Source organism: Haemaphysalis longicornis, unplaced genomic scaffold, assembly GCF_048455015.1.
Source record: "Haemaphysalis longicornis isolate Haplotype H1 unplaced genomic scaffold, Haemaphysalis longicornis Haplotype H1 scaffold_1, whole genome shotgun sequence".
Taxonomy (NCBI): Eukaryota; Metazoa; Arthropoda; class Arachnida; order Ixodida; family Ixodidae; genus Haemaphysalis; species Haemaphysalis longicornis.
Genome location: NW_027526203.1, coordinates 227,113,526 through 227,240,162, shown reverse-complemented (window position 1 = coordinate 227,240,162; position 126,637 = coordinate 227,113,526). Strand labels below are relative to the sequence as shown.

Genomic DNA, 126,637 nt, shown 5'->3' with positions numbered 1-126,637 from the left:
TTCAAACGACCGTACCAAAATGGCGGACCTAGTTACCGGAGTCGACGTGAGATGGCGGGGCGCATTTTGCATAGGGTCTATTCAATCAAAATCTAAATCCAAACCAATCCAAGCGAAGCCAAGCTAAGCCAAGCCAAGCCAAGCCAAGCCAAGCCAAGCCAAGTCAAGCCAAGCCAATCCAAGCCAATTCAATCGAATCCAATCCAATGCCCCTCGCGAGAGAGTGTTATAGCGCTAAAATCGCGCCACCACACGAACGCGTGATGTTGACGTCACGATAACGCCACAGATGTTAGCGACCGGAGCACGCGCGAACGACACATGCGGTTTAAGCGCGAACCGACCGCGACGAGAGAGCGCGATGCGAGCGCCCCCACCTGTTCTTGCGCGCGAACCGACTGTTGATCAGCGCGAACCCAACGCGGCGAGAGAGGGTGTTGCGCACGTCCCCACCTGTTGTGCGCCCGAACCGAACGCGGCGAGAGAGGGCGTTGCGAGCGGAGAGAAGGCGAGGAGGACGCGGGGGAGAGGGCGCCCCTGTGGCCGACGGTTGAATGAGTCGAGGATATAAGGAGTGTTCGTAACCTTCTATTCTGTGTCGGCTTTGTGGTGCAGTGGGTAGAGTACCATGTACCTTGCGTTCCGCCCGCAGAGTTGTTGGTTCGAAACCTGGCGCCGGTAAGTATTTTTTTTATATAGTGTAGGGGGAGCGATGTGGACTACGGACGCCAACGCGGGTGACATCGTGAGGAACTGAAATGCTCTGCATTTAAAACATCCATGGTTCGCGGCATTACCCCCCTCTAAGAGTGCATCGACCCGATGCTAAAACATCCCCCTCGCGAGGGGCACGATCAAATGCAGAGCATTTCCGCGGGGGGCGCGCCTGCAAGTCGTATGGATTACGTATTGGTTGTTGTTGTAATTGTTGTCTTCCAGCGTAGACATTGTCGATGAAGTCGCTGGTGAAACGTGCCGTGTACCCCCTGCCGCGGCTAAGACGCAACGTGGCGCGGCTATGACGCAACACAATCCAACACAATCCACTTTAATCCAATCCAATCCAAACCAATCCAAGCCAAGCCAATCCAATCCAATCGAGTCCAATCCAATGCCCCTCGCGAGAGAGTGTTATAGCGCCAAAATCGCGCCACCACACGAACGTGTGATGTTGACGTCACGATCACGCCACAGATGTTAGCGACCGGAGCACGCGCGAACGGCGAACCGACCGCGGCGAGAGAGCGCGATGCGAGCGCCCCCACCTGTTCTTGCGCGCGAACCGACTGTTGATCAGCGCGAACCCAACGCGGCGAGAGAGGGTGTTGCGCACGTCCCCACCTGTTGTGCGCCCGAACCGAACGCGGCGAGAGAGGGCGTTCCGAGCGGAGAGAAGGCGAGGAGGACGCGGGGGAGAGGGCGCACCTGTGGCCGATGGTTGAATGAGTCAAGGATATAAGGCGTGTTCGTAACCTTCCATTTTGTGTCGGCTTTGTGGTGCAGTGGGTACAGCACCATGTACCTTGCGTTCCGCCCGCAGAGTCGTTGGTTCGAAACCTGGCGCCGGTAAGTATTATTTTTTAAATGCAGAGCATTTCAGTAACTCACGACGTCACCCGCGTTGGCGTCCGTAGTCTGCACCGTCGTTGTCCCTACTACATAAAAAAAATTACAATCCGTCGCCAGGTTTCGATTCCTCGACCCTGCGGGCGGGACGCAACGTATGCAACGCTCTACCCACTGCGCCACAAAGCCGACACAGAAGCGAATGCTACGGACACGCCTTATATCCTTGACTCATTCAAATTACTGCTGACGAGCGCTCTCTCGTCAGCAGTTGCCACAAGTGCAACAACATTAACGTAACGCAAACTACTTAACGTCGTGCGCCCCGGAAATGCTCTGCATTTGATCGTGCCCCTCGCGAGGGGGATGTTGACGCTACCTCTTGCAAAGTCCGAGTACAACCGCCGAGAACAAGGTCCCACGAGCGGCGCGCGCGCCATGGACTGGTGGCGCCATCTGTCAGATGCGACGCGAACTACTATCAAGGCAGTGCGATAAACCAACGCGCAAAATACAAACTTTTTATCTTAATTTGGTTTTCTCTAAAGCATTGCTGTCACTCAGTTCAGGCCAGTTTTGAAGAAGGGAAATGATAAAATGCCGATACGGTGGAAATTTGCTCTGCGGGAAAGCATGCTGCCTATATTTATATAGTGTAGGGGGAGCGATGCGGACTACGGACGCCAACGCGGGTGACATCGTGAGTTACTGAAATGCTCTGCATTTAAAAAGGGCCCATCTCCCCGCGAGGGGGACTCGAGTAAATGCGTCACATAGGGGGTGGGTGTATTGCGTTAACGTTTAGTGTTTGGGGAGTTGGTGGTAGTGAATGCGTTGTATCAGCAGCTTCTTGACGTAGTTTGAATGAGTCAAGGATATAAGGCGCGTTCGTAGCCTTTCATTCTGTGTCGGTTTTGTGGCGCAGTGGGAAGAGCACCATGTACCTCGCGTTCCGCCCACAGGTAGTGAATGCGTTGTATCAGCAGCTTCTTGACGTAGTTTGAATGAGTCAAGGATATAAGGCGCCTTCGTAGCCTTCCATTCTGTGTCGGCTTTGTGGCGCAGTGGGTAGAGCACCATGTACCTTGCGTTCCGCCCGCAGGGTCGTGAGATCGAAACCAGGCGCCGGTAAGTATTATTTTTTTATATAGTGTAGGGGGAGGGGTGCGGACCTGTTGTTGAGAGCGAGGAGGGTAGCGTGATGCGGGAGAGAAGGAGTGGTGGAGAGGGCGCACCTGGAACGGCTGTTGCGGACGCCGAGGCACGCCGACAACGCCGAGTGATATCGTGAGTTAAAGGGAAGGTGAAGTGGTTTTAGAATTAAAATAAAAGTTGACTAGCAGCAAGTACACATTGAATAGTTCATGTGTACGAAATATTTTCGAAATACATGCAATAGAAGCGGCGCAATGCGCTAACAAATGTGGCCCGATGCCCCACCCCCATCTCGCCGCGCGATGCCGGAAGACCGAAGAGCGCGGGCTAAAACCGGCTGAAAAACGTCATACCTGGACTTCCGGCCGGATCGGCCGCCTCGGCCATGCTCTTTTCGCCGTGTTTCCTTGTGAATGATACTTGTGGTTGTTGTGGTTGATAGTACTCATTTGTACAATTTTCGTGTTCAAAACGTATGCACGAACGCCAAACGAGGCATAAGTTATCATGCCGTATTCCTAAGCAGAATAATGCCACGCCGGGATGCTTGATAACATACGGAAGCGACAGCCGAGGTGGCTGTGCTTGATGACAGAGATTATACTACACTACGTTAAATACTTTGTAAACCGCTCCAATGCGGTTTTTTTATGCGACGGACGTGAATGTTCACATTGGATTCTAGATTTAGGAAGGGTGGGGAATACTGGTGTACTTTGGCCGGGGATGTTTCGTTCCATTCCAGAAACCAAGTCACATTTGTTCAGGAAATACTTGTTTCGTTAAACGCGTCGGATTTCTTTCCCTATGGGCTCAGGACAGTGTTCAAAAAAACAATTTTTTGGCGAAACTAAAACAAGGGGCCAATCCTGATAGAAGTTCTCTTCCGGCTAAGAGGTAAACAGTATTCCTACAAAGTAAAAGAACCAAGACAACCAGATTACTTATTTTGGAAGTATACATGTCACGATAAGGTGATGTTTGTCTGGAATTAAAAAAAAAACACCACTCCGACCCACCACCGTGCCATAATTTGTGTTGACTGCGGGGGCCTAATTGTTTGCCCAAGATTCCGTGTGGCTGCATATTATAACCTGGCAAGCACTTGTTGTCACTGAACCTCAAGTGTGCTCCAGTGATAGTCGGTGATATATGTAATGATGATAGTAAAAAATTAGGAGCGAAGAGTAAATATACGGCCCATGTCCGACTAGCGCGGTAAATGCTTAAATCTAGAAATGCTGAAACAGGCCAACGATTCATTATCACAAACGTTTGGTGATTGTTACCTAAAGTAACGTAACTACAACGTAACTGCCTTGTCTGACTGGTCTGTTAATTATAATGAGGTGGCCGTAATATTGTAGCAGAATGCGCAACGCACAAGCGAAAATCAAGCCCTACTACAGCCAATAATGCAGAGCAGGCACTAGTATGCTGGAGTCTTTGCAGAATAAATGCATGTGAAGCAGTAAGACGCCACTCATCGAAGTGCAGCTAGCAATCGCGGAGGCGCCGTAGCGCCGCTGCCGAAATGGCGCGCGCGTGTGGGTCTGTGTACGGGGATGAGTAACGGGGCTGGGGTGGGCGAAAACGAACAAAGGAAATGCGGAAGCAGAGTCTGCTTGTTGGTTTATGCGTGTACCGGCAAGATGTGTCTCGCATATACGTTTACAGCGCATCAACGCTATTTTTTCGCGCAGTGCACGTACGTGCTTTTCGCTGGTAGATTGTTTATAAAACGCCAATTAATCTTCGGCATAAATGGTTTTGTGTATAATAAGAAACAGTTAAGGCAGTACCTAATATTAACATAAGGTATAAAACCCCCCTATGCTGGTTGCCTAATTCAACAATATTTTGATGGAACCCACTAGTCGACGTCACAGTCACTGCTTTGGGGTTCTCTGTCGTGTAAAGCAAATTTAAGCTCCAAGATAATTGGACCAACAGCACGGGAAATTATAAAACAAACTTCCAGTCATGTGCGAAAATTAAACTGCAAGCTAAATTGCCGCAAACGAAACCGTGCGATCGATCGCAATGCTTCCGACAACCCGCGCGGCCGAAGGGTGTCCTCCTTTGACGTCATGACGGGCGCAACCAATCAGGGGCGTCAAAAAACGAAAAGCGCGCGTCTTTCAAACGGGGCCGCGCTTTTTGCAAGATAAATACCACTTGGACTCATGTACGATAAATTTCAATGTGATATTCGGAATCAGCGCGCAAGAAACCATATAACTGTTAATCTAACTCAAATTTTTTGGAAAGCGCTTCAGCTTCCCTTTAAAGAAATGCTCTGCATTTAAAACCTCTCCCCCGCCGGCGGCCGCGTTTGCAAGCCGCTGTCGCCGCCGCTGCTGGCTTGGCGCATGCGCTTTCCGCTGCAGGTTCACGCCTGACCAGTGATTCGCCGCGGTGGCTCAGTGGCTAAGGCGTTGCGCTGCTGGGCACGAGGTCGCATGTTCGATTTCCGGATTCGGCGGCCGCTTTTCTGATGGAGGCGAAAAGCAAAAACGCCCGTGCGTAGGAGATTTCGGCGCATGTTAAAGATCCCCAGGTGGTCAAAATTAATCCGGAGCCCTCCACTACGGCATGCCTCATCGCCTGCGTTCCGTCGGCGCGTTAACCCCTTCAATCATTCAATCACGCCTGACCAGTAACTCGCCGCGTGCATGTCAGCTTGGCCATGGATGAGTGCGAGGCCGCGCATCTTCTCTTAGCGTTGCGCGGGAGCTGGAGGCTTTGGGCCGTCGTCGGCAAGCGGCGGCTGACCACTCCACGGATATCGCCGGTCCAGCCGTTCGGCTCCGAAAACGCCGAACCGCGCCCCCAACCGTAGCCAAAGGCGCTCTTTGGGCGAACAGTATAATAATTACACTTAAAATAAAGGTTAACCAAGTGAAACCAAGACTTACCCACGCTAAGCTTATAGCTTTCGTTTTGCATATCCAGGGATAGCTGAGCTAAGCCGCAGCCATTTTTTTACATACGACGGCTTATATTGCCCGTGAGAAAAGGTCTTCCATGCAGTGGATTTGTGTTTACAGGGAAAGTCGGCATTCGGAGCATCGGTGTAAGCTTGGTTGCTGTAAGCTGGCTTTTTCACACTGTCTTCTGCACAGTGAAACATGGCCATGTACGGAGCTCGTATTATTTCAAAAAACAGCTTTACCTCTTGTGTTATCGAACGTATTCCGATAAGTATTATAAGAAAATTAGCAGGTAACACGACTCTACCAATATGCCGAGTTTCAGTCAGTTCCCAGAATTCGTTGGTTCACAGTGAAGTTCTAAACGTTACAGAGTCAGTGTCTGCTGTCAATACTTAGGCATCTACGGAGGAAGTTTGGTTACAAAAAGCGGTTGTAACTGTTGTTTTACCGGAACTATCCTTAAAGGGGCACTGACACAAAAATTTTGCATCTTGTTTTTTTTGTTGCGATAAGTAGCTAGTGACCTACTTATAACATGTAGAAACCTCATTTGCTTCAGCGTGCGACGGTTGTTTAATTAGAGGCATTTTAAATGCGGCCAGTCGCAGTTTCGGTTTCAGCGAGTGCCGAGAAACGATGGATTTTGTGGAGTTTGTGTGAACAAAGCTGACCACGTGACCGTCGGAGGGATATCACAGAGCAGAGCCGCCGTAGCACTGTCAAATCCGCATCGACGGCAGTTTCTGCGAATGCCCCCCCCCCCGTACTGATCTCGTGAGGCGCTTAATTAAAAAGCGACCGTGGATGTGACGCAGGCCCTGCAAGTGCAAATGCTACCGCGGCTAAAGAACGACGCGCGACGCTCGAGACGGTGGGTGGCAAGATGCGCGCTGGGAGCAGCCGGCCGGTCTGCCTACAGGTCCGCCTACAGATGTGTTCGGCTTAGCACTGCGGCGGATATACGAGTGCCGCTCTCGTAAGTGGTGCAGATGACAATTTTTAATGCAACCCGCTATCGCATCATTAACTCCTTTCTCATGTAAGCCCCCATGGTCGGGACTTGGGGACAATTTCGTGCAGCGGTAACAAGCTATCACTCGAGCTACCTGCGCTGGCCTGGGCCACTTCGCGGCCGTGGCCGCCGCCTGCACAGCGACCATGCGGCTAGCTCAGTGGGCTTCTCGTGCCTCCGGCGCGTTTTCGCATCCAATGGTAATAAACAGTAATAGAAACAGAGTGCCTGGAATTGTTTTAGAACTTTGGTGGCGGCCAGCTGCCCGATGAGCTGACGAAATCACGGCGCCTCCGCCGCCAACGATCGGGTCGTTCGTTCTCGAGAGCAGAAGCTCCGCCCTCCGGCCCTCCGATTGGAGCGGCGAGCCGGGCGGGCCGGCGAAAAACGCCGGCAGAGCGGAAGCGGCAAACACAAACTCGTGACGTGTTTGGATGTTGTTTATTTACACGATATCCTCGGGATGTCGATTGCGCGTGGTCCTCTGCTGGCTGCTCAGTTGCGTTTCGCACACTTTAAAATTGATTTTAAATATGTTCTAGGCTGTATTCACCGCTGATATTTTGCAGATGATGTATATGTGTTCCCACCAATCTATCTCCGAAGTTATCTCGCCTTAAAAATTTTGTGTCAGTGCCCCTTTAAACAAATTATATAGACGACTGTAGTATTCAGCACCACAGCTTCGCTGGTCATCCTTCTGTATAGACAGGAAAAACACTGAAATTTTGTTATTGGTTGTGTATTTGAACACTAACCTATCCAGTTTTCTAATCGCATTAGTTGGGATTTGTGGTTATGCAAAGTTGCTGGGACAAATATCAATCAGCATGTAATCAGTTCATTGTCGCACTACTGGAAATATTGGACAGAGCGGCACCTCTTCTTAGGTATATGTACAAGTGCGGCATTGGTAAATACAACAATAAGACCTGTTACGAATGCAACAATGGACAAAAAGTCGCACTCAGTTACAAATACCAGCCGGACCCGATACATATATTATTTTATGGCGTGCGTTCTGCTGATGCTCTAATTTTTTAATGCACGGATTTTATTTTTGCTACAGACGTTCAATCTTGCATGCCATAAAAAGAATTTCGGGGGAATAATAGCGTCCTTTAAAATTATTTAGCTAGCATGCTGCGCAGGAGGCCTAATAGTTCCATCGCATGATTATGGGTGGAACCGCTATTTGCCCGTGCCAATTGCAGCCTAACCACTGCAGAGAAAATTCTTCACCATATACGCCAATGGTATCACTGTCTGGACGGAAGCGGCCGACTTTGATTCTTTAGAGGACAAGGTTGTTGAGCTACAGGCCACGGCTAATAGCCCTGAGCTCACTGTGGCTCAGCCATGTCTGCAACTCGCACCTGAAAAAACCGAATTCCTCGCACTATACGGTTGTAAGCCACCTGACCCGCCCCACGAAATTGCAGCCAACATAGTCAACTGCGATGTATCTGCTTCAACTGAGCCCATTACACCCTTAGGCCTTCCAACTAGAACAAAAAACAGTCCTGGCATTTGGCTCAAAAGATTAAAACAGAAATGGAAAGCCATAATGCACTCTATCTGTCGATTGTCTAATAAATATGGTGGAGCATCGCAGAAAGCCATCCTGATCACGGCCAGGGCTGTCACTGTGAGCACCCTCACGTGCGGTGCAATGGCTTACGACCTCAACAAGACCCACATCAAAACCATTCAGGTGCTACATCGGGCGACCCTCAGTACAGTCTCTGGCTTACCAAAGCGTGGACCCATTGGTAAACTGGAGCAATCTGTACCTCTTCCTCCTATTGAAGCCATCATTCAGAAGGCCAAAGCCCAGGCGGACTTGAAAAGTCCCCTTACATACCAGGGACACGCCTTAGCAGCGTGGGACTCCAGAACACCACCAGTACTTTCCGATTACCCAGTCCCCATAGCACCCTGGCAGCGACCAGCAATTGATACTTCTACGCATAGCAAAACTATAGAGCGTACTAATACTCTATTGCGACAGCGGCGAATCCGACGCCTCCAAAGGGATCGCCTTCAGAACGAACTGGGCATTTTCACGAACGCAATCGTAAACCATGACGGCGCGGACTTTGCTTGGACATGCCCTGAGGCCCCGGTTCTCTCAGAGTACCCCACCATACTTGGCAGAGAAGCTTCGATGCGGAGCTGTACGCTAATAACCACGCAGTGTCGGCTATGGCATTTGATTGTGACCCACCTCTACCGCCTTCCATACGCACTCTTACAGATTCCTACGAGGACCTCACAGCTTTGCGATCGTATAATTTCACCCACCCAGTCGTCCACGAAATTCTGTTTGAAATTCAACTCCTCCAACGGCACAACCCCAACATCCGCGTCGACTGGGTACTTGGCCATGAACCATTTTCTTCAGGCAACCAGGCGGCCCATGAGGCCGCTCAGGAGAGTTCTTCCTCCCACCCTCCACTGGTGCCTGGGGTAAGGCCGTCGCGGTCCCTCTCGGCTTCCCCAGCAGTGCGCATCCACCAATACAAGAAGGATCGACGCGCCCGCCAGAAAGCGCCAACTCCCGCTGGCTACCTCAGACGCCTACATCCCATTCTCCGCTCAGGCGAAATCTTTATTAACAAATATATTGCAAATTCAGCCTAGTCACCCGAAACTCTTCGCAAGTGGTATACCCCTCATCTGCCCCCTCGATGTCCTTACTGCCGTACCACCACTCCATCAGATCTCACACACCTAATTTGGTGGTGCCCAGCTTTCGCCACGCACCATACATTCAAATCGCCGCAACTACATACCGATCGATAACAAACTGATGCACAACTATTATCTGAAATAGAAGATCATTCAAATAAAATTGGTCTACTACGTGTTGTCTAAGTGGGTCCTCCCCCGAACGAGCATGCAAACCTGCACAAACTCTGGACTCTATTGCGATCCCTATTGCGATCATCACGAACTGAACGACCAGCATTTGTTTATCTTTTTACCCTCCTTCCGCATTCCTTTCGTCCATCGTGACCAGTGGTCATCCTTTTCTAATAAAAGTTCTCTCTCTCTCTCTCTCTCTCTCTCTCTTCAAGGGCATGGTTATTTGTAAGGATGATGTGTTTTAGTGCTCTAATGCCACAGTGCCAATGGCGTCTAATCTTCCTATTCTATCAATGATGCATGCATCAATTTAATCCTTCTTAGAAACGCTCACAGCTTGTCACCTAATTAGCCTTTGTCTTGTAGAATAATTGGATCCAATGTGCTTTTTGTTTCAGATTTCCAGCATTTCCATTCGCAATTTAATGTACCTGTACTGTAAACATAGTTAACTGCCGCAGAAAATGTCACGATGTGCTAGTTTTTTTTTTTTTTGGCACGTGAACCATTGCTGATGCGCCGTTATTTAATCGGCTGTACGCAGTTTAGAACAGCAAAGCAAAATCAACCCTCTGTACCAGCGACAAGGCAAAATGACAAACACTACGACAAAGCCGTGCGACAAGACAGGGTGACAGATGCAACAGAGGAGCTATTAGACACGGCATGAGAACAAATAAATAAGACATACATTATAACAACTGTTTGGCAATATAGTATAAAAGGAAGATGACCGATATCACATAAGAGCTGTGCGACAAGAGAGGACGACAACAGTACGAAAAATACGACACGACGACTTACGAGAATTTTCTGTTTTTTCGTTTTTATCGACTGGGGTCCCAATTCCCCTTTACCGTTTGGCAAGGTCTCAACAAATTTGAAAAAACAAATTATGACACTACATCCGTATAACCGCTGCCTTCATTACTAAAGTTACAAAGGAAATAGCCGTATGCTTGAAAGAAAGAACCACTTTATTCACGACGTCCACCACCCGTTGACATGCACAAAACAACGCAGCAAAAGGCTCAAAAGGGTGAGCACTATAATATCATATAATCACCATTATTACAGAACATAATTTTATTCCCATCAACCACGACGTGCACTCACAGAGCACTTGAAACGAAAAAACTTCGAACCCTTTCTGGTAATGTTTTAATTGGTTTGGACGAGGTAAACACGACAAAGTTTCTTCTCACCGAAGCTACGCTCAACGACCCACATTTTCCAGAACCATCAATCTAGAGTTTTAGTTTCATGTTTGTGATGGCACATCCGACACCCCTTGAGACAAGCGGAGCGCCTTTTGCGGATCTGCCTGTAGCTAACAGCAGTCGTCGGTTTCTTCTCTCGACGACGCATATGCGCCGCTAATCGCGCCTTATGTGTGTGTGCAGCAATACTCCCTTCACAAGAAAAAATAATTGATATTCTTGTCAATCAAAAATGCAACAACTTGTTTGTTGTCAAATTTTTACGTTTTTATATAAATTATTCACTGAAGGCGTGGCCGCTTCACCCCACGCAGACACCGCAGCCCATCTTGTTTTCTGAGCACGCCTGGCTTCCGCGCTCCATATGCCTTCCCGTCAACCCAGCGATAGCTGCGCTCAGCTCTCGAATTCTCGGCTGAGCTTAGTGAGCATGCGCAGCAGCCTAACCAGCACAATGCACTACCTCTCCAACATTTTGGCACACGCTCAAGCACAGTAAAAGTTTCAGCGTTGCTTTAGAAGTAGCGGTCGCTTAATTAAGAGCTCCAGACATGTTTCCCAGACGCCGATTTTAAAGGTACACAGAAGCACTGCGATACCCGTTGTCACTTTTCAAAAAACCATTCCGTTGTTTCACGCACCGAACCTACACGTGAACTATGAGGGGTGCCTTAGTGAAGGGCTCAGGCTTGATTTTTGGCCATTAGGGTATCTGGGCATCTTATCCCGCAAGCTAAAGCAGAAAACACAGAAGAAAAATTCCTCGGGCACTTGATTCTGTTTGCGTAATTTGAAGGCGAAAGCCAGCGATTATCACGTAATTATGAGCGATTTGAGCGATTTTAAGAACACGATGCCGCGAATGCTGCATCGCGTTCTCATTTTTCTTCTCTTTCGCTTCGTCGTATTTTGACGCGATTAACGCCACAAGCAGACTGGCCACACTTAACGCGGCAGATTCTCCACATGAATAGCCCTCCCCCACGTGCACCTGTTCGACGCGGGCGCGTCCATCTGTCCCGGGGCGCGCATCGGGCTAAATCTTGTTCCCTAATGGCCCAGCGAAGTATTACCGCAGGGCTTAGAACACTTGGCTGCTGCTCTGGAGAACCATGTCAAAATCCCACATGAACACAAATGTGTTTTTAGTTATTTTATCTTTAGAGAGGCGGCCATTTCGTTACCATTCGTGTTGATGCCGACGATGACTACTGTCATTTTTCGTGTTTAATGAGACACCTAAAGCTCTCGCCTTGGAATCGTTTGAGGCACTTTCCATGTTATCTTAAGGGCGCAGAGAAGTAACATTGGCTGGGCTACTCTGTGACCTCCTTGCCCAAGTACTGGATGAGTGTGCTGACTAGGTTCTCAAAGCAACAAAAATTAAAACAAAAGGGGTGCAGGGTCCGTTTAACCCAAGTTTTCGCCAAAAAATAATCTCACCCACCGACCGTTGTTGCAAGTAACGAGATCCATTCGACAGGTAGGGAGGTGGAGTAGCTAGACAGAAGGAAGAGGATGGCGGGTTTTTCGGTGCTCACTGCTCCACCATTTTGCTGGGTTTTTTTTTTCAATTCCATTAGTATCCTGTCAACTCTTTCCTGTTCGGTGTATGTCTGCCCCTTTCTAACCTCTTAAGCCCAGCCAAGAAATTTAACAGCCAGCTAAAAAGAAATCTTAGAAGCATTACTTGTTGCAGCTGAACCCAAATCTTAGGCGTTGAAATGATAGCACTAAACAATGCCCCCCCGCCCTCCCTCGCCCTCCCGTCCCGGGCATACAGTGCAGGCTTTCAGGGTCCGACAGGGTCTCGTGGTAAACGTCAGTACGCCGAGAAGGATGGCATGATGCAATACGGTGCTGTGTTTAGAACTACGTACAATTAAATACACACAGGCAATGGTGTGGTGATCGGGTAGTGTTTGTAAGTAGGTGCATATTATTATTTGTGTCATTGGGATTGTTGGCCTGTTTTGCCCATTTGGCGCTATTGATCCCAGTCTGGCCACTTACGCAAAAATATCTGTGTGTGAATCCTCGGCGAAAGTGGGCGGGAGGTCATATTTGCGAGAGTGCAGGAGGCGAAATCGGAAGAGAGGTGGGGGAGGGCAGAGTGACGAAGGGGGTAGTGATAAGGTACAGCGAAAGAGGAAGAAGTGAAGAAAATTTATTTAGACCGTCAAAACAATCTCGCACACAACGGTAACGCGGAAAAAAGAGAGGAAAAACTAATAAATATAGAAGCTAGGAAACGGTGCAAAACAGTTCGCCTTACAGGAGGACGAAAACTGCACGGTGCCTGCCGTAGCAAGCATTGTGCTGGGAATTGCGGACTCACGGGCAGGCATGTATAACAATTACAGCGAACTAGATAGATGGCGATAACGAGACAACCCGTAAAGGGAGGAACCTAATTGGCCGCAGCCGCAGCCCCGTGGTTGTGGGAGCATAGTTGAAAAGCGTGCGTAGCGTGAGCTAATTACGTCACAAATGCGACTCGAAAATGGCTACTCAGCCCATCTGAAGGTGGTCCATTTCAATAATGCTCCTATAGGTCAAAGCTTATCGATAGGCGTCGTTACTCTGCTCACGTGACTATACTAGTCGGTTTCTACTATTATTACCCTAGTTGACTGAGCGTCTTCGATTTACCTTTCGGAGATTCGCGCTAGCGCTGTACTGGGCAAAGTGACCGTTCCTCAAAAGCCAGTGCCATAATAATCCTTCTAAATGCCCGCTATCGTTTTCATGGCACTCCATCATATCCATTTTCTAAAAGAATCTTAATGCATCCTCGGCTTCAAGGGGCAAATAAATTGTCCGCAAGTACGCACTCGCGTAGCCAACAAATTCCTCTAAGGTCAAAATTTCTCCATTGTTATTAGTTCCTTGGGGGCCAAGAGGAAGTAGAGCGATAAGCACAGCGAACTACTGGCGAGTTCCGCGGCTACACATCTTCCTTATGAATGATGGTTACACCACTTGTACGCGTGTTCCTGAGGACGGGGATTTAATCTCAGTCATCGCCTTCCTCGTCCACGGAAAAACTGCTCGAGATGCGACTACACAACGTCCTTGGCGAGCTTGTGGAAGCTCAGAGAAACTCCCAACTTCAACGCCTCAGCTTCACGCCAACTGGAAATTCCATTCTCCGCACGCTCGGCAACACTACGCCGCCAAATGAAGACCGACCACAACGACTCCCAACTACCATCAAGCACCGCATCCACGTTTCCCCCATACCGCGCCATATACATCCTACCTTCAACTAAGGCCGTCGGGAAGCGCGGGTCTGCTGTCTCATGAAAAAGCTAGCGGGTGAACCCTAGGTCAGTTACACTGCATCGCATATGACTCTTGCACTAGGCACACAACTTTAGTCACCCTCAATCCCGCCGGCCGCACCTCCACGGCCGCCAACACGTACGCCAGCAAAATACAGACGGCAGAATCACTGGCAATCGCCTTCGCAGCCACCACCCACACCAAGCATCCCAACGCCACTGTAGTCTCCGATTCGCAGCATTCATGCCGTATCTACCAGGCAGGTCTAGCCCCACCCCAGGCCATTCCTTTCCTTCAACGTCTACCCGACGAGACCACCGTCAAGGTCGTCTGGACTCCCACACACTCCAGTCTTCCGAAGAATGAAGTGGCCCACGACGCAGCCCTAGCTCTGCACTCCCGGGCATTCTCCACCGATGGTCAAGTGACACCACCACCCGCACGAATGATCATGACCTCTAAATTCCTCTCGATAATACTAACCTACACTGCCCTTCTGTATCACTACACCCTTACCCGACGGGTCTACGTTACTGCGCACCCCAGCCTAACCAAGCAACAAGCCATAATCTGTCGTCGCATTCAGACCGGTACCTTCTACAATCAGGTCATCCTCCACCAGATCGCACCCACTATCTACCCCCCACAATGCCAACACTGCGACACTCCCCTCCCCACATTCCACCTCGTGTACTCATGTCCCCACTCCCCTAATTCACCCCCTTCCCCACCCGGAGCAGAGGAGACTACGCTGACCAGCCTGGACCCGGCCCGCCAGAGGGCCTTGGTTTCTCGGGCCATCGATTCAGCCCGGCCAAGAGGCATCCTGGACTCTGGACGCTTCATCACCCCCCTCTTTCCTTCTCCTTTTGCTCCAATAAACGTTTTCTACTCTACTACTACTATCGCCCTATATGTTGCGGTCAATCGCTTACCCCCAAAATTTAAAGCCGTTCCACTCAATGTCAAAGCTGTCGGAAGTGCAGAGCAGTGATTCGCCATAATGGGTTGTAGCGCCGTTATCCGCTCACTGCTACCACCCAATGCAATTCAAATTTAGCGCCTTCGCAGTTATCGCGCGCCCCCGGCCTGAAGCTGCGCCAGCAGAAGTCCCGCTCTTTTTGTGCTTGCTTTTCCTCCCGCACGTGCCGGCGTTTCCCTGCCACATTTTTTCGCTTACTATCGTAAAAACCAACCGAACGAGCGTTCCTAACTTAATGAATGCGGCCGCTGGTGCTTAATTACGTATATTTTATCTCCAATGTACCAGCAGTTTTCTTTGCGCTAAACAACGGGGAGATGTATGACAAGCGCCAGCGGTTCACGAGTTTCGAATGCTTATGACTATGCATACCGCATGGCTTTCGAACCCTCCGGGTTACGCCGCGACGACAGCCGCTACGACAAACACCGTGTGGCTCTACTTGGGTCCAGCGAGCGAGCTACGACAAGGCGAGCCCCTAAAATGCTCTGCTCTTAAAAAATTGCCTTCAAATTTTAAATGCGGAGCATTTCTTAGGCTCACGATGTCACTCGTCGATGTTGTCGGCGCCGTCCACACGCTCACTGCGCATGCGCGTCGCGTCGAGGCGCAGGTGCGCGTCTCTCCCCCGTACCCTCCTCGCTCTCAACAACAGGTGCGGCGGTGCGGGAGGAGCGCGTGTACCCCGTGCGCTCCGTCGCTCTCAACAACAGCTGCGGCGGTGCGGGGGGGAGCGCGTCTGTGCGCGCATGCGTCGTAGCTACCCGTGCGCTGCGTCGCGCTCAACAGTAACGGCGGCAGGGCGTGTACACGTGATAACGGCGTGGTGGGTGCGTGGAGAGTTCGCGCGCTTGTGTACGGAAGTGTGCGCATGCGCGTCTCTCCCCCGTACTCCTCTCCCTCGAACGCGGGCGGTGTGTATATAAGCGGCGGAGCGCGCGTTCGGAATTCAGTCAAGGGCGTCTTTGCTTGGCTTTCGCTTGACTTGACGCTTTGCTTGACGGCACCAAGCAATAAAGACAGACTTTAACTTTACACTCCTTGCCTTCGCTTCTCCTTCATTCAATAAATAAGAATAATAAAGACGAAATAACAATTAAGCATTCCCAAACCATACCCAATTACGCAACATTCACGCGATACCCCCACCACTCTGCGACGCATTTACTCGAGTTCCCCCCGTGGGAAGATGCGGGCGCGTTTTTCAGATGCAAGGCATCTCTTACACTCGGCCTGTCCTTCCATCTGGCGTGCATGCGTCCGCAACCCTCCTCCTTTCCCCTCGCCTGCCAGCTGCGTTAGCGCGTTCTCCTCGCCATTCCAGCTGTGCGTCAGCGCGCGGTTAGCGCGCGTATGCTGCACTCTCTCTCGTTCTTCTCGCCATGTCAGATGTGCGTTAGCGCGCATGCGCGTCTCTCTCTCATCACTCTCTCTCGCGGAGCGGCTGTATAACCGCGGTATCTGCGGCGCGCTCCTCAGTCGCTCCGTCAGTCGCTCTCGCTGCTACTGCTCCGACTGCTGCTCCGATGAGCTGAAATGGACACTAACATGACGTTCTTTACGGAACTGGAAATATACGAGTGATTGAGCATCATTTAAGGTTCGCTACACTTCAAGCACATTTGGGTAACCGACATAATGGAAACGCGAATTAAACCCCGTGAGACGCCTTGCATCACGCCAGGGTTCCCCTCGCGGGAAGGTGGAGAGAATTTTTTTCAAAGAGCGCACGCGTTTAGGGAAGCCACCGGCTATTCCCACTCTCCAATGTTAAAATGTTTCATCGCAAAGACAGTTTTGCAGTTTCCGATAGATCTTTGTTCAACTGAAATTCCAGTAGTTTTACAGTATTTGTATTGCACTGCATTAATAGCGCATGAAAGAAAAGTGGTGTTTTAATTACTAGATTTTTGAGTTTTCCAACTGTCGCTAAGCGAATTCGATGCGCATTCCAGGGTCCACGGCCCACAGGTGCAAGGACGCAAGGTCAGTCCTGGTCGCCTGCGTCCCTGTCTATGGTGGACGGCAGTAACGAAAACGCCCGGACGTCGAGTGTTCTGTGTACGTCAAAAGGTGGCATAATGAATGCGCAGCCCTCCCGTATGGCGTGCCTTGCAGTACATGTATTAAACGCCCATTAAAACTTAAATTTAAATCTGGACTTATTCTCTCCAGGCGCCTGTTTTAGGGAGCCGTTGGAGGTAAATAATGTCGTAGATATTTAGGCTGGTCATACTGTCGATAACCATGCTAACGACTCGTTGGGTTATTTATGTCAATGATTATTTCGGAATACTTGAGCACGAGAAAAGTTCTCTTGTGATGATGAATGCTTAAAAAAACTAGATAGGTCACCTACACCACGAAAACATCAGATACGGAAAATTGACGAATGGCACGGGACGTTTCTGTTAAAGGGCACACAATTTTACCCGCTAAGCCGAAAAAAGCTGAAAATCAAGAACACTCGCGTATAGGAAACTGCGGTGCACTTTAAAATTGGCCTATGGTGTTGTAAATTAACCCTAGGCCATTCTAAAACACGCTCCTCATTGGGACTGCATGTCTCCGGTGTTTAAAGCCCCATATGTGGAAACCACTTTGTTTTCCATCCTTACATTTTAACTAGTAACTCTGTACGCCTTCCGACATTTTTTTCTGCAAGACACTGCCTCGCTACATTTTTTTTCCTTTCTCGCTATATTTGTATTGCTCATGTATCTGTAGAGGCATGCTCGCGCCTGCATATCTCCCCTGGTGGTCGTGGCCCGATCTCCCCTGCTTCATCGGCACCGACGCCTGCCTTCCCCGCTGCAACCTCGTCAACGTGGCGATACATCGTCACACAGGAGACAAAAAAAAACTCCGGGTCAAAGGAATGACCACATCCAGCTTTAGACCTTCCTTGCGGGGCGCTAAAATCTAAGTGCGAAAGTATATGCCTAATTCAACACTCAAAGACAAACCTTTGGTTCAGCTACACGACAATGTACTCGGTTGACCAATATATGCAGCTGTCAATAAAAATTCGGCGAATAATGATGTTGAGCATACGACTGACTCGAAGTTCGGTCTGCGCTGTGGCATCACGCCAAACAGGCGCGACATTCTGCGTTGGGCTGCACCACAGCGCAGGTCACATTTTTGAGTCAACTGATATGAACGTTGCGTCATTTGCCGAATTGGATTTCTTGGACGCATGAATTATTTACCTGAGTGCAAGGTGGTAAACCTAAATCATGGGGTTGCTAAATCATGGAAGTATCATTTCCCGCCAGGAATCATGCACAAATGGCCCCATTTTGCAACCACACAATGCTGCCTGCAGTGCCTCCTCCCCTCCAGAACTAAGGTATGTGATTTATAGCATTTATAGCATTTTCTCACCCCCCCCCCCCCCTCTCCAGCAATCCTACAGCACCAGTCAACCTCACTCCGTAAACGCTCCCAGGGTTCACCTCCTTTCCAACTGAGTACCTTCAAGGTGCCTATCACAAGCAGTCTACATAGATGGGCCTGCTGCCCACGCAATACCCATTTCACCCTTTCTTCTCCCAGAAGATCTAGACCGTATAAAAACATCTTTTTAGAGCGCAGCTCTTAAGCGACCGCTCCTATGATTTCGCGACATCCCTCCCCGTCGGCATCGTTGTAATCGAAAGAACGAGGGGGACACGGAAGAAAATGCGAGGGGAAAACGGAGGAGGCAATATGGCAAAAGTGCGAGGAGGAATCTGGTATGCTGAGGGTGCCGCGCGGGACATGCTCCGCAGCAGCGACCAGCTACGAGACAACAGTTTTAGCATACCGGGTACCGTCCGCTAACGCTACGGCGCCGGGTAGCGGGGCCCGACTGGGAAGGTGAAAATTCGTTCCGATGGGGGGATTAGTTCCGCCGGCCGGCCTTCGCCATGTCCGCGCCTTCTCTCCACTGAGAGGCAATCTCCTCGCTCTCCCCGAGTGCTCATGCGCGGTCGGGTCCCGGTAACCCGCCACGTAGCTTGAGCCTCCGCTATCGGCTATGCTAAAACTCTCTAACGCCAGAGAATAGCGTGCCGTCGTGCGTTAGCCGATGGCCCGATCACTTTCTGAGACGAAGGAAGTGCTTAGTCTGCTGCTGAAGCTAAACGAGCTGCCTGAGTAGAGGATCAGCGCCGCCGACACAAGGATCTAGAGAGAGAGAGAGAGAGAGAGAGAGAGAGAGAGAAAATTTTATTTGCCCTTTAGGCTAAGGCCTCCTCCTTCCAGGGGGCTACTGGAATTCCTCGTTAGTTGGTCTTCCAGGGGTCTAGCCGGGAAGGCGGGGTTCCTATGGTCTTTTGGACAAAGCTTGCCAACGATAGCTGCTGCTCTAGCGTGGCCGGTTGAGTCAGCCACTCCCTACGGATACTGCTTCTATCTACCTTCGGGCATAGCCATAACATGTGCTCTTGATTGATCGGTACGTGGCATTCATCACACTCAGGCGGGGAAGTGTTCATACAGCCTTTGTACATGTATACTTTGTCGGGTGTGAGTAGCGTTTGCGTTTGCGTCAGCCTTATAGTGGTTTGCTGTTGCCTGGACAATTTCTTGTGCGGAGTGAATTTGCGTTTGCTGTCTGCGTATTCTTTAAGCTGCAGTTTTGGCGGTGTCACGGGCTTTTGGGTTTGACCATAGTTGGCAGGTACCCGGAGAAGCGCTTCGCGGGCGAGCAGGTTTGCTCTTTCGTTTCCTGCCAAACCTGTGTGTCCCGGTACCCAGTGTACCCTAATCGTGCCTTTAAGGTGCTTAAGCTCTTCCAAAGCCGGTTTGGGAATGAAGCCTTGTGTTAAGCAGCTATGCGCCGTCGCTATGCGCCTCGCCGAGACGTCTCAGCAGTTCTTTCTGCGCTCAAATTTCACGTTAGGGAGTATCGTAATCGTCAGCCAATTTCTTTAACTATAGTGACGTGATCATGGCGAATATAAACATAGTAGTGCCTGGATTCTCATAAAATTCCTGGCACCACTTTATGTAAAAGCGTAGGAGGACTCGGGAAAACAGGACGGTTTTAGCTATAAATGCGCTATGTTGTGGTTTTTCGACTTGAAACTTAAGCTTGACCGAAAAACCACAGGACGTAGGAAGGAAACACGGACCCAATTGTGTCCGTGTTTCCTTCCTACGTCCTGTGAAACACGGACACAGTTGTGTCCGTGTTTCCTGCCTACGTCCTGTGGTTTTTCGTTCAAGCTGAAGTTTCAAGTCGATATGAACAAACTCGCCCAAACCCAAGCAATTCTATGTTGTGTTTCACTGGAATTCCCTACAATATTTGCCGACTGATCCTATACGGCCTATACGGCTTAAAGTTTAGAGTGCGTTATCGTGTTTTTCATTCGGTGTACTTCAAAGCAAATCAACAAATAAAACACGCTGTTAAAATGGTGACGACATTGTAGTAAAAGCGTTGCAATGCCAACGATATATTTACCCATTTCTTGCGCATAAACAGATCCGAATATCACAATGTCATGCCTTCCTCTGTACTATTCTTACCCGGATACTTTAGCAAATTTTGAATTTCTCCTTAAGTACTTTATAACTGCCATAATTTCATAAGCCATATATTAACATCGCAGTCATGATGGTTGTCATATAAAGCATTTCTTTTGTAGAATCACTATTTTGCAAGTCGTTCGTAGGGTCCTTTGTCTGCAAATGAAAATAGTTTTATTAAATTAAACTTGGTAAATTTGGTAAATCGCTTATTAAACTTGGTAAACTTAACCTGTTTGTTAGATTCATCTTGTTGTGATGAACCAGGAGACATACTTTTTGATTCAATGAAGCCATTTCTGTCCCTCATCCATTAACGCCATTTTTGCTGCGGCATACCATGAGCATTCCGCAAAACTTAAACTAATGAATATGCTGCTACCCAAAATCAGAAATATATGGAGTTATAATCTTCCCATAATTACGAAACAAACTAAGTAATATTATATAGTCAATTTTGGAGTTTTCACCCGCCGCGGTGGCTCAGTGGCTACGGCGTTGCGCTGCTGAGCACGAGGTCGCGGGTTCGATTCCCGGCCGCGGCGGCCGCTTTTCTGATGGAGGCGAAAAGCAAAAACGCCCGTGTGTACGAGATTTCGGCGCACGATAAAGATCCCCAGGTGGTCCAAATTAATCCGGAGCCCTCCACTACGGCGCGCCTCATCGCCTGCGTTGCGTCGGCGCGTTAAACCCCACAATCAATCAATCAATTTTGGAGTTTTCGGCGTTGACAGACAACCTGGGGTGCATATGGGAAGTGATGTAATGGAGGGGTGAACAAATCGATTTACATCACTTGGAGAGACCTAACCTAGCCTGAATCTTGTGTGCACTGCTAGTTTCGTTTCCCGTCATCACGAAAAAAAAGCCGACAGGTGGAAGGAATCCACACTGCGAAATGTTTGTAAAACAGCAACGCCAAAGCCACTGAGAAACCACAGCGAGTAAGTCATCGTAGTAAGTCAAAAACTGGGCGCTAGCATAATATTCGATGTAAATAGCTCCCCCCAACCAGAATCAACGATTCGTTTTTGTGAGCGTTAGTCTTCTCACCCTATAACAAAACCTATGCGGAAGTGACCCTTGGATTTTATCATTAATATTCAGCCCGTAGGTGAATTTATTTCGACTTATGCTGTACAACTGCAGCCAAATTTTTTTACCCTGTCTGACCGCTTTGATGAGATCCTAAAATCGCTGAAAGTCTTCTGAATAAACGAAGTGAAGACTCCCAAAGAGTCCACACAACCCCGTTGGCTATTTTACAGTTGAACCTAGACTGGAAGATGAAATACGGAGGTGTGCAAAAAGTCTATATTGTAAAAGTGGGGCCCTAGCACGAAGTAGTTCGCAAAACAGGTTCGGCTAGATTTATGGGCAGAGCTGTCCTACTTTACAACTAAGGATGCATCACAGCTTTAACTGGGAACGTGACACCTTTGAATACCTTTCTGCAATACCTTTATGAATACGAATATCTTTGCATACCTTTGTGAATATGAATACCTTTCTGCAATACCAGGCATGCAAAATTTAAAACTATCAACAGGGCCCTAACTGTCTATAGAAGGCTACCTAAATAATGTCGTGTGAATAAAATCGACTGGGGAGGAAACCAGCGACCTGTTCGCAGCAGTGCCGACTGCGAACATTGAAAGTCCAACGCGCACGGGTGAACGCAGGGAAAAGAGGAAATACAATAAGGAAAAATATAGCTGCAACAAGGAATTCCAAACGTGGTGCTTGCTGCTGACCCCGTCGACATTCCTTGAGGGGACCGTATTTTCGTTCACCATTCCAGTGTGCGTTCGCGTATCTCCTGCCACGTCGGACTGCTTTGGCTGTAGAACTGCGAGTACCACTTCCGGAAGTCGGCGATGGTTTTGTCTCCTTTTTGAAGCGGCGGCTTCAGAAGCATCTTCTTGTGATTCCACACGAGCAGGTCTCTTTCGAACTGCAAAAATAGGAAATAACAGAACAGAAAACGCGATCAGAGCAATGCATAAAAAAATGTAGTTCGGACCCAATCAAGTTTGGGTCCAAACAAGGGAATTTCGGAAAGAAAATCCCGGTGAATAAAACGGTTGCATAGGTGACATTTTGGCGTTTGTTCAAAGTTTTCATATCGCCTAGTTCTGTCATAGTCTTTAGCTAAGCCGCTTTAAAGGGGCCATGCAGACAAAATACAAGTTCGTTCATTCGAAATATTGCCTCGTTAGAATCATACTGACACCACTATTAATGGAAACTTCGCTCAAATAAGGTATATTATTTGGGAAAAAACGGAATGGCTATGCTACCCACTAGCTCATTTCCCACTGCAGAACCAATGATGCCATATGCCCAGCGTTGCGATTGGCTGAGGCCGGCAAAACCAAACGCAAGTTACGCAGGGCTTATAAGCTCGCCGGGCGAGCTATTGGCACTTAAATTTAGGGTACATTTTTTTATATCAGTAAGAATTTTTGGGTGAAAAATTAACACCGTAAACACCTAACACCGAACGCGTAAACACCGAAGCAGTTAGTGCGGCACTTCGCCGGCTGACACTGTCTAACACAGCCTTCGGACGGATTGGACTTGTATGACACAACACCGACCAACTGGCATAAGCCGTACGGTCACTTTCTTGACCATATTTGGCGAGTCATAGTTTATGTTTTTAGAAACTATTAGTATAATCCCTAATATAAATACGGCAGGTATAGAAGTCCGGCCAGAAATTACGAAGGCAGTTGAGGTGTGAATCGTAGGAACTTCGAGGGGCAGCCGTCGACCCGGAATCTTTCCGCAAACTTTGCATAAACTGAGAGACTACGAAGCTGACCGTGACAACAAATATAACCAACATTCTATCCACGCTATTACTTGCGTCAGGAATCATGACATGAATCACAGTGTAGACGTACACTCATATCAGATCAGATCAGATCAGATCAGAAAAACTTCGGCGTGCAGTCTAAACAAACAAAAACGTTATCGCATGGAGCCATCGTCCGAAGAGCCAAGTTCGCAATGGGTAGCCGTGGCGAGGAAGAGTACTATGATATCGAGAATTTCGGGTTGGTTTACTATTCAGCACCAAGGCTGATTCGTTCAACACGTTTTGTTTGTCAAGAAGTCTCCCGTTTTTGTGGTGAAGGGGATAGTGAGACAAACATTCATGACCCCCCACTGTGGCTCAGGGGCTAAGGCGTTGTGCTGCTGAGCCGAAGGACGGGGGTTTGATCCTGGCTGCGGTGGCTGCTTTTCTGATTAAGGTGAAAAGCGAAAGCGCCCGTGTGGCGACATTTCGGCGCACGTCAAAGATCCTCAGGGAGTAAATTTTAATCCGGATCCCTCCGCTACGGCGGGTCTGATAGCCCAGGTGTAGCTTCGGCGCTTTGAACGTCAGAATCAATCAACGAACATGCATGTCTGCTGCGGCGTGATGAGTGATCGATGAACTAGCAATGGGACAATAAAAACAAATGGGCAGCCCATTTCAGACATACTCGCTAGCACTAAAGCTAGATACCCAGTTCTCTTACAGCACCCAGCAAAAGCAAGGACACAATGGAAAGTCGCAGGACGAATTCAGTGGAGCGCGTGAAGCGTTTAGGCTAAGCAGTCTATGGTTCTATGTTTTATTTAATTGTTTATCTTTTATTTTCAGTAGCGAGAAATCGCCCCAATATCGGCAGTATCGACCAGTATCGACCAGACCACCCCATCTCTCCCGTTCGGCGAGGCGGCGACGATCTCGTCGCCTCTACACGCTTCCATTCATGTGGAATGTGTTGTTTGCCTAACCAGTACCCCAACGACTCGACGCCACCGTAGCCGACCTCTCCCGTGACCTGTCACTGATGTCCCACCCCGCCACTTATTGAGTAAACTCAGGAATCAGCGTGGGAAACAGGAGGTGGCGCCGTCGCCAGTTACCATGGCTATGTATTCTACTGTGCTCCCTAAATTTTGTTTTTCTCAAAGCCACGTCTGTATTGAGTCAGTCCCTGGCATCTTCAATCCCTGCTGCACCTGAGCTTCGGGTCGGGGAGATTCTTGAAAGCGACTTTTGCATGTCAAAACATTGCGCCATCCTCCACTACGCCGACTCGAGGAAACACGTGAAATTGAGGGCACGCTCAGAATACGGCCAAAGTTTCACCAGACGAACTGCTTTGACGGTGACCGTATGCGGACAGCAGTTTTCCAATAAAGAGACCCTGCAACACTTTTTTTACCATTTTTCCAATTCTGAAATGCTTTCAGAGCGTACTCAACAAGCGTGTGTCCAGTACTTAGAATGGAGGGACGCAAAGTACATCAACAAAATATAACTGCATTTGCACGATTCTAATGCGCACTTTTTTCGCTGAAACTAGCCCTCAAAGCTGTGTGCGCGTAGAATCGGGCTCAAAAGTGAGATCGAATGCAAAGTGGCCAGCAGGATCGCCATGGACACTAACTCTTTCCGAAATCCTGTTCAGTAAAGTCCAAATTATTCCGTCATCACGTCAGCGCTACTCAACCATGTGCTGCACAGGGTGCGGCGACTGGTTATTTTGGCTCCTCGTTTCATTCGCTTTGGCGCTGAAAAGGTGCTAATGGGAAGCGCAATTCAAGGTCGAAGTTATTTTATTGGCTAAGATCGAAGGGAGCCGAACGGCGTAACGTACTGTGGGAGTCCTGGACACGCGTATGCAATTGGCGTAAACAAGGGTTCGACGAAAGTGTTCACTGTCCCCAAGCACGTATATTTTCGAGGACTTGAAGACTCCCAGATGAAATTCGTAAAGGGGCGATGAAGGAACCAACTGCCTGTAACGCCCGAAATTATGAAGGTCAGGATGCTTTAAATAGCAGACGCTGTCAACTTCCCCCCCACACCAGTTTTAAAGCGAAGCTTTAGTGTTGTCACTGATGGCGTCTGTAACACGAAAACGCCGAAGTGAAGAAAAAAACGCTACCTGTGGCCAAATTGGAACCTGGCTCCCTGGCGTTATGAAGCGGCGTCTATCCGATTTCTCCATTTCAACATGGTTGAAGTGGTTTAGAAAACTTACACGACAACTAAACAATCCGTCGTGAGGAAGCTTCGCGCCCAACCGTCGTCGCTTTTTGACGGAGGGGTGCATACTTTTTTTAGGCCAACAGGAGCTTGATCAGCGAGTTTGTGAAGCCCAAGGTATTTTCGCTACCACTAGTGCATTCACCAAATAAAATGTCCTCTGCCAGGTACGCGGTGTGGTGTTTTTTACACATGCGCGGTAGAATCGGCTTCAACTTATTTTTGTGAATTTCCTGGAGCAAAATTACCTTGCACGTTACAATTGAGGGCGCGTTAGAATCGTGGAAATAGGGTACTGCTCTGCGCCTATCTGGCAATATAAAAACTTGCTCAAAATATTTTAAAACAAAGGTTTTCCACTTGAGTCCCGCGATTTCGTGGAGGATGCGGAAGGTGACCTTTTGACCGGAGACACACCCCGGTGACACACCACTCGAGGAGCGTCGCGTGATTCGCCGGGCCCGCTGTCGGCGCTGCGCACAAGGCCCCGTTTTAAGTCGCTTTGTGACTTAGCGGCGGCGGCCGCTCAGCTAATCGGCAGGCGACCAGAGTCGCCGCCTTCTACGCATGCGCCGTTGGGTTGTCTCGGGATATGTGACTCATCTTGCGCCGCGTTCGCGGTGAAACAGGAACGCGGCGTTCGCCGAGAATGAAAGCGAAGCCAGGCTTCCTCCTGTGAGCGTTGCTCGGGAACGAACGACCTTGAGCCGTGGTCGGCAATGCAGCTGCATCAAAGGTTAACCAAGCGAAACCAAGACTCAACCAGACCAAGCCAAGCGTATCCAAGGTTAGCTGAGTTAAGCCGCAACCATTTTTTCTGTCTTTCCCGTATACCTCGCGCTGTTCGCGTACTCCAATTACGTGATTAGAGCGCAGTCCCGTCTACTAGCCGGTTTCCTTCAGTTGCAGCGATGAACGCATTTGGTGTATTGAACAAAGAACGCATTTCGCAATGAACAAAAAAAAATCGCAACAAAAGAAAAGCAGAAACTGGAAGGCGTACCGCTGCGACGTGCAAGTCTCGCCGTGGCACTGTGCGCGGGCGATAATTACACCTTCGGCAGGACTACAGCTTCCGCAACATATATTTCTCGGCAGTCTTGCAAGGTCCCTTTAACACTGGAGAGTTTTAGCTGACCGTTTTGACGGTCCGCTCTGCTCCGATAGTCAACGGTGGCACCCTTGCGCATGCAGGACGCGCTTAGAATTCTTGTAAATGCTCCCCTAGGGGAGCTAATGCAGGAATACTATTCCTTTTTGTTCACCGGGCTCGCTGAGCGGACCGTTGCGGAAGCTTGCGTTCCCGCATTGAATTTCAAGATGGCTGCCCTCAGCAAGGTGAGCGCTACTGCGAACTCCGTTTCTTCAGCTGACATATCAGCGACGAAACCACGAATGCGCTTCCAAATAGGCCAGGATATTTCTTCTTTCCACCGCTCTTTTCCAGCTTTTTTTATTTAGTCTTCGTTTTGCAGGAGATGCATAAGAAGCATATTTTTTTTATTTCGTTAGTTCATTTTTGTAAAATTCAATATTTTCTACTTCGAGTATTTATGAGGTTTTCAAAATTCCGTTCGACCAGCTGCCTCCATTTGCGCTATTATAACCATTAAATGTGTTACTTCCGCCAATTCTCCATTTTTGCCCAAATGCACGGCGTTACACGCGTGTTCCAGCTGTGGGGGTACCTGATTGATTACGAGGTTTTACGCGCCGACGCAACGCAGGCGATGAGGCGCGCCGTAGTGGAAGGCTCCAAATTAATTTTGACCGCCTGGGGTTCTGTGACGTGCGCCGAAATCTCTAACACACGGGCGTTCTCGCTCTTCGCGGCTGTGGGGGTACTCGGCAAAGAATGCTGCGCATTGAAACGTCGCCAGAAGTGCTAGCCTACTTTTCTGCGGCCCGCAAGAAGCCAGCCTTGTCTTGGGTGTTTGAAAGTTGAACAGCTTATTTTGAAATGAAGTGCAAGGTAATGAGAAGGGTGGAGGAGGGTGTAACAAGCAAAATTATTTCTCTAACACAATTAAGTCCCAAAAGTTCTATTGGGGCTTGAATGCAGCAAAAAAACACAGCTACCGAGGTGATGTCCACTCAGAATGCGTTCGAGGTGCGCAAACCTTACACCCCGAAACAGCCCAATGCCGTCGTGCTGGCAAAACGCGTCAGGCACGCCCTGCTATACAAAAATGAGTGCCTAACAACATACGCGAACGGAGAGCAGCCAAAACGCCGCATAAACCGGACTGTGCACAGGCCCCGAAGCTGCAGCAGCTTGGCATCAACTCCACGCAATGTAATGGCTTTATCTCTGCATGAACGTGGGCTAGCGACCAAGACTCAAGTCAAACGCTGAACTCATCACACATGTGGGAGCTACAGTGTCCTGTAAAGCCTTCTCAGGTATTTCATTATTATTTGCGCCCATCAGCAGATTCGCTCCAGGAGGGAAACGTGGACTATGCCCGACACAGATCCAAGCTTCTCTCTGACCATGACAAAAATACATCCGTCTTCCACAATCGACCAATTTCTTCGGCAATGACGCCGAATTCTACCTAAGCCAAATATTCCTCTGCTAAAAGTAGTAGGCACACGCAACTGCACCCGAGGTGCCCATCGCGTCGACAGTCGTCCATGTTTTCTGCGATTAATTCTTAGCTCATTGTTTTCCTTGCACGCCAATTGATGCAAATCTACCCGTGGCAACCTTTTCACTTAACAGCGCAATGGTGGCAGGCATCGCACTCAGTCGTTCCCACCGGACGTTCATGATACTGTCGTATTTTCTCTCAGAAACCGAGGGTGCGGGCGACGAGCATGGGATAGAATGCGCTTTGACGCTTTGTAAATGGATGGTGCCGTTTAGCACATCTGCTAATTTAACGGGTACGGGTATAGAGGAACTTAAAACGCTTTCCTTCAATGTTTCATACATGTACAGCCATGAACAAAAGTTTACGAATCATCCAAATGGCAATTTTAGGTTATTTTTCTTACGGTGCTAGTAGCCCAAAATCTCTAGTATGCATGTTAGACGTCGTATAATTACTAAAGTATTGCAAAAATCCCGCACAGAATACCCCGGGCTACCGTACGGCGGAAAAATAACCCAGAATGGCTGTTTTTGTGGTCCGCAAACTTTTTCTCTAATGCTAGGCGTTCACGTTTCTGATAGAACTTGCGCACTCGGGAGTAGCGTTTTTTTTTTTTTTTTTCACGATTTTCTCCACCCCATTGTTGCCAACATGTTTTTTCACATACATGACAAAACGATACCACACAGTTTCCGCTGTTTCATAGTTTCCGAACACCGTATGGTGGCCAACTATAGAAAGGACATTCAGGGACAGAATGATATGCCAGGTGGGAAATGGGAGCTTTGCCTGCGCCTATAGAAAAAGGGGTATTTATGATTTGTCCGCGACGCCAGTGAGGTCACAGGCGGCTACGTAATCTAGAATTGCATTCGTGGCCGCCAGAGAGAAACCTAGATTTCCTTGTCCGATCTGCGGGTAACACGTATGGTGGTTTCACGTGCATAAAGAGACCGCTAGATGTCAGAGATCTCACCGGTGAGGGGTGGTAGCAGAGCGACTTGCCCCATTCACCACCTACGTCAGTAGTGCTCCCAAACTATGCACATGATCCGATCCATCGCATCACCAACCGCTGCATTTGCCCTCCGGAATATGGCGTCCTGGGAGTTTTCCAAGGTCTCATTATCAGCTGCCTCAGCTATACCTTTCACACCTCAACCCGAGCCTAACACAACGCATAGAGTTCGGCATCCTACTAAGGACGCCTGTGAATGTGGCCATGGCATTTAATTATGATGCATTCCCAACTTCGGTTTAGCGTTCACAAAACCCTCACGGAGCTGCTCGGCGTCCAGCGCATCGAAATGTGTACTACCACAGTGAAATTTGTACTTGCATTTTTAAAGCAAACGTTCTCTACTTTGGTACAGCGGTTTCGCGGAGGATGCGCAAGTTAACCTTCTGAACGGAGATACAACCCCCGGCGACGCACCCCTCGAAGCCCATCACGTGATTCGCCGGGCCCGCTTTCGGCGCTCCGCACAAGGCCTCGTTTTCAGTCGTTCTGCTCATATGAGCGGCTGCCGCTGCCGCGGTAGCGGTCGATCAGCTGATCGGCAGCCGACCAGCCTCGCAGCCTCCCATGCATGCGCCGCTCGGTCGTCTCGGGCTACGTGACTCGTCTAGCGCCCGGCAAAGAGGAACGACGCGTTCTCCGTGAATGAACGCCGCATTCGCCCCGGTGAACGCTGCGTTCTCCGGGCCTCCTTCTGTGAGCGTTGCACGGGACTGAATGGCTTTGAGCCGTGGTCGGGAATAGAGACCAAGACTCAGCCAGACTAAGCCAAGCTTTTGCTTTGCTTATCCAGCGTTAGCTGAGCTAAGCCGCAGCCATTTTTTAATTCGATAATTGCTCATACCCACGGATTGTCAAGCACCCCTCTTTTAAGACTGGAGTGCCCCGCTCAGGTTTGGTTCGTGCAATGCGTTATGCGCAGTTTTTAATGAATGAAGTTTCACAGGTGATATTCATATTTATGCACTGCAGAACTTCGGACACCGAACGTTTTCCGCCGTATCGATGACAAAAATATGTTATTGAATACACTTGAGCAGACTGTGGAGAGAATCCGCGAGATCACGCCCTCCCTCCTGCTCGCTTGTACTCACCGACTTGCAGTAGATAATTCCGGCTAAGAAGCGGAACAGCAGGTTGGCTCCGGGCTCGTAGTAGATGGTGTGGACCACGCGTATTCTGAATGGTCCCAGTGGTGTGACGGCGCACACTGTGAGCTGATTGCCGAATGCTGTTTCGGAACGCACTACGAGAAGCGCGGGTCCCTGCAGCCTAAGGTAGGTGACGTTGTAGAGGAACAAAGGGTAACGGCCGAGCACGCGGATCTTAGCGTTGATGTCCACGCAGCAGCGATGTTCATCCGTGGACCACTTGGCCGTCCACACGTGTGTGAAGAATGTGCCCCAGGCTGACGTGCCCGCGTTGTTCGCGAACTCCTCTGGGGAGATTAGCACGTTTGGTCCGTGGAAGTAGCTGAAGTGCGTCAGGTCAGACTCGTTCTCAGCCAGGTCGCGGATGTGGCAGCTGAGCGTTTCTTCATAGCGTTTCCACGGTTTTAGGCTACCACTCGTTACTTGGGGAACATCCTCAATCGTCCAGCTAGGCTCCTCGTTATCGGCGTGGTACCACAGAAACACGTTGCCCATCAGCTCCACGGACGTCCACTTTTTGGCTCGAACAAAATCCGGCACTGCAAGTAAGGGCGACAACTGCACTATTCGCCTCTGGACAAATTTTCCACAGAAAGAACAAATTACTGAAACTTATCGATTGGCTGAAAATTATCGGACACGAGAAGAAATCATGGCAGTTTAAACCACCCGCGCGTACATTTTCTTTTACCAGACTCCGCCATCGGCGATATCGCTTAGTACAACTGATAGATTTTGGTAGACCCGCGTCCGCAAATTCCTCAGGTTTTTGTCCACGTTCCTACATTTATCCCCTCCCGTTGTTTAGAATTGAGGCCCTTAACGGAGGACCAGTAAAATTCAGGTTTTTTTTGCCTATGCACCTTTCTTTGCTGTCAACGTAGCGCACTAGTGATGCTGCGTAATTACACCGTCAACGCTGATGATTGGATAAGTTGGTAATTCATAAACTTGGAATTTAGAGTGGGAAAGACAAATTATAGTAATAGGACGTGACACACAGGCGCTGCCTCTCAACTGAAGTTTATTGCAGTAACGTGTGGCATGTAAATACAGCAGATAGAAATGGAACGAAATAAGGAAAAGGAAACATAAAAAGCGATAACAAAAAAAAACGAATTGTGTAATGAAAACACTGCCATTCGATGGCTCCTGAACCGTCAAGACAGGTACGTTTGCGGAAAGCGCGACGAAAGGGAAACTTGCACGAATTAATTTTTATTTGTCATCTTAAGCGCTTCGATAATTTCGCTCTTGCGTTCCTGGTCGTTCTTATTTCATAATACGGTGAAATTAAAGACTCGTTCGCGACGACAACCTCTCCAATGTGTGCCAAAATGCTGTTGAAACATTTTTTACGATTTAGCTATGCTCTTTTGACCCGCCATTGATCCCTCTGTCTGTTTGTCCGATGAATTCGCGGCCACGTGATAAACGGATATTATACACAACGCTTACGACACGTGTAAAGAACCGTCATTGATATTTTTTGTGCAAGTTAACGAACACATTAATTGTCCGTAATCTTACAAGAATTGTAAACGCTGCGGTGCTTAGGTTGTTTTTTAGGCTTATGATCAGCTTCTCAGCTATTAAAGCTTTAAATACATGTTAATAATGAAACCTCCCAGCTCCTGTCTTTTACAAAGAAGCATAAACGATGGCTCCTTCACTACGCCGTAAATGTCATACCTGCATGATGTGGCCGAAAACAAGTCGAGCAAACGGCAGAGTCATAAAATTATAGGTTAAGGGAACATAGCTGACCTTTAAAGGGACCCTGCAACACTTTCTATCAGCGCTTTCCGTTTTTCCTTCGCGTCTGGAACCACTGCGAAAGCTACAGTTATCGCCAGCACGGAGCTGCACTGCGTGATTTGCTCGTCGCACCTGATACGCCTTCCATTTCTGCTTTGTTCTTGTGGCTTTTTTTAAGTTGCCATCGAAAACTGTTTGAGCGAGTTTGCAAGTTATCTGATGGGCATAGAGAAGTAATATTTGGCTTAGGCATACTTTACGACCCCCTAATCTAAGTACGGGGTGTGTTGGTTGACTACGTTCTGCAAGCATTTAAGATTTTAAAAAAGTTGAAGAAAGTGTTGCAGGGTCCCTTTAACGATATCTTGTGATTCAGCTGCACCGTGATACACGAGAGTGGCCAATCCAGCCGCAAACAAAGCAAATTCGGCGAATGACAACAACGTACCTACCACTTGACTCAAAAATGGGGTTTGCGCTGGTGTGTTGCGCAATGCGGAACGTATTGAGTCATTCCACTGCACAGACCGACCTCGACGTGAAATCGCATGCTCGACGTCGTCATTCGCCGGAATTTTATTGTTGCCCGCATGAATTGGTAAGCTGAGTGCGTTGTGGTGAAGCCAAAACACGGGATTACTTTCCAGTGTACAACGTAAAAAAAGTGCCTAAGCAGCCATCTCGGCATACTGCAGAGACTGTATGAGAAAACTAGCTTCGATTGCCCCTCAATACTAGATTAAAATTAGGCAAAACACACGATTATCAAAGCTATGTATAAAAGAGCGAACAAAAAAGAAAAAAATACCTAAGCTTCTCTCCTGTCGCGCTTTGATCAACAAAAATTTGTATCTTGAAGGTTTGGAAGCAATGATCACCGATCCCGAAAAGATTGGTTATTTTGCCATACTTCGTTCTGTTTCCTTTCCTAGCTTGATTGCATTAATACCTGCTGCACATATGCGCCAGACGTCAAATGAGAGCGAGCGCCTATGTGCCTCGTCTTTCAATTGATTGATTAATTGTAAGGTTTAACGCGCCGACGCAACGCAGGCGATGAGGCGCGCCGTAGTGGAGGGCTACGGATTAATTTTGACCGCCTGGGGATTTTTAACGTGCGCAGTAATCTCGTGCACACGGCCGTTTTTGCTTTTCGCCTCCATCAGAAAAGCGGCCGCCGCGGCCGGGAATCGAACCCGCGACCTCGTGCTCAGCAGCGCTACGGCCTCGTCCTTCAAGTCGTCTTCGTTGTCCGCGCTGTGAATGTTAGGAATGTAAATGTCTCCAATACATCGGTGTGCTGCGATGACGTTCTCAAATTCATCCCCAGGGTTGAGGGACACCCGAAGCCGAAACCTGATTGCGCCCTCTCCCGGCGCTTCCCTGGTCCGGGCGTTACTGAATGCCGCAGAAAACAACCCCCGACGTTTGATAACGAAAACAGCTAGGATAATCGCCTCCAGGATATCCGCAACATTGCTCCAGCGGCACGCTGTGGCAAAATGTCAGGCTTGTACAATTAACGTACGAACTACAGAGGGCGTCTAAACTTTCTGCTATTGCCTATGAGAAAAAGCTGGATTTTAGGCTCTGCCGCATTGGTTAACACGAAATTGTGGCGCTAAGAAATCAGATAGGAAAAACGCCTCCCGGGTTTGGGTACTTCAGGTTATGGGATACAGAACTCTCATCGTAGATTTCTTGCAACATTGTTTGTGTAGCTGCCCTGCAACACTTTTTATGGCTGAGGTGAGGCGTATTACCACAAGCTTAGAAAACCTGACGCTACGTGGCGCACCTTGCCCTCTCTCTCCACTGCTGTTACTGATCTACATGGCGAGGTTAGAAAGGAAGCTAGAGGTCAGTACGCTGGTTGTTGTCTTATCATACATGAAAAACGGGCAGGGGTGGAACAACGGGTTCCAGGACTAATGTATGCAGACGACCTGATGTTGATGGCGGACAACCGGATAAGTATGCAGGGCTTGATGGATATATGTTGGGAAGAAGCGACGCACCTAAGGCTATCCTTTAGCAGAGAATAATCATGGATCATGGTCTTTAACGACCGCGTGGAGCACAAAACAGTATCAGTGCAACAAGAAGAAATACCGCGAGTGAAAGAGTATAAATATTTAAAAGTATGGCTGAATGACAGCGAAGATTACACGCAGGCGCATGAGGCTCACGTTAAGATGAAAGCAAGACGGAACGCGGCTATAATGAAGCATAGAGCCCTCTGTGGATACAACAAATACCAGGTGGTAAGGGGAGTCTGGAAAGGGGTCATGGTACCAGGATTAACTTCCGGAAATTCGGTTCTGTGCATGAAACCAGAGACCCAAGCGGGCCTGGAGGTAAATCAGAGGGTGGTAGGCAGATTGGCCCTAGGGGCCCACAGAAGAACTACAAACGAAGCGGTACAGAAGGATATGGGCTAGTCGTCTTTCGAGTCGAAGGAGGCGCAGAGCAAGATAAAGTTTGAGGAGCGACTTCGTGATATGGAGGACGAAAACTGGGCCGCGAGTGTGTTTAAGTGCCTGTATATGAGGAGCATGGATACGCGGTGGAGGCGGAGGACAAAACAGCTGACCAGGCGGTACGGCAAGTCGGTAGGGGAAAGTGGGGTTTACAGAACAGGTAAAAAGCAGGTAAAGGCAGCAGAGACGACAAAGTGGGCACAAAGAATGGAAGCGAAAAAAACCCTGGAGACTTATAGGACAGAGAAACTAGAAATTAGGAAGGAAGGTTTCTAGGGAAATACAAAAGGCAGTGCATTGCTCTTCTAAGCACGGGAGGGGTGGCCGATAACCCGGGCTTACACGGGTATCTACAGGCAGCAGGATGAAACATGTGCATGCTGCGGCAGTGATCGGGAAACTGTATACCATATTGTTAGGGGCTGCACCGAGATACGACCACCGCGGGGGAGGGAGAAACGACGTTTCAGTTTCAGTTTCAGTTTATTATTCATTCCAAAAAAGTAGTACAGTAATATTATTATACAGACGAGGGTCCCAAAGTTACAAACTGTAACGGGACCCTCGATGCATTACAACAATCAATAAATTAGATAAAGTAAACAAGCAACGAGTGAATTACACAATATAATGGGGTGAGTAATCATTATAAGCTAAGTGATACATCAGGCCACGAAAAGCAACGCACATAAGGAAAGAAAAAAAGAAGAAGAAGAAGAAAAAACAAAAAAAATTGGCGGAGGCTTTGGGATTAAGGGCGAGGGGGAACCTCAACTTCAAGGCCATTGAGGTGACGAAGAGGTGACTGGAACGGTGGTGGAGGAAAAGTAGGGAAGAGAAGGGTACGCAGGTGGAGTAATCATACGGATGAGAATTTAGAACAGCGGGGGGTGAATAAAGGGGGTGGGAGCGATGAGAGTTTAAAACAGGGGTGAGGGGGAGATGGGGGAAGGAAGCAAATCTATTAGGTTTGCTAGGAGTAGGGCAAGTAAGTGGAATAAAACAGGCAAGTCGGTTGCTGAGAACCGACGCCTTGATCCAAAGGGAAAGTCACTAATCATCATCATCATCATCATCGGAAGGAGTGGAGAGGAGAACCCGCCGCCCCCTTTTCGCTTCGCTGAAGTTCGTCTAATTATAACGCAAAAAAAGGAGGGTGAGGATTGATGAGGAAAAGTTCTTTTTATAGTATCGAAAGAACTTTTCCCTGAAACTGTAACTTGACGACTTCCTGTTTTTTAACACTTTTGTTCTGCTCTTTACTCTTCTCTTTCGGAATGGTTACCAAAGAGGCTTTCTCTCCCCCCCCCCCCCCAGTAGCGTGGTGACGTGAACACGCGGGCCAACATCTCGGTTTCCTTTTCTAATATAGAGCTCTTTTTCTTCTTTCTCTTCAGAATTTTCATTCATTCATTTGCAACATGCCCTGCCTAATAAACGTTTGCTTGCTTATTGCTGCCACTTGGTTACTTTTGCCGCCAAACCAAATGTAATGAATTTAAAGCATAAAACGTAGAGCACTGAAGTTTACAAGACAAGCACAAAATAAAGAGACAAATGGAACGGTTGATGCGCGGACCTAACTTTGGCGTCAAATAGTATGCTCGGCGTCGTCATTAGCCGCAATTTTATTGTTGGTCACATGGATTGGTAAATTGAGCCAAAACAGCACATAAACCGTTCCGTTTGTCCCTTTATTCTGTGTTTGTCTTGTAAACTTCAACGCTGTACGTTTTACGACGTTGCGATACCAACTAGACCACCACCAGGATTTACTGACATTAGAATAGGAGTTGCCGATGACTTCAGCAAGCAAACGCTGCCTACCAAAAATCACGTATGTGCACGCTAAGCTCGTCACTTCAGAAGTGCAAATATATAACCGGCGCCAAAAAAAAAAGAAAGAAGAACACCAAACCACTTGCAGCCCAGAGTAACGTTTTACTTATCTTACGATGCTTGTGACAGGATTAGGCTGCAGTGAGCACGATAAAAGGCAACGAACTGTTTCAAGAGATTACGTGCAACGAAGCTCACTGCTCCGATTGTCTAGCCTTCAAAGTACCTCCACCCTCTGTTGCAGCCTACCTTTTGCAGCATAAGGGACGTGAGTACAGACACCGTCCTTGGCGTCAAACCTCCATCCGTGAAACGGGCACTCGATACAGCCATCTACCACACGGCCCATAGCGCCCAGGTGGGCGCCCAGGTGCGGGCAGTAAGCGTCGAACAGGTGGGCGACGCCGTCTTCGGTTCGAAAGGCGACGAGTTCTAACCCTGCAAGCCAAAAAAGAAACAACCCAAAAGCAACGTCAAATATATTATACTGGTAAACATAGAATGATGCCTGCAAACCCTTTGTTATTTTTTTTCATATTCATTCCGCAAGCGAGATGCACCGATCACTTGTGGCTTAAGAACACAGGAATAAACTCCTTGCCTGCGATTTCGTACTTGGTTTCGGGAAACACAGTCGCATGACTCAGGAAATCAGGACGCAAAGTGAACGCAGTAACGCTGTGCAGCTTGGAGGTTGTCTATGCAGTCAAGCTGTAAAGTGTTAAGCAAGGTGAGAAAGCTGGGTAACCCCCCACCGCCCCTCACGTGAAATAAAATATGGAGACAATATTTCTAGAGTTTCTTCAGGGATGCGAATCCTATACTTAGTCGATTGCGTAAAGAATTTACGGGGCGGCTGATCATTATTTGTGTCGTTTCCAATAAGGTGAATGTCCTGGTCGGCTTAGCAGTAGGTTGTGTCCACGACCCGTCTGTGATCCAGTGCTCTTTATGGAAATGCCCGAAGAATGTCGCATTCATTAAGCGACAAAATCGTGTCTTGAAATTGCGCCTAACTGTATTTGTAACGTGGCAGCCTTGGTGAAATTTATCATCGTTACAGAATATATGGGACGGAAAGCACGGTGTGGTCTGTTTTGAAGTGGCGACATCAAAGCCTACACGCTAAGCAATGTCCACCAGTTCGCTTTTCCGCAATACACAGAGAATGCGCTCGAAGCGGTAAAATGGGCCAATGACCACACTGAGGATAAGATTTGACTCGATAAATGTGGTCTGCGCTGTGGCATCGTGCAATGCAAATATGACGATTTCCATTGCGCGATGCCACAGCGCAGACCACATTCTCTAGTCAAATCATACCTCTGACCATTTTATTCGCCAAATTTGTTTCCGCGGACACCACGACTGGTCATTTGGGCTCTTCGTAGGGAAGCGGATCCGGATAGATTTTTTAGGGCTCACAGCCCTTTAACCGAAGAACACCCACCACTAGTTCCATTTTTACACGTGGAAGGTCGTAAGCGAACACAGCACCAATCCTATGTATGCAGCAATACGATGCTACACGAATCCTTGTGCGTACAATTTCTTAGGCGTACGTGTCTAGCGCCTTTCTACAAGCACCTTTTAGCCTCTTTCTTGCTGCGTCTTTGTTCTATGCTTCTCTCGTTACAAATTAATCAACGTAAGTGCATGGCCGTTTTTTTTCCTTCAGAAATAAATCCGACAAACGGGTATTTCTATTTACAAATGCTTGCTCACCAGTCTTTTCCCGTTATATATCTAGCCATTTTGACATACTGCATTCGCGAAAGTTTTCTTTAAGGTATCTCTGTGTCATATGGGAAAAACGAAAATTCCTGCATGTCGAGATTTTGGTCTAGTTAAAAATTCTCAGGTGGCCAAAATATTCCGGAGCCATCACTACACCGCGCCTCATAGCCCAGTTTGTTTCTGAGTGTCTCCATTTTTTTTTTTTGAGCAACCGGCAGTGAAGATGGTACCTTGCTTTGGATTCAGTCTCATTGTTTGGAGATTCCTGTACTGGTTTAAAACAAATGAGAACCTGCCGACACTAAATATTTGATCTGTAGCCTTTGACGATTAATCACATGTAAGTAGTGAATATTTCTGTAGAACGTTACCTCATTAGTTTGTAATTAAGAGAAAAAATTACTGGTTACAACTACCGTCTTTGTTTAATCCTTCCATAGAAAAACAAAAAGAACTTGTAATGTCCGAAATGGTGAGTGTGGAAAAGCCCCTACGCTTATTTTGAAATTAAAGGAGTACCTGTATGACCTACCTCATCAACGCTTAAGCGTAGGATAGTTGGTTAGGGTAATTAGAGAACTGGAACTTGTAGTAGACGCTGCGAGCATTGCGTGGCTTTATTGCTGTAACGTTAATTTGGCTGTAAAGGCGGTGCCAAGAACATGCAGGGGTCCTTCAAGGTTTGTCACAGATATAATATGAGATGTCTACTGAGCCAGACTTTATTCGCCTTCAAGTGCACTAATTGTTGGGTAGAGGGGGTGCCTTCAGGCCTTTTGCGGCTGTGGTTCTCTTATTACAGATGCCAGTTAATTACAGTCATCAGCTTAGAATTGTCTGAAAACAAAAGAACGGTTGTTCTCAGCAGGACTGTACATTGATTCCTCGTTCCTGTTTGCAGACACAGGGCATACAGAGGAGAACCAGAGGGGAACTGTTTGCAACGCGCTGTCCACTGGGAGAATGTTCTCTTTCCCTTTGTGGGTCGCCAACTACGTGACAAACACGTGAACAGAGGCAATGGTGCGTTTCGCCATGAGAATCCCCGACGTTCTTTTTCCCTTCGTGGCCTGGCGCCCTCGCACTCGATTTTTTTTATTAAATGCGCACTGCATGCTTCCGAGGGTTTCCTGCTCGATTACACGCAAACTGTCTGCCCAAGCCATAGACAGCTTTGCTACTACAGGCGTAATGACAACAGCTCCAACAAAACCGAGAACTCACGGAGAAGCAGTGTAGTGAAACCTACAAGTCTGGCCGGCTCTTACTGTTTCCAGATAATCAGAGCTCGGACTGTTGACTCGCCAAGCAGACCGTCTGACACAGCCTGCTGAGCGTAGGAAAGGTTCTGCTGTGGCGCCTAACTTTATCACAGTTTGCTGTGATCCGGTCTCTGCCTGACACTCCGGCCACTACATGGACTCACCCGGCATTGCTTTCATGAAGCTTTCACCATTCCGATAGGGTTACTGAAACCTTAGTAGAAGCCATGTGCAATGGTGGGTTGGTATGATCCATCTAGAGCCACGTATGACAAAGCCCTATTCATCAGAGCATATTTGCAGCGTGTGCAACAAATACACTGATTCTGTACTACGGAGATGGCGAAGCTTGATTTGTATTACGCACTAAATTAAAGTGTCATCCGCTCCGATATTTCGCGTTCAAGTTCGGTTCAGATTTTAAAGCAAGGCTTGCTATGCCTCAGTGATGGCGCACGTTGAAGATCCCCAGGTGGTCAAAATTAATCCAGAGTCCTCCACTACAGTGCGCCTCATCACCTGCGTTGCGTTGGCGCGTTAAACCCTACAAGCAATCGGTGGCGTTGGATGCCTTTACATAACACACTGCACGAAAGCCAACTTTACAGAATGGGTTTCTCACAACCGTGATAATGATAATTGAAGGTACATCAAACGCCTCGAGAAAAAAAAACGCTTCCCGCCATTGGAATATAGAAGCTGAGTATCTCGCGTTATGAAGCCGACGTCTATCCGATTGCGCCATTCCCACACGGCCGAAGCCGCTTGGATTTTGGACTTTGACTCAGGTTGCATGGGAGAAAGCTTCGCGTTTTAACCATCTTTCTCTTGAGCAAGTCGTTATGATTTCTTATGTTGCAATTCGTGATGACATCCCGAGTGAAACGCTACGAATTCAAACTTACCTAGTACATCCACTCGCTTCACTTGCTTAACTTTGAGTTCCCGAGACTCCAACACCGGATACCAGCCGTTTGGGAACACGGGTGGAAGATCTGCTTGAGGATACCGCTTTGGTGCTTGAAGTATCTGCATTTCGGTACACACAGATGTTAAACGCAGCTCTCATCTCCCTAGGCAATGCAAATTGGCGAACAAGCTGAGATCATGGTTGTTCCGGCATAACGCGCCCCAAGCCACTTGATGTCTCGGCCACAACGTGAAATTGAGGCCCCTTAAGGGGTAGGCTTTTTTTAGGATGCACTTTCGACATTTTGTTTGCGTACAGTCGGGATCAATTTGAAGGTTATCGCGGGAGCGCCGACCGACCGCGACGACAGCGCCTTTGCGTGACACTTTTTAGCATTTGCCACAACGAGATTATGCTATGTTTGCTTCGCCCTAGGCTGTTCCATCGAGTGCGTGCACTGCCCTCATAACCGATAACTGCCACGGTCGTCTTGTTTTCTTTTTATTCTTTTCTTCCGTCATCGATATACTTAACATTGATAGGCAGCGTTCTCAGAGCACCGATGGCGGTATGCCGGGCATTGTAGTACTAAAAAAATGGAATGAAAAAAAAAAAAGCACTGTTCGTTATCACTTCTCGCGGATGCGCTCGGTATTGGCAAGCTACAATATATGCGTGAAAATAAAAACGCGGACGCCCCGCACAGCTTGTTTCATTTGGAAACACGATGCCACGACGGTTAACGCTCGACGAGCGACGTGAAATAATTGCTCTAGGAAAAGCGTCGTTTTCTCAGAGGGAAATAGCTAAACGAGTGGGTCGCCCTCAAAAAACGGTGAATCGAATCTTGAAGGCTTATTTCAGGGAAAACCGTGTAGAGGATACCCGTCATCAGCGTAGGCCTCGAAAAACAACAAAAGACGAAGATGAGTTAATCTTAGCTGCTGCTGCTGACAACCCCTTCGTCACAGCAAAAGCAATAGCTGATGAGCTTGGGCTTAACGTTAGCCTCCACACAGTTTGAGGGCTAAAGAGCTTTGTAGCCGCCAGAAAGCCGCTTTTGACGACAGTGCACCGTGAGAGACGACTGGAGTTCGCTGACCGTCACATAAACTGGACATCAGACCAATGGCGCCATGTCATCTTTAGTGATGAGTCGACTTTTTCCACGTGCTGGAATCAGCGACTTCGCGTCTGGCGAGTCAATGGATCTCGGTAAGGTGAATTTATGCGCGAATATCACGCTTTAAATATTAACCTTTTCTGTTTTTTGCAGCTACGACGAGAGTAACGTCCGGAATTTCAGCGCCAGCGGACGTGTCTCCATTAACGTGTGGGGTGCCATCAGCTATGCGGGTCTCGGTCCGTTGTACCGTATCCCTGGGAGGCTAACAGCGGAAGGATACAAAGAAATCTGCGACAACGTTCTTCTGCCTTATGCTGTCAACGGGCCTTTTCCCGACGGCTGCTTCTACTTCCAACACGACGGGTGCCCCGTACACACCGCAGCTTCTGTGCAAGAAAATCTTACCAACAGCGGCATAGCACAACTGGAGTGGCCATTGCGGAGCCCGGACCTCAATATAGTTGAGAATGTATGGGGTATAATGACGGCGAAACTGGCTCGCCTTCAGCTAGATAGATGCGACCAAGAAGCCTTGTGGGAAGCAGTTAACGCCGAATGGAACATGATTCGGGAAGACACCACCCTTGTGGAATCTCTGTACGAATCGTTGCCCAGAAGGATTGCTGAAGCGAAGAAGCGAGCTGGTGGCGCCATCAAATACTAACTGCATGCTATGGCATCCTGCACGTTAAACCCCAAACATCAGCTAGTTTTCGCGCAACGGGAAAAAACCCCATGTTCTGTATGAACTTTATTTGTATGAGTAAATACCTCATTGAAAACTAGGTATTTCACTTTTTTCACTAGTATTTTTTTCAGTATTTCACTAGGTATCTCATTTTCACTTGACTCCGGCGAAAGTGATTTTTAAGGGGAACTCCTATTACGAACCCTTTTGCGACGATAAAAGATTAGCGGTCATAAACAATTATTCCCGATCTCTCACATTAAAACCCGCCGCATAGCTTTATCGTAGCTACGGCGTTAGGAACTCGGTGAGGAAAAACTGTTGTGAAAATTCAGCTTTCACAACTGCCGCCAAGATAGGCAGCTTCGTTTCCCGGCCGTGGCGGCCGCTTTTCTGATGGAGGCGCACGTTAAAGATCCGCAGGTGGTCAAAATTAATCCTTAGCCATCCACTGCGGCGTGCCTCATCGCCTACGTTGCGTCGCCGCGTTAAATTCCACAATAAAAAGAAAATAGGCAGCGCTCGCAAGTTCGTGCTAGAGGGTCAAGATAATTTGCTTCCGATATATGCCACAATGCCGAGCCATCCGCGGTGTTATCAAAATCAACAACAGCCGAGGACCGAAACACGGATACGTCATCCAGAAAAGAATGAACAAAAAAAAGTGTGGCAGCTAACCTTTGCAGAAGGGAGTGAGAGAATTCTATGGAACAGCCAAGGGGTGAGGGAGGATAGCGTAATCTCATCCTCGCGAATGAAAAAAAGTGCCACGGAACGGCGCTGTCGTCTTGCTTGGTGGGTGCTCCCATGATAACCTTCAAATTGATCCCGACTGTACGGCAGGAATTCATGTTCCTGAAAAGGGATTGTTTGCATTTCAAGCACTTCTTGGTATTCTCACTTGTCCTTATTCTTGCATAATGAATTATTGTACACAACAGGTTCTGTTAGGTTGTATTTTCTATACTGTCACAGTAGAAGGAAGCCCTTCCTAAGAACAAAGCCCGGTTAATTGGCCAGCTGCGCACAGAACACCGAAAACCAGCCCTGGGGGGACACCACTTCTTCTAACCCCGGTCACGCCGCTCGGACAAACTAGCGAGCTTTTTGGCGCGTACCCCTGCGGGTAATTGGTGTTTGTAGTCTGGCATTATCCCCCTCTTGAAAATGCATCGTTCCGATGCAAGGGAAGAGTAAATCCAAAGAAAAATAAATCAAGAAACAATCAAACATCGGAAGACAGCAGAGTTCCAATACAGTTCCAAAACATAACGGAAACCACTTGTCACCGCTAACTGGTCCCGTAAATTCTCTTGCCCCCGACTGCACTGTACTCACCGCGAATAGTACGGCTTCATTCTAGCCACATGGACGACTTTCCGAAGAGCCGTTCGGCGAGATTGGACAGTTTCATCGGAGATAACTTAGTAGGTGACATTACCGAGTTTACGCACAACTGTGTACGGACCCAAGTAACGCCGTAAATGTTTTTCGGATCGCCCGCGAAGACGCACAGGGCTCCAAACCCACACTTGGTCGCGGGACTGGTACACCACCTCTCTGTGACGTAGGTTATATCGACGCGCGCCGACTGACTGACGGACTAGACACGACGTGCCTTTTGTTTGGGAAAGGAGCAGGCTTTTGGGGAGCTCAGGAAGCACCTGCAGGCTACCACTATACTCGGGCGCATCGACGAGGATGCTGAGACCGAACTGCACACCGACGCCAGCAACTTTGGTCTCGGCGCTGCCTTAGTACAGTGGCAGGATGGAGTCGAGCGAGTGACTGCGTACGGAAGCTATACTCTTTCACGAGCGGAGAGTAACTACTCAACGGCATAGAAAGAATGCTTGGCTGTAATATGGGCGGTCACTAAGTTCAGGCCCTACTTATACGGCCGGCCATTCCGCGTCGTAAGCGACCATCACTGCTTCTGCTGGCCGGCAAGTCTCCGGGACCCTTCGGGCTGCCTTGTGCGTTGGAGCCTCAATCTTCAAGAGTTTGATGTGACCATCGTCTATAAATCAGGAAAGCGGCACAATTACGCCGATGGTTTGTCCCGAGTTCCCCTTGAACAGAATCCTTTTGAGTCGGATGATGATACAGCGTTCCTCGGAGCTTTCGAGGTGACAGATCTTGCCCAAAGTCAACGAGACGACCCCGAGCTCAAACCTGCCTTCGAGCACGTAGAAGGGCGTACCTTGTACACCCCGAACCTCTACCAAAATGTCGCAGTAGAAGGAAGCCCTTCCTAATAACAAAGCCCGGTTTATTGGCGAGCTGCGTACAAAACACCGACAACCAGACCTGGGGGAACACCTCTTCTTCTTCTAACCACAGGCACGCCGCTGGGTTACACTAGCGGGATTTTTGGCGCATACCCCGGAAGGTAATTGGTGCTTGTAGTGTGGCATTATTTTGGCCCTATGTTTCTCGCTTCTAGGCTCACTGTATTTGAGTGAAATACTAACGTTCAAAAGTAGTTTGTTTCGTTTCATGATTTATTCCTTGCCTTTCTCCTGGTCCTTTCATCTTGGTTACTTCCGCAGTCCAATCGAGGCTATTGTTAGGTTTAATTGGCACAGGAGCCTCGAGGTCTTGACGAAGCCTTCCACTATGACGCTTTCTTCAAAATACCAATGCACGCAATACATGTCTGGGTCAATAAATACATTCTGATCCTTGACATGCATTTCGGTGACAACGCGCCACATATCAACCATACAACCGTAAAATTTTCTTCCCTCGTTGGCGCGGACGTACAACTCCTTAGCGTGCCAGCAAAATTTCCGTTTGGTGAGTCTTTGTCCTTGCTGTACATTTTTTTCTGGGTGTCTATGCTGCGATTACATACTTATTCAGCAATTCGTGCTACAGAAAGAGGGCGGATGTCTTTTATTCACTGTGCTTCATGGGAAATAGATGAGCTCAAAATAATGTTATAACAACAATATCACGGTTTTCACCGCCTCACGCACGATACAGGCGTCTTCGCCATCCAAGCCGACGAAGAGAGGAACATTTCCCGGCGTTCACTCGCGCTTTCTCGAAGCTCGGCCCATAACCTCGTGCAGATTTTCCTCTGGCATATTTCCGTGTGAAGCGCTGTGGCAATTAAGGACATTTCGTGGCGGCTTTGCAATACGCGGTAAACGGTCCACGAAAACAAGTTTAAACCTGGTAAATGACGGAGTTCTACACTCGCTCCGCTAAGGGAAGAAATTTTTACGAATCTACAGTTGACGGCCTTAGACGTTATCACGGAATTGCCTCCGATTCATGCATGGTTACTACAATCTTCGAAACGGTAGGGCACAAAACGGCCGGCATATTTATTGTCGCGGATGATACCAATGTTTACAAATGTTTGTGGGCAAAAGCTACAACACACACAGGCACGCGCACACACACACACACAGATATATATATATATATATATAAAAGCTTTAGTTAATTAACCGTAGTGAAAAAGAAAAGAGCCTAACCACACCCCTATGCCTCCTTTGGCATTGTAGACTGCCGACCTATCTTTCGGTATATATATATATATATATATATATATATATATATATATATATATATATATATAACTTCTCTTTCTGTCTTTCGAAATTCTTTATCTGTTTGAATGACCTACCACATCCTCCTCTTTAGTTTCCGAGGTTTTATCGACTGCCAACCCTTCTTTCTGTCTTAATTCAACCAGCCCCCTCATTTCCCTTTCTTATTCGCTACATGCCTAGTGAGGGCCTCAGTTCTGGCAGTATTGGTGCACATCATAGCTAATGTCCCACCAATTCATCTAACGATCGAAAAAGAAATTTAAACATTTAACGTACTGTTCGCCGGAAAAATGTTCACCTGGAAAAACCGGCTTTTACGGGAGACCAAATAAGTAATAAAGTAGATATATGGCAGCTGCATCCAGCAGATAAGATATCTTTTACCTATCTTACTCAACCAATTTCGCTGAATGGTTTGGCAGTATTTACAGACGTCTTGCAAGATAAAACTGATATAGGAGCAGCTTTTAAAATTCTCAATAAATCCGGCAAAATAGTAGAAACCAAACAATACGAACTTCCGGAGTACAGCAATTACTTTGAGGCAGAAGGAATCGCGATTTTAAAAGCAATTGAATAGCTCCAAACTAGCTTCAAAGTAGGTAACGTTCAGTTGTATACTGATAGCCTATCAACCCTAAAAGCAATTAGCAATCCAAATAATCGGAACCCAGATATGTTTAGAAATAAAGAAATGCTAAACAAAATAGAAAACCAGGTCAAAATAACGTTAACTTACATAAAAGATCACAGTGGCAATGTCGGTAACGAAATAGCAGATGGAATGGCTAAAAAAGCAGCAAAATATGGCGAAAGAATGGACTGGCCTATTTCACTACAATTTATCAAAAACATCTCAATATTAACTGAAGAAAACAGTGGAATATTGAGTGGCAACAAGAAGGACATGGAAGCTACACATTTTAATAGATCAAAAATATTCACAAAATTCCGGTCCACATTCCCAGCAACTATTACACGTCCGAGTTCATCACTGGATACTGTATATTTCCGTTTTATTTTCACAGGTTTGCCATTACAAATAATAACATATGTAAATATCACCTACCAGCAGACAGTTTCGACCACTAGTTACAGGACTGCCCAATAACAAATCAACACAGAAAACAACTTCTTAATATCCATATAAATTATCTCGCAAGAAGGAAACCAGAGCTAATGAAACATACAGAAACATTAAACATTTTAGAAGAAAGGACAATTCTGATTAACGCTGATATTCAATATTACTAACCCCTCAATTATTTTGTCAAAATTTCTCACTCACCCAGGAACAAAGTAAGCGGCAAATAACACGATAATAACTTTCAGATCTTTTGTGTTTATCTGTGTTCTGTAGTGAGTCATTTTCTGCGTAATTATCTTGTGTAATTACCTTTTTACATTTTTTTTCCATTTTAACTCCAAACATCCAATTTCAATATATTTAATTTACCCGTTATACCTCTGTGGAACGGGAAGGGTTTCAGTGCTAGAGCCCGTTTATAAAGAAGCCTTCGTGCCACAGGGAGCTTAAGAGGGTTCAACGCTGGTTGACCACTCTCGACAGGTCGTAGACACTCGAGTCTCAGCCCGGGGGTTAAAAAGAAGGTCCCCTTCACCCCCAGTAGTACGAGTGGCGCTGGCTACCACCCCCAAGCACAGTAAACAAAAATACCTTAACATAAATACCCCAGAAAGTGGAGGGGAAGATTTTCCCGCCGGTAGCGTAGTGGTCATCGCACCAAACGCGTATTCTGGAGGTCGTGGTTTGGAATCCCACCCGGCGCGCATTTTTTCTGCACTTTCTTTCTGTCTTTCCGAATTCTTTATCTGTTTCAATGACCTAGTACATCCTCCCTTTTGTTTTCCGAGGTTTTCTTGACTGCCAACCCTTATTTCTGACCTAATCCAACGAGCCCCTCATTTCCTATTCTGATTCGCTACATGCATAGCGAGGGCCTGAGTTTTCGAATTATTGGTGCCATAGGGAGCCTAAGAGGATTCAACGATGGTTGACCACTCTCAACATGTCGTAGACACTCGAGTCACGGCCGGGGGGTTAAAAAGAAGGTCCCCTTCACCCCGAGTAGTCCGAGTGGTACTGGCTACCACTCCCAAGCCCAGGAAACAAAAGTACCTTAACATAAATACCACAGAAAGTGGAGGGGGAAATAGCCCCGCCGATAGCGTAGTGGTCGTCGCACCAGACGCGAAACCTGGAGGTCGGGAGTTCGAATCCCACCGGGCGGACATTTTTTCTCCACTTTCTTTTATTCTTTCCAAAGTCTGTATGTATCTGTTTCAATGACATACCACATGCTCCCCTTTGCTTTCCGAGGTTTTCTTGGTGGCCACCTCCTATTTTTATTTATTTATATATATATATATATATATATATATATATATATATATATATATATATATATATATATATATATATATATATATATATATATATATATATATATATATATATATTTAGTCACATCAGGGTCATTCATTTATTCATTTAATGATTCGAAGGCAGCCATTCTTGAATCCAGTTTCCACAGCAACCATGAGCGCCACGTCTGCGAATCATACCTCTCATTTTAGATTAAAACTACGCCCTCTAGGCTGGGTTTTGTTGCAGCCGTAAGATTTATTTTTATTTTTTAAACAGTGGGCACTTGCACTACGTATAGCAACCAACACTCCTCGGTGCTTGCCTTGTGCGGCTTCTTTTCTGTCTATGTAGGCTTTGGGGAATGCGATGTTGGTATCGGTACCGGTGGACGCGACACACGAATCCTGTTGACACCATGCGGCGCGCGGATGGTGAGGGGAGGGCGCAATCCATTCTTCGGGACTCAATGTCCCGCATTACTCAGGTGCGGTTAAAATGGGTGCCTCACCTTGTCTCGCTTCTGTGTGGGTGGTGATACGTTTGTTTAGTTTTGTATAAGTGTCTCCCCAAAAAGAGGTATGCCGTGTAAATAAAGAGCCTATATTGTGATCGATTCGAAAGAAAATTGAATATTCGAACTACTAGCAACAATTTTTTAACGTTATTGAGTTTAAGCAAATGTTTGAAATATATAAAACTGTCTCGAAAGCTTTCGACCTGTCAATAAAAATAGTATCTACCTGATAAATTGCATCAATTGATTGAATTACGTGACTGAATTTTGTGAGTTCCGCAGTTGTACTAAATCCGCGTCAGTGCCCGTCTTTAAATTGTTTAAAATATTATTAGCTGCGAAACATCCAACACAGTCTGCTTACGTATTACGTGATTTACGTGGTTTGAGTTACATAAAGCTTGAAGGTTCGCACTGAGCCCAATGTATACAAATATTTCCCGCTCAAATATATTTTCAAACTATTTTTTTGCTACCAGGACTTCTTGCTTTGATTTTATTGCAGCGCATTACATCTAAAATCAACTAATGAGGAAAACTGGGCATGCTACCACATCGACCAAAAAGCAACGTATAAAAAGACCTTCTCAAACCGAGTTCCTATTGACATCCCCTCGTGTCCCTTTTTCCAACATCGGAAGCGCTTGTTTTCTTCACCAGCAGTACTCGTACTACCAATGCCCTGGCCTCTACCTCCTTTTCGAGTTGTCGCTATTGGCCTCTATACGGCCGCTTACCATGGAATCCGCTGATTACCGCGTAATGGTGACCGCGACCAATCATCTAACACAATATGCAGAACTTCTGCCGTTAATTCTCACTGGGCCGAAGAAGTCGCTGAATCGTGCTTGTGTAACGCTATTTTGCGCCATGGAGCACCACGTGACCCAGTGAGTGAACGTAGGAAGCACTTCTTTCGAACATTATTGCACACATTCTTCCTGTTTAAAATGTTTCTCAAAGAGCGATCTTCCTACCATCCGCAGAGAAGCGTCCCGAAGGAACGATTTAGCCGCCTACTTTCAGATATAACTTGCATCTATATTAGACCTGCCTGGGCAAAAAGAGGTAAAAGGTTTGTTGCTATCTGTTTATCATCGCTTGCCGCCACTCTCCCTTAGGAACACTGGTGGCTGAAATAGTTGCATCCCAATAAGGCGAGAAGGTGCGGCACGACGGCGATTGCCTCTCACTGTATGGCTTTCTAGCTTGCAGATGAAATGGGTGCGCCCTAGTAACTCCAAAAAGTTAGTCAATTCGTGACCGCAAGAGTTCCTCAACAAAAGAGGATCTGGCAACCGTGGTGTAAAATTCTTCTGTAGCAAAACACTGATCGCTTGTCTTTGACTTTTCTTTCAGACTTTTCGAGGAGGACGCTTGCTTTATGCATTCGTGTTTCAGTTATTCCGTGTACAACCAGCTGGCTGGAATTCGCTTCAGCTCGTTTGCAAATCCCTTCATCGTAATTTAGGCAAGGTAGAAATGGCTTCCAGTACCGTCACATAGTAAGGCCATTGACACTGTCGTGTGTCGTGTCTGGCATTATTTTCAGCGGCAATAGGTGTCGTTTGGAAATCCTTTTCTCATCATTTATGGCAGATATAAGGGACGGTCCTGGCGCCGTACATTGCCACGAACGCCGTTCACCCGCCCCTAGCATTTGCTTCAATGGCAATATGTGCGGTTTGTAAATTCCTCCCTCCTCTTTTATGGCAAATATAAAGGAATGCTTACCATAGTATAGCATCTCCTTTTTTCACCAGAACATGATCTGCCCACAGTGATGGCGTATTTTAGGGAAGGCTTCTCCCAATGATATGGGAGAGGCCTTCGTCCAGCAGTTTTAGTTTTAATTCACTCGTACGACCGAAATATTGAACAAAATGACAACTCTCGCGGGTGCCATGGACTGGGAAAGGATCTGGGAAAGGATCTCAAACAAAAATTGCTGAAAAACTACACCCAATGAGGTTAACAGCAGTAACAATCCTAATAAGCAGGCGCAGGTATATATAATTACAGTGATCAGATTACTAATAATAACGAGTGCGCTATAGTAATGTGTAAAATATAAGGGGGCTGATTATAATAGAAATACTGTTCCTTCCCACCGCAATTTGGGCTCATTTGGACGCAAATGGGACGCAATTGGGGGACACTGGCGCAAGGGGCTGCAAGCCAATGAGCTACTCGCTACGATCTGCCTTTCATGAGTTTCGGCCGTAAAACAACCATTGTAATCGACGTCGCTTTCTTTCATGCGCCTTTATCGAGGTTCCACGCACGTTCTTCGCAGTTTATACCTAGCCCTGAACACTGCCGTCAGCAACACCGCTAGCATCGTTGTGATGCCCGCCAGAGTAACAGGAAAACACCGCAACAGCAGTAATACACAAGAGGAAAGAGGACACAAACACGGCGCTTGCGATTACACAAGAGGATGGAGCCCACAAACGTGGCACGGACGCACATACGAGAGGAAGCTTGAGCAGCCAAATGCGGTGCTGTTTTCCAGTTGTGGCATACAAACTCGCCCAAGCTTCCGCCCTCACAAGCCTCCCACATGCGCGTACAGAAGCACCACAACAATATCGTCTTGCATGCTCTGCACTGTTAAAAAGCCATAAAATAACAGTGCTCGTTAAACCATCGGAACCATTTGACCACCGTAGTCTGTAATCTCGTAGCCCCGCGAAGCGGCACACATACTGTTTGCTTAAAAGACGAGTTTATAGCTTTTCACTCGGTATAATTGTCACCAAGTCTTTCTTTCTACCGATGACTTCAACGTCAATGTTAAAAACGGGAATTTTCTCCCACACGTTTTTGTTTAGCCGGCATCTAGATGTACAAAGTACTATTTTTTCACGGAGGAACGTGCCAAGCGGAAAGTGGCGGAAGCCGACGGAGCGTCGCGCCGAATCCGCGGCAACATATTCGAGCCTTCGAAGTCGAAATTGCGTCACTTTGGTTGTTCTGACGACTCTGGATCAATCTTGAGTCGGCGACGAAGGAATACGCCTGCAAAACTAGGGTAAGTGGAGGGTCTGTATGAACTTCTTGTCGTGTATAGTTAACGGTGCTTCCTTGTAACTCGTCGGCAATTAGGCCTAATGTTTTCAGTGACTGACCGACGGTGAACGTTGCGTAGATTGGCCTGAAACCAGCACCTTTTTGCGACATTTCGAGGCTTCGCGTTGTGCGAAGCTTTCGACAGCCTAACAGCCTCTTTCTTGTACTGATGCTGAAAAAAATGCTCAGTCGGGAGTATACCCACGTCCGGCTGGACTGCGTGACTTGTGCATCTACATTCTGAAGGGTATTCGCCCTTCGCTCAAACGCTTGAGCCCACACATTCGCTCTTGTCATAGGCCAAGACAGTTCTATTTACCCGTAAGTTGGAACGGAGGCGAGAATTCAAACTCTGAGGGAAGAGAATGAACTAAGCTAAGTGCGCGCTTCATGATGGCTGAAAAAAGAAAAGAGAATACTGTAAGCTCGCCTACATTCCAAAAGCACAACACTTGTGCTCTATGACTCTCGATTGCACATGAACAAACATCTAAGAGAATTGAGCACGAAACAGCGCAATAAAATGCTTTTGTGCATTTACCGCATACAGACGGTTTCAAAGGCGTAGCATTCTTTGCTGAGTACCCGCCCCCTCCCCCCCCACCCAGGACCCTCACAACTAGCAAGAGAAAGTTTCAAAATCACGTTCTGGTCTCAGGTGGGCTATAGGAATATTATCTGCGGACGCTTAAAATTCAACGTCCTAGGCCCCTTTCCCTTAGCTCGTGGACAACATTGACCACGAATACGTCATTTCTCAAACACACAATTGGTGTGCGCGGAGCAGGAGAATAGACTGCAGGAAAATATACAGCCGAACAGCCTAGCGTGAATGTGTCGCTATTATGTAAAAGTGGAAGCGCATTTTTAGGCCAGATTGTGATATCCTCTTTCTTATCAAAACCATTATTTATACACAGACAATATCCTGCGTTATATTAACGTTTTCGCTTTTACGGGGAACATTAGGCTTCTGACAATTTTTGAGCGAATGACCAGCATAGGTTTCATACGTGTGAGTATACACCTTGCCTTTGTGGTCCTGTGCTTCCCTCCGTCATAGTCGTTGAGCGCCAATTGAGGTGTTCGTTCGACGGTGTAAAGCGTTAGCGAAATTTTCAGTAAGGCCCCAGTATTTGCGCCGGCACATCCTGCAGCTTCAAGCAACGCTGAATTCTACTTGGCTGTACGTGAAGGTGAACTCAACGTGCATTTAGCAGCGAGCGCTCCAAAAAAGGCGTGAAGAACTGTAGGACTTTTAGTCGATATTTTTATCTTTCAGCATTGTGGGGTTAAAGTTGTGTTACGGGTCGCGGGTAGTAATGACTGAGCTGGTCTCGGCACACTGCCCCGTCTCATCTGCACTCCTACTAAAATCAATGGGTTGTATTTTATTCTTATGACTGGGCCTGAAGCATCACTACGGTGCGCCCTTTCTTCACCGACGTGCAAACAAATCTTTTTTCTCTACCTGCCGATCAGCTCATTTTTCTGGGCAAGGATTTCAGGGCCCCTTGCAATTATTTACAGATGTTACTCGCTTTTTTTATAGTTCTAATTATTATTTCCTTTCTACCATTGTTATGCTGCTCCATAAATTATAGTAATTCTTATTATCATGTTAGGTATTAGACATACCATGGTGGTTCAGCGGCTAAGGCGTTATGCTGCTCACTCAAAGGTCGCTGGTTAAACTTCCGCCGGGGCGGCAGTTTTACTGATGGAGGCGAAAAGAGAGAAAATCAGTGTGTCGAGAATTCCGCGCATATTAATGAGCTGCGACGCGATTTCAATAATTCCGAACGACTTCACAACTGTGCCCCGCGTAGGCTAAGTACAGTTCTTGTGCGTAAACCGCAAAAATGAGAGAAAAAAACGTTAGCTATGAGTTTGTCACTCCTGTTTTAAGTTGAAAGTAAAGAGGCTGCGCCAAGTTTAGAAGCCTTTTTTCGATTGAAACTATCATGACCTTGGCCACACGTCATCGTTGCCTTCTTTGGAACGTGCGGACTGACATGTTGCACCTCTCGTTATACCGCTCGCGAAAAGAACAGGAGCCCTGAAGCCCCTACTCGTCTTTTGAATTTCATAGCATCTAAACGTGGATCTCGTGAATGTTATAGAATAAATTGATTTCTGGCCTCACAATTTGTTTTGTGGGGTTTATAATAGTGTAAATGTTGCTGTTTTTTATGATCCCTAAAATCTTGCTGTCATTGACGAAAACAAATTTTGCTTTAAGAAACGGACCTACTTAATGAGAAGGAAAAAAGGAGGGTTCATTTGGGAACCTACTTGTGACGTTGCCACGGCGCTATTGTAGTCGCTTCGGAAATGTTTACGGTCACCTTAAAATAGTATGTCGGTAATTTTAATAATCTAACTTGCAGCATAAACGGCCCCTTTGCTGATACCAGTAATACACAATTTGTGACTGAACCAGTTCCACGGTTCTGTCTGCTTTTTGTATGTTGCGTGTCGCCTGCTATTTCCACCTTGAAGGCCATTGACTGATACCCTTTCTGTGGAACATGACAGATTTGAACGGCATATTTGGTGTACCTAAATGGACGTCTCATTAATGGTCACCAGCTGTATTGCACCAGCTTAGGTACAAGGAGGTGAACGCATTTGTTTTCTACAGTTCTAACCTGTCGTTTTATTATATGCACGGTGGGGTTTCTAGATCATTTACTTGCCTACTTTGAGTAGGGAGGTCGTTTCAACCGGCGTTTCGGTCTTCACGTAGTAATGACCGTTCATGGCTGCTGTATTTATGCACATATTTATGCAATTTATTTCTCACTTCGAGTACGAATTGACGGAACTTGACAACATTTTATCTGATGTATTTATTGTGTACACTCTGCTGGTTAGATTCCCGGCAGCGGCGGCCGCTTTTCTGATGGAAACGAAAAGAAGAAACACCCGTGTGTACGAGATTTCGTCGCACGTTAAAGATCCCCAGGTAGTCAAAGTTAATCCGGAGCCCTCCACTGTGGCGCGCCTCATCGCCTGCGTTGCGTCGGCGAATTAAACCCTACAAACAACCAATCAATATACTGTGTACACTCTAAGACAGTCGTGTCGTTCAGCTTGACCACAGTACACTTGAGACTAATCCATACAGCCAAGAAAGAAATTTTGCGAATGACGATGTCGAGCATACGAAATGACAGAAAACATCGCTCTGCCATGCGGAATCACGCAATGCAAGCACGACGTTCGGCATTGCACGTGCCACAGCGCAGATCGAATTTATGAATTAAATCGTACGCACGCTGTTGTCATTCGCCGAGTTTTTTTGTTGGCTGCATATATTAAACAATAAAGTGCATTGTGGTCAAGCTGAATTATGCAATTGTCTTAAAATGTAGAGTTCAACTTGAAAGTTTGCTTCCAGTGCGCGTGGCGTTGTTCGAACAACTCAACGAACTGTACACAGAAAAAGCTGGAAATTTTACATAGATGCTTCAGAATAGCGAATACTTTCGGTAGATGATGGGAAAGTTTGGCTCCTTGTGTTTTAGCAACGAATGACATATACGGCGTATCATATAAAAGGTGAGTTTTCAACGTAAGACGGTAGTGACAAAAATTTCGTGGTTCTTTCGCTGGTAGTGGTATGCCAATCAGTATAATTATTATACATGGCTCAAAAGATGGCCGATCGTAACATAAATAATTATGCATAGCCTTTTTTTTCGTGCCAGTTTCCGTATTAACGAACCATCCGTGGCGAGAAAACCCCACTTGTATGACTGCTTTGCTCGAGCGACCACGTCTCGTGCGGTCCGTGCCGCATATGCGATGAGCATCCAGCGGCAACATAAGGAGCTTAATTAAGAGGGTTCAACGCTGGTCGACCACTCTCGACATGTCGTAGACACTCGAGTCACGGCCCGGGGGTTAAAAAGAAGGTCCCCTTCATCCCGAGTAGTCAGAGTGGCGCTAGCTACCACCCCCAAGCGCAGGAAAAACAAAATACCTTAACATAAATACCCGAGAAAGTGGAGGGGAAACCACCTCGCCGGTATCGTAGTGGTCATCGCCATAGACGGGCATTCCGGAGGTCGTAGGTTCAGATCCCACCCAGCGGGCGTTTTTTCTCCATTTTCATTCTGTCTTTCCGAAATCTTCATCTGTTTCAATGACCTACCACATTCTCCGCTTTGCTTTCTGAGGCTTTCTTGACTGCCAACCCTTATTTATGTCTTAATTCAACGAGCCCCTCATTTCCCATTCTGATCCGATACATGCTGTTACGAATGAGCCCGCCGTTTGGCTTTGTTTTAACACTCCTCGGCTGTGAGGCGGAGCCTCCAATACGTGCGCCTTTCAAGCAGGCCCTCTCTGTCGGTGACTCACACTTGCAGCCGGATATTCAGACAAGCTGTGACTTGCCTGGATCTCTCTGGCGCCTATCTATCGGCGTGTTTCAAACTTAGGCGGTTGCAGACGAGGCAGGCTTCAACGTGCCCGAAGGACGCAGAAGCCGCCGCGGAGACCTCCTCTCTCTCCTCTTTCGGACTCAGCGTGCGCCGCTACTACCGACTGCTCACGAACTGTGGAAAGAGGGTTGTGTGTGCCTCTGCCGTTCTTATCGTGCGCACAATCTAGAGGCAACGCTGTTTTGGCCATTGACGCTTTGGGTATAAATAAGACCCCCCCAAGCGCCGTAGTTCATTCCTATTTGAGCAGTGAATCAATGCTATCACTCTGCTCGAGTCCTGTGCTGTAACCTCGCCCATCGGGGCATTGTTCTTTGGCTTCGGCTCATCTCTCGCTATGAAGTAAACAAGTTTTGTTTTGCCTACGGCTTCTGGACTTCTTCACAGCTGCAACATTGGCTAGCCGCTCGCTTCAAACCACGCTACCACACGTATGTCGGAGGCGACTAAGCTCGGCACGGGTCGGCCTTGCCGGATGCAACAACTGGCGGCAGCGGTGGGATGACAACGTCGAACAAACTCGTTGACAGCGGTCGGATGGCAACTTCGTAACACCTGGAGCCAGCGGTGCGAGATCCAAAACCACGGACGTCGAGGCGGGTTCAGACTTCGCAGAATTGACGGTGGTCAATGTTAAGTGCGGGACTTATGTTCACTGAGTTTTACCAGGCTTCTGAGATAGCTGGTAGGGCGTGTGTTTTTGTCGCGTCGGTTATTCGCGCAAAACATTTTTGGAGCAGTGGGAAAGCAGTACTCTAGACCAGCCATAAATTTCAAGGCGTTGAAAAAACTGAAGTTGTTGGAGCTTGCAAAAGAGTTGCGCTTGTATGTTACGGACGCGCTGAGAAAGCTAGAGCTGATAAAGGCTATACTCGCTGTTGGGGCTGACGATGTCGAGCTGTCTGAGTGCATTGAGTTGATCAATGGCAGAGAGACCGCTAAACGTCAGGCTGCAGAGGCTGAGCGCCAGCGTGAGCAACGAGAACAGGAGCTCGAGAGTTAGAAATAGGAACACGAGGAAACAAAACAACAGGAGGAAACGAGGCGAAAGAGAGATCATGAGCTCCTACTCGATCGAGAAAAGCGACAGCACGAGCTGGAGATGAAGCGTCTAGAGATCGAGGCATCTCTATCTAGGCGTGAGAGAGAGAGAGAGAGAGAGAGAGAATAAACGTTTATTTAAATCAACAGGTGGGGGGATTGTACTGAAGCTTGAAGGAGGCGTTTTCAGCCCAGGATGCCTTGAGCGCGGGCAGCATCGACAGCCCTTTGAGCCAGCCGAACCTGGTCGTCCAGACTGGTGCTCGCCAAGGCGCTCTCCCAAAGCTCGACAGTGGAAAGTTGCAGGTTGGGAGGAATCAGTAGAGATTGGTCACATCCTCCGACCATGTGGCGTAGCGTTCCGGGTTCTCCGCAAAATCGGCAAAGCGGGGAGTTCTGTCGGTCGAAAAGGTGAAGCCGGATAGGATGGGGGAATGTATTAGTCTGGAGAGCACGTAAATGACGTTCGTGCTCTCGGGGTAGAGATTTGTATGGGGGAGCGAGTGTCTGACGCGACAGCCTGTAGTGCTGCGTGATCTCGGCGTAAGAGGTTAAGGGCTGCATGCGCTCGGGTTCGGCAACGCTGCTCTCGGCGCCCACTCGGTGGGTCAATTCTCGAGCGATTGCGTCCGCCGCCTCGTTTCCAGGGATACCGTGATGTGCGGGAGCCCATACAATCCTGATTAGCCTCTTCAGGGGCTGCTGCTGAATGATGCGTATAGTTGTTGTGTGAAGGCGTCCCCTAGCGAAATTCCGACAAGCCTGCTGCGAGTCGGTGACAATTACCGCTGCATTAGTTTGTACGACGGCGAGGGCGATTGCTACTTCCTCTGCTTGTATAGTATTGTCGCCGGCAAGCGAGAGGCTGCAACGGGGCTTCTTTTCGACGACTACGGTGGAAACCACCGCGGACCTACCCGGATAAGACGCCGCGTCCGTATACGCTGTTGTTGGTTGATTGCCATAGATCTTGTATATGGCTTTTGCTCTGGCTTCCCTCCTGTCGACGTGGTACACGGGGTGCATATTATGGGGCAGGGGGTTTACCGTGATGTTTTTACGGACTTCGTGCGGTAGGTTTCCCGTGAGTGCAGGCGGGTGCTCGAGTGGAACCGAGAGCCTCAGGCGTGAGAGGATCGCCCTCCCCGTTTCCGTAACCCCCAGCCTCGCTCTTTGGTTGGTTAGATGAGCCTCAATTAGCTCCTCGGCAGTGTTGTGAATGTCGAGCCGAAGAAGTCTTTCGGTGGAGGTGGAGACCGGAAGTCCGAGTGCTTGTTTATAGGCCTTGCGGATCATCGTGTTGACCTTCTGTGTCTCGGTGATGTTGAGCAGAGCGTATGGCAACACGTATATAATCCTCGACACGACAAAGGCCTGGACGAGCCGAAGCAGGTCCACCTCTCCCATGCCGCGGGTTTTCGTGGCGATCCGGCGTATCATGTGAGTCACCTGATCGGTCATTGTCTTGAGTTAGTGAGTTGGTCTTGTTTGCTTGAAAGGCCATTCCGAGAATCTTTATATGCTGAGATGGAGTGATGGTGTGGCCATCCAACTTGAGGCAGATGGTGGGTGTGCCTGGGACATGCTTCTGGCGTGGCGAAACGACTAGCAACTCGGATTTTTGCGGAGCGCAGCAGAGGCCGCATGACTTCGCATATTCGCTTACCACATCCGCTGCTTCTTGCAAGCGATCCTGCATTGCCCCAATTGACCCCGTGGACGTCCAGATGGTAATGTCATCCGCGTATAGGCCATGCCTGATCCCCGGGATGTTGTTGAGGAGAGGCGGAAGCCCGACGAGGGCAACGTTAAACAGCAGGGGAGAGAGCACTGCTCCCTGAGGCGTACCGCGACCTCCCAGTAGGAATGGTTTTGTGGAGGTATCACCAATTTTTATGATAGCTTTCCTGCCGGAAAGGAAGTCCCTCACCTATCTGTATGTGCGCCCACCGCATCCAAGTGCGTTGAGGTTCTGCAGGATCTTTGTGTACCGCACATTGTCAAAAGCACCCTTGAGGTCAAGTCCCAGGATGCCGTTGGGGCATTGCGGGTAGCTGGTATCATGGCTTCTCCCTTAAGCTGGAGGAGGATATCTTGGGCTGAGAGGTGAGGACAGAACCCCACCATCGCTGTTGGTAATAGGCCCGAGTCTTCAAGATAGGGTTGCAAGCGGTTAAGAATTACATGCTCGAGTACCTTGCCGACGCACGACGTGAGGGATATCGGCCTTAAATTCTCAGTAGATAGTTGTTTCCCCGGTTTTGGTATAAAGCGAACCTCCTCAGTTTTCCATTCCTCTGGTAGTATACCTTTCCGCCACACGTTGTTGAGGTATGCTGTAAGTTCAATTATTGAATTGTCATCGAGGTTAATGCGCGCCTTGTTGGTAACCTGGTCAATGCCAGGGGCAGTGTGGGGCCTCAGAGCGTGAATGGCCGCGGTTACCTCGTGAATATGGATGTCTTGATCTAGCAACTCGTTGGGTTCGCCGGTGTAACGTGGAAGTGCTTCGTTGGGTTGATCGGGGAAATACCGGGTCTTTAAGGCAGCAAGGAGTTGCTTGGCTCCACCGGGGAATGTGTAAATTATTCGAGCAATGTTCTTGTGGGACTCCGTCTTACAGGCCACCGGATTAATGAGGTATCGAAGCAATTTCCATGTCTTGGAAGTGCTGAGCGTGCCCCTTAACCCATCGCAAAGCGTTAGCCAGTTCTCGCGACTTAACTTGCTGGCGTATTCAGCAGCTTGTTTTGTGAGCTCTGCTATGCGTTTCTTGAGTTTCTTATTGAGAAGTTGGCGCTTCCATCGTTTCAAGAGGCCTCGCCGGGCTTCCCACATGTGCAGGAGGCGCGCGTCCACGCTGGGAGTCGAGGAAGTGGTACGAATGTTTTGGGTGTGTAATTTAACGTCCTGGTTCAGTTGCTGGATCCATTCCTGCACTGTCAAAATGGTATTCTCAGATCTCTGTCGGCGTTCTTCTCGAAATTTGGACCAATCCGTGAACTTTGTAGTGCCAGTAGTAGTTTTGTAATCTGTGCCTTGGATGGTGGTCGCCAGGATTGCGTGGTCACTTCCGTGATGTTCATGTAAGTCGGTCCAGGAGGCCAGTGGGATATTTCTGGTATAGGTGAGGTCAGGGTTGGTATCCCTCGCGGTGCTCGTACCCAATATGGTAGAGCCTCTGGGGTTCGTGAGGATCGTAAGCTCGAGGTCCTCTATGAGTTTATACAGCGTGTTTCCTCGAGGATTGGAGTACACGTAGCCCCACAGCTGATGGGCCGCGTTGAAGTCACCGGTGATGAGAAGAGGGTTAGCAGCCGATTTTGAGGCAACCTGCTCCATAACCTGTTTGAGGGTTGCTTGAGGAGATCTTGGCCGGCAGTAGATATTCAGATGGAATAGAGGTCGTTGTCTTTTCCGCTTGGGGCCTCTTGGTATATGATTTCAAGCAGAATACCAATCGGTTCTGCGTGTTGGAGAGGGTGCGGTATGGCAGTAAGTTTTTTGTCTACGAGAGTATGGAGGCTCATGCCCACGTCAGTGCTGTAGGTGGTGTAACCTGGGAGGTGCGCCCTTGTGTTTGTTTCTTGCATTGCTACAATGTCAGGTGGGTCGGTGGATGAGGCAATACTTTGTGCAAGGAAACCGTGCTTGAGTTTGAACCCACGACAATTCCATTGCCAAATTGTGATCGTCGGGTTGTCCGGGTGGCGAGTGTTACATTGCTGAAGTTGGAAAGCCATCTTGGTTACCGTCATTGTAAGGAGGTAGATCTTGCAACACGTAGGGCACCGGATCCTCGGTGTGGACGACTGCTGTCGTCTTGGTGCTTTTGCGCTGCTTAGCCTCGAGCGCAGTTAGTCTTGCCTCTATTTTAACCCATTGATCGGCTAAATTCGCCGAAAACTGATGCTGCTGACTATTGGCCTGTGTAGCAAACTGCCCTTGCTCGAGCGCAGTTAGCCTTGCCTCTAGCAAACTGCTAGTTCGCAGTGATCTGCAAACTGCTGATGTTGACTATTAGCTTGTGCAGCAAACTGCCCTTGCTGGGGTTCTATACGGGAAACGAATTGCTCGAATTACCGCTGCACTTGGGCTTGCATGACCTCAAATTGTTGCTGCATAGACTGTTGAAGCGTTTGAATTGCGGTCTTGAAAGTGTCTTCTACCTGTTGCATGGTAGCGTACTGCGTGGGGTGAGCGCTTTGTTCGGATTTAGAAATGGTTGTTGCAGCCGCGCCATTCAGTGCAGGGTCAGTCGTGGATGCATCTGGTCTTTTCCTTTTGATCACAGGTGGCGTTTCCGCGCTTGTATTAGGTGTCTGTCCTGCTTTTCGCATTTCTTCTTTGAATGATGTGAGGCCAGCCCTAATGCGAGTAATTTCTGCCATGAGATAGGCATTTTCCCCTTTAATGGCGGCCAGTTCGTTCTCGGCGCGTACCCTAAGCGCACGCTCTTGTGCTAATTGAGGGGATACGGGGGTGTTTAGAGCTCCGGGAGAGATTACCTCGGCCCAGCGCACCTGCAGAGTTCCATCCTTGATGCCGCGCCTGGCTGCTGGGGATCGCGCTCTGACTGGTGTACCGCTTCGCGAGGTCCAACTCCGACGCCTGGACCCTGACCGGTTTCTGGAACTGCTCCGGCCTCTGGACAAGCTTCTCTTCCTCTCCGACGACCGTGATTGGTGGCCATCTGAGTGCTGTCCACGTGAACCGGAAAGTTGGGACCTGGCTGTTCCAGTCGAATCAGCAGTTAGTGACTGCTTGCGTCGGTTGACAGGCGGCAGAAATCTCTTAGGGCACGGCTTAGCGGCCGTTGGGTGCTCGCCAGCGCAGAGCGCGCAGCGTGGCCTACATTCGTGCTCTTCCGATGTTAGAGAAACACCGCATGCCCGGCACTTGGGTGTGTCTGGAGGTTGGGGACATACATCCTCCCTGTGTCCCGTCTGGTTACACTTTCGGCAGTGTGGTACGGTACGTTTGTAGAGGTAGCATCGAAGAGTCTGCCCGTATGCATTGACGAAGAATGGGACACGCTTGCCGCAAAAGGTGATCACCATTGCTTGTGATTCTCCAAGGCGCCTGCAAGCCAAGACTTCGTAGCCCGGGGCTTCAATTTCATTCAGAAGCTCTTCTGGAGTGGTGTCATGTCCTATTCCATAGAGTACCCCTTTGCATGAATTATCGGGTGCGACCCCGTATGATGCGATGCCATAAGCTGTTGCATTTAGTGAAAGAACGCTTTTGATGCCCCCATACAGGCTGCGTGTTACAACTGCGGCGAGACGGGGCATTTCGCTGCGAGCTGCAAAAAGGGAAAACTCTTCTTTCACGTGCTAGATGAGAGTGAGGACAGCAGGCAGTTACTGGAGCTGTACGTACGTGATCTTGTGGTCAATGGTAAGCCGTGCCGAGTTCTTCACGACTCCGCGGCGACGGTAGACATGATTCACCCTTCGTACGTTTAACCGGATCAGCTGACGGAACAGAGTGTTTGGGTGAAGCAGGCCGTAGCAGCACGAAACGTGCGCCTGCCGATTGCTAAAATAAGCATCGGAGGTCCGCTTGGTGAACTTGTCAGGCAGGCGGCAGTATCCCCACAACTTCTTCCGGAATACAGGTAACTATTCTCGAACAGGTCGGATCAGCTGTTACGCGAAAAGGGGTACAATTTCGAGAAACTGCCGTGGAAAGAATCAGCTGGGCTCGCTGCGAAGCGCTCAAGTAACGATACTGTCGCCACCTCTAAGAGGAATGGCGAGACTCCGACAGATAGCGAGTATGGGGCATTTTCAAAGGCTCACGACAGAGGGCAGCGTAAGTACACTGTGTGTAAGGCCCCTGCTGAGAGCGGAGATGTGTCAGTGTTGTGTTCGGTGTGCTCAGGTTCCCGGGAGGCCGTGAAAACGGCTACCGACCCGAATGCGCGCAGTTCGCAGGCTAAAGACGTTCCGCGGGAAAGCCAAAACCGTGACGTTAGCGAAAGGAGGCAACACGAGTTCGTTAAAACGAAAGCTGTTTCTCCGGACGCGAGTTCAGAACCGAGCTACGCTGGGGCAGAGCCGGCAGTCGAGTCACTGAAAGGTTTTCACGGTGGAGATAAGCTTGACGACGTTGCCGCAACGGAGCGAGTCGCTAGCGTTCCACCTGCAACTCAGATACTCGATGTCGAGCAACGGCCAGCTGAGCAAATAGCGATTCCGGTGTCGCCTGGGGTTGAGCCGTCTTCTTAGACCGGGCCGCCCATGCCTAGATTGGCCTTGACAGCCAGAAAGGAGAACGAAAACACCCTTCGGTGTTAACTTACCGATGGTGTCACAAAAAGTGTGGTAAGAACTCCTACGCGGGCCTGACGAGTAGCAGCGCCGCACGCACGCTCTGCGCCGAGTCTCAGCGGACCTCGTAGCGGCCGACAACGAAAGCGCACGCCTTGCTCGAGCGGTGGAAATTAGAGCAGTTTTCTCCGCGTGCTCGTCATACGTCTCAGAAGAAGGCCGGAGTCCTCTCGACCGGTCGCAGCAGCTTGCGGAGAACGGGCGCGCCTAAGATGCGATTCAAAAAGGGGAAAGCTCAGCGCAATGGCGAGAGCTCAAATCGCGGCTAGCAGCGCGAGAAGTGGCCTGTAGACGCCTGATTTTCTCGTTTGTATTATTTTTCCTTATGCAGGTTTCGCCCTTTACGATTACATTTTTTTTGTGTGTGGGACATTTCCAATCACGCCAAATGTCACCTTTCGAATTTGTGTGCTTGGCTAAAGTACTTCTGGGCTAAAATATAAGTAGTGTAGTTGGTTATTAGCGTATTTTATCGCAACTAAAAGCCTGGTAGAGCTTCAGTATGGATTTGTCTTCGCACTTGCCGGCGATGCGGTTGTGTCATCCTGTGTTGTTCGGTTGCTTGCCTGACCAAGCCAGAGAAGTTCTTGGCGGGCCACTATTCGTCCAGTGACCGGCCCCGGAGAAGCTTCAGCACGGTGTCGTACAGCCCAGGCCTGGAGTCGATTATCTGGGGAGCACTTCTCTCCGAAAGCATCCCTCCGGACAACGGTTGAAGACCCTTATCCACCGGGATCTCGGACCCCCGGCGGAGAAGCGTTTACAAATAAGCCCGTTGCTGAGCTTTGTTTCAACATTCCTCGGCTGTGCGGCGAACCCTCCACTACGTGCGCCTTTCAAGCAGGCCCTCCCGGTGGGTGACTCGCACTTGCAGCCGGCAATTCAGACAAGCTGCGACTTGCCTGGATCTCTGGCACCTATCTATCGGCGTGTTTCAAACTACGGTGGTTGCAGGCGTGGCAGGCTTCAACGTGCCCGAAGGACGCAGAAGCCGCCGCGCAGACCTCCTCTCTCTCTCCTCTCTCGGACTCAGCGTGCGCCGCTACTACAGACTGCTCACGAACTCTGGAAAAAGTGTTCTGTGTGTCTGTGCCGTTCGTATCGTGTGCACAATCTAGAGAGAACGCTGTTTTGACCGTTGGCGCTTTGGGTATAAATAAGACCCCCCCAAGCGCTGTAGTTCATTCCTGTTTGAGCCGTGAATTAATGCTGTCACTCTGCTCGAGTCCTGTACTGTAACCTCGCCCATCGGGGCATTGTTCTTTGGCTTCGGCTCATCTCTCGCTATGAAGTAAACAAGTTACGTTTTGCATACGGCTTCTGGACTTCTTCGCGGCTGCAAGATTGGCTGGCCGCTTGCTTCAAACCACGCTACCACACGTACGTCGGAGGCGACGGAGCTCGGCTCGGGCCGGCCTTCCCGGATGCAACAATGCATGGCGAGGGCCTCTGTTCTGACAGTCCTCGTGCCATAGAGAGCTTAAGAGGGTTCACGCTGGTCGACCACTCTCGACATGTCGTAGACACTCGAGTTACTGCTGGGGGTTAGAAAGAACGTCCCCTCCACCCCGAGTAATCAGAGTGCCGCTGGCTACCACCCCCAAGCGCAGGAAAAACAAAATACCTTCACATAAATACCCCAGAAAGTGGAGGGAAAAATAGCCCCACAGGTAGCGTAGTGGTCATCGCACCAGACGCGTATTTTGGAGGTCGTGGGTTCGGATCCCACCCGGCGGGCATTTTTTCACCTCTTTCTTTCTGACTCAAAAAATTCCTAATTTATTTGTATGGCCTACCGCATTCCCCCCTTTGCTTTCCTATGTTTTCTTGACTGCCAACCCTTATTTCTGCCTCAATTCACCGAGCCCTTAAATTCCCATTTCTGATTCGCTACATGCATAGCGAGAGCCCTTGTTCTGGCAGTCTTGGTGCCAAAGGTAGCTTAAGAGGGTTCAACGCTGGTCGACCACTCTCGACATGTCGTAGACACTCGAGTCACGGCCCGGGGGTTAAAAAGAAGGTCCCCTTCACCCCGAGTAGTCTGAGTGGCGCTGGCTACCACCCCCAAGTGCAGGAGAACAAAAAACACCTTAACATACATATTCAAAAAAGTGGTGGGGAAACAGCCCCGCCGGTAGCGTGTGGTCATCGCACCAGACCGGTATTCTTGAGGTCATGGGTTCGGACCCCACCCGGCGGGCATTTTTTCACCACTTTCTGACTCAAAAAATTCTTCACCGGTGTCTATGACCTACCGCATTACCCCCTTTGCTTTCCGAGGTTTTCTTGACTACCAACCCTTATTCTATATATATATGTATTTATATATACACACACACACATCTATCTATATATATATATATATATATATATATATATATATATATACATATATATATATATATATACTTCAGGCAAACTTTAACTCTCCAAGGGACAGGAAAAACCGAGAATCCTATTTAATTCACAAATTCCACTCCATGGAACCTGCTGGAATTAAAGCGTCTAGGGGCAACTTAGAATCCTTGCGATATTCACCAGGAATACAGCATTACGCATTGTCTTGCATATACCTTATTCAAAGACTATGACCCCTCCCTCTGCTCTTTACCTGGTCACGTAATTCCTTTTGTCTTCATTCCTTAGCTTCCAGCTTAATACGCGCCCGCATCCCTCCAACCTTTGCTTTCGGAATTCAATTTTATTTCATTTCTCTTTTTTTACTCCGCTTTGTCTTGTGCCCCGTACGTCCCTCTAACTTTATCTTCTCGTTTTTGAGTTTCAGGACAGCCCTGTTTCAGGAATGTTGCCGTGGGCGACACGCGCCATTTCAGTTGTCCGGTTATTGCTTTTTTTTGTGTGTGTGGGTTGTGTGGTTTCCCTGCCTGTTTTTCGTTCTCTTTTTTCGCTTTTCCTTGACCTAGTTATTCTCCCTCTTCTCTACCTGCTCTTTTGACCTCAGGCTTGCAGATAGTTTTTCATAAGGAACCCAATCTCACCGCCTGGTCTGCTTCCGGCGCTTCTGAGAACCATTCAGTATGCCGTGCGGCGGGTCAGCAAACACCCTCTCATCCTTTCTCTCCAAAAATTCCCAGAATATCAACCACCGGCTGACTTCCTTGTGGCCTACTTCGTGGCTCAAACTAAACTACCTTTTTCCCCCTCAATATCTCCCCCGACACACTCCCAAACGAATCCGCTTTCTCAAGTTCACTTCCTTCTTTCCTTCTCTCCTCTCACCTGTGGATGTACCCCTATATAAAGCGTGCCAGCCAGGCGAGAGATTGCCCTGACGAAAGCAAGTCTCTTTGCTGAAATGTTGGCAACAATCGTGCTTTTACTTTGTTCGAAGTTTTAAATGCAGAGCATTTTAGTAACTCACTATGTCACCCGCGTTGACGTCCGTAGTCGTAGTCCGCACCCCTGCCGTCCGCACCCCTTCCCTTACACTTTATAAAAAAAATAGTATCCGGCGCCTGGTTTCAATCCCTCGGCCCTGCGGGCGGAACGCAATGTACATGGTGCTCTACCCTCTGCGCCACAAAGCCGACACAGAATGGGAGGCTACGAACGCGCCTTATATCCTTGACTCATTCAAACTACGTGAAGAAGCTGCTGATACAACGCATGCACTACCACAAACTCCCCAAACACTAAACGTTAACGCAATACACCCACCCCCTATGCGACGCATTTACTTCAAACGCCTACTTCTCCCTATATATATATATATATATATATATATATATATATATATATATATATATATATATATATATATATATATATATATATATATATATATATAAGAGGAAAGAAAACTTCGAACAAGGTAGAAACCACGATTCTTGCCAACGTTTCAGCAAAGAGACTTGCCTTCGTCAGTGCAAAGTTTGCAAACCCTCGCCTGGCTGGCACGCTTTATATAGGGGTAGGTCCCTGGGTGAGAGGAGAGAAGTGTAATTGAGAAAGCAGATTGGTTTGGGAGTATGTAGGCGGATGTATTAGGGGAAAGAAGGTTGTATAGTTGGAGCCGCTAAGTCGGTAAGACGGAACTCAGCCGGGGGTTGATATTCCAGGAAATCCAGTGACGACCGACTTAAAAAGACGTTCCCGGAAGCACCAAGGGTTACCTACCGGAGAAATAGGAATCTAAAAGGTATTTTAGTACATGCTAAAACAGGTCCTTCAAAGCAACCAGTCATAGCTAGCTGCTCCCGTCCTAGATGCAAGACTTGCAGGCACCTGCAGACAGCCTGCATTGTAAAAAGCACGGCCAGTAATTATGTTCGCAAGATTAATTCAAGTTTTACTTGCAGTTCATCCAACATTGTGTATATGTTAGAATGCTCAATGTGTCACAAACAGTATATAGGCGAAACGAGTCAACCTATGAGCCTACGCCTTAACGGTCACCGGGCAGATACTCTTAGGAAATCCTCCATAGCTGTAGTGCAGCATTACAACCAACGAGGCCATAGTTTTGATGACCTCAAGTTGTATATACTTCAGTCAAACTTCCAGAGTCCTAGGGACAGAAAATACCGAGAATCATATTTAATTCACAAATTCAACTCCATGGAACCTGGTGGAATTAGTGCGTCTAGGTGTAACTTGGAATCCTTGCGGTACTCACAGGGAATACAGCATTAGGCACTTGCTTGCTAGTAACTTATGCAAAGAATATGACCCCTCCATCTGCTCCTTCTGTGGCTACCTAATTCCTTTTGTTTTCATTCCTAAGCCTCTAGTTTAATACGTGCAGGCATCCCTCCAAACTTTTCTCCGCTTTTCCATTTTATATTTATTTTTCTCTTGTTTTTGCTCCGCTTTGTATGTCCCCCTAACTTTTTCTTTTCGTTTTTGAGTTGCAGGAAAGGCCTGTTCCAGGAATCTTGCTGTTGGCGACACGTGCCATTTCAGTTGTGCGGGTTTTGCTTTTTCTTTTGTGTGAGTGTTGTGGTTTTTCCTTTTTTTCTTTCTTTTTTTCTTGACCTGTTTTTTTCCCTTCTCTACCTTTTCTTTTGACCTGGGGCTTGCCGATAGCTTATGATAAGGTCTCCTCGCACCGCCTGTTCTGCTTCCGGCGTTTCTTAGAACCTTTTCGTAGGCCGCGTGGTGGGGCAACAAACCCCATCATCTTTCTCCAAGAATTTCCCGGAACATCAACCCCCGGCTGACTTCCCTCTTACGGGCTTAGCGGCTCAAACAATACAACCTTCATTCCCCCTCAATATCTCCACCTACATACTCCCAAACCAATCCGCTTTCTGAATTCCACTTGGGTACCTCCCACCAGGGTACCTACACCTATATAAACCGTGCCACCCAGGCGAGGGGTTGCCCTGACGAAGGCAAGTCTCTTTGCTGACACGACGTTGGCAACAATCGTGGTTGCTACCTTGCGCGAAGTTTTCTTTTCTTCTGTTCTCTACCGTCTTCAAAGCTTTACTGCTCCTCCTAAATATATATATATATATATATATATATATATATATATATATATAATTGGATTGCGAGAAGGGCTGTGCCGACCTATCTCAAGACAACATTCCGTATATCTCCGTACGTATTTATAAATAAGCTCGTCGTCCAAAGAGTCCGAAAAACGAGAGAGGGGTGGATTTGGGAAGGAAAGCAAAAACAGATACACTCTACGCGAGGTGAGGTAAAGGTTTACAAATGAAAGATAAAAAAGAACCGAAAAGGAAGAGAAAACAAAACAAACCTTAAACATATGCATAGGGATGAGAGCAGCACACAACTCTTTCAAAACGCTGTACTCTCCTCTAGTTCTTTCTATCGGTCGTCGGCTTGTAAAAGAGTGACAGGTACCGCCCCCGTCAGCAGGGTGCGCATATATATATATAGATATATATATATATATATATATATATATATATATATATCCCACCAGACCGGTATTCTGGAGGTCGTGGGTTCGGATCCCACGTGGCGGGCATTTTTTCTCCACTTGCTTTCTTTCTTTACAAATTCTTTATCTGTTTCAATGAACTACCCCATCATCCCCTTTGCTTTCCAAGGTTTTCTTGACTGCGAACTCTTATTTATATATATATATATATATATATATATATATATATATATATATATATATATATATATATATATATATATATATATATATATATATATATATATAATATATTTATATAATATATTTTTTTCTCCACTTTCTTATTTTCCAAATTCTTTATCTTGAGCTACTCCATCCTCCCCTTTGCTTTCCGAGGTCTGCTTCACTGCCAATTCTTATTTCTGTCTTATTTTCAATGACCCCCTCATTTCCTATTCTGATTCGCTACATCCATAGCGAGGGCCTCTGTTCTGGCAGTCTTGGTGCCATAGGGAGCTTAAGAGGGTTCAACGCTGGTCGACCACTCTCGACATGTCGTAGACGCTCGAGTCACGGCCCGGGGGTAAAAAGAAGGTCCCCTTCACCCCGAGTAGTCCGAGTGGCGCTGGCTACCACCCCCAAGCGCAGGAAACACAAACACCTGAACATGAATACCCCAGAAAGTGGAGGCTAAAGTAGCCCCGCCGGTAGCGTAGTGGTCAACGCACCAGACCGGTATTCTGGAGGTCGTGGGTTCGGATCCCACCTGGCGGGCATTTTTTCTCCACTTTCTTATTTTCCAAATTCTTTATCTTGAGCTACTACATCCTCCCCTTTGCTTTCCGAGGTCTTCTTGACTGCCAATTCTTATTTCTGTCTTATATATATATATATATATATATATATATATATATATATATATATATATATATATATATATATATATATATATATATATATATTTATATATATATATAAACATTGATGGTAGGGTCGTGCCGACGCAACGAATGCGATGAGGCGCGCTGTAGTGGAGGGCTCCGGATTAATTTTGACCACCTGGGGATCTTTAACGTGCGCCGAAATCTCGTACACACGGGCGTTTTTGCTTTTCGCCTCCATCAGAAAAGCGGCCACCGCGGCGGGTGTATATTATATATATATATATATATATATATATATATATATATATATATATATATATATATATATATATATATATATATATATATATATATATACATATATATATATATATATATATGTGGGTGTGTGTGTGTGTGTGTGCGTATGTGTTTCGATAGCGGTTCGGAGCACTGCCGATTGCGATAACGCCAGCCAATCCTGAAAGGGTGCCAGTTATCACTTTTTCCTATGCCTCCACCCCGTTTTCAAACTAAACACCGTACACAGCAGGCACGCATGCGTAATCACGCGAACCGCAATTAAACTTCGCAGATCGATATCTCGGAGTACGGATGCTCTAGAAGAATTCTGCCAAATCAAACTACGAGGAAACACGATTGCGTCCAACTTTTGAATACAAGCATGCCTGCCCACTGCAGCCCCTAAAAAGTTTATTATGAATATTTAATTTATTTAGCCACCGATATCAATAATTAACTACCATCTAATTCCGTGTCCCCCTTAGCGCAAATCCTCACTGTAGAGGTGGCATTCACGTATATCTGAGCCCTAATTTTAAAAAATCTGTCGCCTTAACTTTGATTACCCTGTATATAGAGTTGGAAAAAAGGTTCTTGGCTATTTGTTTAATTATACGCTTGAATAGTCTCAGTAAAATACTAACAAGACTAACTACACTATGACGTTTCGGCCTTCGGGCCCGACCTTTCTCAAAAATCTTTGACAAAGGCTGGTTCAGAGGGAAACGCCGGAATAAATCTTGTTATTTATTTAGCAACGCAGAAACCTTTATAGAAGGGCAGAGAAAGATTTTTTTCTCTTTATCTCTCTCATTGTGACTACTCACTCGTACGAGTATGTATATATATATATATATATATATATATATAAATATATGAGGTACCGTACCCTTTTGCGGTCTTCCGAAAGGCGCCGAGAGTAGCTCGAGTAGGCCCAAACGAGGGCGGCAAGCAGCAGAAAGAGCGGGAGCACGCTGAGGATTAGCGGTCCGAACTCCATTGCGGGGCACATGTCGGGGAGCGCGAAACGCGTCTGCAGGGCACTGCGCTGGACACGGCCGGTTAAGTGGCAGAAGAAGCGTGCCGAGTGAAGCTCGGAGCCAGCTAACAGCGAATGGGAAAGGGATGCGCCTCGTGTCTTCCTTCTTACCTCCTTTCACACACTAGCAGCTGGACAAAAACACGAGATGACGATGCCACACAGGGCCCCTGTTTCCGAGGAGATGAGAACAAGAAGTAAAGAGAAGCAGGAATTTTCGCCACGTTTCCCGCTTAGCGTTCGTGCCCTCGTTAGGAGCGACGCCCAACGAAACAAGAAGGACGCTGAGCTTGAACAAGGTGTGCATTTCTAAAAGCAGCTAATCTATGTGTGTATATTCAAGATGCCACCAGAGACAAAAGCTGCGTATAAACCGCGTTGCTTGCAAGTGCACCCTATGTGGCTAGGGTTCAGTGTGCTTTGCGCGTCTGGGAACAAAAAGTATACACAAATTCAAAGAATTATCTACTAATGCGTAGCATTTTTATGCCGCTTGTCTTGAGTGTGAGTTCTTTTCCACCAAATTTTTGGTTTTTTTCTAAATCCTGTCTGACCAATTATCTTCATTTACGCTATTATAACGATTAGAAGTGCAACTTTCGCGAAATCTGCGGTATGGTGAAAATGCAGGGCGTTCACCATTTTCCGTATTCTTTGTATGTTTGTAATTTCTTAGTTTTTCAAAATTTTGGTCGACAAATTATCTTCATTCACGCTATTATCAAGATTACAGGTGGAAATTTCGCGAAATTTGCATTATTGTGGAAATGCCATTGGTTATACGTTTTGCCATTTTCCGTAATTTTTAATTTCTCTCTTATTTTTTAGTTTTCAAAATTTCGTCAGATGAATTATCTCCATTTACGTTATTATAACGATTACAATTGGACCTTTCGCGAAATCTGCATTTTTGTGAAAATTCAGGGCGTTACATGGTCCTCGCTGTGGGGTTACTCGGCAAATAATGCTACGCATCAACAATCCCCGCGCCAGTGCGAAGTGTAAACCCTCATTCACACAGCCGTTTTTCACCCCGTCACGTCACTGTCACGTCAACGTCTTCCGTCATGGGCGACGGTTTTTCGGGCGATTTCTCGCCGGAAACAGTGCGACGGTGACGGGAGGCTGAGCTCTACGTTTCCGTCCCGTCAACGCGACGGGAGCATGCCCCGCTGTAAACCAGCTAATCAGAAAACAAAATTTTACGGCTAAATTTAGCGAAAAGTGAGCACAACCCATTTTCTTTACGCTTTGGATTAAGCACGCTCAATTCTAGGCTATACTGATCACTAGGCAGCCGACCTTGTACTCTGCCGGAGAGCTCCAGTACGAACGCTACTCCATTTACGTCTCCGTAGCGGTTTCTTGATGTGACGGTGCCGTGACGGAGAAGGTGACGGCTGTGTGAATGAGGGCTAAGGCGTCTCACATTGCTAGCCTTTGAAAAATGAACGCCCCCTTGTTTCAAACCGCCTGTGATTTCGATGGTGACCGCGCAGTTTTAGGACACACCGGGATGTTTGTCTTCCTCACGGAAGGAATGGGTCGAGAAAGCATTTTTTAATTGACGCTACTCAACTTACAGGATGAGGTGGACCCAGGTCGGACCGTACATAGTGCAGGGTTCCCGAAATCTTTGTTCTGTGTGCGCGAATGTCTGGCGGCTTAGAGGAATTTATTCCGAATGCTCCCTAGAAAATGGCCGTAACTTCCTTAGTAATGACTGCCATCAACGCTCAAGAGAAATAAAATTGCCTCAAACCTTTCAACGAAGTTTTCTGTCACCTCTAGCCATGCGCTAAAGAGCTTCGCTGGTCATGCACGTCGTACACCTTGGCAGGGTGAGAGGGTTCATGATTTTAAAAAATTAAAACTGAGAAAATAAAACGTACGCATTAAAGTTTCGTTAGTAAAGGCGATCATGTGATGCGGTACTCACGAAGAAGGCCACTATCTTTTATATTAACGAATTATCCCCTCTATTTCTTTCAAATAAACCGGAATTATTACACACGTTTATTGTTTATTCCAGTTTTTGTATCTCGCAGTAAGAATCTCAGGTCGAAGTCACGCAGTCGTTTAGTTTCTAACATAGGCGTGTGCGTGTGCGTGTGCGTGTGCGTGCGTGCGTGCGTGCATGTGTGTGCGCGTGTGCGTGTGCGTGTACGTGTGCGTGTGCGTGTGCGTGCGTGTGTGTGTGCGTGTACGTGTGCGTGCGTGTGTGTGTGTGTGTGTGCGTGTGTGCGTGCGTGTGCGTGCGTGTGTGCGTGCGTGTGTGCGTGCGTGCGTGCGTGTGCGTGTGCGTGTGTGTGTGCGTGTGTGCGTGTGCGTGTGCGTGTGCGTGTATGTGTGTGCGTGTGCGTGTGCGTGCGCGTGTGCGTGTGCGTGTGCGTGTGTGCGTGTGTGCGTGTGCGTGTGCGTGTGTGCGTGTGCGTGTGCGTGCGCATGTGCGTGTGCGTGTGCGTGCGTGCGTGCGTGCGTGCGTGTGCGTGCGTGTGTGCGTGTGCGTGTGCGTGTGCGTGCGTGTGCGTGTGCGTGCGTGTGTGTGTGTGCGTGTGCGTGTGCGTGTGCGTGCGCGTGCGCGTGCGCGTGTGCGTGCGTGTGTGTGTGTGCGTGTGTGCGTGCGTGTGCGTGCGCGTGTGCGTGTACAACCTATTTTTGAGCAAAAGACTAGTCGGAGCTGATCCATTACCGGTTTTTTCCCCCATTATTCATTATTATTTGAGGACACACGCCCGTTAGCTTTTCGGATGAATTATTTAGCGGGCTTGTTGTGACCATTTACTCGCTAAAGCATATTTAAGTTTGCTTAAAGGGCTGCTGAAGTGGTTTTAAAAACGGGTGAAAGTTTTTTTTTTTTTACAATTAGTATGTTGGATAGGTTATGGCTGTAAAAATTGTTTCGTCATATTTCGCTTGGGGCTGCGATACGCATCGATAAAATCGACCCTACGCCCCCGCCCACTGCTCGCCACCGTACCGTCGGAAGAGTGAGAAACCCAGAGGCAGCGAGCGGAAGTAGCGTCATATTCGGAAGACAACCAGCGGCGTGCGCCGCCCCTTGGCCGCTTCTCAGCCTTTGTGAGTGAGGTCTTGTGTTGTAACCTAATCTTTATTAATCTTTGTCTTGTGGTGGTTCCACGTAGACCTCTTTCGACATTATAGAACGATCAGGCGCCACCGTCTGTGCGCCATGTCGTCGTACCGTGCTACCTGCACAAACCGGGAAAACGCCGTCGTGTTTCCCAGCTTCCCGAAGGATCCTCGGCTTGCGGCCCAGCGTGCAAGCGAAAAGGCTTTACTCCGACTAAGAACAGCCAGGGGCGGTATTCTCGCAACTGTCCCTTTTGAAAACGTCCCTTTTGCGTCCCTTTCATCGTGACGTACTTCCGGTTAAGCAGTAGGCTCTGGCAGTAGGTTTGCCGCACTTGCATTACGTCACTTCCTGTTGTTTTCTTTTAGCCAATCAGGGCTCGCCAAAAGGGACACTTCTGGGGCGGCATTCTCGAGTTTTGTCCCTTTTGCGTCCCTTTCAAAAGTGTCCCTTTTGGCAAGCCCTGATTGGCTAAAAGCAAACAACCGGAAGTGACGTAACGCAAGCGCGGCAAACCTACTGCCAACGCTCACTGCTTAACCGGAAGTACGTCATGAGAAAGGGGCGCAAAAGGGACGTTTTCAAAAGGGACAGTTGCGAGAATACCGCCCCTGAAAGGAACGCAAAAGGGACAAAACTCGAGAATACCGCCCCAGATCTGCTCCGTTCCCTTTCTTGACAGCGCCTATGAACGCAGGCAGTCGCTGATGTGTAAATGACAATCCGGGGAAGGGCCCCCGCCTGAGAACCGGCGCTGTTCAAACTACGAAGGTTGCGCAGGGAGTTTCGCCGCTACCAAGAGGAGCTTTCGAGAAACGTAGGAAGCGGGAGGTAAGTGTAAAGGAGTTTGTGCCGTTGTATAGGATAAAGGGTATTTATCCCGATAATATTGGCGGGCTCGTGGCGTCGTCGTCGGCGCCGGCCGCAGCCAACCTCTTCCGTAGAAATCACTTCGCCCTCTAGTATTTCCGTGGGTACGTAATGTCGATGTTAGCTGATGCACGCTAGGGAACCACTGAGTAACTCTCGCGAACTGTTTGAGTCGTCCGAGCAACGCAGAGAGATTGTAGCTTCAGTGCTGCGAGGCTAGGATGGTCGCTTTTAGCTTGGATGCTTTTAATTAACTCTCCCAGGGCCATCGCAATACATTCAAATCTCGTTACAACGAGCCCCATGTTAACAAATTTCTCACATTTACGAACATTTCCGAAATCCCCGCCACATGGCCTATATTTTCAATGTAAAAATATTTCAGAACTACGAATTTCAGCATAGCGCATATTTCAGAATAACGCACGTGTTTTATTTTCTCCTTTAAAATTGAGGAACATCCGTATTACGAATTGGAGGTAAAGTAACAGCGCCGGAGCTCGCGCGTGAAACAGAAACCGCCATTTATGTGTGTGTTCCCTCCAAGTGGAGTAGCTATCATCATCACTATGTTGAGTGTCAATTGCTAGCGTAACCACAAAGCTGTAGTTTAATGGGCAGTAGCCTAGCCAGCGCCGTCTTTGTCCCTTTTCTGTCTCGTTGCTTTGGGAGTCACTCGGTGTCCGGTCGGCGATTACGTTGTTTCTGACGCTATTCACGTGTGCGGCAGGTATGTCTTTGTTGTGCGTGATCTTGCTGCGAAGTTTGTGCGAGAACCAATTATGAAATCAGCAAGCGAGACATCCAAGAAGAAGCGACAGCAGTCATTGTCCCGACGCGAACGAAGACGCCTGCGGGTCACAGAACACAGAAGAAGATGAGATAGTGTCACAAATTGTTTAACTACACATGAACAAAGTCCACACTTTCATCGCTCTTTGCGGTGATGTACCCTAAGGTATTGCGCAGAGTGGAATCCGTCGTGCGTGCTGCACTCGCCAGAAGAAAACTGATTTCTTTCAAATAAAGCTGCTTTGCAGTGAGCGCAACGCTTTTATATGAGAGCTTGCTTCTCTGTACACGGGTGTACTGACGAAGTGCGTCATTTTCGCTCCTAGGTATGAGCACTGGCGTATAGCCATAAGTTTTTCATTACAACAATATATAAAAATAACGAATAATTTTAGGGGGTCCGGACAGTTGATCGAACGCCGTTTTATCGAACGCCATTTCATCTAAGCCGTTTTCTCAAACGCCGTTTTATCGATGAACGCTTTATCGAAGCCATTTTAGCGAAAATATTTTCCTATCCTTTTCATTTGAACAAATTTGCACTATATTTTTAATTTCCTCTATGTTTCCACAGCGGGTGCTTATGTTTACCAAAATATGTAGTATTTATAATCAACGCCTTTTATTGCCTGCATGCTAAATGTTTTTTTGGGATGCGCAAAGTTCCTCTCCCTCAATTTTTTGTTCGGTTCATTGTGCAGGTGGAACTGCTATGACGAATCTACGTCTGCGTCCCCCATCTGATCCGCAGCGTATACCATGTCATTCTAGCGTATATATGCCATAATGCCCTGACATGCTTCTTAGGTTTTCATACTCCGTTTTGTATCGGCCCCTAATTATTGTGCCGCGTGTGTTTATGTAAATAAGGCACTTGGCGCTTGCGCAACCCCGCCGCGGTGGCGCAAGGGCTAAGTGACTGTTAGTGGCTCTACGCTGTGCTGCTGAGCTGAAGTTCACTAGTTCGATCCCCGCCATGGTGGCAACTTTTCACATGAAGGCGAAAAGCGAAAACCCTGTCTAACGAGATTTTGGCGCACGTCAGATATCCCTAAGTGGTCAAAATTACTCCGGAGCCCCCAACTACGGCGCGCTTCATATCTGAGGTCTTGCTTCGACGCGTTAAACCCCAAAATCAATCAAATTGGCGCTTGTGCGTCCAATGTTAAAACCTCAAACCGGACAGCTAGTAAAAGGTCCTCCGATTTTTTTTCATTTCTAGCTCCTTATCGGCACGGTGTTTATTTCTAGCGGGTTGCCAAGCCTTGTCGCACTGCTCTCAACGACTTGCTGAATTAAAACTAAACAGACAAAAATTGGCTCCAATACACGCGGTGAAGGTGGTTGGACTGCGGAACTGTACGCGACACCCACAGCGATTAACCATGCGACGTTACGTGAATTCCCACGCGTGCTCTGCAAAGAGTAGCTGGAGATTCAGGCAGACACACCAGGTGGTGATGAGCGTCGGCGCAAGGTGTATATTTGCAATACCAATCTAGATACACCGCACAACACTATGCAATATTGTTCACGGGGTTAGGGTTTGTAATTAGCGGCAAATATTGTAATACGAAAATTGGATTATACATTCTTCAGAGCTATCAATGAACATGCAAAAAAATATAGGTCATAAAATAAACGGGCCCGAAAACAACAAAAGGGAAGTAAAGACGCGTAAACACGTTGCTGCACATAATGCACGGTCGAGGCAATGTCGAATGAAACTAGCTGCGGATTAGGCTGGCGCAAAGCCCAGTTAAACCAAATAAACACTGAAAATTACACTGAAAGCAGAAAAACCACACTTTAAAAAGAGGGAGGTGGTTCGACAAGATGGTATTCGATGAAACGGAACTCGATAAGCGGTCTGGGAACCTGATTTTGGCTGCTTCGGCGTGGTTCGTTATATCTAGATTTCACTGTAATAAGTTCGGTTAAGTTACCTAGCTTGCTCAGTAGTAAAATGCGCTAAGGTGAACTCTCAGGTTCCTACAATGATTTACCTAAAAAGCATACATAGCTACATGACTCCAGAGGCCCAGTTATGCTTTTAAAGCGTATTATATTACAGCATCATATTGTTGCTGAGAGGTAGAATGGGTTTTAGAGCTATTGGTGCTTCGAAACAATTTGCACAGGCAAAAGAGGTGGCATATAGAAGTTGGTTGAAATATGCTGTTTGACGACTTGTTAACGCATCTCTGTTTTTAGGCTTTCAGGTATAACGAGCTATTGTTTTTAGTACTCATTGGTGTTAGATTAGTTGATTGGTTCGCATCTTGTTTAGATAACAGTGGATGCAGATAATCTTGCTTAGATGACAGAATTAGTTGCACCTTACGTGTACTGGGTTCAAATATGCATGAGCGACAGCTTTAACTACGAAAAATATTTGAAGGAAGGACGGGAGACCTAGAAACGGGACTGTGTCCTCTACGTCCTTCTTTGAAATTTTTATCGTGCCTAAAGGTGTCGATCATGCAGTATCCAGCTTGAACCCACACGTTTTTATGAGGAATAACGTGGGGCCAGAGCTGCCCCATATGGACACCGAACTAAACAAAAATATTCTCCTGTGGGGTGTTCTAAACTTTTTGCAGGTACATGCCACCATTAGAATGGATGACGGCCGTCAGTGTGGCAACTGCATTTAGTTGTGGCTTTTGCGACTATAGCAGGACATGAGTTGGGAGCAAAAGCTTTCGCGGCTGAGGGAATTTTTCCCCCAGGTTTTTTTATAGCGAGAAAAATGAAAAAAATATTGTGCATTGCTGGCGTATGCTGAGAAGGGGGGGAGGGGGGGGGGCTTGTACGCGGGGGGGGGGTGGGGTGGCTTGTATCAGTAGCAAACCACATCCCATGTTTCACTTTGCACTTGAGGGGTATGAAAAGGTACTAAATAAGTAATTGGAGACATTCATTGTTAGGGTTTACCCAATCATTGCAAAAGAGCACCACATGCACGTAACTTTCATATCAAGAATATACATGGCCACAATGGCTAAGTAAACTTACTTCTGGTACATTTTTCTGATGTCATTGCACATGATGGAAAAAATTCTGAAAAGTGACGGCAGCCCCTCAAGAGAAGTTGATTGTGTGGAGACGGCTGACACTTCTGATGAAAATGCGTTTGCACTCCGACCAGAGGGTTCCGCTGACCAGTCTGCATCTGCTGCAGATCAACCATCAGCGCATTTGGATCATGGCGCACAGTCAAGGCTACAAGGAACAATTTTTTGTCAAGTCGACTTGAAATCGACCGCGTCATTGCAACACAAGGGCTCAAGTAAACTTGAAGCCAACCATGTCATCACGTGGTGTCCACGCACGACCAGCTTCTGTATCAATTAGTATATTGAACATCTAACACCTTTCGAAGGGTCTAGGTAGGCTGACAATGCAACTTCTTTCCACTTGAAAAGAAGAAATAACGTAAAGAGAGTTCCCACACTCCGCAATGGGCATGTCACATTTTCTTCTACGTATCCAGGTTTCTGTCATCGGGGTCAATTTTGGCTCCCACTGCGACTTGGGATGTCAATGCGGCGATGTAGAGGACGAGAGCTAGGGAGACGGCATTTGCCTAGGCGATGAGAACAATGACGACGCTGACTACCACCCAGTGGATGAAGTAATGCTGGAGTACGTAACTGTGTGCATGGATGATGCTATTGTTTTTAAACCAACGTTTCTGCTTTAATAGCTAGATTATGTAACTTGTCCTCTAATGAACACTTTTGTCATTGATGCCTAAGTAGTACGGGGTCTTACGTTTTAGGGTCTTAGCAGGGGGTCTTCATTTTGCTTATGCGGCATGGTAGAGGCAAGGTAAAAAAATCATTACGTGTCACATTCCTTGCAACCCTATTTTAGGGATGACAAAAGATCTGAGCCCCGGGATGAAAAGGATTGGCGGCAATAAAACTTGCGAGAGCCGCATTCCTTTGGTGGAGGAGGCCAGCCTGAAAAGGCTGCTAACTGTGTGCCACGAGTGCCTCTCCACCTGCCACACTGAAATTGTGTGCAAGGGGAGTACGGAGGTGTACTCCAGGGCAGATTTGCTGCTGGTCACGACGTTTTTTTGGATCAACCACGAAACTGTTCGGCGGCAGCCCATTCTCAACCTCAAGCTCCGCGCTACAATTATTTTTGGGGGATGCAACCCACATGTGAGCCTAAGGATGCTGGCATATATTGGAATGCCAGTTGTGACACCGTGAATATTCTTTGCCATTCAGCATGATCAACCTCTGCCCAGAAATTGACAACGTAAACCCTTAAGAAATTAAGAAATTGAATTTGCATAATGGCAGATTTATTTAGTTTTCTTTTATTTCAGTTTTGAACCGCTGAACAAGATCAGCTTCTCGAGAATTCCCAAGACCCGCCGGTCAAGCTTGCTAGTGATGGCCGAGCGAATACCCCTGGCTTCAGTTGCAGGTACGTAACCTACTCACTTCTGGAGGTTGAACGAAACAAAATTCTTCATTTTGAAGTCGTGCAGGTTCGTATTGACTGAAGATTTTTTTTTAAATCAAGCGGTTTCTAATGTTCTCCGAACAGTGCATCTGCCTGATAGTGTACTAAAAAGTGCCGAGTAGTGGACACTCTCAAGTTGTGCAATCTGTGAAGTAACAGTGTTGCGTGTCACTTGTTTTAGTCCAATGAAGCTGCGGGAAGTTACTGCATGGAACTTGAGGGCCGAAAATGTCGTTGATGTTCCTAGAGGACCACGGCGCTGCTGTCGAGATCATCATTACAGACAAGCATACACAGATAAAGTGCTTCTTTCGGACGGCGAAGCAGAGCATCTGGCACGAATTTTCTTCGCCTTCCGAACAGTAAACAGGCTCACATAATGAGCCTATGAGAACCAATGCGCTCAATGTGTGCATTTGCAGTCTGCCGAACTATCAGTGTTTGGATCCTTTTGTTCGTTATGTAACTGAAGGTTGAAACTGCGCCCAATCATATAATAAGTAAAAAATTACTTGTGGGATATGAGGCTTGCCGTCGTTGCGGCCCCTGCATCTAAATTTTGTGCATGTGGTTTTGTGCTTCATCCAAAAAATAGCTGCTGCTGCCAGCAGGCCACCTATGACGTCTTGCTCAATTGCACAGTGCCTTAGTGATCGCAGGCTAGCGTGGCTGTTATTTGCTCGCATGACAGCAAATTGTTTTGTTTTATGCTTACAGGATGTAAGCGTTTGTAGATGACAATAATGACTAGAGGTGGGAACTTCTCCAGGAGCTTTCCTCAGTTCTCAGTCATTATGGGCACTTTTTTGTCCTAGCACACGCAAGGGCCTTGAGATACGGACGCAGCCAAATCATTTGAGTTTGGCTAGTGCAGCCAAGAGACTAATAATATTGAATGACTAAAAAAGTACCTTTGATGTTTACAAACATTTTTCCTGGTTGCACAAATAAAACGTAGCATTGCATGGTCCGTCTATCATTATATATGTCAACTGACAAGTGCTCTAATTTTTCTTTGGAATCACTGCAACTACACCTGAAAAAACTGAAATATGATTAAAGGCATAACCCCATGAAGCGATTTTTGTAAAGGATAGGATTTCGTCCAGCAGCATGTTAACTATGAGGGCAGAACGGATGTCAGATTGTCTCCGTGTGGCCATTTCCTGCGCTTGGCATAGAGGGTTTTTGCATGCTATGTAGGTGAGGTCAGCACCCATTCCGTTCTTTCTTTATTGCGGTTGTTTACCATTTATAGGGTTCGTATTTCTGTCGCCTCTATATAATCAACAGATGTGAAACACTAAGCAGTTTACGCATGCAGTGCCGCAATGCTTGGGAGGGAGCCATCTGTTCATATGTTCTTTTTCAAGTTTCTCAGAGACTTGGCTGATATAGTGCCCCGAACGGTCAATTTGAGGGAACCTCAACAGCCAACGTTTGACCATAAGACTTGGTCACGGCAAGTCCCTCAGTATCCTGGGGGACTGCCAAGACCACAATGACAACCGTACACGTATCAAAATCACGCAGGACACATCTATCCGTCCTGAAGAGAACTTGCCAGCGATTGTTAGTCAAGAGGATAACAACAATTCACTTGTATAGTACAGGGTTTTTTTGTTGTACGCCCCATTGGATTTTTAAATGCAGAGCATTTCTTTAACTCACGATGTCACCCGGCGTTGGCGTGCCTCGGCGTCCGCAACAGCCGTTCCAGGTGCGCCCTCTCCCCCACTCCTCCTCGCCTGCTCTCCGCTGCTCCTCGGGTGTGCTCTGCGTGCTCGGATCGCGTTCAGCAACAAGTGGGGCGCGCATGCGTCGTAGTTTGGCGCGGGAGCAACAACAGATGTGGCGTGATCGTGACGTAGTCGTGACGTGGTCGTGGCGCGGTCGTGCCGTGATGGGGCGGTTCTCGGCGTTCGCTCTCGCTGTCAATTTCTTTCGAACCAGATAAAATCGGGTATGTGCGCCCCCCGAAAATGCTCTGCATTTGACCGTGCCCCTCGCGAGGGGGATGTTTTGTGAGTGATAGTCGCCCTGAGCAGTTGTCTGAAGTAGATGGAAATCGAGAACGGGACTTTATCCCGATGACGCTGCTTCAGTCATTGCTGTGTTTTTTACACTTCACTTCCAATTAGTGTCAGTATTTTTGTGTGTAGTAGTAATTTTAATACTTTTTATGGATATACTTCAGGTGTTGTAACTTCATCATTTTTCCCGGCCGCGGCGGCCGCTTTTCTGATAGAGGCGAAAAGCAAAAACGCCCGTGTGTACAATATTTCCGCGCACTTTAAAGATCCCCAAGTGGCCAAAATTAATCCGGAGCCCTCCACTACGGCGCGCCTCATCACCTGCGTTGCGTCGGCGGGTTAAACCCTACAATCAATCAATCAAATCAGGTTGTATGGTTGGCGGGCTCTTCTTTTTATGTCTTACTAGCGGTAGTACCCGGCGGTGCCCGGGTGGGCCATTATATTAAGGACAGCAATTGGTATTTGTTAGTCGCCATATTAGGCTACTTCATTGGGAAGTGGTACACACTCGGGAGCGCCTGCCTGCTGTCAGTACATAGGCTCCTACTGCAGGAGCGTTGTGGTAATGTGAAACGACTGGTACTCGTGTTTTACTCCAACTCTCGCTAAACAAATGGCACCAAGATGGTGCGTTTGATCGAATCAGTCAGTGAGTGAAAAAGGTATTGCCGCGAACCATGCATTGGGTTTGTTTATTTGTGTTTTGCTTTTACCGCCCGGCTGCGCCGGTCTGTGTTATCTCCGTGCCAAGGGAAGCGCGTGTTCGATTCTTTCTTTCTGTGCCGCATGTGTTATCTGTTCAGATAGGGAGAGCGTTCCGATCTAACGTGAACATCCCGGAATAATCTTCTTGCATCTACAATGTTCTCGATGCGAATCGACGGTTCCAGAACCACGCGCGCCAAAAGATAAAAAGCCTGCAGAGCAGACGTCGGGGCATTCCATTCTGCGACGCTCGCCGACGCACGTACGTCACTTTGTTGACCACTGCTTCGCCGTCTCTGTATTCTTTTCAGTTGTTAGGGGAGCACAAGTTCGCTCCAATAAACGTGTTTCTCATTCAACACAACTGCATCGTCCTTGTCTTGGTGACATCTGGTAGAGGTGCTGGGTACACACCCTTCATGCCCACTACAACCTCGAAAAGCCGCCAAGCCAGTCCAACAAGAGCCAGCCCCCGCCTGCAAGATTTACCGCCCGAGTTCGGTTTGGTGCCAGAAGGGCCCAAGAAAAGGAACGCTGCAACCAACACCATGGTGCAAGAAACAACGTCGCCAATCGTCCTGCAGCAGCCCCGGGAACCGCCATCGTTCCGAGGAGCCCCCGCAGAAGACCCATAAGAATGGTTGGAGAAACTGGAGCGCGTCCGGAAATTCAACAGGTGGGACGATGCAGAAACGTTCCGGCACGTTTTCTTTTACTTGGAAGATTCGGCTCGCACTTGGTTCGAGAACCACGAGAGCTCCTTGACAAACTGGGCTCAGTTCAAAAGCGAGTTCACTAAGACCTTCACTACCGTCGTGCGGAAAGAAAGAGCCGCCCTTTTGTTGGAAACACGCACGCAACACCCCAACGAAGGAGTCGTGATTTTCGTTGAGGAGATGAAGCAGCTATTTCGCCGCGCGGACCCCGAAATGACGGAAGAAAAGAAGTTGCGCTTCTTAATGCGCGGAGTGAAGGAGGAACTGTTTGCTGGACTTGTCCGAAATCCGCCCAAAACCGTCGCCGAATTCGTGACCGAAGCCAGCACCATTGAGAAAGCCCTCGAAATGCGTACTAAGCAGTATGACCGCAACTTTGTTGGCGCGGCCAATGAGAACGACTTTGGCAGCACGCGAATCCCGGCCGACAGCCTACGCGAGACTATCCGCGCAATAGTGAGAGAGGAGCTGCGGAAACTTCTCCCAACGCCGCCGCAGCCCCAAGTCGCTTCCCTCACCGACGTGATTAGAGAAGAAGTGCAACAAGCGTTGGGAACTTCTACGCCATCCGAGGTACCCCGAGAGCCACAAGCTATGACATACTCCGCGGCTGTTCGTCGACCCCGCCCTGCTCCAACACGCCGGCAAGAGGCCCCGCCGTACCGCCGCCCACTGTCACCCGCCCGACCCCCGGTAGCCCGAAACCAGACGCCGAGGAAGACGGACGTATGGCGAACTCCCGATAACCGTCCTCTGTGCTACCACTGCGGAGAGGCCGACCACATTTACCGTCGCTGCCCATACAAGAGACTCGGACTGCGTGGTTTCTCCGTCGACGCACCTCGCCCTCTCCCTGGCCAACGACCACGTGAGGTCGACGAGTATCTATCTGAAACCAGCCGCGGCCCAGCGCGTTTCAACCGTTCGCCGTCGCCCTACCCCTACCAATCGCCGAACCGCCGTAGCAACGCTGACTTCGCCCGTGGAAGGTCCCCCAGCCCACGCGGGGGAAACTAAAGGCGGCAACTTCTGGAGGTGAAGTTGCTCTACGGCGAAAAACTGGAAACCCTCCAACGACGCAAGGACGCGCTGAAGACAGTGATTCACGACATGCCCTCATCCCGACGACCCGACCTAACCCTGACGAGACTCCCGAACACGACGACAGCTATACGCCGCGACGCTTACCCGACCTGACCGAGACGTCCGCTGAGAAGACGTGGACAACGACGACGCACAGTGCCCGACCGTCAACACGCACAAGCCGAGATGCGACGCCCCGGCGCACCCGGAACTCGAGGAAGGCGGCATCCGACGTCAAGGTGTCCATCGACGGTTTTGATGTAGTCGCCCTCGTAGACACGGGAGCCGACTACTCCGTAATGAGCGGACCATTTGCGTCTAAGCTGAAGAAAGTTATGACCAGATGGGACGGTGCGCACATACGCACAGCAGGAGGCCACATCGTGACGCCAAGTGGAACGTGCACATCGCGCGTCACCATAGACGGCACGACGTACCCTGCAGTGTTCGTCGTTTTGCCCAACTGCTCCCGCGACGTAATTCTCGGAATGGACTTTTTGACAGACAACGGCGCAATAATCGATCTCCAGACGAAGTCGATAACTTTTTCCTCCGACCACTCCATGACGCCGGAATCGAACCCCGAACACCGTGCAGCTGTAAGGATCGCCGATGATCACGTCACCCTGCCACCCCGCGCAAGCTTGATGATCACCGTCTACTGTGAAGGTGCTGCTCCCGACGTCGACGCTATCGTGGAGAGTGACCGAAGGTTGCTTCTTGACCGCGGTGTGTCTGTCGCAAGAGGCATTGCGCGGTTTAAGCAGCGCAAATCCCACGTTTTGGTCACCAATTTCACCGAGGAGTACCAGCATTTAAACAAGGGCGCTGCAATTGCGTTCGTCGAAGAAACGCAACAAGCAAGTGACGTGATAGCAGTCGCCGACTTTGAACGCGCACCCGACGATACCTTCAAGCTTCCGCACCCCTTCGACGTGAATCCGGCGCTACCGCAAGAAGAAAGGAACAAGTTATTGGCTTTGCTGCGTCGCTACAGCGAGTGTTTTTCGTCGAACTCAAAGTTACGTCAAACACCTCTGGCGAAGCACCGGATAATAACCGAGGATGGAGCCCGACCTACCCGACAGTCACCGTACCGCGTCTCTTCCCACGAGCGCGAAGCCATCCGGACTCAAGTCGACGACATGCTCAACGACGACATTATACAGCCATCGAAAAGTCCGTGGGCTGCGCCGGTCGTACTCGTGAAGAAAAAAGACGGCACACTGAGGTTCTGCGTTGACTACCGGCGATTGAACAAGATCACCAAAAAGGACGTGTACCCCCTGCCACGAATCGACGACGCCCTCGACCACCTCTGCCATGCGAGATACTTCTCATCGATGGACCTGAAGACCGGCTACTGGCAAATTGAAGTGGACGAGAGAGATCGAGAGAAGACTGCATTCATAACCCCGGACGGCCTATACGAGTTCAAGGTAATGCCGTTTGGGCTATGCACGGCACCAGCAACGTTCCAAAGAGTCATGGACACTGTGCTAGCTGGCCTGAAGTGGCACACCTGCCTCGTATACCTCGACGACGTTGTGGTATTCTCCCGGACTTTCGACGAACACCTCGCAAGGTTGCAGTCTGTACTCGAGGCCATCCGTACGTCGGGTTTAACGCTGAAGCCTGAAAAGTGCCGCTTCGCGTACGAGGAACTGAAGTTTTTGGGCCATGTCGTCAACGCCGCGGGAGTCCTGCCTGACCCGGCGAAAACTTCAGCCATAGCGAACTTCCCAAGGCCGAAAGATAAGAAGGGCGTCCGTAGATTTCTTGGACTGTGCGCATACTACCGGCGCTTCGTCGCAAACTTCGCACGCATTGCAGAGCCGCTAACGCGCTTGACGAAAGATAGCACCGCTTTCAGCTGGCAAGACGACCAAGAAAAGGCATTCTGCGAGCTGCAAAAACACCTGCAAAGCCCGCCCGTGCTCGCTCATTTCGACGCCAACGCCGAAACGGAGATACACACGGACGCCAGTGATATAGGCTTGGGTGCCGTCCTTGTCCAAAAACAAAGCGGGTGCGAAAACGTAATCGCCTATGCCAGCCGTGGTCTGTCGAAGGAGGAGAAAAACTACTCTGCCTCCGAAAAAGAGTGCCTGGCTATTATATGGGCCATTTCAAAATTTCGCCCATACGTGTATGGCAGACCGTTCAAGGTTGTAACAGACCACCATGCGCTGTGTTGGCTCGCCAATTTGAAGGACCCCTCTGGCCGTCTTGGGCGGTGGAGTTTGCGCCTGCAAGAGTTCGACATTACAATCGTCTACAAATCCGGCAGGAAACACTCCGACGCCGACTGCCTGTCCCGCGCCCCTGTCGACCCACCACCACAAGACTCCGATGAAGACAGTGCGTTCTTCGGGGTTGTTACGGAGAGCGACCTAGCCGCCCAGCAGCGTGCCGACCCCGACTTGCGAGTAATGATCGACTACCTCGAAGGACGAAACGTCGCCGTGCCTAGAGCGTTCAAGCGTAACTTACCAGCATTCAGCCTCAGAAACTCCGTCCTCGTGAAGAAGAATTTCAGCCCCGGAACAAGAACGAATTATCTACTTGTCATCCCCGCAGACCTTCGTGACGAAATTTTGGAAGCGTCCCACGACGACCCGTCTTCCGGACATCTCGGCACAGCTCGCACTATTGCAAAAATTAAGGCGAAGTACTTCTGGCCCCGCCTTACATCCGACGTCACCCACTACGTTCGGAGTTGCCGGGACTGCCAGCGACGAAAAACGCCGCCGACAAGACGCGCCGGACTTCTACAACCGATCGCCGTCCCGCGGAGGCCCTTTCAACAAATTGGAATGGACCTTCTAGGCCCGTTCCCGACGTCACGATCGGAGAACAAGTGGATTGTCGTAGCGACAGACTACATGACGCGCTACGCAGAGACCGCCGCTCTTCCGCGGGGGACTGCACAAGAAGTCGCCAAGTTCTTTATAAACCAAGTTGTGCTGCGACATGGAGCCCCTGAAGTCCTAATCACGGACCGCGGAACGGCCTTTACCGCGGAGCTGATGCAAGGAATCTTACGCTACAGCAACACGGATCACCGAAGAACGACGGCGTACCACCCCCAAACGAACGGACTAACAGAACGCCTGAACAAGACAATTGCGGATATGCTGTCCATGTACGTCGACGTTGAACATAAGACTTGGGACGAAGTCCTCCCGTATGTCACGTTTGCGTACAATACAGCGACGCAGGAAACTACGCAGATGACACCGTTCGAGCTTGTCTACGGAAGACGACCGACTACGATGCTCGACGCCATGCTTCCGCATGTAGAAGGCGACGACCTCAACGCCGACGTCCAAGGATACCTTCAACGTGCGGAGGAGGCCCGCCAGCTCGCTCGAGTTCGTATAAGGGACCAGCAGCTGGTGGATGCCGGCCGCTACAACCTCCGACGCCGAGACGCCGAGTACCAACCAGGGGATCGTGTGTGGGTTTGGACTCCCATCCGACGACGCGGACTGAGCGAGAAACTTCTGCGACGGTATTTCGGACCCTACCAGATTCTGCGACGTGTTGGCCAACTTACCTACGAAGTGATCCCCGATGGTGACTCCGGCACATCACGACGACGTACGCGGCCCGAAGTCGTCCACGTGGTTCGCTTAAAACCTTTCTACGAACGATGACGAACTTTTATTTTCATTTTCGGACTGTCGCTTATGTTAGCATCGGGTCGATGCACTCTTAGAGGGGGGGTAATGCCGCGAACCATGCATTGGGTTTGTTTATTTGTGTTTTGCTTTTACCGCCCGGCTGCGCCGGTCTGTGTTATCTCCGTGCCAAGGGAAGCGCGTGTTCGATTCTTTCTTTCTGTGCCGCATGTGTTATCTGTTCAGATAGGGAGAGCGTTCCGATCTAACGTGAACATCCCGGAATAATCTTCTTGCATCTACAATGTTCTCGATGCGAATCGACGGTTCCAGAACCACGCGCGCCAAAAGATAAAAAGCCTGCAGAGCAGACGCCGGGGCATTCCATTCTGCGACGCTCGCCGACGCACGTACGTCACTTTGTTGACCACTGCTTCGCCGTCTCTGTATTCTTTTCAGTTGTTAGGGGAGCACAAGTTCGCTCCAATAAACTTGTTTCTTTTCCAAACAACTGCTTCGTCCTTGGCTACGTGACAGTATTATTGAGCCGCCGAAGTTGGAGTGGTTCCCAATTTCAGAAAGCCATGTGATGAGTGGGCAGCCTTCGCTCTGGAGAAAGTATTGTCTGGACATCCAGATCGCTGTTAGTCACCAGGTTCTCCCACAGCTCAAGGTCTGGAAAAGTGGATGGAAGAAGGAGGAGCTTGGTTTGCTTGCACTCTTATATTTTATTTATTTATTTATGTACATACTGCAGACCTTTCATAGGTCCAAGCAGGACAGGCGCTTTACAACAAGACGCAAAAAAGAAGAACATAAACAACAATGCACTATAAACTTGAGAACATCAAGTAAGGGAGTTAACACAACGGGATTGAATATCAGCGTTCCAATCATTTATTGTTTGGGGAAAAAAAGAGAACTTGAACAGGTCTGTGCGAGCGAAATATGGCGTAAACATTCCCGGGTGATAGTGGCGTGTAGACCTTCTTGACAAAGGAATTAAATAGTTACTGGGGTCTCGCCCAAGGTTTCTGTTGACGACAAGAGACAGGAAATCTAAACGGAGTTTCTTCCGACGTGCCTGAAGTAATGGAATGTTATTATCACGCAGTAAATCTGAGGGGGAATCGTAAGGGGAAAATTTAGAATATATGAACCTGGTGGCCTTCCTTTGGATTTTTTCCAACTTACTGATGTTTGAAGATGTGAACGGGTCCCAAATTATACATGCGTACTCGAGTTTTGGTCTAATCAAGGAATAATAACTCAACAGCTTAACATTAGAGGGTGCGGCTTTAAGTTTATGTCTTAAAAAACACAGCTTACGAAACGCAGATGAACATACATTGTCACTGTGCTCGTTCCATGATAAAGTATTCGTTAATGTCAAACCCAAATATTTTACAGAAGTGACCTCTTTCAGTGGCGATGATCCCAACTTGTAGTTAAAGCTTAAAGGCGCTTTCTTGCGTGTAATGCGCATTATGACACGTTTTTCTGTGTTTCAAACCATTCCCCAGCGGGAACACCACTCACCAATTCTACCGAGACTTTTAGACAGTTTTCTTGGTCACTTGGAGAGCTGATGTTACAAAACAGGACACAGTCGTCCGCAAATAACCGCATTTCCACACCAGCGCAAGCTTCATATTCGATATTATTCACAAAAAGTAAGAAAAGCAATGGTCCCAAGACGCTTCCTTGGGGAACGCCAGAGCAAACTGGAAGAAAGTCAGATTTTTCATCGCCGAGTGAGACATATTGCTTACGATTAGATAGGTAGTCCGCTATCCATGAGACAATAACATTAGAAAGTCCAATATTCCTTAATTTTATGATTAAACTGTGATGGGGAACCTTGTCGAAGGCTTTACTAAAATCCAAAAATATTGCGTCAATTTGGCCATTGCAATCTAGTACCGAAGCGAAGGAGTGTATAACAGAGACTAATTGTGTGGATGTGGAATATCCTTTCCTAAATCCGTGCTGATGCTCGGTTAGTACAGAGTTACGTTGGAGAAAATCGTTTATGTGGTTGGCAATAATGTGCTCCATTATTTTCGAACATGTAGATAATAAAGATATCGGTCGGTAGTTATCTATTGAAAACCGGCAGCCTTTTTTATAAATGGGCACGACTCTTGCTACCTTTCAGTCGCTTGGGACATATGATACGAGGAAGAGTGCAGGTTGCAACCACAACTTGAATTCGGCAGCAGAAGACGCAGGGAACACATGATGGAGGCCGGCTGGGTGAGGGGTATTCTTCCTCGTAGGAAGTGCTATCTCAGAAGATATCAACGATGCTCATCGGTACAGTTTTATCATAAGTAACATGGGCTCCCTACGGGAGGCGCGAGGTGGCAGGAAGTGCCAACATATGCCGAGGGCTAACCTTTGCGCTTTGTACTGGTACATCTTCTCTTTTAAATTTATGATATATGACACCTGCTCCTACGGGAGATGCGTAGTTGCCGAAGGTGTCAACAGATGGCGACCGTTAAGCGAACGCTGAAAACTCAACTGAATTTTACGTCCAAAAGGATTCAGATTAAAAAATCTCGCTGGCCTTCTTATCCGCATGTTAAGAAAAAATCCTGAAAGTGGTTTTTGGGCAATTAAATGGGCAGCATTTTCAAGAAAAAACGAATTAGAGATATCAACTGGCTGGGTGGTTACTTACGAAAGTGTAAAAACACAGTGTTTCCCGAAATCCCGCTTGCCTCTATTGGGAGGGTGTCATTGAAAAATGTTGTGTAACAGTGTTGAGATACGTGAGTAAGTTGCTTATATCAACAAAAACCAGTTAGATATCTCAGATGGCGGGCGGTAAAAAAATTAATATGTGAAAAACTATTTTACCGCTTTTCACTCTCTCCATGGAGAAATTTTTAAATTTTTAAGAAATATTGACCTCCAACACCGTAATCACAATGTGCCCTTGCAATCTGTAGCTATTTGAAAGAGCAGTGGCTAGACGTGTACATAACCTGTCAGGCTTTTTTGGCTCATCAGCCGTGTCATTTGTAAAAAAACAATTTGACCCTTTTAGCGGCGTCCCAGAGCGAAATCCTTAAAAACGGTTCTGTGCAATTGTATGAGTAAAATATTCTAGCAAAAATCAGTTGGATTACTGAATCGGTGGAAGATTTATTTGAGAATCTTTAGGAACACCGTTTTAGTTCCCCAATGCGGAATTACCTCGCTGGTGTAGGTTAGGGCAAAATCCAAAAACTACTTTTTAGGTATTCTTAAGGGCTACTTGTATCAGCAAAAAGCGCTTCGATATGTCAATGGGTGACCGAGAAAATCACGAATTCGCGAAACCACGATTTCGCCATTTTTTTCGGTTAGGAGGGCAATATCTGGAAAACCCGCCTTAGTGAGCACCTACTCAATCAGGCAAATAAACTCGTGAAATTTCAAGTCTCTAGGTCTAACAGTTTTGCTTGGCGTTGATGAGTCAGTCAGTCAGTCAGTCACAGTCAGTCAGTCAGTCGGGCACTTCTTTTTATAGGTATAGATTCATCCGGATCATGCAAATTAATGTCACAATCTTGTCCATCTTCTATGTAGGTCTGGATTTGGAGACCTTGGTCCACACCCCTAACTTTCCTTCACTTCCTGAATCCTCTTTTCTTTTAATCTGCCCCACCCCTATGCTTTATGTGGCTTCTGTTGATTTCTTCACTGCTTGTACTTATGTACTACTGGTGCGCGACCTTACTGCACTTTTACTCTATGTTGCTGGGGCCTTCTATTGCTGCCTTGTCTTGCTTTGCCCGACAGAACATTTCACTTCTCATTGGGAAGAGCTGATTATGTGACATTATGTGGTGTACCTCTGTTGTGGCACAAAAAAAATTCACAGCATATCCACGGGGTGAATGATGATGAGTGGGCGAAGCTTCAGAGGGGAAATCATCGGTAAAACCATGACTCTTCAGTGAAAGTTCGCCCACTACATCTGTGTCCGAACGTAACGTCTAGAAAGTCTCGCTTAAACCGCGCGTCGGCACCTTGGGGCTGAGCTCGCCTGATGCGTTTTGCAGACGCCTCACGAGCTCTCACTGCATCGGGGTCTGCCTGCCGATACGCGCGCTTTCTCGCCGCTTCCCGTTCTCTGACGTTTTGGAGATCCTCTTCGCGCCGGAGCCGTGCCGCTTCGCGTACGGCAGGGTCCTCGCGCCGTTGCCGTGACTCTTGGGCCTCTCGTTCTGGAACGCTGGGATCTTGGCGGCGGCGTCGCGCAGCTTCACGGAGCGCTTCTGCCTCGCGGGCTCGCACATCTGCAGCCTTATCCATCGGGCGACTCCGAGCGCGCGCCAACAGCGAACGGATTTTATTACAACGCTCCCCGCCATCTAGTAAACAATCCAAGAACTAAACTAGAGGTAGCCACGCCATCTAGTAAACAATCCAAGCGCATCTTTTCATCATATACAAGTACCGCCATCTAGTAAACAATCCAAGAACTAAACTAGAGGTAGCCACGCCATCTAGTAAACAATACAAGAACTAAACTAGAGGTGGCTACATACATACGTCGAGGATAGACAGACCCACGCCCTAAGGAGCTTCGCCCCTAAAAAAAGCCACTGATGGGATCCATTTTGTGCTGTAAATAAAGCACTATTTTTGGTACAAGTGCAATATTAATTCCATAAAATGGCCTTGGGCTATACAAGTTACACCTTATTGTGAAATAGTTTGTACTTGTGTGCTCAGCATTCAATGTTTCATATTTTCTGTTGATCCGTGGGCTGCTATCAGTCTGCAACTACTTTGACAGGTCCGAAAATAGGGGGCACCGTATATGTGCATGACATTTTTTTCACCTTGTCACCATGCTCGGTGCACAGCATTACGAAAAGATTGTTTTTTTTTTCCTGCCGTTTAGATGAGCTTTTGTTGTGTCTTTTCCTTATTTGCCACTTTGTCCTGGTAAAGCAAGCACAGTTGATGGACAAAATGAGTAGCTGCAGCTGGTCCTTGTTTCCGTATTTTGTATGATGTTCAAAATGCTTTGCATGACTAAAGTGATCTTTTGATGTATATGTATTTGTAGTGAAGTCTCGAGTCATAACTGGAATAAATATTACTGTATGTTGTATACCTTGTGCGCTGTTTTTCCTCAATTTTCCTTGGATTCTGCCGGTGGGGTACAGTCTGGTCACAATCACTACTGAGATAGCATTGTTCATACGTGGTAATTTTTTTAGTTCTGCTTGAATTCGGAAAGGATTTGCACCGCCTTCTCTCCCAATCTTTTCTGTGAGCCTGCAGGTTGAAGAACACTTAACACATTTGAAGTCTCGTGTAGGCCGTGGGATTTTAGTTCAACACTTCCTGTACTAATTCTTGCATGTTTGAAGCCACCGTACTGCCCAGTCACTGATGGATGCTTTCGGCGTACTGCAGACAGGACGCAGCTAGCAGAATGCGCCTGTTTCCGTTCCCCATTATATGTATCCCCACGTGAACAGTACACACTGCATGAATGCAGAATGCCGTAGAGTTCTGGAAACGAAGAGGCGTCTTTATACACACTTAAAATTCGTTCCTGAAATGAAAGCAGCCTTAATTAGGGCACCATAGCGTAGCTTGTCAGTTCCTGCTGTCTAGATCGCCAGCTGGTTGCAAATAGCCACCTCCTGCGCTGTTTGAGCGGCACTTCCAACACTGCGCGATCCAGGCAAACCGCCTCGAACCTGCCCGTCAATGTCACGCATTGCTGTCACATTTGTAAGCAACAAATTTTTGGTATTTCCTAGCAGCAAAGGTATTCACCTTCTTCTCCAATATGACTACAATGCTTGCAGACACACCTGACAAGGAAGCAGTGGCTTGTAATAGGTTGAAAGACATTTCATTAACTTTTATTAACTGGCAAGTTGTGTATGCCAAGCGCATATCCAGTGAAAAGTTGTCTGATGGGGCTTGCTAGGCCGATCTCTCACGAACCGAGCGCAATACAAGAGTGGTAAACTTATTCCAAGTACCTTCAGTGCCTGGGCCGGGCGTTAGAAAGTGACTTCGTTCGTCCAAATGAAAATTCTTGTGCGAATACGTAAGCTCATCTTTCAAACAAACATGAAATGGCATCTAGCAGTTTTAATGTGAAAGGATCGACGCATGTGTGCGAGAACTGCAAAGCAGATACAAGATGAATGGCTCTTTGATAACAACACAGGTAAAACTAAACATGTCACTTATGTGCAGGGTTTTTTCTCTCTACATATAAGGAGAAGTAAACGGCGAGCTCGGCAAACGTGGTGCGTGGCTTTGTGTATATCGTGTCTCGACGCGTAGACAGCCACATGCGCAAACATGCAAATAAACACCGCTGCACGTATCTATAAGACAAGAATTGAAGAGTTGTGGTAATACTGAAGTATCTAAAACACGCAGATTAACTGTTATTCAATATAATGCAGCCACACCAGGCGCCGGACCAACACCTCTACACTGAGTCCACACGTATTGTGAACCTGGCCCCGTAGCTGCGTACGCTTGCTCGCCAGCGTCTGCACAGTCGACCTTTCTGGTATCCTATCACAAAAACATAGCATATGACTGCATTTCTAACTCCAAAATGACCGTCACATCGTATCAGTTACCCCAGCCGACTTCCTACTCGAGCACTCGTGCATACTGCATCGCTTTCAGGGGCATCCGAGCCGGCCGTGCGTCGGGGTTTCTGGGCTGCTTTCGCGAAGCTACGGGCTCAAGCGAATTCGGAGCTGCCCCCGCTCCTCATTCCTTAATAAAAAAAAAACGTTGTGTGCGTGCTTCTTCCCTTTCTTGTTGGCCTGGATCGGAACGTTTACACACTGCCCTTTTACACCGAGCGGCCGGCGCGGGGCTGACACTTCCGAATATGACGTCATCGACTGCCCGCCAATCGCGAAAGGCTGCCAGGGCTCCGCTCATGCTCTAGGGTAGGGGTCGTTTATTTTGGAGGGAAAAAGCGGTTTGTTTGCGTTTTAGCATTAAATCAACACGTTTTTTTTTAATTCAGCGTGAAGAAAACTTAAACAACAGCGCAAATGACAAGGACTACGAAAGAAGCACAGACAAGCGCTGACAAACAACTCAGCGTAATTTATTGCGGCTCGCTTATAAATACGCTTGTCACACATAAAATACAACAAAACAGAAGATTTACGCAACCATGAGAAAACATAATCACATCTGGTCGTATCTACAACCACACGATTACCCATTCAGGAAATTGATCTCATTTTGTGTTAAAGCCACCGACGGCTTACTGACGCATTTTTCTTTCTTCATCGCAATTTCGAACGCTTCGTGTATCTCCCTCGTGTCTGTATTTCTGTACCTCTTCAAAATGGAGCAGTCATCCAGAAGGGGCATACAGACGCATGATGTGCAATGAAGAGCGAGGTTGCTTCCCGTGCGTGTCTTCATCGAGTTGGCGTGTTCACGCAGCCGGTCATTCACGCATCTTCCAGTCTGCCCGCTGTACGAGCGACCGCAACGAAGGGGAATGTCGTAAAAAACTTCTTTGGTGCACTCCGTGAAGCGTGTGGCATGATTCGTGCTGCACGTTCTTCGATCTTCATTATGCGACTCAGCATTGATTTTGCAGCACAAGTTACCCAACTTGTTTTTTGCTGAGAAGACAACATTCACGCCCGCCCGGTTTCCTACTTTCTTGAGCCGATGCGATACGCCATGAATATGCGGTATAACCGCGACTTTCTTCTTGACTAGCTCCGGCTCTTCCTGCCTACGAGTCCTTCGTCCAGTAAACTCCGCTAGGAGCCTTTCCGCTACCGCCGTCAGGCATTCCTTCGGAAAACCTGCCGCCCCCAAACGCCTCACTTGGGTATAAAAACTTGTTGGAGCCTGGTGGGGGCACGAACGAAGCAGGGCGCTTCTTAGTGCAGTCATGGCGATACCCCTCTTCACCAATTTCGAATGCGCCGACGAAAATGGGAGCAGACTTTTTTGGGAGCGCGGTTCGTGCCTCCAGCACACGTGGTCTTTTGCGAACAGGAGACTCTGATCCAAAAACCTCAGGCGTCCTTCTTCAGGGAGTTCCTTAGTGAGAGTAAACACATCCAAGACCGAGGCAAATATCCCATATATCCGCTCCACCTGTTCCGCCTGGTCGTCACCCTGTTTGTACACCACCAAAAAATCATCCACGAATCGGAACACCTTCACGACGTCTGATTCCTTGAGGGCCTCATCCAGTCTTCGATCAAAGCGGGCCAACAAGAGGTTGCTGAGTGCGGGTGCCAGGCATGAACCGAACCGATGCACACCCCATCCTTCTGGATGAATACTTCACCATCGAACTTTATTATTGTAGACTGCAGGTAAAATGACAGCATGCTGACGAAGTCATCCGCACTGATGCCAACAGAATTCTGGAACCCAATGGTTCCGCCCTCGCAAATTCCATCCTTGACCGCATCGAGAAGCAGCGTTTGCGGCATCGAATAATAAAGATCCTTCACGTCCACCGAGAAGGCGCTTAGACCTTCCTGGTTTTCTTGGTCGAAAAATTCGGATACCACCGGCGCTCTTTTTACAAGAAAGGGGTCCACGATTGGAATGAGGGACAAGCCTTTTTGCAGGTACCTTCCCATTACGTTTTGCCACAACCGCTTTTCAGAAACAATCACCCGAAGAGGACAATCGTCTTTGTGGGTCTTCGCTGAAAAGAATGCGCACAAGCTGAGCCCACTTGCCGACTTGACTGACTTTGTTAGGCCGTCCAGTCCCATACTTTCACATAGGTTGATTGCCTTCTTTTTTAGCTTCTCTGGCTTCCTTCTCTCCTCCTTTCGGAAATTTTCTTCTGGGGTAAGATGATTGCCTTCCTGCCTTAGAGGAGAAAATATGGAACTTCAGGTCAGGCCATTCATCGCATTGGGAACCCTGTAGTGCCAAGAGAAGTAGAAAAAGTGTTGCAGTTAGGTGCGAAGTTCTGCACTCAGCCAAAACTGGACAAGCCTGAACTCCTGTCTCTTGTCAGAAGGGTAGCTGCGAAAGCTAGCTCTGTAGATTTCAGCAGTTGCGTCCTTGAGGGGGTTGATGGCCTTCCTCAGTCCTTGCAGGGAGGGTCTACTATACGCACCCGACAGGTGGTGGAGTCACTGAGGAGGGCGGAATTGAGACTACTGCTGTCAGACAAGGAAGGAGGCTTTGCGGTGATGCCAGCTCAAGAGTATAAACGCAGAACCCGCGAATCGATGGAAGAAAATTTCCGAAAGGAGGAGAGAAGGAAGCCAGAGAAGCTAAAAAAGAAGGCAATCAACGTATGTGAGAGTATGGGACTCGACGGCCTAACAAAGTCAGTCAAGTCGGCAAGTGGGCTCAGCTTGTGCGCATTCTTTTCAGCGAAGACCCACAAAGACGGTTGTCCTCTTCGGGTGATTGTTTCTGAAAAGCGGTCGCGGCAAAACGTAATGGGAAGGTACCTGCAAAAAGGCTTGTCCCTCATTCCAATCGTGGACCCCTTTCTTGTAAAAAGAGCGCCGGTGGTATCCGAATTTTTCGACCAAGAAAACCAGGAAGGTCTAAGCGCCTTCTCGGTGGACGTGAAGGATCTTTATTATTCGATGCCGCAAACGCTGCTTCTCGATGCGGTCAAGGATGGAATTTGCGAGGGCGGAACCATTGGGTTCCAGAATTCTGTTGGCATCAGTGCGGATGACTTCGTCAGCATGCTGTCATTTTACCTGCAGTCTACAATAATAAAGTTCGATGGTGAAGTATTCATCCAGAAGGATGGGGTGTGCATCGGTTCGGTTCATGCCTGGCACCCGCACTCAGCAACCTCTTGTTGGCCCGCTTTGATCGAAGACTGGATGAGGCCCTCAAGGAATCAGACGTCGTGAAGGTGTTCCGCTTCGTGGATGATTTTTTGGTGGTGTACAAACAGGGTGACGACCAGGCGGAACAGGTGGAGCGGATATATGGGATATTTCCCTCGGTCTTGGATGTGTTTACTCTCACTAAGGAACTCCCTGAAGAAGGACGCCTGAGGTTTTTGGATCAGAGTCTCCTGTTCGCAAAAGACCACGTGTGCTGGAGGCACGAACCGCGCTCCCAAAAAAGTCTGCTTCGTCGGCGCATTCGAAATTGGTGAAGAGGGGTATCGCCATGACTGCACTAAGAAGCGCCCTGCTTCGTTCGTGCCCCCACCAGGCTCCAACAAGTTTTTATACCCAAGTGAGGCGTTTGGGGGCGGCAGGTTTTCCGAACGAATGCCTGACGGCGGTAGCGGAAAGGCTCCTAGCGGAGTTTACTGGACGAAGGACTCGTAGGCAGGAAGAGCCGGAGCTAGTCAAGAAGAAAGTCGCGGTTATACCGCATATTCATGGCGTATCGCATCGGCTCAAGAAAGTAGGAAACCGGGCGGGCGCGAATGTTGTCTTCTCAGCAAAAAATAAGTTGGGTAACTTGTGCGGCTAAGTCAATGCTGAGTCGCATAATGAAGATCGAAGAACGTGCACCACGAATCATGCCACACGCTTCACGGAGTGCACTAAAGAAGTTGTTTACGACATTCCCCTTCGTTGCGGTCGCTCGTACATGGGGCAGACTGGAAGATGCGTGAATGACCGGCTGCGTGAACACGCCAACTCGATGAAGACACGCACGGGAAGCACCCTCGCTCTTCATTGCACATCATGCGGCTGTATGTCCCTTCTGGATGACTGCGCCATTTTGAAGAGGTACAGAGATACAGACACACGGGAGATACACGAAGCGTTCGAAATTGCGATGAAGAAAGAAAAATGCGTCAGTAAGCCGTCGGTGGCTTTATCACAAAAAGAGATAAATTACCTGAATGGGTAAACGTGTGGTGGTAGATACGACAAGATGTGATTACGTTTTCTCGTGGTTGTGTAAATCTTCTGTTTTTGTTGTATTTTATGTGTGACAAGCGTATTTATAAGCGAGCCGCAATAAATTACGCTCAGTTGTTTGTCAGCGCTTGTCTGTGCTTCTTTCCTAGTCCTTGTCATTTGCGCTGTTGTTTAAGTTCAGAATGAACCAACTGGCCCCAGTCGAGACGCTAATTCAGTGAAGAAAACCATTAAGTAATGCACTTAACGCATTTTTGTTAAAAGCTCTTCAGCAGCCTTTCAAACAAAAGCTGCCTTTTTAGTTCTAATATTTTTTCTGTGTGTAATAGATGGACCCGCCCGGTTCACAGCACGAAGCTAGGTATTCCACAAATGGAGAATGCATCAGTAGAAAACTGTAAAATGCATCATCTTAGTTTTTTTTCTGTTTTGTGAAATTCTTAAAAAATAGAGATTTTAAATGGAGAGATGGACAGTTTAAAGGTGCGGAAGCGCATATGTCTCCTTGTGGGGAAACTTAGCGAGCATATAATGAAAGCGGCAGAAGTCTTTACGGACCAATAATAAGTGAACGAGGGGACAGCAAAACAGCTTGGCGCAAAAACCAGTGGGTCGCGAATCGTTGCACGCTACATGCACTGGCAAAACACTTTGGAACTCCGGAAGAATGCTCGTAGCATCTTCTTCCCTTACTTGGACTTTCTACCAGCAGCACTGGAAGAAAAATTGGAGACACCCCTCCCTTATAAAAATTTTTACGTCCAGTTAAAAGACAGTCTATCTCCCGGAGGCAATAGACCATGTATGTCCTCTGTGTGTCCCCTGTATTGGAATTTGGCCACTTACTTTTTGTGTCCTCCAAGTGTCCTTTGTGTTTCCGTCCTCCATGTGTACAGTATATTTCCCAAAGGCAATAGACAGCATGCGTCCTCCATTTGTCCAGTATGTTTCCAGAAGGCAATAGACTGTGTGCGTCCTTTGAGTGCCCTAAAATTGGCCACAGACTTTCTGTGTCCTCTATGCGTCCTTTGCATTTCACGTTTCCTCTGTGCGGCCTGGAAGTATCCGTCCACCTTTCTCCTTTCAGTTTTCCTGCGGTTGATGAATGGCTGCAAATAATCAAGTTCTTTATTCCTCATGCACTGAACATCCTTCGAATGGCAAGCGTGTTTATATAATATTTGTGGCGCTTAGAATTGCTGCCAACCACGCAGTAAAACAGCGACGCATTTTTCTGCCTTTACAATGTTTATTTGAGTAACATTGTGAATAATTAAATGCAGTGTACTGAAAATTATGGCCATCATTATTTGGCCACCTGGCCGCGAGAAAGCATTGAAGAAAGCGATCCGGCAATTTCTTTCTCGCTGACACCAAACTCCGAGCACGTAAAAGCTGCAAAAAATGAAAAGCAAGAACACAGCAGAATTATTATTTGCAGGCAATCTTAAGAAAACGGTCAACAGAAACGAACAAGTAACCTACATGACAAACATGCCGGTACATATCATTTAAGAGGCATTCACAGTTGTAGTTCGCCTATGTGTCACAGGGGTGATGATACAGGGGCAGATTATTTAAAGAGCTTGACCAACTCTAGATATCGCACCCCAGGGTGGGACATCACTAAAGTTGTATTCAGTTAATTGATTGATTGACTGATTATGATGTTTAACACGCCGACGCTGCACAGGCGATGAGGCGCGCCGTAGTGGAGGGCTCCGGGTTAATTTGGACCACCTGGGGATCTTTAACTTGCGCCGAAATCTTGAACACACGGGCGTTTTTGCTTTTCGCCTCCATCAGAAAAGCGGCCGCCGCGGCCGGGAATCGAACTCGCGTCCTTGGGCTCAGCAGTATTCGGTTAATTGGTTGCAACCAATTAACCAGAGCGCTCTAAAGCAAATTTAGAGCGCTCTGGAAAGTGGCTGCGCGTTTGGGTGTTCGGTTGGTTCTTTCGGAGCGTCAACCCCAGACTCTAAGATCTCTAAGGACAACAATGGCCGATTGACACAAGCAACGGTGTCTTACGTGACCATATTTGTGGAGCGAGCACTATGTTTCACGAAACGATTATTTTCTCGCTGAACAAAAACAAGCCACGTTTAAATACGGTAAAAACAAAACAAAAGCAGAAAGCGGCTTGCCACAGTATGGTGGCACCATCTAGGTTAACTAACGGTAAAAAAGGTTTCCCAATCGGCTGCAGAGCGGTCGGTTCCTGTGATCAAACTTCAAATTTATTTATTCATTTATGTAGTTACATGTCACGTTGCAAGGAGAGGGTCAAAAAGCCAGCACAGGCGCTGGCTTGACGAGGACCCTACCCCGTGTACACACGTCGACGGCAGCGCAGCACTGCCGTTCTCTAATTACAAAGCAAGTGTCATATGTTAAAAAAAGAAAAAAAAATGAACAGAAAGAAGTCGAACCTCAGTCGACCAACCAAGTGCGAAAAACGAAAAAAAAAACAGATGAAACAAAAAATGAGCAGAACAATTTCTAAATGGTATAATATACAATGCATATTTCATACGAAACAAATATGCAGCTTATTTACATCCTAGAGAATTTCACATTGCGCCATGGTACAACATAAAAACAAGCATGACTGAAAGTACAGATAACACATATGCACATTTAGCTCAACAGCGCCATATCAACATTGTATTGCTTCCACGATTTAAGCGTTAGGTTTTCTGGCTGTACTTTACATATGTATAGTTGGTTTAAGTGGTAAGGTAGCTGATACTGCCCTCTTTGCTTTCCGTAGTTTGTCCTGGAGAGGGGGTAAGCCAATGTTGGATGCGCCGGAATTTAGCAGTATCCTCCAAGAACCTACTACCAGTCTTCATTTCCTTTATGTAGTGTCGCACAAGTATGTATGAATATAGGCTTTTGATTGGAATCATTTTTAGATCGAGGTATAGGTCTTTAGACGGCGAATCACGACAGCGGTTAGTTACATTTCGTAATACCTTGTTTTGCAATGTTTGCAGTTTATTTAGATGGCTTTGTGCAGTCGTCCCCCAGACCAATAGAGCATAGGTTAGTTGACTGTAAAACAATTAGTTGTAAATAAGCAATTTCACATTTTGCGGAAGAAAGTACCGGACCTTGCCGATAACCCCACACGACCTCGAAAGGTTAGTCTTTATTTGATCAATGTGCGGGTCCCAAAATAAATGCTCGTTAAATGTAACACCCAGGGTTTTGACATTCGGAACACAGGGTATTTTAGAGCCACCAAGGAATAAATTCACAGGGCCGCGCATTATTGTGTTTCTAGATCTGAAAACAACTGATTTAGTTTTCAATGCGTGTATAGCTAGGGAGTTAGCCTTACTCCATTCATGCAGTTTTTCCAAAGTAGTATTTGCTGCACGTGTTAATTCTTCAGTGGTATTAGCAGTGAGGAAGAGGCTGGTGTCATCCGCATATATTACATATTTTGCATCAGTGTTGATTTTGATAATGTCGTTGACGTATAGATTGAATAGTAACGGCCCTAAAATGCTGCCCTGCGGGACCCCTGCACTGATAGAAAGAAAATTGGAATGGGCTTTGTTAATGGCAACACACTGACTACGAAATTGCAAGTAACTTCTGATTAGGTTTAAGGCCGTCCCTCGGATACCATATCGTTCAAGTTTGGTTAGTAAAGTCGCATGATTAAGTCTGTCGAATGCTTTCGAAAAATCTACAAAAATTCCAAGAGTTAGTAGCTTTGACTCAAAACCATCTAATATGATTTCTTTTTGTTGAAGTAGCGCATGTGTGGTAGACTTTCCTCGTCGAAATCCATACTGGGCGTCCGAAAAAATGAGAAACTTATCACAAAAGGAAGTAATTCTCGAAGAAATTATTTTTTCTATGCCTTTAAAGAACGTTGGCAGCACTGATATAGGTCTATAGTTTGTAAAGTCGTTTTTGTCACCACTTTTAAATACCGCGCTTACTTTTGCTACCTGAAGCTTTTTTGGAAAAATTCCAGAGGCGAAACAGAGGTTGCATATATACGTTATAATGGGCGTTATTACATCCAGCACAAATTTAACCGGTCGAAGCTGAATGCCATCAACATCTTTGCTGTTCGTGTTTCGGAGAGTTTGGTAGGCTACAAATACTTCTGCTTCAGTGGCAGGATGGAGGGGGAAACTTTTCATGCTATGTTCAGGAAGATAGTTGTTTGGTGTTTTGCTATTGCTTTGTTGTGTCAAGTTAATAAAATGTTCGTTAAACATGTTGGCAAGAGTCGCATCTGGTACCACATCCCCATTCTGAATTATCGGAATGCCGTGCGGCACTGAGCGACCCAGCAAACTATTTATATTTTTCCAGGTTTTGTCAGGACTAGACAATGTGGTGGGGGAAAAAATATCAGTTAGGTAGCGTTTCTTGGAATGGCGGATGGCTTTGTTTAGTTTGTTTCTATATTTTCTGAATCGTTTAAGATCGTCGGTGTCTCTGCTTTCCATAAATTTTGCAAACAGGGTGTTTTTTTCTTGTATCATTTTTACGCATTCTTTGCTAACCCAAGGCTTCTGTGCTTTACGACCTTGTTTAAACATTTTTACAGGGAAACATTCGTTGTAAATGGCTTCAAATTTAGCGAAAAATATGTTATAGTCACTTTCAGCGTCACTTGTGCGGTAAACATCTTCCCACACTTCATTCGCTACTAAGTTCCGGAAACGAGTCAGCGTTACCTGGGTAATATTTCGATAGGGCACAGAATGTCTTTGCTTACGGTTTACGGAAGCTTTTATGAGGGCAAAATATATAGGTAAATGGTCGCTGATAGCGCAATTTATTGTTCCAGCCGATACATTATCGAGTTCAATATTGGTTAAAAAAAGATCAAGCAGAGACGAGTGCGAAGCTGTGATATGTGTGGGACAGTGAATTACATTGCTCAAATTATTCGCCCCCAATACATTTAAGAACTCGGTTCTAATAGCAGAAGGTGCGAGTAGGTTAACATTGAAGTCACCACCCAGGATAAGGTCACATCTGTATCTAGATGCATACTCGGAAGAATGGTCTAAAAATTCAAAAAAGGGTGCAACATTACCCTGAGGTGGGCGGTATACGACAGATATCAAGTACGCTGCGTGCTGGATTGTGAGTACTTCAAAATCATCCGTTATCAAAGACAATTCAGGCACAATATAGGCAGGAAGGGCGTCACTTATGGCGATAAAAACACCACCACCTCTCTTTTCTGAGCGATTTAGAAAAAAGGATTTATACCCCGATATGATAGCTACTTCAGTCTCACTTGCGTACCACGTTTCAGTAAGCATGATGATGTCAAAGTTGCGTGTAAAGCTATGCAATAAGTCAACCAATACTTCGTATTTGTTCCGCGCTGACTGCGCATTAACGTGAAAAATTGTTAGCGAGGCGTTATTCAGACTTATATTTGAAAAAGACCCTTCATTGCAGACCCTGAAAATGCACGATTTAGGGGGAAAACCAAAATTTTAGCTTCAATTAATGAATTTCTCAGTGAATAAAGCATCTTTTGCATTTGGACAAGTGCTGGGCCGGGGCACCATACCACACGAAATCTTTCGAATAACACAAACTTGTATTGTGTCTTCATGGCGCCATTAAAATTCTCTCTGAGGCACATGGTGAACGTCTCAGCGTGCCAATACCTCCAAGGGGTAGGCAAGTTGAAATGCTGACGAAACGAAAAAACAGGATGGCGAAGGAGCACGGTGGCAAGCCCACGCCCTGTTTAATCTTTTTCGCACCGTGATTGTATCCCCATCACATGCATATTTGTAAGAATCAACACGTTTAACCCATGCTCAACATGTTACAGTCAACACAATTTATGCAAGCCAGCTACAAATAATGTCACACCACACAAGAATTTCTGTCTGATCATGACGATGCTGGATGAGCTTAGGAAGGTGGAAAAAATTTCTTGCATTAAAACAGTGAAAGCTGCCCTGTGACTGCACCAGCAATGCAGGCTGGAACAGCATGTTTTCAAGCTGCGACGTCTAAACAATTATCTGGTCAAATGTTCACTGCCTAAAGACCTTGTGCATGTGGTACTACTTATAAAGTTGCTAGCAATGCTTAAATGTTGAAAATTCAACGTATATGCAACTCTTACGTATTATAACTACAAATGTATTGCAGCCTCCTTGCATTTCTTTACCCGTAAACGAAAACTACCCGTTAGAACAATGCTAAGCTGCCTACGTCCTGTAAAAAAATATACTGTGGGTCAACTGCCTCCTAAAAAAAAAAATCGGGGAGTGGGCGTTTTGTTTTACAACCATTAACGCAGTTTTCTTTTTTTTTTTTTTCATGCAACAAGCTTTAGCGTCGAATCCACCCAAGCCAAGCGGCGGCCGCTGGGCCGTCAGCCTAATATTTTCGTTGCCGGCAATGGCAAGGGGGTCGATCACTCACACAGCATACTGGCCGCCGCTCCTGGAAGCTCATTATGACCGCGCCGACGCAGCCGGAAATTTACAATAAAAGAAGCGCGGCGAGCCGAACACCAAGGAATATACTCAACACGTTTAACAAAACAGCACTGCGGCAACGCGTAATAAAATTTTAACATGCACCATGATAAACAATCACTTACGGCAGAACACGCAGCATTTTTCACACGTCGCGTCGACAGACTGGAACTTGCAGTAGAGACTCTTGATTCACGTAGGCACGCACAACTTGTGAGGTATTTTGTCAAATGGCGACCTCGATGTGCGTTTGCTACAGCAGCGCAGTACGGCGACGACACAGACGCTTTGCCAGCACCACGACCGGCTTTATAAAGCCGGTCGTAGCCAGCACTCACGATGTTTCAGGTGGCACAAGAGCACTAACACGTAATATTACGGCAGGAGGAGCACGTAGTAATTCACGTAACACCAGCAAATCGAAAACAAACCACCAAAACCACGCACAACGAACCAACCAGTCTTTTCTTGCGCACCTATAACAATGACTGCATATATGCTAGCCTAGACTAGACTTATTACTACAGTTGGCTATCTAGCAGTATAGTGTACTAGAATTGGGAAGTGTGTCGTCCGCGGCGCCGAACAATGGGAGCGGAGGGGTCACTGCCGCGATGAAAATCGCGGCGGGCCGGTAGGGGCGCCACCAGCAAAAGGGAGGCTACGGCGGCTGCTGCAGCTACGGCGGCCGGCCTAACGATACGTTGCAGTGAGGCTCGTATGTTTCGTTATCGGTGCGTAGGGCGGTTAAAATTTCAACCCCTTTTTAGAACCCACGACCAATAATGTGCACGTCGTGTGCTGGTGCAGTGGTGACGAGAACCAGGGAGACGGCGGGACGAGCGCGACCGCATGTGTTTTGTGCCCAATTGTAACAGCGGCCATCGGTGCAAAGAAGCGCGATCCCTGTTTCGAGTTCCGGCTGACGCCGATGGACGTGAAGCAAGGTCACGACTTATAAAAAGAGCCGACAGAGACCTCGACGACGCAATTGCGGTTTGCGATCTGCCCTTTGAGTCGCAGTTCATTGAGCGGACTGTCTATTAATGGCGAAGCTGTTTTCATCGAGAGATATTACTCAAGACCAACCGCAACTAACATAATATTCAGCGCTCAGCGTTGTTCCCAGTTTCTCGAGGGGCATTGTAAAATCACCTAAAAAGGGGGAAAGATGTCGAATACCGCACGCGAGCATAACCGAAAAAAAAAAAAACAACAAGCGACACCATTCGCGCATACACTTGCTTCCATTTACCGTGTTTTGTAGAACTTGCAGCAATGTACGAAATTGACCCATATATTTACTTATGTCAATGTACGCATCATGCAGATGATTGTTTGTGTGTGTCATTCAATTTTATTTAGGCTGGTATAGTTACTCATGGTGCATGCAAACGGTGAATGCTTTGCACCTTTTTTGCAGTTTATGCCGCTACTGTTATTTTATAACTTGTGTCTCGTGTATGCACAGCAGAGCCCCCGCCTCTTCCCCCCTCCCGCGAAAAAAATTGAGCCCAGGGTCCTGAGCACCCCACGGACTAGGAACGTAACCACCAAGGACGAAATTTGCTACTTGTAAAGTCCATTATCACTACTACTACTGCTGCATTCCAGGTGCATGCAAGGGCGCTAGCTTCGACTAACATCGAATAATTATTTTGCAGTGTCTGAGCCGAGTGTATTCTCTCGACACGACAATCTGGCACTTCACAATTTTCCTAGAAAAAAAAATGAGCATGACATTAAGAAGGAAATTCTTTCTTTGATTATTTTTGTTTGTGCTTTGTTGCGCGTTTGCTTGTAATGTAATGTTGTAATGTGATTGTAATGTTTATATGGTTTTTCTTTCTCTCGAAGCACACAGTCTAAGAGCTAGCGTCAGAACTTCAGCTGCGCCGTTGTGAAGCAGCCGAAATGCGCCCGCCGCGGCCTGCCGCCGCGGACTACGCGACGCGGGCCGCCTCAGCGGTGAGTGCTCCGCGCGTCGCGAGATGGCACTGCATGTAAGAGGGATGCTGTTTGGTGCGGGTGGGGGGAGGAGGGTGTCATCGCTGAGGCGACCCGTTTTGCGCCCGCGCACGACACACTTCCCAATTCTAGTACACTATACTAGCAGTCATAGAGTTTTAGCAGTTACTTTCTTCCTTCATCATCACCCCTGAAGCAAACTAGGCAGACGCCATTATAGTATTTTGTTAAAGTTGATAATAGCAAACATATATATAGTGGCAGTATATTTTCTTGATGCAAGCAACGTCTTTTGTTGTCGTAAGTTGTTGCTACTCAAAACCGAATAAAAATGGATTAACAAACGAAGTTATTATCATCGTCATCTACATCTAGATTGACTGTTTTGTGTTTTGTTCAGCGTCCAAGCATTCACCATTCACTGTTTGTGGGCTTTTCACAAACAGAACGGCCGAATAAAAAAATTAACGTAAACACACGCGCACACGCACACACACACACACACACACACACACACACACACACGCACGCACACAAAAGCACCGTGCGTCAAATCCACGCAGGCAAACAATTCACTCAAATGGAGGCTTAGCAAGACTATGTGAGCTCCAGTATTTAGACCTAGGTTTACGTCCGAATCGCGTACTGAAAAAGAAAAAAAAAAGCTTTGGTGGCTTGGAGGTTAAGTACTCGCCTACTGACTCAAAGGGCAAAGGTTCGAAACCCGCTCAGTGACCTTTGTTTTTTTTTTTAACCGTGTTCTAATTGAAGTTTTTCTGCCTTAGGTTATATTTTGACATTGTTGTTGCTCTTGTTGCTCTCGTCTGGCTGTGTCCCTTTTTTTCCTGTCGCAATATATTTCTACCGCAAGCTCTGCCCCAAAAAACAGTACACCGCTTCAGCATTTAGTTGCAAGGATAAGCCATTTTACAACGACCCTGAAGGAAAACACAGACTAGGACAATCGGAAGCCAATTTTTAGGCTGTTTTTGTTTTCATTGCTTCGTTTTCTATTCGGCTTTTTGTGTTCTTTTTACTTTTTCTGGTCTGTATATTCTTCTCCCTCCCACTTTTTTTTCGTAATGGGAAGGACGAGGCACTTCGAACAGCCTCGTTCAATATGTATCCTTCTTACGCCACTGTTTCATACAAACGTACCAGTTGGTAATATTAATTCTGCGAATTTATCAGACCTCACTAGCACGAAATAACGTATGCAGTGAAGCAGAATTTCCACAAACCATCGGCATTGTTTCTTACCATCTCTAGCCAAGCCAAAAAACTTAACCTTTCGAGTATAATTAAGGCTTACATGCTCGACTTTATATTTACTTGAGGAAGCACAATCTTCAGAAAAAGAATGTAAGGCAACAAATAGTTATCCTTCCTCCCAGTGTCGTAGAGGCAACACAAAAGACATAAGTCAGTCTTTTGACTTCATTTTGCCTTGAGTACATACATAAGCAACAGCATTACGGCACACAGAAGAATTAAGACAGCAAATTCAAGTTCTATCTTACAGCCTTTGTCCTAGAGGAAACACAGGGGAAACAGGCCAAAGTCTTTTGACTTCATTTTGCCTTGAGTACACACATGGGCAATAGCATTGCGGAACTCAGAAAGAGAAGAAAGCAAGTCATTTTTAAAGTTTTATACCTCTCATCCGAAATAAAATCTTCGTACAGAAATTTAAACTTTGTTTTTACCATAGTACATATAAAGGTAAAACATCATGGCTGTTTATCTGGCAGTCTATAAAAAGTACACAGCCTGCTTATGTCCTAGAGGTAACACAAAAGAAAAGTCAAAAGAAAGGCCACACAGTCAACCTGCAGGAGGCACAAAGTAAACAGAAAGGAAAAGTTCATTTTCATTAAGGGCGCGTTTGCTTTACTTTTATTGCATTACCCATAAATGTTGAGGCAACGAGCCAGATTTTAAGACGAAGCTGTGTGAGCCAGTTAAGAAATGCTGCCATTCGATAGCTTCGACTGTGAAAATTAATTTTGGCGTCGATTGTGGATGAAAACAGACTTCAGTGTATTGCAGGTGGATCTTGTGGTTTTCGCCAAGGGGGCAGGAGGAAGGGGGGGGGGCTACCCAACCATGAGTCGGGCGTTGCAAAACGGTCATCATATTTCCGCGATGACGTAATTGTCCGGGCTGAGCATTCCTATAGCAAGATTTGGAGTGTTAAAACGTGGCTTCGTTTGACGACGTCGGACACAACTATGTCAGGAAGTAGTTTGCTTTCGCTGAAGTGTGAAACAAAAAAATCAAAAGAAGGGGCAAAGAGCGATCACATAGACAACTGTGCGCGTAGCGCGCGTTGCGCGCGCATGGTGCTTTTACGTATGAGGTTCTGTAATAATGTATTGGCACACAGTATATTGTAATTTTTTGTAACCTTGCTTCGCAACATCACTTTACTTTACATCGTTATTTGGTCGCAGCAACAAAATCTTTCAAAAACCTGTTCCTCCGATCATTCGGTTTAATAAAATGTCACCTTACGCAACAAAGTCGTCTCTTTTTCTAGTGTTTGAGCGTTTATAAACACTGAAACTTGTAACCATTAAGAATACAAAAGAGCTTTCTTCGTTTTCTACATGTTATCTGGAAGCCGTCAAATTTCGCTTGTATCATTTTACGCTACCGGCTCGCCGCTGTGGATCAGCGGCTTAGACATTGTGCTGCTGAGCACGAGGACGCGGATTCGAATCCCGGCCGCGGCGGCCGCATTTCTGATGGAGGTGATAAGCAAAAACGCTCGTGTGTGCGAGATTTCAGTGCATGTTAAAGATCCCCAGGTGGTCAAAATTAATCCGGAGCCCTCCACTACAGCGCGCCTCATCACCTGCATTGCGTCGGTGTGTTAAACCATAAAATCAATCAATCAAATCAACTTACGCCCCCACCCTCCCCCATCCTACCACTGGGCAACACGTATGCCCCCCTCAAGACAAAATCCTGCCGGCTGGCATGGTTCCAGTGTCTATTCCCCAACTTTGCCTAAGAGCATGCTTCTGTGAGCGCTTTCTTAACGAGACGGAATGCTCAGCAGAGCCAACGTCGTCTCTATTCGTACGTCCCCACAGAGAACTATACCCGTCACGCTACGGCCAGATTCCACCCTTTCTGCAGGTAAACAGAATCGGAAGTTGGGCTAGGTGATTTTAGTTCATCTTCGTGCATACAGCGGGAAAGGACGTGGACTAGAAAGATGAGGGGGGTGGGGGGGCACACAACCTGGCATGTTATTCGACTCTTCTGTGCCTGCTCAGAACCACTTAATAAACGGCTTTTTTGGGCTAGTTGGTTCATGACTACAAAAAATAAACTAGAGCTCATCCAGTCTACTTGTCTTTCTTTGTCCCCGTCCTTTGCGCTCTTGTTATTTTTTGAAGTCAAAGCCACTGCTTGAATCCGACGAATATCAGACTAGAAATCTTGCCTTAAGGACACATTCATCCACTTTGGAAGAAGAGATGAGTACCTAATCAAAATGAGTACCCTATCAAAGTTGTGCATCAACACAGTTACAGCAAAGAGCTCAAGAAGCTCGGCAGTCGACCTCCTCTCGACAACAAATGAAAACTTTTGTGCTTGGTTTCTACCTTGACTCATCGGGACGCGCATAGGCGTAATAAGGAACGAATAGATCACGTTCCCTCTTCTAATATTTCCTTCTCACGAATTCACCGGATTCGCCACTCGTCAGTGCCACCAGAGGACCGTTTTGGGGCGATTAAACACGCATTAACCGAGCCAAGACAGATGCTCTGGGTCCTGCGGGGATAAAATTGTAAAAAAATTATTGGCATTCGTGCAACGCTCACACAAGGACACATTTAAAACCGCCAAGCCCACCCGTGTCAATTTTCTCTGCAGATAGAAGGCGCCGCTCAGATCCCTTCGAGGCAGTCGGGTGGACTTCGCTGGTTCACTTTATATGCCGATTAAAGGTGATATCCAAAGGTTATTGCCTTGTTTTCATGGCTGTTAGAATAGCCATAGACCAGGAACGAACTTCGGGTCTTCCCACTGAAGAGCTTCCTTATGCCATCCTAACATTGCCGTCTCGCCGCTGGCTCCCACCAGTCATCCACAGCGACAACGCGTGATTTTCTAAAACGGCATCCGAGAATGTTCCCTTGTTGGAAAATGAAATGTCAGGCGGAAAACTCCAAGAAAACGTGCACCGCGACACTCATTCAAGGAACTTTAATGTAGAAGAGCTAGCATATGGGGGGGGGGGGGGTAGATTTTGGGACAGAGTGCTCCGAGGTCGGCACGTGTGTTTTCGCAAACGTGATGCCGGGCACTCCACACGCACACGGACGCAAGCACGCACAGGCGCATGCACACGCGCACGAGCGTGCGCGCTGCATCACGTTTGCGAAATCAAACGACTACAACGCGCTAGCGTTGGGAACGGCTGCTGTGGCCGCTCTTGCAAGCGTTGACCGAACTGAACCACGTGGTCGGTTGTCCTTTTGTTGTATTTGCGAACTATTAATGTCTATTTTGAATCCGGTTGCGGTCTCCTTGATTGGTGACTCATCTGTGACATGAAACGTCAGAGAAACGAAAACAAAACTTGAAACGAAAACATGAATCATCAGAGATGCAAGAACAAAGCCTTGAATACGTAGTCAAAGAGTAGACGTCAAAGCGTTTTCTAGAAAGTAATGTAGAAAACATTTTGACGTTTCATTTCTGAAAACTCAGCTCAGATATGTCCGCTCATAAACGCAAGTCAGGAACCCTTTGTGCGATACTTTGCAACACCATAGTGGCTGAAATAAAATCCACGCATTTACGCTAAACGCTGTTGACTTTCATTCGGAGAGGAGCATCGTAACTGTGCTATCTCCTATCCAAATTGCGGAGAAGGTTAAAGGAACCAAGGTAGGCGCAAATCAGATCACAGTTTTCTCTCACAAACAGAGCAATTAAAAAGATTACGCCCAAGTAACGCTTTTTCTGGGAAAGACAGTACGACGAGAGAATCAGGGCTCTTTTTCCCCGCGATGACAATGGGAGACGACAAGAAATGAGCTTTATAAGCATTATTTCCCTCGACGGCGCATACATTGTCGGGAGTAACGAGTGCTTGGTATGAGGTTTGCGTGGGGGTCTCGCGGGCGTAACTATCCAAAGCTTACGAAAACAATGGTTCTTGTGAAGAGCCCAGTAGACAACAAGTACGACGTACAACTCACAGCGACAGATGTGCGCAGTGCGGGGCGACAGGCGATAGTCATCGCGCGCCAGTGGTAGCCGAGTCTCCAGGAGTAGTTTATCACACTGCCTAAACCGGGATTACCCCAAACGTGGAGGAAAGAAAGCTTACCTGAAAGCTATGGAGGACGAAGCACGTGCCATAACAACACGGAGAGAATGGCACGCACGAAAACAGTGCACTGAAATGCACTGAATCCCATTGTCTCTCACCGCGTGCTACAGAACCCTGGCTGACCAACAACAAAGGAGCGTCCTAATGACATCCTGTCGCATTGAGGGTTTTAAATGTCTTGACGTATTATGCGTTTCGTCTTTGTAAAAAGCAACTTGAAATTGTCAATACAGCGGAAGTCGACACTACTTTTTGATTTCCTGGTAGCATTTCTTTTTTTTTACCGGCACTTATGGTCACTTAATTTTCTTCTAATGACTCGCCAATAAGAAGCACCTGTACCTATCTTTTCTAAAAAATCGGACATCGTTTTTGTTTACTTCGGAACAAACAGTCCGCATTAAAGAAACTCCTCTCGCGAAACTAGTAAGGCAAATTCCTTACATTTAACGCTTAATACCCATTGCAAACGTACACGCCCAGAGGTTCCTGTCAGGGAGAAGGTGGTGGCCATTTGTATTTATTCACATGCGAAAGGAGCAACGCTTCACATTCATGGGCGCCTATGCAAAGTGATTTTGAGTACTCTTAATAGGTTTTCGCAAAAGAAACACGTCGAAGTCGGCGCGACATTATTCGGACACGAAAATTAAGCATAATGCTTATTCGTGGATGCAGGCGTCGGACGACGGAAAATGCAAAGCAGGCATCCCGAGTACCCGAAGGTAAAAAAAATCGGGTAACCCTGCCGGAGGACGGCACGTTTCTGGTGATTCAGCGGAACATATGTTACTGCAGGAGGGAGGAGGAGGCGAGGGGAGAGAAACTCGGGTTTGTGGTTTGCATTCACAGTGGGTGAGCTTTTTCGACCTCCCGGCTCTTTCCGGCCGGCCACCCAGTGGCACCCTATAGGCACCGAACTACGGAAATGGAGAAGCGCAAGTAGTAAAGAGCAATGCGTGCTCGTTCCAACAAATCGCAATAGACGGTGCATGTGGAGTGGAACCATCGGTGAAACGAACACTAAAGCGACGCTGGAGAGAGTTTTGCCAGACTTTTAATTCCCGCGGACTGGTGTAGGTCATCTTAGACGATCGTTTATTTCCCTGTTTATCGCATTCTCTAGCTTTAGTTTATCGGTAATAAGCTGAAATAAAATACACACGCGACAACAAGGCGTATAAGTAACTAACTGCTCAAGTATTGGCACTCTAAATTGCAGCTTCTTTTCTTCTTGCGACATTGGTGCCACCGCGGCACTAATGATACGAACTGGTTAACCCGATCCCCAGCGTAAAGTTACGTTCATTAAACAACGCCAAGCCGAAACCGGCAATACCACAACGCGAACGTTTCGATCTCGAGAGCATGCTTCGTTCTCACAAAAGCCCTGCAGCGCCTGGGCTCTGCGAAGCACATTCATTACGTCGACGCACATCGCGGGGAAGACGAGCGAGGCGTCACGCTGGTCGTCGGACAACTGAACTACGAACTCGCCACCATCGAACCAGACTTACAGGTGCCGTCATAAGTAAGTGGAACAAGGAGTTGTGAATACCACAGCATACTTCTCTTACTGGCTATTACAACCATTAGCGCTTTACAGGAAGCTTTTTTCCATTACGTCATAACTGGAACAAGGAGTTGTGAATACCACAACATACTTCTCTTACTGGCTATTACAACCATTACCGCTTTACAGGAAGCTTTTTTTCCATTACCCGCCGCGGTGGCTCAGTGGCTAAGGCGTTGCGCTGCGGAGCACGAGATCGCGGGTTCGATTTCCGGCCGCGGCAGCACCTTTTCTGATGGAGGCGAAAAGCGAAAACGCCCGTGTATACGAGATTTCGGCGCACGTTAAACATCCCCAGGTGGTCAAAATTAATCCGGAGCCCTGCACTACGGCGCGCCTCATCGCCTTCGCTGCTTCGGCGCGTTAAACCTTACAACAATGAATCAAGCCTTTTCCATTATAGAGGACTCCTTTACCCATACAAAAATGCCTTATGGGCGTCTATTGAAAAATGTATGGTGAGCTATGGCCGCCTATGGGTCTCTTTGGGCACCCATAAAAAGGCATAAATTAGGCAGCTATTGAAGTTTTTATAGATCCTCCACTAAAGACTGTAAACCATACAATTCTCTTTAGACGGTTATAGAGCATCCTAGTGTGTTTAGTCTATAGAGTCACAGCTGTTCAAGTTACTGTAGCCAGCTAAAGAAATATGTATGGCTTTAGTTCTATAGACCAACTGTGGCAAAGCTCTTTTGGCTGGCTATAGACCATTGTTTAGCTTGAAGTCTACAGACTTGAAACCATTCAGCTGTATTTTGCCAGATATTGGGAAAAATATGTCCTCAAGCTAAAGAGAGACAGCCACAAAAGCTATTTTGGCTGGCTATAGGCTGTTGTTTAGCTCTAACTCTACAGACTCAAAACCATTCACCTGTCTATTGCCAGCTATTGAAAATAGTTCGTCGTAAAGCTATAGAGAGAAAGCCATAAAAGCTGATTTGGCTGGCTATGGGCCGTTGTTTAGCTCTACGTCTACAAACTTGGAACCATACGGCTGTCTTCTGCCAGCTATTGGAGAGAATTTGCTTTAAAGCTAAAGAGAGGCAGCCATAAAAGCTTATGCGGCTGGGTACAGTACGATAAATAACTGTAAACCTTTAGACGTGTGATAATTAAGGAACATTTTGCCGGCATTAAGAAAGCGTTTGGCGCAGAACTTACAAGCCTGCATCCATACAGGCTTCTTTAGCTAACTACATAGTAACATAAGGCTCCAAGTCTTCAGCCGCTAATCGAAAAGTGTTGGCCTATAAAGGTATAATTCGAGCAACCATTAAATCCTATTCTTCTGGTTTCAATGTGACTTATGACGGGAAAGTCATATACTCATGATTTACCTAGCTACATCTACAACACAGATTGGATACCGATGATGAGGTTGATCGGCTGGTTATATGAACGTATTTGTTCAATAAGGTGAAATACTTATTGGGAACGAGCCCACTCATCACAAGCCCACTCGTCACCGGAAAACTCGTCATAGGCCAACTCGTCACACCGGCCTTTTGGTACAGTGCCATCTCGAGATAGGAACTCTCGTGCAAGGCGCCTTTTCGTCGCATGGATTTCGTTACACCGCGGCCGGGTGAACAAAAGCCTGGAATTCCACACCGGAAAATGGCGTTAAAAGCCGGTCTGAGGCTGGTTTCTACAATGATAAATTCGTTACGGCTATTTAGGGGGGCGCGGGGAGATCTGTGCGACCAGCAGGTGTGCATAATAAGCTGTTTTTTTTTCCTTTGAGGGGAAGGGGGGGGGAGGTCAGCGCGAACTCTTCAAGTGCTGATCGTCAGAGGTGTTGGGTGGGGTACTTCCGTATTTTCGCGCGTACAACCTGCCCTTGCATACAACCCGCACCCCCACTTTCAGTCTGGGAATAAAAAAATAACTCCCGTAAGGCTTGAACCATAGCTAAGCTGGAGGATTTTTTTTTCTATGTATACACTGAAGGACAGACCACCAGGCATTGCATTAGGTTTGAAATTGCTTTTTTTTTATTTGATTGATTGTGGGGGTTTAACGCGCCGATGCTGCACGGAATGAGGCGCACTGTAACGGACGGCTGCGGATTCATTTTGAACCCCTTGGGATCTTTAATCTGCGTGTGCCGAAATCTTGAACACACGGACGTTTTTGTTTTCAGCACCATCAGAAAAGCGGCCGCCGCGGCCGGGAATCGAACCCGCTTCCTTGGGCTCAACAGCACAACGTCATATCCACTGCGCCGTTCCGTTGTCGCTTTTCACGGTACCAAGATGTCAACGATCGCATCGCAAGAATCCTGGCTGATCACGACAGCGGAGCCCCAGTCAACACGGAATATTGCCCGCAACATCCGCTTCTCAACTGATGCACTGAACAACGTCGGAACCCAGCGCTGAAGACGCCTACACAACGAGGCAGCGATGCAACAGTGCAAATAGTACAACAGTACAAAGCGAGTGCAATTAACATTTTTTTTAGGTATTTCATGCACAACCTGTTCACTGCGTCATCCATAACAATTTGTTTACTTCTTCTGCGTGCCATTTATTACAAATTTGGATGCGATTATCATTTTAATATAATTAACTCGGTATGATGGCATAATTACCTAACTTTCTACGTCAAAAACTTTGAAAGAACACTTGCTCGTCTATATCATTTTTAAATGGGCGACCTATAGCAGGCGGAAACATCGCTTTAACGTTCCAAAATAAGCTCGTAATGCGAGTTTTCCGTGTGACGAATATTCCGGCGACACGAGAATTCCTCGAACGAAATGCCCTGTGACGAGTTGGCATTCCTGACCAGTTTACCTGTGACGAGTTGGCCTATGACGAGTGGACTTGTGACGAGTGGGCCTAGACCCGTACTTATTATACCGACAATACAGGAAAAGTACAATTAAAGGAAGCTACTGATTAACGCTCGAATTCAGGTTGCAACTTTGGATACTGCGCGTTGACAAAGCTTGCAAATGAACGTTGACCGGAAGACGTATGATTTCGGAGAATTATTCCTCTGCGGCTCTTCGCTGCCGCGGTCAAGTGAAAAAGCGGGCTTCTCTGAAAATGGCCCTCACAGCGTCCAAGCAGATTGGAAATAACTTTCGCGGCCTGGCCCACGGTACGCTTTCTCAGAAATATGGTGGAAGCTGCGAACAACCGCATTCTTTCTCCCGCAGAGCCCACTTTGAGATTAGTCATTGAGAAAGGGGGAGAGCGGCCCACGCTGGCCTGACCGAAGGAGGCGCGGTGAGGAAATTCTGGGAAGCGATGAAAGGGTAGAGGGGACACCCCTGCTTCCTGTTTTATTTTCTGTTGTTAGTTTGGCATACTGGTTTTGGCGATGGGTGCGGAAGGACACGGCCGTGCGGCCCGCGCTGTGTTAGTAAACCTGCGCGCAGCTATGCTAGTGACACAATTTTCCCTGAGTACTGAGAACAGATACAACTTTTTCGGATGAAGAAAAGAAAACGTTAAGCGATCTTGTATTTACCAAAAAACATAATTACCAGCGAACAAGTTAGAAAAAGATCGAAAGATGGGCACGTATCTCCGCACTATTTGCTATCGCGATGAACCTGCTTATACCTGGATGTACTCAGTCAGCCAAAGTTCGTCTCCTTGCTCATGTGCGCGGGCATGACACGTGTTGCCTGGTGCTGGGAATGGACCTTTTTCCAGTACCGATCCTCCTAGCGGCCGCCACGCCGAACTAAAATTGGAAGCAATGCACGCCCGCAAAAAGTCGAGCTTTCGTAGAACTCGTCCACAAAAAATATCCTGGTACTGTAGCCCCTTCCGCACCAACCGGTCACCCGTGCCTTTCCCGTGAATGTCACAGCAGCAGGCGTCCTTCCCGTGACTAATTTGCAGTGGTCGAAGCGCCCCTTTTTCTTTACTTTTTTTTCATTTTTGTTACTCCCTCACTGGCTTGCATGTGCTTCCAGAGTGGTAAGCCTCAAATGTCTTTGCCCCTTTCCTAGAAAGCCCTTTTTGTGTGCACTTACGAACCCACTTCGCGCTGTTGAAAGAGAAAAAATAAAAACGCGCAGCGCTGGACAGCATAGCCTCTCCCCAAACAGAAAGCTGGGGGGCGCCCTTTTGTTTATTTGGCCTGAGGCGCCTGCCAAGAATGGCGGACCGGCAGACCGCTACTGGAAAAAGGTCAATTTCGACTCGACTGCAATGTGCTCGTGTACATGGTGTGACGCCGAGCAAATGTGTCGCTTTTCGGTGTCGTAAATGTCGGTGTTTACGGTGACAGTGTTACGATTAATTCAACATCAACTTCAAGTCATGCGAAAATGGATACCTGCGATACTGTGACAGGAATTTCATCATACGCAAAACTCCAGGGTGAGTGATCTTACGAACTGTAGAGACTTTATAGTGCGAGAAATGCAGGACTTTTTTTGGTGTTCACGAATGCTTTTCTAAACTACCCTGCGCCACATGGGCATTGCAACGTGCACAGAAGTGAAGATTTGGCCGCGGTGATGTGACAAAAATAATTATTTTTCCGCGAACTGAGAAAACCTACAAGGAACTAATTGAGTGAACTTGGAAAAACGTTTTTTTATCATTGCATTGTGTGCGACCCTCTTCATTGTTTTATTGAGAGTGCATTTCCATTTTAGCCACCGTACTTGCAGCTGTGTGCATTGAGTACTGAGTGTAATGAACGACTTCTGAGGGCTCTCTTTTCTGTGGACTACCCAGCACCTGTAGGTATTTGTGTCTCGGCGGGCGTTCGCGGGGAATGTGCCGCGTTGTGTGGCTGTCGAGTGAGTCATTTAAACGTGAGCCAGTGTTGGAATGCGTGTGCTGTGTTTTTCGATAGGCTATGAGAACAACTGTTTACTGGTGGTGAAGTAGTGTGGATAATAGCCCTTTATGTAATGAATGGAATGAATAAACCCCTTGATTTTGCTTTCCTTGAATGCCTGTGTTTAAGCCTTTTGTGAATGAAAACTGGCGAAGTGTTTGCAATAGCAACCTCGCACTCCCCCTATATCACTGAAGTGTTCACGGAGGATATATTACAGAATGCAACTAGGCACACAACCTAAGTGCCACAGGAGAAGCTCTAGATATCTGCAAGGCTCTATGCCGTCATGGCAGCGTGCTAATAATTTCTCAGCGGATGCTCCTGTCGCTGTGTTTCAAGCAGTGTTGATTCTCTTCTGGCTGCAGCCCATGCAAAAATATTGTATGGTCGGCTATTGAAAAACCTTCTTATGGTTGTCTTAAGCTATTTGGCCCAATTATCTTTAGACATTCCTATAGCTGTCTTTAGCCATTCCTATCGACATTCCTATGGGTGTCTTTAGATTCTTCTATAGCCATGGCGATATCGAAAGAAGAGCTAAACACAGCTTTATAGAACCGGCTATAGAAGAAGCTAAAGACACCAAAAGGGATTTCGATACGAATAGCTAAAGACAACCATAGAACAGGCTATTGAAGTAGCTAAAGACACCCATAGGAATGTCGATACGAATATCTAAAGACAACCACAGAACCGGCTATAGACGACGCTAAAGACACCCATAGGAATGTCGATAAGAATAGCTAAAGACAACTGATTATAGAAGAAGCTAAAGACACCCATAGGAATGGCGATATGAATCGCTAAAGACAGCCATAGAAAAGTCTAAAGATTATTGGGCCAAATAGCTAAAGACGACTATAAAAAGGATTTTCTATAGCCGACCATACAATATTTTTGTATGGGTAAACCCCTACCGACGCAGTTATGCAGTTCCCGCAAGAAGAAATTCCCGCAAATTTAGGAGACCATGGTTCAATTACTTTTGACGGCACCTATAGATGCAATCGATGACATGGAAATTCACTCCATTGCCAAACCAATGTACGCAGCCACCACATTTACAGTTCTTCGCCAACGCGCATAATCATCGTCACCTATTCACATGCCGCCTGCCGACAATTCATCAGAACTCACCTGTACCACCGCCTCATACAAGACGTCCGCCTCTTCCAAGATGTACTGAACGACAACAGCCACACTTCCCATATTATTTGGACTCCAGGGCACGGGGACTGGGCACAAAATGAGCGGGCACATACACTCACACGAGAAACTGTTTACCCGGCGCCCGACCAGCTCTGTGAAACCTTAAAAAAACACTGAATTCAAAATCGAAGTTTGGTCTGAACAGATAGATTGGCACCCGCAGAAAACGAATATACTAATTTCTGGGTCTTTATCTTGAAAATAATCGCGTAAATAATCAAAAAGTGAAGCGATCAGTCACCCAGCAGAGATGACGTCAACGGCGACTGAGCTGATGGGCCAAGAGTCACGTGACAAACAACAGAGCGAGAACCGCGCACACAAGCTCTCAAAGAAACATAAAATCTTTCTTTGGACGTTAAAGTTCTTATGGCAATAACCAATTATAAATGCAAAGGTATAATTCAAGCTGTGCCGACATTCGCAAGCTGCCAAGCTGCGCCGCCAAAGGCGGTTGCGATGGTTATTGCAGGCTCGGCGTCGTAGCCACATGCCTGTTATCTCTTTGTGTCAGGGTGGTAAAGCGAGCTCCGAGACCGCACGAATCGTGGGCGCAGACATGATACAATTCCCATTGTTGCCAGATCAATTGTATTCAGCCTTCTAAAAAGTTCTGCAGTAATTATTTAACTAAAACAAAGAACTGAAGCAAAATAGTTACAAATAATTGCCTCAGTAATTAAAACTAGCTTTATAAAAACTTTTAGTGCAATTAAGATCTAATTAGCGGAGAAAGAGCAAGTGCGTAGTTCAGTTTTGGTTTCGATTTTTTTTAAGTGTGCTAAGAAGTGGCGAGGCCCTTGCGCCTGACTTGTGCAGTGTGTGTGTGCAGTCTCCGGCTCAGATCTGCATGCATGCAAAACGTATACAAGTTATACAACTCGGATGCCCACGCTGAGCAAGTGCCTCCCCGGGCGCTTGCGAGGCTGTCATTCTTTCTCCACGTTGAGCACCCTATCTATTGCCCCTGAACTGACGCCGGAACAGTGATTCCGATCTGACCTTGACTACCGGAAGTTCACTATAGGCTCTTCCCATTGGAAGAGAAATCAAAGGAGCTTTTATAATCATTCGGTTCCAGTTGTTTTATTCATGGAACTTCTTACAGCTCTTCGTGCTTCGAACTTTCGCGCAATCGTTCATGAAGGTAGAACGAAAAAATAGGTAACAAAATGCGGTTTCTTTTTTAATCAGTCACAATAAATCAATAAGTCAGTGTTCTCTCCTCGCGCGCTCTGTGCGGTAAATTAGTGCCCATTCAATACTGCGCATTCAGTCCCGCAAGCTTTCCCTTTGAAGTGGTGGAAAGCAGCTAGAATTTGACGAATACAGACAGAAAAGAAAACGGGACACGCCGCGGACTGTATTTCGTATACTCACTTGGCATGCATTCTTCCACCCCGTTGGCCTGCGACATACCGTGTGTGCGTGTGCGTGCGTGCGCGCGTGTGCGTGCGTGTGTGCGTGTGTGTGTGTGTGTGTGTGTGTGTGTGTGTGTGTGTGCGCGCGTGCGTGCGTGCGTGTGTCCATAAAGGTTTTACATTGAGCTAAAGCCACAGTTCACTCCACTTCGTTTGAAAGGCCTTAAGCGACTTGCAAAATGTCACAGACTGGCAAATAAAGCGGCACAGCGCAAAAATGCCCGGAGATCATACGGAGATTCATTTTTCTGTGCGCCCAGTACGGATCAGCTGATTCCTTGGCGTCCTCGCGCATGCGATCAGTCGCATTCGAGCTTGCGCGCAAGTGTTGTGGGAGCGTTGCCACATCTTGCAGAAATAGTCTCAGTACATAAGTCACACGTACGCTAATCCGAAAACACGTCGGTTACCTACCAACAGGAGATAAACTACGCATGCTGTCGACGCCGCCTACACAAAATCCGCCTGGCCAGCGGTCCGCCATGTTACAATAATTCCCGGCATGCTACGCTAGCCGGACGCGGAAACGCCACAGTAGCACGTTGCCAGATTACAACCCATCGCTTTCGTCGTTTTTATTAAGCAAAAGCTCAGCTGGCAACCTTCAAATCGTTGTATCATGTCTGCCACTGTGTGTCGTACGGCTCCAATGCATTGTCTCAGCGGCGTGCTTTCCCTCTAGAGTCCGTATATTATCTCTATGTGGCCAGCGGTCCGCCATGTTACAAATAATCCCGGCATGCTTCGCTAGCCGGACGTGGAAATGCCAAGTAGCACGTTGCCAGATTACAACCCATCGCTTTCGCCGTTTTTAGTAAGCAAAAGCTCAGCTGGCAACCTTCAAATCGTTGTATCATGTCTGCCACTGTGTATCGTACGGTGCCAATGCATTGGCTCAGCGGCGCGCTTTCCCTGTAGAGTCAGTATATTATCTCTATGTCTTGTGTACATCATGGCGGCGATTAGCGGCCTCCCCCTGTTCCGCGCTTCTGTGGGTAGTAGTTTGCGTCTGATAGAACAAGTGTTTTGCTCCCTCACGTATGAACGAAGTTTTGCACCAAGGCCGGCGGCCCGAAGCTGTGTGTTATGGTCGCGTTCGCTTCGCGATAAAATGCGGCGGCTACCTTCCGTGGTTTGACTGTTTTTACAATGTTGGAATTATCGGTAGCCATGATTCAACCTGCACCTGGTATGCAGAGTGTGCAGCGAGTTTCTTTTAAACCTTCTCGGCTTGCACCGGAGTGTGAAGTGACTTGTTCGCCCACGCAAATCGCAATAAGCAATTGCTACTCGTACGACCAACTAGAGGCAATCGATCGCCTGTTAATTTTGCTCTTCGGCCTCAAAGCTCAACGATGTGTTTCTTCGGAACCATTTATTGATTGTCTAGAAGTTGAATAAAATGTGTGCGTCAAACCGGGTCTTTCAATTCAGGGCATTGTGTGCTGCTATGCTTCCACTCCGGGGCGCACTTAGGTGAAATCATATTTGTATCATGCTATGCATATTTTTCATTCTATACTGGCTTCATTTACTTTGTTACTAGCTGTTAGGGCCTTCGTAAAAGCTCTAAGCACACTTCTGGCACATGGGCTAAAAGACTAACTCGCTTCGCCAAACATTCAACGGATGCGCAATAAGGGTTACCATATCGCGACGTAAAACTGAGGAAACGTTCTACTGAAATTCACGCCGTGGTGCCGACGTAGCGTGCGGCACAAATTTAGCGTTGGACGCTGTTACAAGTTAAACTAACAGATGGCGCCACACTGTTATGCCGAGTCAACACCGCCGGCGTTGGCCAAGTGTATCGAAGCGACTAAAACCCGACTATCCATAACGAAAGTCCCTATTCTCGACTGCACAAATTCCCAGGCAATTCGCCATATTTTTTGCGTAAGTAAAAAATTGCCGGCAATTTTTTGCGTAAGCACGACGTAAGCAATCAGTGACGTGCGGCACCTATAGACAAGAATTTCCACTGTGCAGTGGGCGCCACCATTTTTTTAACGACCGGTGCGCCATCTGGCGGGCATTTCTTGGGGACTGCGCAGCGAGCAGACGACGCCGCGCTGTTATTCCGTGCCGCGCGTGCATATCAGACGTCCCAGCGGCATCAAAAATCGGTAAGTGCCATTTATTCAGTGTGTCAGCAGCGCGAAGTTTAACAGTGCTTTAAGGGGAACGTTCAAAACGTCCGAGAGCTGTCAGGTTGGCCGTAAATTCCGTTCTCAACCCGCGAAGGCGGCGTGCAACCCTATGTACGCTTTGTCCTCGCGGGGGTTGCCTGTGAGACTACGTTTCGCCGCGCCAGCCGGACGCCCGACTTTTTATCCCCAATGATGTTTATTCTTTTAATTCTGGGCCGGTTGCCGTCATTGCGTTTACTTTCGATGTAAATAATCTGCTCGTCCTGGCGTCACGACGCCGTTGCTGGCTTCAACAACAATCAGTGTAAGCGCAAAGTGCTCATACAAGAAACGCGCGAAGTGCACCACGACAAAAGAAGTGTTTGCATGAGTATCTATTCGCTGCACAAATTTCCTGCGTCCCTTGAGTGCCGCCGCGAATGAGTCGTCACGCTGAATCGGAAAGATTTCGAACCTAGCAAATTTGCGAGGGCAAGTACGGTCGTACGCTGATTTTGGAAGTGCTGTTTATTTACCCTCATGCTCAATCCTTATCGCACATTTCTGCGCTCTGGAGGCATTCTCTGTTCGTTTTATTGACGGGCAGCCAACAAAAAGCAACCCGACACATAAATGCTGCAGCACGGGTACGCGAAAAAGGCGAGCCGAAAGCGAAATAGGTAGCAGCATCGCCGTGCCGGAGCACGCCCGGTCGCGTCGGTAATTAAATTGCTGTTGGCGGTTCCCAGAAGTAGTGGTGTAAGGTCCACTTATGAGATTAGCGGCCAGGCGCCCGAGCTGAGCGTGAGAACCCGCCGCTCTGTCTGGTGGCCCAGCACTATAGACTCTACGCTGCAGCCGTCGCCAATTCGTCACCGCGTGCACGGGAGACGGATTGTCTGGCCCACCGCATACCACAGGGATAATACCCCATTGAGAAAGCAGACGGCGCCGTCGGATTCCGGGAACCACCGTCGGCGCGACGCGCGGAGGTGGTGGGATTACCGGCGTCGAAGCGCGCGCCGTGCAAGAAACCATTGTTAAAGCGCCCCCACCGGTGCAGTGCACTGTCGCCGTCTTTGGCTTTCACCCCGCGGGGTCGCCCGCACCTGCTCGTCTGCGAGCGTGCCGTTGACCCGAAGACGGCGGCGCCTCATTGAATATTCCATGGCATGCTGAGTGACAGCTGTCTACGTGAATTTGGGCACTCCCTTACGCGTGTACGAACGCTACAGGGGCGTTCCCGAGAGAGGGTGATTTCGAGGTTTTATAAGGCCGAACTTGGCCGTTGGGAATCGTTCTTGTCTGAGCGCTGAGCTGGGCAGTTCCCGGCGGGACAAGGAGTCTCGACCGTTAAAACTAGGTTGGGATTTGTGTGCCCCCTAGTCGAGGTTAAGATCGCGTCGGAGGTTAGGGTGCAGCGCCGTACCGGGCAACTAGACGGATCTTGCGGCGAGACAGAATCTCGGCCGTCGTTTCTCGAGCGGTTTGTGTACGCTCCGAGAATTGGAGAGTTAGGCGAAGTTGAGGAGCTCGAGTGATTTGTGCGCACTCGGAGCTAGCGTCTAGCTGAAGTTTTTCTTTTCATTACTCATGTACCCAGTTTTCCTACTGTAAATAGCTGTATATAAACTCTTCGTTTCATTTAATCAACCCCAACGCCTTGAGTTCGTCAATTCGACCGCCGTCTCCAAGAACTTCAACACCATCACCCTGCCAGCCTCCTGCCAAATCAACGGGAGCCCGGGCGATTGGGTTCCTGATCGACACCGGACTTCGGGGAAACGATCTTTACTAGTGGTTTGGTACATTCAGCGAA

At 47.6% G+C, this 126,637-nt stretch overlaps 1 protein-coding gene across 1 annotated transcript; it reads right to left on the bottom strand.

The window, feature by feature from the left end:
- Positions 1-21,139: 21,139 nt before the first annotated feature.
- Positions 21,140-71,629, bottom strand: LOC144142493 (cholesterol 7-desaturase nvd-like). The gene is made up of 5 exons (XM_077674042.1): positions 71,444-71,629; positions 40,345-40,468; positions 36,690-36,878; positions 30,307-30,902; positions 21,140-22,498 (listed from the first exon to the last, which is right to left on the bottom strand). The coding sequence occupies exons 1-5, from the start codon at positions 71,564-71,566 to the stop codon at positions 22,334-22,336; spliced, it is 1,197 nt and encodes a 398-aa protein (XP_077530168.1). The 5' UTR covers positions 71,567-71,629; the 3' UTR covers positions 21,140-22,333.
- Positions 71,630-126,637: the final 55,008 nt, after the last annotated feature.

Bases quoted from the DNA above. Each gene is read 5' to 3' on its own strand.
- LOC144142493 (XM_077674042.1), bottom strand. From the start codon at position 71,566: ATGTGCCCCGCAATGGAGTTCGGACCGCTAATCCTCAGCGTGCTCCCG. The intron at 30,903-36,689 runs GTAGGCTGCAAC...CCTTACTTGCAG, and splicing joins CGTCCCTTATGCTGCAAAAG to TGCCGGATTTTGTTCGAGCC. The intron at 22,499-30,306 runs GTGAGTACAAGC...CTATTTTTGCAG, and splicing joins GAATTATCTACTGCAAGTCG to TTCGAAAGAGACCTGCTCGT.